The 144,179-nt window shown below is 37.5% G+C and overlaps 1 protein-coding gene across 1 annotated transcript; it reads right to left on the reverse strand.

The window, feature by feature from the left end:
- Positions 1-43,845: 43,845 nt before the first annotated feature.
- On the reverse strand, positions 43,846-111,133 carry LOC145989949 (protein yellow-like). Its single transcript, XM_083125485.1, has 2 exons — positions 110,894-111,133; positions 43,846-45,095 (listed from the first exon to the last, which is right to left on the reverse strand). Exon 2 carries the CDS (start codon positions 45,088-45,090, stop codon positions 43,882-43,884), a length of 1,209 nt encoding a protein of 402 aa, XP_082981611.1. The 5' UTR covers positions 45,091-45,095; positions 110,894-111,133; the 3' UTR covers positions 43,846-43,881.
- Positions 111,134-144,179: the final 33,046 nt, after the last annotated feature.

A 144,179-nucleotide genomic window follows, 5' to 3' on the forward strand; every position in this document is an offset into this window, starting at 1 on the left:
TATAGTTTATTTGTCTAATTTTCAATGGCCGAGTTAAGACCTTTCAAAGGCTTTCCTTTCACGCAACCATATACATAAAATTATATATGAATAATTAAAAACAAAGAATACACAGCTATTACTCATATGCCTACACACACACACACACACACACACACACACGACACTCATATTTACAAGTCGTATCGTGTTAAAAAAAGTTCATAAATTAGTTTTAAATTATATGAAAGAAAACTTGTATAAGGGCAAAACTGGTGGTAATCATTGCTTATTCGAAAGCAATTATTTCTTAATATCATAGAGCGTCTCTTAAGTTTTAACCAAGTCTGGATTAACATCATAACACATAACATATGTTCGCGATACATATCTCTAAGTAAAAATGAAACAAAAAATAAAGCGCTTCCTAGATATCATATTCTAGCATTAAAATTGTCCCTGTTAATGGCGAGGGTATAATGATTAGATAGTTAGATGCGAGACTGGTAAAAGAACAAGCACAAGGATGCACCGAATTCGAATACAGATCAACATTGTGTTGTTTTTCTCTAAATAATTGTAATAATATCATACTTCTTAGTCTGTGGTTCAGTATATAACACTATTCTCGCACCTAACCTTTCTCTGGATTCTGATTATGGAAACACAACGAGATCAAACTCAAAATTCGTGATACTGAATTGTTCGATTCAGTTTTCAAAACGATACATTTGACGTGAATATTTCCAGTCCCCTTAGATCAGTGGCTCTCAAACTGGTACGCGTACCCCCAGGGGTACATGAACGACTTGAAGGGGTTGCGATCAGCTTGGAAGAGAAGTGTCGAGAATACCCACACAACCTTTTGTATGTAGACCAGACGTCATTGTTCCAGACTTCATAGCTCTCTGACACTCAACAGGAAAATGTGGCTGATTTTGTCACTAACACTCTTATCTTTGTTTCGTTTGTTTTGAAATATAATACTTGTTCGAAATCTAACTAAATTTGGAACCGAATCTCCGCTTGAAAGTTTCAAGTGCACAACCAGACATCAAGAAACTGTGTCAGGCTATGCAGGCACATTCTTCTCACTAGAAACTCTGAAGATTTACAACGAAAACTCCAAAATCGTGCTTGACAGTTCGTTTACAAACTTCTTTTTGTAACCAATAATAAAGACTATAAACGTAGAAACACTCAATAAAATAAACGTAGGATTCTAATGTTTACTTGTTTACAATCTTTCCACATGCAGTCCGAATGTCATTTTGCTCTATTGCAGATATACGCCTCCAACATATCAAAAACGCCCCACCGATCAAGCAGACATTTAGTGATGACAAAAGGGTACAATGAGAAAAATGTTTGAAAACCACTGCCTTAGATTATAAAACAAATTATAAGTCAAAGAGTGTTATATCTACAAAAGACATATTAGAATTGCGATTATTAAGGCTGGCAAAATGACTTAGTGATTTTAGCTGCAATCCGTGAGTAAAATACTAAACATATCTGATTTTTTGTAATAAATCTAAGGAGTAAGATTGACTTGAAAAATGAGGAACTGTTGAAAGTTACAGAAGCTGTGAAATTGAAGGAGGAAAGAATAAATTTTCTCCACCAATGGTGATGGCCCACCGTTTCCTCCCTTAAGATATCGTCCCCAAAATTGCCTCTTCAACCCAAGAGAAGGTCGCGAATCTATTGGCTTGTGCATTTTGCACACACAATTACGCGAAACGCATGGGAATTTGTACACATGTTTTGTTGTGCTCATTTAACTCTCGCAAAAATACCAGCGGAGGTAATTTAAAATGCATTACAAACCTTTTACCGGAAAACGTCGACTCCATCGAACTCGCGATCCGAAACGATTGTTCTTCATTGCAAATTAGGCTTATTGAGACGAGCCATTGTCGAAACAATGTGTTTTTGACGATTGCGAAGCTTCATTGCGCAACAGAAAAGGTTGCTGTTCGTTTTTATTGCGTGCCTCACACTTCAACAATGGGAATCGCTATTGATGGTGCTGTGTTTGTGGAACTGTGAAATGGCCGTCAGATTGGACAGTTGTGCAAGGCTCAGTTGTTCAACTTCCCTAGTATGCACGTTTTCGTCTTGTAGCCGTAGCTTCTTCGCTCGACATCAACCGTGTCTTATTCTCTTCCGGAAATTTCGAAAACCCACGTGAAATGAGTAACAATTGACCTGCAGGAAATACCACATTCATATGCCAATGAATACAGTCTGATGTGATAAGCGCGACTATCGACGCAAGTGCGCATGGGCGAACTGGACGCGTTCAATGGCAAAATAGGGGTGACGATGGCAAGTGGAACGCAGACGTGGAAGCATTCCGTGAAAATCATCATTGTTCCACATAAGAGTTTGCTATGAGTAGAAACCTTGATTTTTAGGTGTTATTTTTATTTTGCTGCGTTTCTTCCCAAAATTCGCGTATTGATTTTAGCACACTTTTCTTCCACATACACATAAAATCATACGTTCATTGTGCTTTTAAAGAAGTATTTTAAATTGCAGGTCACATGGCCTACGACTGTTTCATGTGTTGGAAACGATTGAGGAAGTTATTTTCTACTATTTCTCGCACAGTAAATACCTATTCAGCGTAATGGTAGGTGAACATTCGATCTGCACGAAAATTGTGCCTCTTTCATCAGTAATGCAAACGTTCATCGAACAACAAGTGCCGATGTTACAGCTCCTGTGTGACGGCAGGTGTGCACTCGATCTCCGTCAGAACCGTACCACTTCGAGTACACAACCGACATCATGATCTGAAACCCACAGCATAATTTCTACCTACCTCCCCATCCTGGAATGGATTAGTCCACTAGATCTAGGCGCGTTTTTCTTGGTGGAACAGTATTAACTCCCAGTTCATGCTTTAAATATCAACTGACAACATGTAATGACAAAAAAAAATCTGCATGAACTTTCGAACTTGTGTACCACAATCTGCCTCTCTCTCTCTCCAGGATAAAAATTTGTCGTTCTACGATTCCTAGAGTTGAAGCGAGGTAACTAATAGATAAACTTGAAAGTTTATGACCTCTATACACTGTGACAGGGTGCGACAGGGCGGATTCCCCCCCAAGAATCTTATCCTAAAAAATCCTCCGCAACAAATACTCTGGGGGGGTGTTTTGTCATAACAACAAAGATAAAAAAAGTTTTGACTTCAAATACACTGTGTAGAAAACCCACACAAAGAACGAAGAATGTAAATATATTAAATTTAGTTGCTTTTTGATAGTACGAGAAAGCTTACACATAAAACAATTTTAACTATTTTGTAATTTGTTGACATTTGCAACCAGTTCAACTAATTCATAAAACTAACAAATGTATATATTTAATAATATACATATTTTTAATAATTAGTTATTTACGTTTCATATGAGGGTGGCTACTGACCGGGACTTCCTTGAAATCCGGGAATTATGCGTGAAAGCTACTTGAATTTTTCTCCTTAGACGTGAAAAATTACAACTTTTATTAATTCATTTCCCATTAAATTTATACATATTTATTAATGCTCTGAGGCAAGTTTTTCACAGTCTAGTTTTTTCTTATCGAGGAAGGAAAAAATAAATGAAATCTGCGTGGAAAATAAAACCTAATATTCTCAAATCGTTTGCTTTCTTAGTGTCATTTGCAGAACAAGCTGACAGACGGAAGATTATTGCAAGATTATCTTGAAGTTGATTAGGTAAATTTGAATACAATCAACATTTTTTTTTATCCAGTAACATTTGTGACTTGTGTTTGTAGATGGATTTCAAGTCTGAATATGTAAACTTCGCACTTTATATTAAAAACGTTAAATAATATGTACCGTTTAATTGAATTGAATTAGAATTTTTGGATCAATTGGAATATGTGTGGGTGGTGAGAGGAGGTAATACGTAATGCTGAAATAGAAAAAAAACACCTGCTTGTACCCTTGAATTTTTGGAAAGTTCGCCTTGAAAACCGGGAATTATAGTTGAATTTTATCAAAGTTCTGGAGTAGCCAATACCTAGCCATGTAGTCAGACAAAAACGGAACCATGCGACATAGATTGCATGAATGAATGTGCGAATTTATCACTGGTATTTAAATGATATCCTCCTTGGGCTGCAGCAGTTCTGTTCAGAATGTTCACCCCTCGAGGCTTATGAATTCCTCACGCCAACTCCTTGATTTTATGAAAGCCGCGCAAAAGTACATTTGTAATTTGCATACACAGCGTGGAAACGCCCCGCTAAATTCTTGTCTTCTCAAATTTATGTCGGATCAACATTTCTTTCACAGTTTCTTTTGTCCTGTATCCATTCAACTTGAAGTTGTCACCTTTGATTGCTTGTAACCAAACCTTTTGTGATTCGTTTTACCTGTAAGTCTCGTGTCATATTAGTAATTTTTAAGCCGGGCCGCGTGGTGGAGTTGTTAGCCCATCGCGCTACGACGCCAGGGATCCCGGGTTCGAATCCCGGCATTGGTGTTTGTGAGTGTCCATTCATCAATTTCACCATATCATCACTCATCCCCATCTTCGCACACAAGAAGCGAAGTAAAATAAAGCAAATCAATCAATCAATAGTAATTTTTAGGGTAGCAACCACAAAAGGGGCAACACGGGTATTCGCTCCAGGCACTGCACTTCAAGGTTCCCCAACATCCCCCGCACCAGATGAAAATAATGGTTTGTGGACGGTTTATTACGGGTTTATAGGACGCTGGTGTTTTTAATAAAGTAAGTAACCTGATTTTTCCTGACTTCGTGGATTGCTTTGACATACTTAAAACAGGGTTGTTAGAGGTCCAGGAATTTTAAATAAATTCAATTCCGGTCCAGGAAAGAAAATTAGGAAACTTAAATTGGTTCTGGACCCTAAATAACCTTTTTATCTGTAAAGAATTTGAATTCGGTCCAGGAACCTTTTATTCCGGATCAATTTAAATACGGTCCAGGAACCTTTTTTTTTTCCAATTAAACAAAGTACTACATGGAAATAGTGTTCGAAAATATTATTTCATATGAAGAGTTTGGGATGTTTTTATCCCCACCAAAGAAAATGGAATTGAAATAATATTATACCATTTCTTAACCATGGATGATTGATTTGCTTTATTTTACTTTGCTCTTCTGCCACTTTTGGCTAATATGCGAAGATGGGGATAAGTGATGAAATTGATGAATGGACACTCACAAACATACATTCCCAGGCCAAGATTCGAACCCGGGACCCCTGGCTTCGTAGCGCGATGTGCTAACCACTCCGCCACGGGGACCGGCTATTTAACCATTGAACATACACTACTGACATTCTTGAAAACAATTAACATTTAAAACAATTGTACCGTACTTCGCGTCTGACGTTCAATATTTAATGCAGCTCATTGTTTATTTGTTTATTGTCGTTGGGTGTAAAGGTTATTAAAAAATCTCCCAGAGTAACGCCGTTGCTCTGTCCTTTGTCAAATAAACTCTGAAAGCCTAATCTCAAAGGCAAGAACAGCTGATTTCGCAAGCTTTATTCGTTGGAGGTACCCCAACAGCGAAAGAAACAGTAGGCGAATTGTCCATCACCATTTTCATTCGGTCTGTATTACACAATGTGATGACAATGAATTGAAATAATGACGTCAATAAGCAGAGAACAATGCCGGCTTCGAACCAACATCGTTTCATTCCTTAAAACAACACAGGATGTAGAATAAAAAAGTAATTAAAACAGCGGTGGACAACTTGCCTACCATTATCTTTGCCGTTGACGGTACGTAGGTTGCATTTCTTGCCGCACGCCGTCATTGAGTTGAACGCGAAATAGATATTTGGTCAAGTTTTCTCGATGTTACAAGTTCGATAGCTCTTTTTGTATTTGCATTATTTGGTTTTCTTTGAATGTAAAAAATACTGTTTCTAAATTACGCCTCAATGTTATCATAAGATTTAATGTCCTAGGTACTTAGTACTGAAGGCAATAGTAAAGTTTACTGGCTGGTAACCTATACAAATTTCCATACCTTAACAACAAAACAAAACAACAACAAAAGAAGCACTACCCCCCGAAAATGAAATCACAAATACGACACTGAGTGAGCATCCCCCACCAAGCAAAAAGCTTATTTCGCACACTGCTTTTATCTATAAAACATGATTACACAAGTACTGCAATTTAACCAACATGCAAGTTTATTTTTTCCCGGTAAGTTTTCTGATGCACGTATATAAAATCTTCAATGTGAAAATCATGGGTAGTCTCTGAACGCAGTTCAACACATGCAATAATAACCGCATCCAATGCAGCTTCAGTTAATCCCTTAACGGCCATAACGGGTCATCCCGACCTTGAAACCAAACACCCATGATTCCGCTCGGAGTAGGAAACGACAGCTCAGACATCCGCCGTTACGTCACTTGTGTGAACCACACCCTTGGATTTCCCATTCCGAAGTTTGGCATTCGTGGCGCTTCTTTCAGAATCACGGTTGGTTTCGAGAGAAGAAAGAGCGAGACAATGCTTATTGTTGTTTCATAACGTTCGTTCTTATCAGCATGCAAGAAGAATCGATGAAGCAGTGGCGGATCCACTGTTGGGAGGGGCGAATTTCAAAGACTGGTACCTCACCGAATCTACAATTGCACTGCTTTATATGAACAATAGCTATATGGTTATTTTAGCAGGAGACAGCTATGCTCTACGGATTAGCTCTTTTAAGGGGTCCAGGGCGGAATAGATGGTTATTATTGTATCCATATTGTGGGGCCTGGGCGAGATCAGAATGCAAAGCCCCGATCCATTATTTCAAATTTACATCTCAAAGTGCATAGATACAATATCTTCAGGCATTCGTCAGCAAAGGTATTATGAAACTTAAATAGAGTATTTCGCCGAATTCCAGGCGCACCTTTTTCTCGGGTCTTTGATCTTGAAAATTTATGTGAACCTTGGATTCGATGGCGTATTCATCCGAGTCTATATGCATAAAAGGGGTAGAAAATACAGGACGCCTGAAAATTTTCACCTGCTGCCTGAATTTTCAAATTCAGTGCTAAAAAATGTTTTGTTTTTAATATTTCTAGTTCGCTTATGGAAATTTCCATTACCTTTTTTTTTTTAAAAAAAATATCGATCACAGAATGTGTTTTTTAATGTTGTGTGTTTTCTGTATCACGTGTAACATTACATCATAATAATAAACATGCCATTATATTTTTTTCACTGTTGCTAGCCGAATATGGCGATATGGTAGAGTCGGCCATATGTTAGAATTATTGCTTAGTTTTTCATGTTGTTACCAGTTGAGCCTTCTTGAGGAAGGACACTCCGGTGCAAGAATTCATTACTTTTAACCCAATCCAATTAATAAATTAAATGTATTTTTGATTATATTTAAAAAATGTGTAGCTTTATCTTAGTTGGATTCATGGCTTTCTTAGACCATATTTGAAAAAAAAAAGAACTGGCTCCTGAGGAAAAGGGGCTGGCACGTGAATTCTAACCCTGTAGTAAATATACCATGGTATTAGTGTAATACAGAATGAAGTATTTGCAAATTTGAGTAATCAAGTTTTCACCTCGATGTTTTACCGAAGTACGCACAAGTATTGGTAAAACAAAAATCACCCATAAGGAAATTTTGTTTCCTTTAAATTTGTTGTGTTAGAACAATCAACATTTCGCAACAAAGAGTCAGTCTATTTTTAGTAGTGAGCTCTATGATTTGTTCTCATGCTGGTGTTCCTCTAAATAGGTTGTCAGTGAGCAGCTCTTGCAAAGTGCACATCAAACGGACATAAAATATGGAGAGACAGAAGCATCAATCATATGATGCAGCACTTAAACATAAAGTTATTTTGTGTGCTGAGGAATTTGGAAACCATGAATCCTGTCGACCATTTACCGTAAGTGAAGTGTCCGTTCGTCGTTGGAGACGTCAACGACAGCAATCTGTCGTCATCAGCCTCTCTCTTCTACATGGGAAGAAGTGGAGGCTGTTAGTCCATTCTTCCTTCCACTCCTGGATGATCTGGGAGTTAATTCTGCAATGGTAGTGGCATATCTGCCAATGACTTCGTAAATTCTCTCTTCTTGGCTTTCCTTGCACCAGTATATGGCGGTTCTATGTTTGATTATTTGGTCTTCGTTGGTGATGATGTTATTTTTCTTACATATGTTGTATATTGTAGGTAGTCTTCTCAGATTTGGTCCGTCGAAAGAAACTAACGCGTTGCAGATTATGAATATGTATGGGTTTATAAGCGATAGGAGTCTGAATGCGTTCGAACCTATTGCTACAAAATTATTTATTACAGGCTCAGCTTTTGGAAATTCATGTCATCGTTGCATAACGCGCTACGAAAGTTCAAACGTTCGAACAATCCAAGCGACTGGCAACAATATAAAGAACTCCGGAACTTTACAACAACTGTCATAAGACAAGAAAAGAAATGTTATCTTACCTTCAAATTTGGCGGGGAAAATTTAAACCGGAGAGAAACATGGAATGAGTTGAAACAATTGGGTATTGTTAACAATAAAAAGTCTCACGATAATACATTCTCATAAGTACCACTGAAGATTTAGATGCTGTTAATGACCATTTTGGTCAAATTTGCAATGAATCTGAAATTCCTCCTCCACTTAAGGCTCAGCAAATAAAGCATTTTGAGAACAAAACCTGTTCCACCGCTGAACACTATTTTAACTTTACTGAGGTAACTGAAAAAGATGTACATAGAACTATTTATAGCATACGCTCAAATAGTTTTGGAGTAGATGGTATCAGCACTAAAATACTCAAACTTTCTTTGCCTTATGTTTTATCTCCGCTAACGCACGTCATTAACTCCTCTCTTTCCAGTGGTGTCTTTCCTGAAATGTGGAAAGAAGCACGAATCCTGCCACTTCAGAAAAAGCAGATCGCCACTTCTTACAATGACTTTAGGCCTATCAGTCTTTTGCCTGTGCTATCTAAAGTACTCGAGAAAATAGTGCATTCGCAGACGTTAAACTACGTTAACACGAATAATTTACTGCCCCCGCTGCAATCCGGATTTTGTGAGAAACACAGCACAGCCACTGCTCTTGCTAAAGTTGTGGATGATATTCTCTATGCCATTGATAAACAGCAAGTCACTATTTTAGTACTTCTGGATCTCAGTAAGGCTTTTGACACTGTGCAGCATGATTTATTATTAGCCAAACTTAAATATTACAAGTTTGCTCCTTCAACATTAAACTGGTTTCAAACATATCTATTTAACAGACGTCAAAGGGTCGTATTACATAATTCACCATCTCACGTGTCTCAACCTATAACGCTGAAAGCATGCGTGCCGCAAGGATCGATATTAGGCCCCCTCCTCTTCACCCTTTACACTGCAGATTTGCAGCAAGTTATAACATTCTTCACTCCACATTTTTACGCAGACGATACCCAGTTATATTTCTCAGATCATTACGCTTCGTTGGAACATAAGCTTCAGTCACTAAATTCTGACTTGAGCATCGTCAGTAACTGGTGTGTATCTAACGGTCTTAAAATAAATCCAGAAAAATCCACTTTCATAATCATTGGTTCTAATTATTCAAGGTCGTTAATTAAAAATATTAAGATCGAGCTCAAAATAAACAATTTGCCCATTGTCAGGAATAACACTGCTAAAAATCTTGGTCTGATTTTTGACGAAATTTTTGATTGGACAGAACATGTAAAGACGCAATTTAGGAAAGCTTATGGAACACTTAGGAATCTGAATCGTTTCCGTGACTTCCTCCCTGCGGAATGCAAGCTAAGACTCATCCAAGCATTAATCTACCCATTGTTCGACTATTGTGATAATGTTTACGGCCCTCAACTCTCGCAAAAGCTCAGTAAAAAAATACAAATGGTGCAAAATGCCTGCTTCCGATACATTTTTCAAGCAAAAAGATCCGATCATATTCTTCCATTCTTAAATAATAATCAGGTTCTTACCATGGCAAACAGAAGGAAGTTGCACGATCTCTGTTTTATACGCCGAATACTGACAGAAGGTAAACCGCAGTACCTGTTTGAGAAGATGCATTCCCGTAGGGAAATCCATCAGTATGTTACCCGTAAGCGGAACAACTTCGATTTACCTCATCACTCTACCACGGCCTACAAATCCTCTTTCTCCTTTTCGGCTCCCAAAGCGTGGAATGCATTGCCTGCAAATATCGCTAGTGTAAACAACCCATTATATTTTAAAGGTAAAATAAAAGATCTGCTGTTAATGGAACAATGGCAGAGTCGGGGCACATACTGAAGGTATCAAGTCACTCACTATAAGGAATTGTATTATTGTTTTATTATTACTATTGTCTTTTGTATTTCTAGTTACACTTTTTTTGTATGCAACTAATACCTATGTATTTTTTTTCTTTCTTCATTTTTTTTTATTTTTATTATTATTATTATTTTACGTTTAGCTTACTGCTCCATAAGTTTATAATCATCTCATATGTATTATCATATTGACAAGGGTTAGGTGGCAGAGCAGCCCTTGGCTGAACCTCGCCCGCTGAATAAAGAAAATTTATTATTATTATTATTATTTCACACCTAGATATTTAGCTTCCTTCACTCTTCTAAGATTTTTCTCTTAGTTTTATCTGTGGGTGTTTATTAGCATTCAGCTTACCCTTTAGGATTATAAAGTGGGTCTTCTGGGTGGGAATCGCCAATTTCGCCGTATCACGCAAGTCCTCGAGAGAGTTTATCGCAATACTGGTCTAACTTTCCAACAAATTTTGAATTACCATCCATTACAGTTATTACGTGATCTGAAAAGTCTGTTGTGCCTTTGATTTCCGAAATATTTCCTATTTTTTTTTTTTTTTTTTTTGAGAGATGGCTCCAAGTTTAGATTCCACAATTCGGGACCTAGCATGAATCCTTGCGTTGTTGATTTTGAGGCCGTGAAGTTAGACGTCTGATGTGCTTTCCATCTGATATGGATCGTGTGCAATCTATGTATCTCAAGGTTCTGAAAAGATGGGGCCAACTAGCGTCGGTACAGGTAGATGTCGGTTCAAAGCCTCACAACGCCGTCAACGTCTCTACCATCTGTGAGGGCCTCTTCTTTCAGTTGGAAGAGGGACGCAAGGCCATTTGTACCTTACAACCTTGCGCCGGAGAACCAACTGCAATCGACTTGATATATCGCTTGCAAATACACTCGACATAAATGTCGATTGCATCTGTGTACAACAAGATCTCGCTTTCATGTCCACAGCAATCTCTTATAATACACAATTATAATGTTCTAAATGGCGGCAGCTAGCTAGACGGGAAAATTACGCTGTCCCAGCACTTTCTATAAAGAAGGAGAAGGAAAAAATTGCAGTCGTTTGTAGCATCTTACTGGCGTGAAACAATAGCTGTAGGAACAGTATCGTGTACGAAAATAAGATTATCTTTACGCAGTGTGCTCCTTCTATTGAACTTTCGTGTGCGTGTGAATTGGCAGTGTTGTGCATTCAATATGGCTCCTCCTAAGAAGCAGGCATCGGCAGGCAGCCCGTCCCTTGCCGTCAAGGAGTGTTTTCCCCCGAACTTACTGAAACAAGTGACGGAGGAGGTGAAGTCAGTGGTGCAATCCCCTGACATTCTATCGATGATCAAGGATTGCCTCATAGACTCAATCACCAAAGCAGTGGTGGCTCGTCTACAAGATCTCCTCGACTTTAACACAGAGAAAGTTCACCAGTTCGAGGAAGAGCTTAGGAGGAAGAATGAAGAAAACCAAGAGGTCAAGAAACAGCTGGTGAAATTAGAAGAAAAGGTGGTGGATCTGGAGCAGTATCAGAGGCGGAACAGTATCCGGATATTCGGGATTCCGGAGACCCCGAATGAAAACACAGATAATGTTGCTCTCTCTCTCTTTGAGGAACAGCTAACAGTGAAATTGGAGCCATCTGAAATATGTAGGAGTCACAGGATAGGGGCCGAATCTGAAGGTAAGATCAGACCAATTATTGTTAAATTTACAAACTATCATTCCCGGGCCAGAGTTTTTAACTCCAAGAAAAAGCTTAAAGGTAGTAGAATCTCTATCAAAGAAGACTTGTGCTTCTCCAGATTGCAGCTCTACAGGGGAGCAATCGAGAAATTCGGTATGAAGTGTGTGTGGACATTCGATGGCCGCATTGTGATTAAAAGAAACAATGCCAGGCACTACGTCACAACTTTTGATGAACTTGGTCGCCTCTAACACAAAACACAGTGATCGTTTGCTGGGAACATTGCTATTCAACCGCCTTTTAGTTTGTGTCATTCTCAAGTGTTTTTATTTTAATTGTATTTTCGTTCTTTTTTCTCTTTTTCTTTTTCATTTTTTAATTTAAATTTTCATTGTAAGAATTGAAAGTACCTTTTCAATCTCATTCAAATAATTTTAAGTAGCTATTTATTCTTTCATATCATCTACCTCATTTATGCAAATGTCTAAATTTCACTCTCAGGATCTCACATTTTTAACACCCCCTACTTTTACAAACTCACCCGACAAGTCCGTACTTATCTTCCCCGATCCCCCCAGATGCACTGAACAAACAACGTGAAAACAGTTTACGAATTGCGCCATAGCTGATACTGAGTTTGCAACACTTGCAGTCACACCGAGGTCATTCGCGTCCGCAAGAAATGGCTGATCTTCCACCCCAAGTAGCTAGCCTCGAAGACACCCCCTCCCCGACCGCTGACCCACATTTCAAGGGGCCGTCAGGTTTAAAGCAAGTGCTTTTGAGGTTGTATCCTACCCTGCCGGACGTCCAGCTCGCGGAGGGGGAAGGCCACATTCACGTCTGCCACCTGAACGTTCAGTCCCTCGACAACAAATTCACGGAACTCTCCGCATCCGAAATAACAAAATTCGATGTAATCGCATTGAGCGAAACGTGGCTGCAATCATCTATTCCTGACCCTCTATATAGCATTCCAAATTTCCATCTCTTTAGAAACGACCGAGACACCCGGGGAGGCGGTACCGCTATTTTCGTTAAGAACAACCTTCTTGCCTCTAACGTAATTTCGGTCAATGAAAGTGACCTTGAAGGACTATGGGTGCGAGTCTCGTGCCCAAAAACAAATAAAAATGTTATCATAGGTTGCGGATATAGACCTCCTAGCGGATCGGTTGTAAAAGCGTGCGCAATCTTGCAAAGGATGATCAGTAGCTTACCACCGAGCCATCTATCAATATTCCTTGGAGATATGAATGCAAATTTGCTGAAAGATGACAAAGAATCAGATACATTAATGGAAACGTTATCAGTCCTAGGACACAAACAACTCGTTACTCTGCCTACAAGAATTACGTGGACATCCGAATCGTTAATCGACCACATTTATTCCTCGAACCCTCACTTGCACACAGTCACACGAACTGTCTATGAGGACATGAGTGACCATTTTCTCGTTTACACCACACTCAAAATTAATATAACGCGCACGCCAAGGAAGCTAATTACTACCCGTAAAATTCATAAAATATACGAACCTAATTTTTTCACCTTCGCGTCCTCTCTTCCGTTCTACGCAAGTACATCTCCCGACTTAACCGTGGACGACAAGGTCAGTCATCTGCAGTCTCTCATTTCGACTGCACTCGGCGAATTTGCTCCCTTGAAAACTCTCAGGGTGAGAGAAAGCAGGAAGCCCTGGATCACCCCTCAAATTATTAAATTAATTTCACAGAAGAACCGCTTGTTCAAGAAAGCGGTGGATCCTTCCTGTGACTATACGTGGGAGCAATACAAATCTTTTAGAAATCATTGCACAACAATTACTAGGCAGGCAAAAGTAAATTACTACAGAGATATGGTGAACCAGACCACTAGCAATAACAACTGCAAATGGAAGGTTATCAATGAGATCACGGGTAGAAAATCAAAAACTACAATTAATCATTTACTAGTCGATAATGTCCTCCTAACGAGCCCGTCCGACATAGCTCATTACTTAAATATTCATTTTTCTAATATATGCAAAGCATCGGCGCACGTTAATCCTCGCAATTCGAACATAAATATTCTAAGAAAAGACCCCAATTCAGCTGTTGTCCAACAAATTGAAGAGTTCACATTAAAATCTGTTACGGTCGATGAAGTTTTGGCAATTCTAAATAAATTAAACGTAAAAAAGGCAGGAGGTTCGGACGGCATTCCCAACAGCGTTCTGGTGGTTTTGGCCCCACTTATAGCGGAGCCCCTCGCCGACATAATAAACACGTCCTTCAAACGTGGCCAATTTCCAACGAGCTGGAAGCACTCCATAATAACCCCAATTCACAAATCTGGATCTCCTACCCTAGCGTGTAACTACAGACCCATTTCCTTAACCTCAACATTAAGCCGAGTTATGGAAAAAGTAATAGAGAAGCAACTGACAACTTTCCTGGAAGCCAACAATCTGATGTCTGATCGACAGTATGGATTCAGGAAGGATGTATCCTCGGAATTATTATTACTTAGTTTAATTAATGAATGGCGCGAGACACTGGACAAAAAAAGCAATTCCCTGGTTGGATTAATTTCCCTGGACGTTTGCAAAGCCTTCGATACCGTTGATCACAATTTGCTAATAGAAAAATTAAAGAACAGATTTGGTTTCAATAGCAAAACAATTCTCTGGATGGAAAGTTTTCTCGCAAATAGAAAAATCTCAACGAAAGTAGGATGTTCACTTTCCACCGAGCAGTCAGTGTCTGCAGGCATTCCACAAGGCTCTATACTTGGCCCAAAATTATTCAACTTATTTATTGACGATATCACACTAATAAATTCAGATTTATCGATTACTTTGTACGCAGATGACTGCCTTCTCGTCCATGTTGGAGATACGTACCAGGATGTAAAGGAGAAAATGGAAAACTCATTCCCCAAAGTATTAACGTGGTACAACATGAACAACCTGAAACTTAACGTTGCAAAGACGAAGGCCATGGTGCTTCACACCGGTAAGGGAATCCCGGCTAACACGATAGATCTTACCCTTAATGACGCCAGAGTACCTTTGAGCAATCATTTAAAATATCTCGGAATCATTATCGACCCTCAGCTAAATTTTAATCTTCAAATAAATAACTATATTCGTAGAATCTATCACCATATTTACATATTTCGAAAAATTCGTAAATATCTTAATAGAAATCTGAGTAGACATTTCTACCTTTCATTTATTCGTCCCGTATTCGAGTATGGTGCTAGTCTTATTTTTGGCGGTAACATAACTCATCTGAAGAAACTTGAAACTATCCAAAACAATTGCTTAAGAATCATACACATGCACCCCCAAGAATATAATTCCCAACAATTGCGCAAGATTTACAATATACCTACAGTCACTTCGAGAATACATTACATCTACTTGAATAAGGTATTCCATAGCATACATAACAAATCATCTTCATTGCATCATAGGATTAAGCTCCGCTCAGAGTTCAGCACCCGAAACACCAGATCGTCCTTACATAGAGACCTTGTAATCCCCAAACCCAACAAAAGCAGATTTGGTCAGAAGTCTTTCTCGTACTTAGCAGCGGTAACCTGGAATTCACTCCCGACGAAGATCAAACTCAGTACCAGCAAAGCGCAGTTCTGTCGTCTTCTACGTTCACATGTCTATAAATTCTAACTCCAGTAATATTATTTTCAGTGCTTACCCCCCCCCCCTCACCATCCCCACCCACACACATATATTTTAAAATTTTCATCCCTGTACTTCGAACAGCAATTCCATACACACTCGTATCCAAACTCTCACACCTTTACACTTTATTTTCTTCTAAATGTGTATAACTCTCAAACTTTCTTTATTTCATTGCTACTATAGAACACTATATATACTAATGTAAATTCACCACATTTTCCTTAGATGTAGCTTTTGCATATTTTTTTTACTATATAGGGCATCAAGTCATTATTTGTATTAATTTTGTTCAAAATGAAATGTTGTATGGCTTAATTGTAACCCTATGGAAATAATAATAAATAAATAAATAAATAAATAAAAATTTTTCCTTTTGAGTCTGCAAATACTGACATGTTTAAATCTAAGGTAATAAAAATTGCACAAAATACCTATCACTCAACCTAATCTACAAGCTTAAGGAAATACTTCGCAGACCCAAAAGAAAGAACCGTGAGTGGTCTTATATTATATACGAGTACCTACTATCTGCATACCTACATATATACTGGCTATCAAAACTTACTTGATTATAAACCTACATTTGCCTGAAGTGACATGGAAAAATCTAAGGGATTACTGTTATTCCTGTAATTTTACTGTAGTAGCTGGCCAAGTTCACCCCAGCGTAACAACAGAGGATGCTGAGCAAGAGTAGGATCTTCCCGACCCAGCAATATTCCAGAGCGGACGAACTCGTACAGCTCGGAAAACCTCATGTACTATCACACAATAGTATTGGGCCGCCAACGCAGAGGCAGGCCCATTGTCCTAGGTGGAACTTCCACGAGGTCTTCTACCAAACGGTAGGGAAAAACCTTATCAGGAGAGATCCTACAGTTTTTCTTGCCATCCGAATAACAAGAATCCATGAGATATGGGGTGGAAACGTAATGTGTAAAGTGCTTTCAATTTTTTGGAAAGAAACAACAACAAAAACTGCCTTGGTTAGCAACTATAGTGTGTTTAATCGTGTTACAGCAAGAATCCAAGTTACTTCAGGAAAATCCTGCGTGTTATATTTTGTTAGCACATTTTGTATACAGCAGCGGCGATGGGATTCTATGCGTTCACTAGGCACCATCTAACTGAAATCTGGTTGGCAGGCTTTGGCACTCTAAGACCTGTTCGCCACAGGGTTTATCTATTTTACAGACAAACACCTTTGAACATATATAGCATTAACAAGGATCCCTGGTTCAAATGCAGGTGTAACGGGGAATTTGGACTCCGTAGAAAAGTGACTGTACAGTTAATTTTCTACGGAGAAATATGACTGCCCTTTCCAGTTCCAGACAATTAAGCAGGGGGTACAATATCCCCGCAAAAAAATGACTGCCTCTTCATTCTCACTTAGAGGGTTTACAAATTCCCCGTAGAAAAGTGACTGCCTCCTTGAATCCTTCTAATATTAGGAGGGGGTAAAATTTCCACATAGATATATGACTGCCCCCTTAAATCCTTCTTATATTAAGAGGGTTTTTAGCAGCGTCATTCCTGACAATGGGAAAATTGTATATTTTGATCTCGATCTTAATATTTTTTATTAACGACATTGAATAATTAGAACCAAAGATCATGAAAATGGATTTTTTTGGATATATTTTAAGGCGTTACCCCCACACCCTCTATACGCCTTCATGGCGTGGTGCAAAGCACAGGGGAACTTTTGACGTTTAGATACACACAAGTTACTGACATTGTCAGAATTATGTGATGAAGCTTATGTTCCAACGAAACGTAATGATCTGAGAAATATAACTGGGTATCGTCTGTGTAATAATCTGGAGTAATTTTTCTAGGTTGACATTCTACTCCCTCTTAACATAAAAAGGATTTAAGGGGGCAGTCACTTTTCTACTGGGAAATTGTACCCCCTTCTAATATAAGATGGAATTAAGTGGGCAGTCACTTTTCTACGGAGAATTTGTACCCCTTCCTAATATTAGAAGGATTTAAGGGGAAAGTCACTTTTCTACGGGGAAATTGTACCCCCTCCTAATATTAGAAGGATTTAAGGGGAAAGTCACTTTTCTACGGGGAATTTGTAACCCCTCCTAATATAAGCAGGATTAAGAGGGGCAGTCACTTTTCTACGGGGAAATTGTACCCTCTACAAATATAAGAGGGATTTTAGGGGGCAGTTACTTTTCTACGGGGAAGTTTTACCCCCTCCTAATATATGAAAGATTTAAGGGGCAGTTACTTTTCTACGGGGAAATTGAACCCTTTCCTCTTACAAGAAAGATTAAAGGGGGCAGTCACTTTTCTACTAGGAATTTGTACCCCCTCCTAATATAAGAAGGATTTAAGGGGCAGTCAGTTTTTACGGGGAAATTATACCCCCTCTTTTAAGTGAGAATGGAGAGGCAGTCATTTTTCTACGGGGATATTGTACCCCCTGCTTAATTGTCTGGAACTGGAAAGGGCAGTCATATTTCTCCGTAGAAAAGTGACTGTATAGTCACTTTTCTACGGAGTCCAAATTCCCGTTACACCTGTCTCTCATCATCTTCATCTTCGCGAGTAGCCAAAAGTGGCAGAAAAGCGAAGTAAAATAAGTCAAATCAATGTAGCATTAATAACATAAACACCAAACACGCCGGTTCGGGGACCGAGTGTGTTAATTGGCCGACTTTCGATCTTGCCACAGGAGTTCCAGTGTTCGAATCTCGATTTGGGCATGGGTGTCCTTGTAAGGTCCTTTCTTTAATGTGATCACATCATCACTAAATTCGCATCGTCGCTATAAGCCAGAAATTACAGAAAAGCCATTGAAAATAATAAAAATCAGAAACTGATTTTCTATCCTGCAGCTGCCAGCATCTCCACTTTTGAATAGAAATCCGATGTCGAAGCTCTAGTACAAAATAATTCTCATGCGCGTCTGGTCGTCAGTTTTTGGATGTAGTGTCATAGCTATGGTAACGATCTTCGACAGTCAACAATAACTATTGCATGTCAAACATTGTTGTGCTGTTTTGTGTTGGGTCACGTCCACTTACAAAATAATCTAGAATGTAAAAGAAGTTTCGAGCCTAAATAAGTGGACGTGAAGTTTGTAAATCTCTGGGCTTAGTTAATTTTACTCATCTTTTTTTAATATAGCCATTTTGACATCGTTGCTCTTTACCTGTATCAGTTCATTTTGAATTTCAGAACGTGGATAATTATTGTGAAACACATTGTGTACGTCTGAAATGTTCTTGCGGTAATTGGTCATATTTTGAGAGAAATTGCACCAAATTCGTGAAGTTTCCTTAATTTTCTGTTGTTTCTGCTGTGTATAATATTTCTCTCAATGTTCTCGAATCGCTAAGTTATGAGAAGTCAAAAATTGTGTTTACGCTTATCAACTTTTGTAACAGAAAGTTTCATTGTTGTTGTTTGGCTTCCTGAATTTTCTAAAATCAGACGGCTACCACCGAGTTTATTTAAAATACTAAATAGTTGACGTATTCATTCAAATTGTAATGTTTCACTAGAATTTATAACCTTATAAAAACATATCGCCTACGAAATTAGCCCTTTCCGTCTATTTTTCTCCTCTATTTATTACATTTTTTTAAAAGAAATAATAAGCCCATGGAACGCGAGCCCCCTTCGCCCACCCTATGCTACGCCTCTGTTGTCGTCATCATTCCTCCCATTGTCTCAGTAAACTGAAGGTCAGATATGAGGAGTGAAAAGAATAAACAAAGAAATAAAAACGCATTCTCTGCAGTGGTCGCAGGTCCTATTCCCTTTTAAGGCACCTTGTAGACTCGTTCTGATCCAAATTTAAACTGTATGTCCACTTGAAAGCTGCGATGAAGCGACTGACTGAAACACGAGGAAGAATTTTGGAACGTTGAGAAGTGATTTATCGACACGCAAATCCCTAATTTATGGCCATTTGGGCTCTAAATTTATCCTTACAGTAAACTCTGGATAAATCGCTGATGGTAAGCTCCACAGTATGTCTAAAACCAGGGGTTTACCAGGGGTAGGGGTATATTTAGAGCCAAAATGACCATAAATTGGAAATTTGTGAAAATACGAGGTAATGGGTGTGTGTGTAAATAATTGCCGTCCGAAAACGTCCACTGAACGTCGCCAGAAATTTTTGAAAGTAGTGGTCAGGCCGTTAATATAAAATTGAATGGTAGAAATAATAATAATTAAATAGCAATTATTGGTAAAATGCCTCCTTGATGGCGCAGTGGTAGCATATTCAAGAGGTCCCGGGTTCGATACCCGGTGAAGTCACATAGTGGTTCGGATTCCACTTTAAACTGTAGGTCCAGTCCCGATTAGTCTTACTGTGCATAAAGTGGACTTAAAACAACAATTCAACTATTATTGGTAAATTATTATTATTATTATTATTAATGTATTTTCTACTTGATACAGGCGATATAAATTTGAATGGTAGAAATTATGATAATAATAATAAAATAAGAATTATAAACTTTATTCGAAATTATCATTATCGTTATTATTATTGAACCGTATTTTAGATGACGTCACCATTTATAATGATGCTGATGTAGCCCATTATAAAAGAAAATTTGATATGAACATTTTCTTGTTAGCGATGAGTGAATATTAAGCACAAATGATTTTCTATTTAGTTTCAAAGATAAGAGGGAAATTTTTCTCATGTAGCCTCTCACATAAGCATCTCAATTTTGAAATTTGAAAGAAGAAATGCAACCATAGGATGAGGTGGTGGAATATGAGAACATGAAATTCTCACTAGTTCCTGTATTTTACTCTCAATGTTTTAATCCAACTCAACACTAGTAAGAACCGAAGTCCACTAGTACTTCTAAGCAGCTCCCACAAGGGACTGAGGTTAGAGTGCAAGTGGTTTATCTCATACTCAGATGGTGCTTGTGATTGGTTGAGGTAAATTGTCGTAAGATTTCATTGGCTCTTGGAGTTTGCATTCTTGTGGCTGCTTCAAAATTTTTGTAGATGAACCAAAAACACTCTCAATATATTAATGTTGGTTGTATGTAGGCATTAGACGATAGCAGATATGAAACAATTGCATCCTAAATGGACCACAGCCAAAATATCTCCATTTGTTTACAATTTTGAGATGGAACATTTACATTCTCAATTAACGATATAATTATATATGTGCATACATGTACAGAGCATTTCCTGACATTCGCTACGAGACTCGGCGGCAAGCGGCCCGGCATCAGCGCTTGTCTTTCCCGGTGAACGGAAAAATGAATATAAATACCGTCCCCAGGAATTTATCCAGAATTATCCATGTGGTGGTGCAAGGGGATGTAATGCACTGCTCGAAGTGGGCATTCCTAGCCTTGGGGATGTTTGGTCTAGTTTTGGGATAGGAGTATGTGGGATGATGCTTATAAAAGTTATACTAGCTAAAAGGTATGCTTTGTGAAAATTTTCTTAACTGGGACCTCACTTCGACCACTGTATAACGCCAAGATGGCGATAAATTAGACTTTTGTGAAAAATTTAGGGGAATATTCGGAAAATTTGGGGGGCGGGGGTTGTTGGGAATATCTGGCCATCATCTTCTGAAACCTACTTACTTCATTTTCGGGGACTGTTACTTGTAGCATGTGCTATAATTAATTATTATTTTTACTTTACTCTCTTCGTAAACCACTTCGGATTTATCAAAACGATCCTAAGCAATTACAAAGGACTTTAAATACTCATCTGTTGACTTATGGGCACAATTAAGCAAGAAATATTTGTTTAAACCGACTATTTATTTCACCAGTTTGCTCTTATTACCGCTGTTCAATTCTCCATTGCTTGTGAAGAAAGTTCTGCTCATTACCAACAGGTGTCAGGACTGGCAGACGAAACGGCTCTCTTCGACCTAGCAGCCAGAAAACGTCTGACATCTAGCGATGTTTACCGTTATTAAGAGCATGGAAGACAAACCTGGATTTTTTTGCTGATGATCTATTTTCTGTCCTTTGTAAGAACGAAGTCAATGCAAACGAATACACACGGCTTCTGAGAGATCTTATTGGTTGTTTCAATTGCAGCTGTGCAGGAATCTTGAGTGCTGGGATATAGTACATGCGATAAAGCCATACAACTTAACGTAGCCGCTAAATTTTAATTGTTTGGCCTTAAATTGTGAGCGGCACAGCTGCGATTAATACATTCTTTGGCAAAATAACACCAGAACTACAGCGCCTTGAATAACGTAGTGTGGAAAACGACCCAAGAAACTGGTTCCCGAGACGATGACAACATAGATGGCAGTGCGATCAGCACAGCTGCTAATTTTCGTATAAAAGTAATGCGGCTTAGTTAGTTTTTGGAATATATTGTGTAGATTTGTTTGTCTTGAGAGGCGGTAAGTGAATTGATGGAAACAGTTATATTTGTGGAGTGATTTGCAGTCACGAAATGGTATTAATTTGGAAAGAAATGTAAAATAAAATTAATAAATAAATAGCATGCGTAACACAAGACGAAACATCGCAATGTGATTCCGGACGTCAGGTGTTGGATTGTGTACTACAGTTTATTATTCTATGTTATTAGAATATAAATAGTATCCTGATAGATATTTCATACCTAGGCGACAAACCACAAGTGTCGCTTGGAAGCGAGCAGTTTTTAATCAATGCAGCCTTACAACCGTAGGGACACAAGCTCTGACTGCACCGTTTCCTCGATACGGGGATTTCACACCAAAGCGACACGGATTCTTCTGTCCAAGGTAATTTTCATACCGAAGCGACACGCGACACATGTCACTTGGAAACGAACCAATCAAGAGCAACATTTCACATCGTAGCGGCATGACGGGCAGCACAGGCTAGCGTTCGGTTGGTGAAATCCTCAAGCGATAAGTGTTTCGTGCCGCTTGTCGCTTTGGAGCGCAATCTCCCTAAAGCAAGACACTCATTGCATCACGCATGCGCGAACAACAAACCACGGCAACACGTTGAAAGCTATTGAGGAAAAGTGCCCAGTAAGAGCGACACGCAAGCCACAAAGCGACACGTGTGGCTTATCGTGTCGCCTAGATCTGTTGTTGTAACATGCGGTTTATCGCGTCGCCTAGATCTGCTGTTCGCACAATTAGCAGCAAACGCTTGCTAATAGACTGAAGGTGCCATGTCGCTTGTCACTTAGTTGGGAACTCCCCCTGTGGCGCGTCGCTTCGGTCTGAGCACCCTTCCTTTAACGAGCTTTCAGACCGAACCGAAGTAACAAGTAGCACGCGAATACGGCATATGAACTTGTCGTTTGCTGTTTGGACCCTCATGCGCAATAAATGCTACTTTACAGTCTGGAGCAGTGGCGGCGGTAAGGGAAGGCGAGGGGGGCAACTGCCCCCCCACTCTTCGCCACTTTTGCCCCCGCACTATGCTAAACCTTATATACAAATGCAAATATACTCTCCCTCCCCCCCGTTTTGGCACCTTGTTCCCCCCTCCGGTTTGGAACCCAATCGCCGCCACTGTCTGGAAGTGTCTGTGTCACTAGTCACATCAGTGTGAACATCCTTTGTAGCTTGTCCCATTGGTCTGAAAGTTTCCTTACACACATGTCGATGGCACTAAGGAAGTTTTGTGGGTTTCCCCTTGTCGTTTTATGCAATCATCATTATCATCATCGCCGCGATTAGTTTAAAGCGGAAGAAATAAGACCAAAAATACAAATGCTTCAGTGTGTATATCTTTAAAACAAATGATGATGATGTTAATAATGAACCTAAATCATACACAATAATTTAGTTACTAAGAGCATTCCACGCGTATTTTTTTCTCCCGCATTATTAATGAAAGTATAACGATAACAGGACGTGGTCGACTGTCTAGAATGTTCGTTAATATCTTCGCGACCACTGTACTAAATATCATAGCAATTATCACATTCATAGAAATGCTTCATGTAAAAGAATCAGACGTTGCAGTGAAAACTCCATTTACTTCCATTATAAGCAGACGAATGCCATGCAGTTGTGCCGACACCAGCGCCTCTAGCGGTATCATATTCGAGTGGAACCAGCCAGAGAGCCCAGTACCGTGCCGTTTTCCACACTACGTTATTCAAGGCGCTGTACCAGAACTAACACATTGGAAGGAACTATTTCTCGAGAGGGATTTTTTTTGTTTACATTAGCTTGGTTTTTACAGTGGATGGAGAAGAGCAATATCCCCTCGGGGGAAATCGGGAGATATTTTTAGCTATAACCCAGTAATTTGTCCTCTCATACCTAACACCCTTGTAACACCTCCAAATTTCCTCAAAACCTTTCCTAAAATGTTGCTCCAATATTACATTTACACCCCCAGATGGAACATTTGGCCACAACCCTGCTGCTTCCCGTCGTTTTTATTGATGACTATTGAATGTTAATGTTAGCAAGGGGACGATTGAGTAATTTTAAATGTGCCCCTATATTTAGTTTGATTTTAATGTTTACTTGTCTTATTTACTTCTTTGCAAACATACCAGAGAATGATGAGTTGATGAACAATAATAAGTCAAATAGCATAGAATAAAATAGTATTTTTATTTTCTACTGAGCGAGGTTCAGCCTAGCGCTGCTCTACCATCTAACTCAGGACTAGGTATTACAAAGTAGGATTACACGTGAGAAGTATTAAACAAAATGGTTTAGAATAAACGAAATAGATGAAAAAACAAAAAAATAGACGCACACATACATTTATATAATTCAAAACCGTGTCTAAAAAAGCAAAGAAACGTGTACACAATACGCATTGATCGTGATGTCAGGTGGGTGTATGGATATTTTGGGGGTTTAGCCATATGAGGAGTGACTAAATCTTTGTTCTTTCAGTAAGCATGGTATGACCTTTTCTTTGAAATGTTTGATTGAGGTAACAGACGAAATATCACCCGGTGAGGCATTCCAAACAGTAGCGGACCAGAGGGAGAAAGAGCCATCGAAGCTGACGCCAGAGTGGTGGGGGATGTCGAGTTTGTGTCGACCTCTGGTGTAATGTGAATGCACTGAATCTCTAAATACAATTTTTTTGTAGAGATAACCTGGTGTTTTTGACTTAAGGATATTGAACATTAGGCAGTATTGATGCAGTAGGCGTCTTCGAGACATATTGAGGATTTCATGAGCATTAAGTCAGGGCAAGATATGCTCACTTCTTCTGATCGAAAAGCATCGAATGAAATAATTTTGAATTTTTTAGATTCTATTTGATAGTTTTCTTTGCAAATTTGTACCTTACACAACATCACATTAGTCAAATAGAGGAAATATTAATGCGCCAGTAAGGTATAATTTGGTTTCTCTGGTAAAAAACAGCCGAACCCTGTACCACTAGCATCAATGAACGTTGCTAAGCATCAAGGGCACCCACAGAGGGGAGCCGATGGACACTTGCCCCCTCCTCCCCCAGAGATATCGGGAAATACTTCATATAATTCAAATTTTGAAACTGTAGCGTGAAAACATGGACAAGGGTGCAGTGAAGATTCAGTGCCAAGTGCCTATGCAAATTATCCTAGTGCTGGGGGATGTATTATGAGAATTCTCGTAACTGGAGGAAAGCATCAATACACGTTTCCCGCACTTTAAGCACTGCTGCTGCACCTGAAAATAAATCCTGTATACGCACTATTTAAACTTTAATTAGTTGTCAACACATTTTGGAATGAGAACTATCATTTCCAAAGAAATGTACGATACTTATAGATATAGAAAACCTGAAAATTTAATTTAAACATTCTAATCTGAACGGTCTGGATTATGGGTGTAATTTTCTGCTAAAAAAAAACATATTTCAATCGTACACATATTTTACAATATGCATCCCCGTTATGTTTCCCAGACTAAAAATCAACTCGCAAGCCAAGCACCACAATGTATTTTCTATAGCCTGCGTTTATTGTTTGAATTGTGTGAATAGGAACAAAGTATGGGCGAGAAAAAACGTTTTGCAACAAGACGTAACATATTAATCTGTAACGACATATTCTTATCGTTTATAGCCATGAATTTTTAATAAAAGATTCCGAATTAATTCTATAAAATACAATAACTAGCGTCTGGACGTTTGCCCTTGCACTTGCTTCATACATAGGCGGAGTTCTGGAGGGGCCAGGGGGGGGCCTGCCCCCCAACTTAAAAAAGATTTAAAAAAATTACACATGATTAACTTCAGTTACTACATTTTTGTTATGAAGCCATACCGCAAATCTTGACGTTTGGCATGATGGCATGTGCGATAATTGCGCCGCAATAGCTGGTCTCAGACGATTCGATTGATGTGATGTGTACAGTTTGAAGAAAGAAAAAACATAAAATGACTTTGTGTTGAGTCAACAGTTACTGCTGAGGCATCAAAAGAACTTTTCAATTTAATTTTTCTAAAATTTCTGAAGCTTACTATTGTAGCGTAACGTTTTTAAAGTAATACGAGCATTGTTTCAATAAAAATTAATGAAATGCAAATTGCAATAATCGTACTGGTTTGCTTCTTTTAAAACTGAAAACCAATATACAAATTAATATTTGTTTACATAAGCGAGGAAATTTAACATTTTCAAATCTAAAAGGCCTAGAACTCAGTGTTTCTAAGTTGTTGTTTTTTTATTTCCTGGGGAAGGCCCCGGACTCCTTATAAACTAGGGGATATTCAATAACCCTTAGGTACATCATATGCTTCTTCTAGATTCTGCCCCCCCCCCCCCAAAGCAAGAGCTCAAACTTCGCCCATGGCTTCATACACTACAAAGTTAGGAATTTTCAACCTTAAACGAAGTTAACATATGTCGCTACTGTCAGAGAATCTCACTTCAGTTGTTTGGAATCGAAAGATTAAAACGAATCATAGGCTTACGAACGGTGGCGCCATTGCATTACCAATTATGCAGTTTTGTTTTCAAAGAGAGAAATGACTGTGTGATATTTGAAGTCCAAAAAGAGTGAAAAGGTTGGAAAGTTGGAAAGGATTAAACGTTGTGGAATATAGGTAACACTTAAATGTTTTGGTGTCTCATTGCAATTTTGTAAAGAAGTAGATTGAAAAATGTCTTACTAGGCTTGCAGTGCAACGTTTTTTACTTAGTTTCTCATGTTCAGCTATAATTCTCTACTAAATATTTGCAATAAATCAAACTTTCCAATTCCTTTCAGATATTCCATTCCGTTACATTGCTAAGTGCCGTTCGGTATTCTCGCAAGAAATTCTGTGGACGGATTTACTTCAATCTGCCAACACTGCGTGGAATTTGCCAGTCCGTTTTGTGATATGCAAGGTAACTTAATGTAGCTATAAAAGACGAAGTGTAAAAAGAATTCTTTGGATTCAATTTGTAATTGTGCAGTTTACATACTGGTAGGCATATTTTAATTATTATGCACGATTTTATTACTATGCACATATTATACTTTAATATAATTATGTTTTCTGGCAGTTATATGAAATATCTGTTTTAACACATTTCGCTTTTGTAATTGTCAACGAAATACAAATCTGCTCAAAATTTTAAAGAAATAACTTGATATCGACTTTTTAACCATTAACATGCTTTTTATGGCAAATGAATGCGAAGATGAGAATAAGGAGAAAATTTGGTACTACTTTACTATACCTGAGACACCTGGAAATGATTCCTTTCGCACTTTTTTACATTGCTAACGTACTATTCTGCATTCCGGAACACTTATTTAGGTGAAATAATGGAATTCGTAACGAAAATAATGTATATTTCTTACATTTACGAGTACTTACTGTTCTTGTTTATTTCCACACACAACATGGCGGTAGCTTACCGTTGATCGCAATAGCGCGTCGGAAATATTTTTTTTAACATTAAAAACACTTTAGGAATTTTAAATTGACTTCTTTACTTACGAGGTATGCCTACTAGGTTAGGTTAGGCCTGTTAGGTTAGGTTCCATTAGCACTCCTTTCGTTCAATTTAGCATATACGGACAACATCGGCTTGTAGCAGCAGCAATATCGCGCTCTCGTAAAAAGCAAATGGCGGGAGCAGAAATAGCACGTTGGAGAGAGATTTTCGTATAAAACCACATGGATTCACATTAAAATGGACCAAAACTACATTCCGGAACATCAACAACACTCCAGAAAATGAATTCCGTAAGTACTTTCTCCTGTAATTTTGAAGGAATCCGTCTCAGGTATAGTAAAGTGTTACCCTTTTGCAACCTCAAAGAATTTAATTGTGAAAAGTACCACTTTTAAACATAAAGATATCCATAAATATACCTGGTCTTCTCCAGATGGTAAAACTCATAATCAGATAGATCATATTCTCATTGATAAGAGAAGGCATACTAGTATAATTGACGTTCGTACACATAGAGGTGCTGACTGTGCCAGTGACCATTATTTAGTAATTGCTAAATTAAGAGAAAGACTCTCAGTGATAAATCATAAGCAACAAAATCTAAAAGTTATAAAATTTGATACAGGAAAGTTTACTGATGAAAGAATTAAGAAAGATTACCAAATTAAACTGTCAAATAGATTTGATGTTTTGCAGGATTTAAGTGATGATGAAAATATAAATGAAACAGACGTAAATAAGAATTGGGAGCACATACGTAATGCAATAGAATCAGCAGCTAAAGAAAGTATAGGATACCATAAACCGAGAAAAAGTAAGCCATGGTTTGATAATGAATGTCATAATCTAATAGAAATAAGAAATCAGGCTAGACTTAGGTGGTTAAATAACTCTGATGATACAAATCTAAACAATTATAATAGAATAAAGCGAGAAGTTAACCGCACATTTAGAAGTAAAAAAAGAGATTACTTGAAAACCAAAATTAACGAAATTGAAACAAACAGCAAAAATAAAAATATCAGAGATTTATATAAAGGTGTAAATGAGTTTAGAAAGGGGTGGCAACCTAAAGTAAACTTGATAAAAGATAAAGACGGTGATTTTCTAGCTGACCCAAGTGATATTCTAAATAGATGGAAGAACTACTTTAATGACCTTTTAAATGTCCATGTAGGAGATAAATCAGAAGTAAATGAAGTACACACAGCAGAACCTTTAGTTCCAGAACCTAACTTGACTGAAGTTAAAGATGCTATTAAAAGGCTAAAGAATAACAAAGCACCTGGCATTGATTTAATACCAGCTGAGTTAATTAAATATGGTGGAAATTCATTAATATGTCAAATTCATAAATTAATTTGTTTAATATGGAATAAAGAAGAAATCCCTCAACAGTGGAAAGAATCCATAATTGTTCCTGTGTTTAAAAAAGGTGATAAAATGAACTGAAATAATTACCGTGGAATTTCTCTACTCTCAACAACATACAAAATATTGTCTAACATTCTTTTAACAAGACTAACACCATATGCTAATGAAATTATAGGTGATTATCAATGTGGATTTAAACGTAACAGATCAACTATAGATCAAATTTTTCACATCAGACAGACACTTGAAAAAAAGTGGGAATATAATCAAAATGTCCATCAGCTATTCATTGATTTCAAAAAAGCATATGATTCGGTCAAAGGAGATAAACTATATAATATATTAGTCGAGTTTGGAATACCTAAGAAGCTTGTTAGTATGATAAAAGTATGCACCAGTGAAACAGAAAGTAAAATTCGTGTGGGTATTAATATGTCTGACAAATTTACAATTCATGATGGGTTAAAACAAGGAGATGCATTATCTCCATTGCTCTTTAATTTTGCCTTAGAATATGCTGTTAGGAAGGTAAAAGAAACTAAAGAAGGACTAAAATTAAATGGTGTGACTCAGTTGTTAGCATATGCAGATGATGTAGACTTACTGGGAGATGATGTGAATACAATTAAGAATAATGCTAAAATATTTTTCAAAACTGCTAAAAAGATAGGTTTGGAAGTTAACAAAGAGAAAACTAAATATATGCTTACAGGCCGAAACCAAGTGTTAGGTAATAATCAAAATCTAATTATTGATAACAACTCGTTTGAACCAGTTTCCAAATTCAAATACTTAGGAGTAATATTAACAAATGAAAATTATATTTAAGAGGAAATAAAAAGTAGGCTTAATTCAGGAAATGCATGTTACTTCTCTCTTCATAAACTTTTGTCTTCTCGTTTAATATCTAAGAAACTAAAAGTTAAAATATACAAAACAGTAATTTTGCCTGTAGTATTATATGGATGTGAAACTGGGTCCCTTACATTGAAAGAGGAACATAAATTGAGAGTATTTGAAAATAAGATCCTTAGGAAAATCTTTGGACCTAAAAGGGATGAGGAGACAGGTGAATGGAGAAGGTTGCATAATTTAGAACTGCATAATTTGTATTCATGTCCAGATATTATTAGAATGATTAAATCAAGAAGACTTAGGTGGGCAGGCCATGTGGCACGAATGGGAGAGGAAAGAGGAGTTTACAGGATTCTTGTTGGGAAACCTGATGGTAAGAGACCTGTAGGAAGGCCAAGACGAAGATGGGGGGACAACGTTGAGATGGACCTAAGGGAAATCGGTAGGGATGGAAAAGAGTATATAGATCTTGCTCAAGATAGGGAAACATGGAAGGCCTATGTTGCTGCAGCCATGAACCTTCGGGTTTAAGAAGGATAGAGAGTTAGTTAGTTAGTTAGTTAGTGCCATATGTATACAATAACTTTGTAAACACCATTGACGGATATTTCGTTTGATATCAAACGTACAGAAATTCAAGTTGTCCTTTCAGGTCTATTATGGCATTCCATGCAGAAACAAATTGATTTGTTATTTTCTTAATTATTTAACTCTTATAAATAGTAGATGGATATCAATATTTCATATTATACGTTGTGGATGCATTCGGATTTATGTTCGATATTTATTACTGTTTGATACAGCCAGCCATCTTATGTTCGTTTAGTCTAAAGTTCAAATCACCAAACCTGAGACCTTCTGTAAACAAAACCACGTGCATGCAGAAAGCATTGCAAACTCATAGAAGTAAAATAATCCACACGAAAATCCAGCGTTGTTACAGGATTCATTATGTAAGGTAAAGCAACGGCCAATTTGTAGTATGGGATACGCTGCCGCAAATGACGTCTCACTTTAAACCCAATGCTCTTTCTTTCGTAATTATTGTTTCACCTTTATGGTTAACTCTTTGCACCAATAATCATTTTCCATAAATTTGGCTTCTTTCTTGCATGCGAATTGAATATATTTTACTTGCATTTTTTAGACAAAATGATATACCATGGTAATGTATCTTTCTAAGGTTTGATATAGATAGGAGTGTATTTGAAATTTGTTTGTACATTTTATGTAAATTGTATCTTACGTAAATAAAATATATAATGGGCATAAACAGCCATATGCAATGCTGTAAGTCCAATAAATATATTGATGATGATGATCAAAACAAGACAAAGAAAGTTCGTAAATTTATTGCGGTTGGAAACTTTGACAAGCATCCTAATAACGATTTTTGTTCCGCCAAATATAGTGCACTTCGTAAAATAACTTGGCGCCATGGCAACGCAAAATAAGTGTGAACATTTTGTTGGAATATGCATCGTAACTTTCAATGAGCTTAGAGATTCGTGTACATAATGATATTTTATAACATTGGTTATTTTCTAAAAATAATCATGTGAACAGCAAGGAAGTAGTGCCACTTTGTAATATTGTCTGACTTGTCCTTAGAAAAATAACATTGCGAGTTCTATGCTTGCGGGAAGGTCTCCGTGTTGTCCGAGCTTGTTTTCAAAGCACCAGCAAGGACAGCCTTTGAAAAGGGGCGAGAAACAGATTCTACTCAATATTTATGTAACGTTCTGTCAGTGGTATCCTGAGAAACCAGTGAAAGAAGTGGTTAAGTTGGTTACCCAGTGCAGTAGTTTGTCAGTGTCTGCAGTTTTAAGGGTTATGAAAGAGAGAATGACCGGGAAAGTAACAATGTATCCGGCTGCATATTCGTCTGATGTTTTGAGAGCAGGTTCTCACATACAGAGGCTCTTATATAAAATGAATAGGTGCGGCGAACTAAGAGTGTAACAGCAGATGATTGCGGTAGTCGGCGGTCATGAATCAGCTGACACGGAGTGATACATCGAATCGGTGAGACGGTTTGTTTACAGAAGGTCTCAGGGTTGGTGATTTACGACACTTTAGTCATCGATATACATATTTAATTCCCGTTTGTTACGATAACTGTTAACAAGGTTATTAAAAGTATACTGTGATCACAAATAAATACATACCAGCTGTTTTTCTCTCGCATAAACCGTAGAAAAGGAAATGTTTTAATTACATACTTATGATAGATAATTCATGATAACACAGCATAGTAGAGTTTGTTTTTCAATTGGTCAGACGAACACTTCAGTTCTCTGAAGAAGCACAATAATAAAAAAAGATAACATACTTCAGGAATGGCATTTTCTTTATATATATGTATATATATATAAAGGGTAAAGGTAAAGTGCTCCCCTGTGCTTAGCACCACGCCATGAAGGCATATAGGGGGTGTGGGGTAACACACACACACACACACACACACACACACACACACACACACACACACACACACACACACATATATATATATATATATATATATATATAAAAATAATAACAATTTGTATATGGTTTTGTTTAGTGCTTTTTCCTGGGGAAAAGTATCTGGTCTGTACCCTTGATAAATCAGTTTTGTTATGGTGACAAACGATTCTGATGGTTGCTGAAAGATTGGACCTACAGTTTTTAAGTGGGATCCTAACCAATTTGGCCCTAACGGGATCGGACCCAGGACACCTTGATTACGAGAAAACAGCGTTACCAATACGCTACCAAAGAGCTACTGAAAAGCACTGCTATAGCTATATTGACACGTGATAGTACATATTTACTCGTTTTGTTAATGCAAACGATTATCAGTTTTTATTTTCACTATCAAAAGCAAGTATGATTTTTTTTTTTTGGTGTGTGTGTGTGTGTGTGTGTGTGTGTGTGTGTGTGTGTGTGTGTGTGTAAATGTACGTGTTTTCTTCTCTGTGCGTAGGTAGGAGTTGTTTGTTCGGGAGAAAACCTTTCCTTTAGCTGGAAAAGTAAATAAAAGAAGAAGAACAGCAAATTTTATGCTTTTATGACAAGTAACATAATTAGTTCTGTCGTTTATGAGTTATGTAAATATATGTTAATTTGTTTCCGTAGAAATTTACGTAATTTACCTATTTGCAAGGTTACAATTTTGAGTCATGGAGAATTTCGAAAGCCTTCTTCAAGTAATCGGGCAATTCGTGCGTAGATCGAGTGACTTGTAAACAACAGACACACCATTAACCCAGCATGTTTTCAAAACGAACTCGCATGTTTGCCGTGCCGGAAGCATGGCGTAGGAGGGTAATTTCGCACAATGAATTCTAGGAAGGGAAATTTCCTCTCCGAATACGTTCCATAACGGAGGAAAGTGCTTGGAATGCAAAAGAAAGTGAAACAGTTGGTAGACGCCGCGATTAAGAAATTGGCGTGTATAGAATCATCCAATCTTTCCCAGCCTTGCCGGAAAGTGTGAATATTTTTTTTCCGCCTCAAACTTCTCCTGAAGCAAGAACGGGGGAAAGTTGGTGATATCAAGATCTCATTGTGCAGCACGGCGAGAGAGAAAAGGGCAGTTGGAGTAAACAAATTGGAGCTCTGCTTGCGGTACCAAGTGCGCAATGGCACTGGTATCGAATCGAGGCAAGATTTGATACAGATTCGTTCTCGGTCTCGTCTCGATATATAACTGCAGTCTCGATCTCGTCTCGGGTTTTGAAAATATTTATTTAAATTAACTAGTTAAAGATTACCTTTACCATCTCGGTACCACATCTTTCTTACCAGCGGACCCACGTTCGAATACAGCTAAAGTCAGGAGGTTTCTCCCAGCGTTGTTAAAGGTCCAGGAATTCCAAATAAATTCGATTCCGGTCCAGGAGAGAAAATCGGCAAGCGTGAATGGGTTCTGGACCGTAAAGAACCTTTTTATCTGTAAAGTATTTCAATTCGGTCCAGGAACCTTTTTTCCGAATGAATTTAAATTTAGTCAAGGAACCTTTTATCCGGATTATTTTAAATATGACCCAGGAAACTTTTTCCCCGGATGAATTTAAATACGGTCCAGGAACTTTTCTCCTAATGAATTTAAATTAGGTCCAGGAACCTTTTCCCGGATGATTTTAAATACGGTCCAGGAAATTTTTTTCCGAATGAATTTAAATGCGATCCAAGAACCTTTTCCGGGATGAATTTAAATACGGTCCAGGAACTTTCTTTCAATGGAACAATACGCAACTTGGACTGAATTTAAAATGTACGAGAAAAAAGTTTCCTGTACTGTTGCTGAACTCAATAAAACCCATTAGAATTTATGTGTTCGTAGACCTTTAACAACCCTGGTTTCTTCATCGTATGTACATACTTCATTAGAGATTGTATCGAGACGATACCAAACCCGTCGAGACGAGACAGAGAAATGGTGTCAGAGATTCTAGGTCTTATTCTACACTCACAAATGACAAGTATTTATTTGTCTTCCATTGAACATTAATGTCTATACTCGTACATTAACAGGGGATCTCCGAGTTCAAGAACGATGTATAAATGTCAATGTTTTAAAGTTGTTGATTTCGATTCGTTACTGTTTAGTATGCAGATTGATTTCAAGCAATGTCTTTGTGTTAGAAAATGCCAGTGGCGTAGCGTTATAATACGCCCGTACGCCCGGCGTTCCCAGATTTAAATTTTCAAAAATGCGTAAATGCTGTGAATATAAAGTAAAACTTGACTAATTCCATATATGTTTGACCTTCATGGCATTATAATAGCTATTTTTCGCGATCCGCTTGCACCGCTCCACTCTCAACACTCGTTCTAGCATCTCTTTTCAATGTCTTTCCTGGCCGGACGCCGAGCAGGTTCGGCGTAAAGAACTCTATATTCCTTGCTGCCTTTCTGGAGGAAAAACTTCGATGTCTACAGCACGCGCGTAAATGCTCTCTCATACGCCAGCGTACGGAGCAGCAGAGGTCTACCGTAATTGGTTCATGTGACCCTTCCTGCCTTCTGAAGCAGACGACAGCGGTAGAATTCCTACCTGGTTCTTCGTGCTCATGCAACTCGTGCTATGTGATGCTACAATACGCAATATTGACTGACGTAACTTTACCAATCTCAAATATACCGTTGTATTGTATAATTTATCGCACGAACAGCGATGTGCATTAGAAACTAAAAGATCAACACAGTTTTTGTCAAATAAGTTGGTGAAGTCCTCGTGGTAGAAATTCAGCCTGTGGCTCCTCTACCACTTAACCCGCAAAACTATTATTTTTTTATTGTTATTATTTTTTTCGTTATTATCTAACTGCTTAATATTGTGTCAATGGAAATGTTTACCATTCATTTGAAAACTCTTAACATTGAATTGTATCTGGACAAAATTATTTTAAAATGTTTATCAGCATTTTCAAGATGTAATAAACAGTGGTCTGAATTACTAATCGGCACTGTTACGTCAGTAGAGCGTACGATATTAGGATCATCCACCCACCTCCGTGTCAGAGTGCTTTGCACAGTGCGCCAAGACGACAGAGGTCCCTGGTTCATGAGCACGGGTGTTCTTTGTCAGTGTCCCTTCATCAATATCATCACTCATATTCATATTCGCAATTAACCAAAAGTGGTAGAAAAGCGAAGTAAAATAAACCAAATCAATCAGTAGTTGGATCATCCACAACAATGACGTCTACTGTTGTGCAGAGCCGCTTGTGATTCAGGTAGTTTTATAATGACTTGCGTCATGCAGAAAGATATAAAAAAGGTATAAAACACCAGAGTTCAAAACATTTGTGGCATAGTGACGCATCTAATATTCTATCTAAAACATGCATGGATGATGTTTTATTGAAAACCCAGCTGACATCAGGCAAATAAACAATACCTGTGGCGACTAATACCATAAGTAAATTATTAAGCAAGAAAGGGCCGACCCTTCCTTCGGACTTGGTGTTCCCACCCGAAATGTCCATGCTACGCCACTGGAAAATGCTAACTGAATTTGCAACGGGTTATTTCAACTGAATAATAGCTTAAAAAGTATAAATTATGTTTTTAATCCTTGCAACAGAACTTGTATAATGTTTTGAAATTTTATAAAAGTCTGTTCATGATTCATGTGTGAACTAGAAATTCAGTGTAAAGTACAGTTGCACGTAGTGGCGTGCCCAGGATTTTCGAAGGGGATCTCGTATACTTCTTTTGGCCTCCCCGATGGCACAGTGGTAGCGTTGTCGCCCTGTAATCAAGGGGTTCCGGGTTCGATATCCGGTGGTGGCACATAGTGGTTCGGATCCCACTTTAAAACGGTAGGTCCAGTCCTGATTAGCCTTACTGTGCATAAAGTGGACTTAAAACACCAAATCAACCAACCAACCAATCGTATACTTCTTTCAGTAGTCAGCCCTCATTTGGCCATCGTTTTTTGCCTTTGACGTTCCTTCTTTATCGGAATACTGGGCCCCACCAACCGCCCCGGGCACGCCACTGGTTGCACATATGATACTTTGCTTTGCAATTTCTTGAAACATAGCAATAAGATTTATTCTGAATTTTTGTATATATATCATAAATTTTGTTTATAGCAAGTATAAAGTCAACCCATTGGGAGGCTGTGCTACGTGGTTGCATATGTATTCAGGATATACTTCAGTTTTTTGAGCGTCCGTAGCGTCGAGACAAGGCTTCAAACACAAACAAAAACTTTATTGAGAAAGTTTGTTCTAATGACCTTCACAAGCTGTTAACGTTTGTGCGGTTAGACGCGGTATGTTGTTTATACTTTATATTTTAAGAAGAGAACGAGACGTACATTCGTAATTCTAGACGAGAACTTTCAACTCGAGACGATACCGAGACACTCCAAGCTCGTTTCGATAGGATTCATATATTTCATAGTTTAATAATAATATGAATATATCCCTCCTCGAGAAGAGAGGAGATGTGCTTGTAAATACGTGTCATTTTTGTTTGTATACCAGAATACAACAATTTATATGACCCCCACCCCAGGAAAATGCACCTTGACAGATGTTAGGAAATTTGAGAAGAGGCTCTCGGTCATATAGGCCTACATATAAATCTCTTTTTTATATTCATCTCTTTCTATCTCTCTTTACCTTGCTTTCATTCATTCTCCGTCTTTCTTTCCGTTTCTGAATTTTTTTGCTTTCTCTATCCTCATTTCTTCCTGTTTCCCAATGTTTCTTGTTTCTTCCTCTACTTTCATTTCTTCACGTTTTTCCTGCTCTATCTCTTTCTTTCTTTATTTCTTTCACCCTCTTATTTCGCAATATTCCATTCTTCTGTTTGCTTATCTTTTTGCCACTTACCTCTCTTTCCTTCACCATTTTCCAATCTTACTTTATTTTTCCTATCTTCCGTTCTTCCGGATTGTCTACTTGTTTCATTCATTCTTCCTTTCTATCCACACCTCTCACTCCTCTCTTCCTCTATTTACAATATTTTTGTCCTTTCTTCGAACTTCTTTATCTCCTTCATTCTTCCTTTATCTTTCTTTGATCCTGTTTGTCTATCACTATTATTCTCTCTCTCTGCCTCTGTTTTCAATCTTTCTTTCTTCCTGTTTATCTATCTCTTCCATTCTTTCCATGTTTTCTTTTTCTTTCTTGCTTTCTTCGTGTTTGTCTTTCTCTATGATATTTTTTCTCTGTTTCGCTATCACTTTCTTTCTTTATTTATGTCTCAGAATATATCTATTTCGTTTCTTCTTTCTCTTTATCCCGCTCCACATTAGTGATTCTAGCACCACTCTGAGGGTTTCTACTATTACGTGGTCTGAAAACTCATTTTTCATTTGTTATCGAGACCTCATTTGCAGACTTATTGCCAGGAAGCTCCTTTACTAAATGCAAAAATACTTTGCCCCACAAAAAGGAATAAGAAAGTTCTCATTAAGATCGCATCTTGCACGGCCTTACGCCTGCTCCCCTCATGTGCTTGTGCGTAGACATGTACGCACAATACGTGCACGCACTTTATTACAACCGTAACATTCGAAAGCAAAAATATTTTAATGTAATTATTACTGTACATTAATCATGTTAACAACATCAAACAACTTCCGTTAACGAAACGCAACAGGAGTCTTATCAGATATAAATTTCTATACACGTCCCTAAAGTTATGTTTCTATTTCCGTAGTATTCTTGCGTAAGGGTTTCGCACCGCCTTCGTGCAAGATGCGATCTTAATGAGAACTTTCTTATTCCTTTTTGAGGGTTCAAGTATTTTTGCATTCAGCAAAGGAACTTCCTGGCAATAAGTCTGCAAATGAGGTCTGGATAACAAAAGCGAGTGAGTTTTCAGACCACGTAATAGTGGAAACTGCGCTTTCTCACCGCAGAAGGGAAGGAAAAAAGTGGACGTGGATATAACCAAGATGTGGAAGCCCGAAAAAGTGCAATGTAAAGAAATAATCCCATATTTTTTGCTCAAAGTACGCAGCAAAATCTACGAAACTTTGGCGGTTTTAGGCGAGAAACGTTTATTATTACCAAGACTAGGATTTTTCATGACAAAAACTGACCAGAAAATGAAAATATAATCAGTAGTAGATTCGCGTAATTGCTTATCAGCATAATATAATGTGACATGACTAGACCTCAGATTTTTATGTAATATCAAAGTACATGTACATAAATATGTAACAATAATTGATAAAATATGTATCTAGATATGTATTATTAAAAGGATATGTAGATAAATATGTAGTATCAAAGAATATGTAATATTAAATTTAAAATCGAGTATTCAAGCAATTTCAAGAATTCTGCTAGATATTTATTTTATTTGAACATATTCAAGATAATTTTATGGACATAAGTTGTTCAAATTTATAAACTCAAAAAAGCACAGCAACGTTTAGATACTTAAGAAACCAATTTTGTAAACTATTAATTACTTTTCACATCGAAAATTATGGTAAAATATGTAAATATGTAAGAGAGTTCTTCGTAACTTTCGAAACAAATTGTTAAGAAAGAAGCTTCTATAGAAAGAACAATCGAATAAAAATACATATCTACTTTTGTACTATTTGTAAAATTGAACATATTGTGTAACTCGCTACGTACAGAAAAGTAGCTTTCTTGTTCAACGATGCTAAGTTTCTAGGTGCTTTGCCTAAACCTAAAAGCGAAACGAATATATGTAATCAGAAGAGGGGGGGGGATTCCAGCATCTTTCGATAACTAATAGTTGCATTAATTAATTTTTTCTTCATCCTGTCTTTCGGCTTGCCAGTAAATTTTAGGTGACCGTAAGCACTATGCATCTCATTGACTAGAAAATGTGACATTACATGAGCTACAAATTTTCTTCTTCATGTTTCAGAGATCGAAAACATAGGAAAGAGGATGAAGATAGGAAAAAGTTGCCGAAATATGTTTTATGTAAAGTAAATTAGCAAATATGTAAAATATGTAATATCCTGGCAAATATGTAAAAATATGTAACTTAAAACTTATGCATAATCATGTCAGTTATATAATTCGTTGACATTTTCCTGTCCAAGGTATGTATCTAGAAAGGAATAGAATATGTAATTACATACAAATGCGAGCTCTACTTATGACCTGGCTGCCATTATAGGCGAAACGGGATATCCCCTTTCGCCAAAACTGCTTGAAAGGGAAATATTCCAAATGAGGGAAATATTCCAAATTATGGAAATATAACGGTGTCTCAACAGGGATATATGTGCTCTGTTTTTTATGCAATTCATCCTTAGCTCTTCTTCATGTCACACACCTGGCCCAGTCAATAGAAGAAGGACAGGTTAGGTTGGGTGTATGTTTATACTTTGTGTATATTTTCTTTTATCTCGTAGAAAATATGACAAACGCCCCAGGCTGATGGATTGTGTGACAATGCTCATGTTTAGGACCAACACGAGTCTCTTTGGCTCATGTGACTGTTCGTAATTAGCATCGGTACATGCTCCAGTTTGTTTGGTGTATGCGCTGATCACCGTAAATAATTTCCCTCAGTTGCAACATTTCCCTTCCAACTGGATACACACACGAAACGGGATATCCCATTTTGCCTAAAATGGCGGACAGGTGTCAAATCTGATTGACAGGTTCTGATAAGCCATTAGGCGAAACGGAATTAGGTGAAGATGAAATTCCTAATAAATTGCTTTTCTTCATTGAGTGAACTGTCTTCTATATATGGCCAGGCTCGTTCATGTCGTCACTTCTCTGTTATATGGCTACGATAAGAAGTAAAGATGTCGTTCGTGACTGTTCGGAATATTAACCCCACACACACACTCATACATGTTATACAACTTAAGTCTGCCACTGAGTGATGGGTAGTCAACGCATCAAGCCTCCTTGCTGCTGTATTCTGGCTTTCGAGATCGGGGCGGCCATATCTTCTTTTCAAGTAGATCCCCAGTTGTTCTTACTACATTGGGTCAACATCGATACTTTTGGACCCCACCGGAAATCGAATCAGAGATAATCGAGAGCGTTAGCACTACAAAGGAGCCTTGTTCCAATTGATTTGTTATTGTTATAATCACAGCTCGTTCTATTTTATCCTATAACAAATCTTTTTTAAGAAGGTTACAATCAAAAGTTAGTATGATGAAATAATATATCCAGAATCTTAAATGCATTAACGTAAATTAATTGAGAAAGTTGAATGATTTATTTATCTCACTCAAAAATATAATAAATGTATACTACTTGGATACTTGATTTACAACTAATTTTGTAAACGTGTTTGCGTGTGTGTGCGCGTGTGTTGAAATAATTGTATTTGAATTTCAATCACTTTACAGAAAGAATTTTGAACACAGCAAGAAAATATAATATAAATTTTCTTCAGCTTGCCCACATGAACAGGTTGGAGAATTAATTATTTTGTATCTATGTAAGTATTGAGAACTTAAAGAACCGGTTCTCATACACATTGGTAAAGCTACACTTGTTCATTGTCCACTTACCGTATTTAGGAATTTATAAACTCGCATATGTTGACGTAATGTCTGGTAATCCAATGGCCATTCACCAACCTTGCTGGATCCACCTGTGATTTTCTCAGTCTGTTGCATTCCCTTACCGGCAACGGCAAGTAAGTCTCTGGCAAGGTGACCGTGTCAAAAGAAAGTTAAACTAACTGCTTTCCGCTATCGGTTAAAGGCTAGCGAGGCATGCAGTTCAATGAGGAAGTGTGCTTGCTTTCAATACCTATATTAACTTTATGCGCAGGAGTCAAGATATCCAATAGAGACCTAACAAGATCTTGAAAGTGTAAATCGAACACAAGAATTTGTAGAGTGTCATAAGCTTTGTCAACGATTTTAAAACCCAACTGAACACCAAAAAAATTACACTTGACGAAAAAAGACCAAAAAGAATTGTCCTGCTCTGCCTACTTTGCAGAAAATTCCGTACTCTTGCACAACCGATTTCTTTGGTGACAGTGAGATGGCGCCTTTTGTGTGTTTTTGCCGTCAGTTTTAAATGGACTCTTGTAACCTGTCGTGCCAACTCTGTTTCTTTCTGCATTGGGAAGCCAGTGCCGGAGATTAATACTAATCCCAAGTCCAAAACTTCATACTTTTTCCATATCGAATAGGTTACATTCAAAATAGACATACGCAGGGCAATTCTTACAAAAGTCGTAGAAGATTGGATACCAAGCACCCTGCACAACCAATAAATAAATAGAACAAATCAAGACACTATTTCAGTCACCATAAATGTCACTAACACTTATTTGTAATTGTTCAAGATATAACAAATTTAATAAGATACTTATGCCGTGTCCGATAAGTGCAAGACCGTACTTGAAGCGAGCATACTCCGAGTATGGTCTTGCAGTGCTGTCTTCAACTCGTGGGCTGGAAGTGAAAGTCTTTCGAATTGCACTTCGACTGCAGCGCCAAATACGATCAGTAGAAATAATTGAGAATCGTTGTTTTCCCCGCGTTTTAAACACTTGTTTTTCACCATGTAATTCACATAGCATTTTCAAATGTTCTTACACATACATTTCCACACATTAGAAGAACTTCAACTAACAACTTTGTGACGGTCCTGTGAATCCGCACAATGTAATTGTATGTTTATTGAAATTATTAATTTCATATTATACAAATCACTTTATGTTAACGGTTCAAAAAATGTATAATAATTACTTTGTACAACGTTAATTATGTTTTATGTTATTTATTGCGCTATACGCTGTATAAACGAGATATTTGGAATTCTAACGTTGCTATAGCAACGAGAATCAATACTCATTATGTGGTAATGTGTGTGACAAAAATGGAAATATAGGTAATAGTGAAATGCATATTGCTCAGTTATTTCACTAATATATAGACCCATAGAAGTTGTATCTTCACCTTCGCGTTTTAGTTTCAAATATTTATGAACGAAATGTAATCGTGCAAATCATTGACTAGTGAACGTCACAACTTGCTGGCCTAAACTTGTGTTGCTGGCTTTCTACCTCCTTGATTTCAAACAAATTAACAACGAGTGCGGAAATCACGTGACCGAGTCTGCAACCATCCGTACTCCGAGCTATGGTCTCGATTGCTTGTGTGCTTGGCGCTTTCGAACCGAACTAGATGACGTCACTTCCGTGAAGACCATACTTCAAGTCGGTACTTCGTACCTTTCGGACACAGCCTTAAATCTGATTTAAAGGATCCTATGAACTTCATTTTCTTTTTTAGGTATATTACATTTCCCTTATATATTCTTTTTTTATTTGCTTCACTTTATTTCCTACTAATGTATGCATTGTGCTTGGAAACCTATTCATAAAACTTAAGAACTCTTGCTGACGTGATGAATATAATCTTCTAACACAATCAATCATTGTTTGAATTAAATCCTTGTACGAAATTGCGCAAGTATTCTTTTCATTCGATATTACAATATATTCACTTCGAAATCAATAGTACCTTTATTTAGATAAAGTTATTTATGTAGATACTAATTTTATTTTCGGTACATTAACAATTGACGTGGATATGCTTCACAGAAATAAAAAGTGTGCATATAAAATATTTCACAGTAGGATGCCAAGTATTGCAAATTGTCCATGACTATTTATCACTAATTTTTCTAGCGTGTTTTAAGGTGTCAGCAGAGTTTTTGTTTCTGTTCTTCGTCTCATTGGATAAAGCAAAAATTACAGGGCGTCCCATAAGTAATGACGGATTTGGTTATAATTCTGTCCTGGACAAAGTTTTATAGTTCACGAAGTCGCACATACATAAATTTGGTATGGCTGTAATGTATACTTATTTCATAATGTAATAACTGTTGTATGTAAGTTGTAACTATTTCACATTTAGTATAGCATATAGCGTTTGAGCTCTTAGATTAACAGTTTTGTGTCAATATATACTTCCTCCGTGGCAGGCGCTTAAAAAATTCGAACAAAAGGAAGTGACAGGTGTTGTTCTTCTCAAAGCCCAAATACCTTTAGCAGAAAGGGGACTTCAGCAAAAACTAAGGGTTGTGTATTTATCTTTTTTGTCATTTTACGGGTTAGCTATCTTTATGCCTAATTTTATTTGCAATTTTTCATGTTTTATACTCAAATTGTTAAGCTATCCATCCAACTTATGGAACACCTCAATAAAACTCTCAATAATGATATTCCACAATTTAAGATAAAAAATCTTTATTTATTACGTAGCTTAGTGTCTTTTTTTTAAATCATGAAATTGAATATGGTAACATTAGTTGAGAATTCATTGTAGAAACATTGAGCTAGAATTAATACCTTTTATCACTAAAAAGGACTAATCAAGAAACTATGACAGAGAATAGTAACTATTTGCTCTGAAAACCGGTGGCAAGTTACTTCACGGGTTAAAAGTATTTTACAAAGTTTAGTGACATTGTTTAACAGTATGCACTCTCTTTTTCCACCACATTGTTTCGTTCACTTTGCGAGTGTTTAAGTACTTGCACACAATATGGCGACCAATAAATATTTGTTTGGAAGTCTGCACTATACAACACAAAAAATGGCACTTTTACTGAGCAGTGTGTGCCATGGATTTGCATCCATGTTTACCCGACATTTTTTTTCATCTCTTTTCATTGTGACTTCCACAAATGTCCCAGCAAAGTCTATGGAAACAGAAAAGTGTTGTTGAATACGCTTGGTATACCGAAATGCGAAAGTTGTTGGTGGTGGTGTTGATGGTAAGGAGCATTAGTTTTTGTGATGCGTATTATACGTAGATTGTAATCAGTTGGGTCCAAGGTTTGTCTGAAGAACTTCTGGTACCTGGTTGTAATCATCCAAAGGCCATTGTCGGTGTCCATTTCCATGTCCAAAGTGAACTGGAACAGTGTTCTGTCTTTCGCTATAGTCCTTTGTACAGCTGTGCGTGGGTTCCATTGAACGACCTCCGTACCGGACACAGGACTCAGGTAGATGTATCCGTTTCTGTCGGTTGCCAGTGGAGCGCCTTGTGAAGATTTCCTACCAAGGATGGTCACTTGAATGTTATCAGGGTCAAGCGCAAGGGTTCTGTCCCTCAGAACCCTGGCTGACAGAGAAAACAGCCTATCGCTAGCGAAGGGTTGGAAGTAGAGAGTTTCGTGATCAGGTGACAGAGCTAGACCAATGACACCGTCCATCAAAGTGAAAGACTCCCCCTCAACCTCGTAGGTGCCGAAGTCAGGATCGGGCCACATGTACCGGTGCTGCACCCTCCAGGCGAGATCGAAATACAGATCGTAGACGATGATTCCTGGCATCGTAGTGTCGGTCATGTACACATATGTACTCTCGCATCGACCCTGGATGTCGATAACGAGATTGGTCAGCAGGGACGCGGCTCGTAGAACCCCTTGAGGCATTTCAACCCTACGGATCAGTCTATCGGAAGCCAGATCGAAGACATACAGTCGCGGAGGACAGACCGTTCTGAAGTTGCTGATGGAATCCAAGATGCCGCTATCCAGCACCCACAGTCTACCGCAGGCGTCGGCGCGCACTCTGAACACGGACGTGAAGCCCGTGCAGTTGTCGCCCGGTGACTGCCACTCCAGACTTGGATACGGGCGCAGTGGGGGTGATTCCTCGTACGGTCCCTTGCGAGGTATATAGTTGAGGGTGGAAGGTACGCCGGGTCTGAACCTGGGTATTGCAAGGAAGATGCGATCCCACCACACGGCCATTCCTGTGAAGACGTTCTCTTCTGGTACGTAAGTCTGGTCTCCCGTGCCGTGGCCTGTCTGGTAGAAGTCCAAAGTCCTCCATTTGTGGACGATCTCGACCTTCCCAAACGACAGATGCACCACTAATACCATAAGCCACAGCCGCAACATTTTGCCTGAAAGACAAGAAACAGAATCATTAGAATGAATCATCACAATTGCTATTACTTAAAACTAGCCATTTTGCATAGCATGAATAACTTTACTCCCAAGAGCGTGTGGAGCAAACGAACGAAAGCGAGTCCTCGGCGCAAGTGATGACGTGAGAGGGCTCGACCAATGACGTGGTACAGTCACGGACACTTCTGGGTTGTAACTATCCCATTTGGAGCCAATGGAATCTTTACAACCCATAAGTGTCCGTGACTGTACAAGGTTTCAATGCAAGAGCAAGATTGGTAAATTATATTTCAATTATATTAAATTTTGGCTGAAATGTAGATAATTGTATCTATATTTTGGTAATTTTTAATATAAGCATAGACATGGTTACCTTTATCTCGGATGCATCATAAGCAATGATATGAAATGCAGCCAAGAAATAAAAGTAAGAATAACAATGGCGAAGAATAGATAAGAACAATATTCTCTGTGGATCTATGAACAAAGAACTGAGGAAAAGACTAGTGAAATGCTTTGTTTGGAGTGTAGCTCTATATGGTGCGGAAACATGGGCACTGTGAACAAGTGAGAAAAAGTTACTGGAAACTCTGGAAATGTGGTTGTGAAGACGAATGGAACGGGTGAAATGGACAGAAAGAGTGAGAAATGAAACAGTCCTAGAAAGAGTTGGGGAAAAGAGATCAATGCTGGAGATAATCATGAAGGTTGGGCCACTGGATGAGAAGAAACTGGATCCTAAGGGATGCTATTGAAGGAACGGTCGAGGGAAAGAAAATCCTGGGAAGAAGAAGATACCAAATGCTTGACGACATCAAAATAATTGGGTCCTACGCTGCTACAAAGCGAAGGGTTCAAGATCGAACAGCATGGAGGTTGCAAGGAATACCTGCCCGTGGGCAGAAAACAATGAATGACTGAATGGATACCTTTGAACTATTAAGGGGAGTATAACAAGGGCATGTCAGGTGAATGCAGTGACATTAATAATAATAAAACATAAAAAATTGACAGTATTTAAATCGCAAGCTCTCTTGATAGACATACAGAATTACTATCTGAACTAAACCTGCAGTTTAAAGTGGGATCTAAACCATTATGTGCGTCCCCCAGGTATCGAACTCGGGATCCCTTGATTCCAAAGCGACGACATAACCAATATAAATAAGGATTTCAGTATATTTTTTCTAAATATATGTATATGTTTGTCTTCTCACATAAAATAGTTTTCCAGAGAGAACCTTTAGCTTTCAGATAGATTTAAGTGAAAATAAAAATCAAAGCGCATCACTAGCACAGCAGGATTTTTTTTTTGTTGGAAGTGGGATGCACACTAACATATTTCGTGATTTCCATTTTTACCCTTCGTTTTGGAAGTTGTTCAAAGACAGAAATGATATAATCGGGATGCATTTGCATTTACTACTGTGATTTGAAAATTTGAATTTTCTCAAAATTTCGGAGGGGGAAGTAGCCCCATCAGCTCCCCTATTGGTACCCCAGTGCAGCACATACTTGAAAAGTGAGCAGTCGAAGGATAGCTAAATATGTAGGTATACAGGGTGTATCATAAGTAATAGCGCAAACTGACACAGGTGAAAGTACACGATAATAGAAGCAAAAAAAAGTCTCAGTAAACATGGGTCTGCAAACGAGCAGTTTTCGAGATAATCGCGAATGTGTGATTACAAGCCGCCACTGACATCATTGTTTGTAAACGTCATTCTAGTTGGTAAAATGCTAATAATGTGTGCGAATGTGTGGTTAGAAGCCGTCACTGATTGCATTTTGTAAACACCCAGTGCTTTACTGCTTGCGCGTTCCAAGGTTTTCTCTTTGTTTACAAAACCGAACATTTCCGAGAGGTGGCGTTGTAATCAAACAGGATGGATACAATCAGTACACAGTTAGAGTAGAATGTTCAATAAAAGCAATGAGATCTCCAATGACTTTTCTTACTGTATTATTAGCATTTTACCAACTAGGACGACGTCTACAAACAATGAAGTCAGTGGCGGCTTGTAATCACACATTCGCGATTATCTAGAAAACGGCTCGTTTGCAGACCCATGTTTACTGAGACTTTTTTGTTTCTATTATCGTGTACTTTCATCTGTGTCAGTTTGCGTTATTACTTTTGAAACACCCTGTATAGTGGTAATTACACATAGGTAATCTATACATACCAAAAGTGATGTAGGATCTTTTAAACTAATGTAGCCAATAGTTTCTGATTGTCCAGTCTATATACGTATCCTGTCAATAGCATAAAGTTGCAAGTGAGCCCGCAGGATTTTTTCTCAGGGGGTGGGGGCAGAGTCATAGAAACATTTATTATTGTTATTGCTATTATTATTATTAGTTACTACTACTACTACTTTACAAATCATAACATTCCAATTGAATTGAAAATACTTTGGCGTTGTATACAAGTTCAGACTCGAGTCTAATATTTAGACAGATAGTGGATTCGCCTTGCTTCGTTTCAATAAACATCTATCAGTTTGTTGATGAACAGTTCTTTGTCTTTTTGTATTTTTTCACAAAGCACAGATATCAATCAGAGTCAGAGACCACTTCACCTACTGATACAAGGTTACGAGGTTAGTAATAAGGTGTGTTTTATTCTGCAAATATGCTGTATAAAGAAACAAGCTGTCGGAGTATTAAGTGAGGTGAGTGTACCTCTGATCCATGTTTTTACGTGCCGAAGGGTACTGTAAAATAATTATAATAATAGTTTATTTTAAAGTACTGAGAACAGTTATAAAAAAACACTGTGCAGCACTATGTCACAGAGAGTAATATCAAAGGATTAACTCATAATGGTTTTTACAGTAAACCTCATCTTATACCTAAAGATAATATTTTAAGGGAAGTCATAGTTAAAATCATCGATTAATATTTTTATAAATTAACTGATAATAATGTTTTTTCTTGTTTTGTATTTTGGAACGTTATATACTACTGTATTTATAAAATATTCACTATCAATTCTATTTGACAAAATGTTTTCTATCAATAAATTAATTTTATATTTCCTCAAGTTTTTTAAATTCATTATCTCCAACCACTCTATATAATTTAGTGATATGTAACTTTTCATTTTCATACAAAGCAACCTAATGATGATGATGATAATAATAATAATAGTGTAAGTCCTGCACTATGTACTGTTAGCTCTTCTGTTGTAGTTTCTTAAAGCAAAAATGTATATCAAACTTTTGTACGCAAGCAATTTTCAATTGGTAAGTTTATTTCATTGCCAGAACAAGACGTTCCGATAAGATTTCAAAGTGGTCAGTCAAGCTTCATTGCACTGTGGCTCGATCTTGCCTTGTACGATACGGTTGGTTTCCAAATGCAGCGAAAAGTCGCTTTGGCCAGAAGATTCGACGCGTGATGTTAAACTAACAGTTGGACGTCTGTGACTAATCGGTGAACATGACAGCTTCATACTTGACAGAATGGGCAGTTGGTTGCCCTTTTTACACTTTTTACGTTTGGATAACAATTCAGGTTTAAATGCCTTGATATGAAGGGTTTTATTGTTGTGCTAATATATACAGGGTGTTGCCGTGTAACACCTACAAACGTTTATAGCTCGACGCAAGCTATCAAGGCCTACAACTTCTCGTAGTAAGGTTTTGCTCGTTGCAAATTGTAATAAAATAAAATATAACTAAATCGTGGAGTTCCAAATTAGGTGCCGGTATTCACTACATGTTCTTAAAGATTTGATTTGATTTTGGTTGTAAACAATACTGGGAAGGATAGAGCTTCTTGCACGGGGAGAGAATTGTGATAAAAGCTCTGTCTTTCAAGATATTCTCACATACTTGACTGCAGATCCAAGATTGCGATTTGCATGCTTTGATAGGTAGAGTGGAATGCATAAGTATAAACCAACAAATTATCCATCATCATGTTACTTTAAAGAAGAAAAGCAAAAAACGAAGCAGGCTTAATTCTGGAAATGCATGTTTATTTATTTATTTAAAAGTGTTTTTAAACTGCCGAGAACAGCTTTTCAGCCTTAATACAGCACTATTGCATGTTACAAGGTTACATGTTACAAGGTATCCAAAACCACAGTATTGGACAAGAGAGCATTCCAGAATATTTAGCAAAAAATTCAATTGTTACATTTCACATAGAACTATAAAAGAGTTCTTAAAAAAATATCCTTATATATGAAGTTGAAATTGTTTTAACAACATTATCAATATCTATCTCACGGTATTCGAATTATAACTGTTTATGAGATACAGAACATACTTGTTATTTTTGTAGTTCTTATCAAGACATAATAATTTGCTATTTCCTCTCAAATTGTATGATTTCACCTTAAGCCATATCATACTAAGGAGTTTTCGTACCATATATTTTCCCTCCAAGATTCCTTCCATATAAGATACAATTCGCTTTTCAGCTCTGACATCAAGTCTGTCTATTTATAAGTGATTCAGCAGGTTATCATACTCATAATTGTATTTGAATAGCTTGAATTTGTAATATATAAATGTGATAAATCTGTTTTGTATTTTTTCTATTGATTGTTTCATCTTAGCACTACATGCGAAATACCAAATCGGAATATTGTATTCCACAATAGGTCTGACAAAAGTTGCAAACATTAAAATTAGAAATTGTAAGTTATTTGAACAACTCCATTTTTTATAATAAAGGTACATTGCTTTCTTACTTTATTTATGATGTGAATAATATAGTCTTCAAATTTTAAGCGTCTGTCCAAAATAATGCCCAGATCTTTTATGGATTTCACATGTTCGATGATATTATTACTGATAAAATAATTAAAAATTTTGAAGTTTTCTTTCCTAGAGAATGTTGGCACAAATTATTTTAATAAATTTATGGTCAATTGGTTTGCATTAACCCAATCATAAACTGAGTTAATATCATCCTGAAGTTTCTCATGAGAAGTATTATTATCAATTTGTAAATATACTTAATTTAATGTCGTCGCCGTATGCAGGATATTTTGCATGTTACTTTTATCTTCATAAACTTTTGTCTTCTCGTTTAATATCTAAGAAACTAAAGTTATAATATACAAAACAGAAATTTTGCCTGTATTAATATATGGATGCGAAACTTGTTCCCTTACATTGAAAGAGGAACATAAATTGAGAGTATTTGAAAATAAGATGCTTAGGAAAATCTTTGGACCTAAAAGGGATGAGGAGACAGGTGATTGGAGAAGGTTACATAATTTAGAAGTACATAATTTGTATTCATGTCCCGATATTATTAGAATGATTAAATCAAGACGACTTAGGTGGGCAGGTCATGTTGCACGAATGGGAGAGGAAAGAAGAGTTTACAGGATTCTTGTTGGGAAACCTGATGGTAAGAGACCTGTAGGAAGACGAAGATGGAGGGATAACGTTAAGATGGACATAAAACAAATTGGTAGGGATGGAAAAGAGTATATAGATCGCTCAGGATAGAGACAAATGGAAGGCCTGTGTTGCTGCAGCCATGAACCTTCGGGTTTAAGAAGGCTAGAGAGTTAGTTAGTTTTGTTACTCTCATTTGTTCCACATAATGACATCTTTAGCTTGTACATTACTATTCGTTGCAACTTTGTTATAATTTATTTGTTTCTTTAATGATTGAAACAAAACACCAAACGAACTGCCGACAGCCTCTGCACCGGCGTACTTAAAAAAGTTATTAATTAAAATATGTAGGATGCAAGACAAAATTTTAAAAATATAGGCATGGACAATTTATTTGAGCAAAATTTGTGCAACCCACTGTACGTACAAGACCGTTCATGTAGTAACTAGTTGAATCATTAGAATAATGGAAAGTATTTGGGGAGATGATTTCTATTACTTTGGTCAAAATCTGCAACTCGATCACTTCTAAAGTGAGGAATGCTGTTTGGGAAAAAGAACTCAAGTCAAAGAATGCAATTTTACAGCAGAAGGTTATTTGTGTTCATTCTTTTATTAGCAAACATACTATATAAATGTTGGATCACACCGCATAGAATCTTTGGAAAAGTAGCATCTCATAAAACCTGTTTTCAAAACCAATTTTTAAAGAAACGAGGTTGTTATGGGAACCGCTCAATTAATTATACATCTTTAATTGATTCAGTGTGACTTAAATGAAAGCAACAGGAAAGTCACAGTTTGTGAATTATGTGCCTTTTCCCGAACACCTTGTTCGATGCTTTCCACGCTGAATCAGCGAGAGCCAATAAGGAAACAAAGGTCACAGGCTATAGACTAGCTCTTACTTGCTGATTAAGCATGGAGAAGTACAAGAACGACTGAATAAGGAAGAAGGTGACAACACCTTAACATAGACTATGCGAACGAACATTGTATCATTTGCAGAAACAAACTAACATGCACGTAACATGCTCATTGTATCAGCGAATATCCAAGGACGTGACTGGAATTAGTTTTAAACGGCGGCCTTGTAAAACAAACTTGTATTTGAGGTTCTCAGGTAGTATTCCCAGACTTGGTTTTAATTGCAGCAGGCATTTCTTTCATTCTCTGCTCTGTCAATTAAGTTCACGGTGGAAGGACGCATGTAGTTGTCGTTTAACAGAAAATATTTGCTTTACATTTTGGCGGAATTGTGCTGCTTAAATCGAAAGATCGTGTTTGACGTATTCGTTTCCGCTGGAGTGCCATGGATTTATAGAATGGATCGAAAACTTCCTATCTAATTTGTGCTCTGTTGTAACTAGAGCCATCTTGCGGAGAGTTCTAAACTACTATGTTCGAACTAGTGCTGTTGAGAAGCCGAAAGTTGGTATTTAGAAGAGTAGCATCTCATAGAACCTGGTTTCAAAACCAATTTTTAAAGAAACGAGGTTGTTATGGGAACCGATCAACCAATCATCTTTATGCATATCTTTAACATGTTGTTCAGACTTTTATTTCGATATAGAAAATAGTTTTAGCAATTACATTCATTATCGCTGGATATTAGAATAAAATAGTTATTATGATTAATTTGATCTGGGGGCGAGTTCTAAATAAGAGTATTTTTTAACGTTTTTTTTGTGTGCCTAGAATTTTGAATACGTAATCTTTGGGCTTCAAGAACAATACTTCCGTTCATACCAAGTCTCAAACTCGTGCTATTCTGGTCATAGCTCCTACACATTACTCTCGAAAAAACAAGAGCGACTTCACGCGAATCCAGACTTATTGAAGAAAGCGAGACAGAGCTTGTAATGTAACGTAAAACGTCGACAATTTCTTTCCGATTCAGAGTTTGGTAAATTATTTTAATTAAACATGCGACAACAGACTATTTCCTATCCGTTGTAAGAACAAAGTCAGTGTCAAAAAATAGACGTGGCTTCTGAGAAATCTTATTGGTTGTTCGAATGACAGCTGTGCAGAAATCTTGCGCGTAGTAAAATAGTGCATGTAATAAAGCCATACCACTCAACGTAGGTGCTATATTTAAGTTGTGGGACCTTACATTATTAGATGTAGAGCTACGACCAGTATATTCATAGGTATAACAACAGCAGAACTAACACATAGGAAAGGAAGTGTTACTCACAAGTCACGTGGTTTTGTTTACATTAACTTTGTTCTTGGAGTAAATGGAGCATAGATAACTTTAGATTGGAATTTCGATTTTCACCACAAAACTTGTGATTTAAAGAAAAAAACGAGTTTCTTGTGGGAACCAGTCAACCAATAACTTTTAACCCTATCTTTAACATGTTATTTAAGATTGGAAACAAAGCAACTAACCATATTACATTTCTAATTCGATCCGCCTATCCTTGCTCTGCTTTCGTAACTAACAACTTTTACAATCTTCACATTTTCTTGTATTTTTTTGGTATAGTAAACACGAAAGTATCAAACAAAAACATTTTCCGTTTTCTAAAGAGTGGACATATCGGAGTTCTTTATTCTTTGAGGTCATTGTATCTCCATAAAAATTAACTTGGAGTGCTCATATTTTTGGCAATGTATTATCACACACAGAAAAATGGACCCATCTTAATCCTCGGCGACAGCACAGTATCTGTTTTTTTTGTAGAATTAAATCTTTCCTTTTAAAAAATGCTCCTGTACTTAAGGATCCACCTAGGAAATATGAAAAAGTTGAACAAAATTGAATATTTTGAAAAGTGTGTTCAAATTATTTTGGAAATTTTAATTTTTTACAATTTTGATAAGGACACACTATTCACGGATCTAGGAGCTACAAAATTATAGTTCTCTGAAGTCTGTTTATCATTTAGAAGCAGAGCAAATCCTAACTCGTTATAAAGAAATGTCATTTTGAAAATGATAAGTTGAGAACGGAAGCTCTTTTCTCGCAAGAAAAACTAGCTAAATACTCACGGGGACCTGAGAAAGCAAGTACTGCAAATGTCGTCGAAATTGGAGACGGTGTTTGAAATTTTTCCCTTTTTTTCTGGTGTTACAATGTTGAACGATCAGCAAAAAAATAATTTTATGTACCCTGAAGAGCGAGATCTGGGGTAAGCTCCCTTGTTACTAGACCCTACAATGTTACCGCCTACTCTGTACCGTTGACATCGTATTGCAACTATGTAAATTCAACCCTAGCTTACCTGAGGGGTGGGGGTAGGGGCAACGAAACCCCCCAGCTCTTGTTTTTCGATATTTCAAAAGTGGTAAAAATATGAAAATGAATTACATTATTCCCTATGATATTCCCAAAGTTCCTGTATTACTTTTTGTTTATAAAAATACATTGAGGCAAAATTCATTTTATGGGTCTATGTGGCGGCGATTGGATTCCAAAAGTCGCCCTAATCGGCGCCACTGGGACGAACAGGAACTCTGTTTGAATGTGTGTTCTTCATGACACTCATGCCAGTGAAAGTGTACAATTGATTGACAATCATGGTAATTTTTGCAATTGCTTATATAATTGGTGCTACATAAACAAAAAGCATTGATACAATACCGATATGTTTTTTTTGTTTTTTTGAGGTTTAGTGAATGACAAAATATGTGTGTATGACAGTCATGCAATAATTGTTTTTTATTATGGTAATTTTTGTAATTATTATAATTAAATCATAATTGCACCTGTATAATCAACAAAGAAACTTATGATTCATTAACAAAAATGGTTTCTTGAATTTTAGTGATAGAAAAAAGTGTGGGTCTGTGAGACCCCCTCATGTAAGTAAGTTTCTCGTACGGCACGGGTAAGCTAGGGTAATAACAACCAACTTTAATTATCAAAATTGAATTCTATTTGTCCACAATAAACTTTATAATTCAATGCCTTTGATATCACGAATTGCCACCAACATGTAGATTATTATTATCCATTGAAGAAGCGAACGCACGCATTTAATTACGTCATATTATAACTACAGTGATATCTGCGTGAGGAAGAAGTGTGTGCGTGTTTCCTACTTCCTCTGAAATTCCGGTGTCGTGGCGCATTCTGTCGTTCCTTTTTCATTCTATTATTTATGACTGGGTAGGCATGACAGCGCTTACATCTCTTTTTCCCTTGAAGAATTTCTCCAAACGTGGATTTCTAGGCAAAAACATATCGTACTAGATCATGTGTTGAGAAATTGGAAAATTATATTCTTCCTTTGTATCATAATCTTGTATGTGGGTGTATGTGGGAGGGCGTGAGAATGTGTAAGATAGAGGGCAGAAAAAGGGTGAGGAATTTTAGTTAATACATTGACAAATATAGTTTCAGAAACCAGATCAAGTTGGATACATTACACTATGACTATGTTCTAATTTCTGCTGAAAGTATTCAAAGATTCCTAAATATTGCTCTAAAAGTTTAACAAAGTTTTAAAATTACACCATTGTAGAGTGTATGATACCAAAATCACAAAGATCTATGATGAATTCCGACCTTATTAGTAGTAATAAATTGTAGTGAGAAGAAAATAAACTTTTATTATACTAAAGTTCAAATCACAAACCCTGACACCTTCTGTAAACAAAACCACGTGCATACAGAAAGCATTGCAAACTCATAGAAGTAAAATAATCCACACGAAAATCCAGCGTTGTTACAGGATTCATTACATAAGGTAAAACAATGGCCAATTTGTAGTATGGGATACGCTGCCGCAAATGACGTCTCACTTTAAACCCAATGCTCTTTCTTTTTTTACTTATTGCTTCACCTTTATGGTTAACTCTTTGCACCAGTAATCATTTCCCATGAATTGGCTTGTTTCTTGCATGTGAATTGAATATATTTTACTTGCATTTTTTTAGACAAAATGATATAACATGGTAATGTATATTTCTAAGGATGATATAGATAGGAGTGTATTTGAAATTTGTTTGTAGATTTTATGTAAATTGTATATTATGTAAATAAAATATATAATGGGCATAAACAGCCATATGCATTGCTGTAAGTCCAATAAATATATTGATGATGATGATCAAAACAATACAAAGAAATTTCGTAAATTTATTGCGGCTGGAAACTTTGACAAGCATCCTAATAACGATTTTTGTTCCGCCAAATATAGTGCACTTCGTAAAATAACTTGGTGCCATGGCAAGGCAAGATAAGTGTGAACATTTTGTAGTAATATGCATTGTAACTTTCAATGAGCTTCGAGATTTGTGTACATAATGATATTTTATAACATTGGTTATTTTCTAAAAATAATCATGTGAACAGCAAGAAAGTAGTGCAACTTAGTAATTTTGCCTGACTTATCCTTAGAAAAATAACATGCCGTGTTCTATGCGTGCGGGAAAGTCTCCGTGTTCTCCGAGCTTGTTTTCAAAATACCAGCAAGGACAGCCTTTGAAAAGGGGTGAGAAACAGATTGTACTCAATATTTATGTAACGTTCTGTCAGTTGTATCCTGAGAAACCAGTAAATGAAGTGGTTAAGTTCGTATCCCAGTGCAGTGGTGTGTCAGTGTCTGCAGTTTTAAGGGTTATGAAAGAGAGAATGACCGGGAGAGTAACAATGTATGCGGCTGCATATTCGTCTGATATTTTGAGAGCGGGTTCTCACATTCAGAGGCCCTTATATAAAATGAATAGGTGCGGCGAACTATGAGTGTAACAGCAGATGATTTCGGTCATGAATCAGCTGACGCGGAGTGATACATCGAATCGGTGAGACGGTTTGTTTACAGAAGGTCTCAGGGTTGGTGATTTACACTATAGCAAGTGTATTGAAGTGTGATAATATTGGTCTGGTGCTTGAATTTAAGTCCAAAGCATTCACAACCATTCAGATGGAACATTCTTAAAGTTATAAAGCATTTTGCTATCGATCGCAACGCCATCTACTTAATGGCTGGAAGTTTGAAGGCTACGTTAACAATGGTGCACGAATTTACTTGTTACAAGGTAGTAATCAAGTTCATTTATTTCTTTCACAACAAAGATGTTCACAACGTTAACGTAACCATGGTTCCTTTCCATTGTGTTATTACTTGAAGGCCGTGCAGAATTTTCGGAATGGAACGCCGCCATTGAAGCGATCAGAATGAGCGTCGAGTGAAAGTATTTCAAAGGGGGAATATGGTAGCTGGGATATTGTTGTAGTGTCCAATACAATAAGTGTGAAAGTGTGACAAGATCTTTACAAGCCAGAACAAATATCTCAACAAATAAATCATTCATGTTGTTTTCACTATTGATGTGTTTGAAGCGCTGGCCTACGCAGAGGTGAGCTGAAGGGATGTTAAGAAAATAAACATTTTCAAATGAAAGCAGTGAAGAACACGGGAAAAAACCAGAGTGGTAAATGCAAACGCGCCTTAAAATGAGCCCCAATTGCCATTTTTGAGAATGGAAAGTTTTTAGTATGTCACGCCCCAAGAAAGCAGCTTTACAACTCCAGCCTCTCACGAAATAAAAATCCTGCGTACGTCAAATGGTTTGAAGTCACAAAATATCCAAATCACGAACATTTATCCGGAATTATCCATTTCCGGGGCACGTTAGTGTTTAGAAGGGTGAAGGAGTATATTTAGAGCCAAAATTACCATAGATGGAGCTTTTGGTAAAAATGTTAAGGGGTGTCAGGGCGGGTGTTCATATAATATGTAGCGGTATATTAAACCTCATATGTATAACCTCCTGTAAATATTGTCACTCTTCCACCTTTTCACTGGCGGAAGGGAGGAAATGAGAAAAAAAATTGCGTTTCGGATCTTGACTTCATAGTAATATTGACGAGAATGTTCAAAATTACAATTTAAATAAATAAAACAAGAAACTCCAAAAATGTCATTGCAAAATGAACACTTCACTTTGAAAATTAGATCAATTTGAAGAAGGACTCAGGCGAACTACATGTCGAAGTAGTTATCATAGCGCGCTACAAGGCAAGGGGTTTCGGGGTTGAATCTCGACCTGGGCATGTGAGTGTCCCTTCATCAATTTCATCATATCATCACTCAAAAGAATCGAGAAGGGACAATCACAGAGGAGTGCCCCTTATACCGTGCCTAAGCTTGTAATCTAACCGGGAACCTTCGGTAGCGAACAATCAAAAGATTGGAAATGCTGACCCTATGTTCTGTTACTGAACCACAATAAGGTTTTAATGATTGATTGATTGAGTTGGTGGGTGGGTAACTGTTGATCTCCGGTCAACGGATTTCTTCATTTTTACAGAAGAAACTACTTACGAAAATGAGCTTCTGTAGCATTGTCAAAGTTCGTGGACGTATTTTCTTTCATCGTTGAATCTATTGGACCGGGAATTCATGTATTTTTGCCGTTGCTTTTACTTGCTTCCTCTACGTGTTGCTACGTTCGATGACGTAACCCCCTGTCAGTGTTTCTAACCACGCCGCTGTTTTGCAAGAATATGAAAAAACAAGTTACTACGACCCCAAATTTTAACTATGTTTGCCTAACCTAAGTTAACCTAACCTAACCTTACCGTGGATGGTTTGTGGGGCTTTGCGTCAATGGTATTTGGGGCTATGCGGAATGGTTCGTGGGACATTTTTCGGGTAAGAAGGTTGGAAACACTGCATACCCACTCATGATCCACAGCTGTGCCCGCCATATTGTGTGTTACGGAAGCGAAAAAAGCAAGAACAATAATTACTGTTAATGTTAAATTGAAATTATTTTCGTGAAAAAAGCAAGATCGCACCTTAAACAATCTTTCGCAATGCAGAATAGGGAAGTACGAATGTTATAAATGAAGAAATAAACGAATGAGAGGTGTTGACCGGAGATCGAACAGGTAATAGTTGGTGTTTTAAGTTCACTTTATGCACAGTAAGGCTAATCGGGACTGGACCTACAGTTAAAAGGGTAAGTCCCTAGTGATTCTTTGTGCGTGTTCTTTCATTAGTTTCGAATTGTCATCCTCATCGCCGCAATGAGCCTAAAGTAGCAGAAATGCGACGTACAATTACAAAAAATACAAATTATATATATATATATGAAAAAGCTAACGTTTTATTATTAAACATTTTAACTCCGCGTTTGATTACTAAATATAGCCTAATATCGACGGGAATATTTAATTAGATATTTTTCTACTTAATAATAATTGTTCATGTTTATGAAGGTTGAAAGTGATCCATTATAATATTACTTTTGTGATATTTGGTTAACTACAGAGCATTCCCTGACATTCGCTACGAGACTCGGCGGCAAGCGGACCGGCATCAGCGCTTGTCTTTCCCGGTGAACGGTGAACAGTCGCACGCTACAGTCTGTTTCTTTCGCTCTCCCTGTCTTCGCTCTCTTTCCCTTTCTGTTGACGTTGCAGACTGACGCCAGTATAATCCTCCCTCGGAAGTTGTGTTGTGTCGTGTCCGTGTGTTGAAGATTGTGGCTTAATATGGCACCACAAAAGTTTACATTACAACAAAGGATTTATCTTGTCGCGTGTTACTTCGGAAAGAGGAATTGTGGAGAAGTGCGACGACGTTTCGCAACAAAATTTCCTGGTGTTCCCGTTCCACATAGGACCACTATATTAAACCTCGTAAAAAAGTTTAGAGTAACAGGGTCAGTTCTGAATAAAAGTGGAAAGAAAAACCCATGTGTACTTACTGAGGAAAAACTCGATGATATAGGACAAAGGTTAGAACAGTCTCCTCGGAAATCTATCCGCCGCCTCTAATAAGAAACGGGTGTTTCAAAAACCACAGCATTTAGAGCAGCTAAAATTCTTAATCGGGAGAATTACAGTAGACGAACTTACACGTGTAAATGCCAATTTCCTTCGGAGATGCCAGAAATGTGTTGCAGCAGAGGAACATCATTTCCAACACCTTCTGTAGTCAAGGTTAGAACACAGTATGAAAACTGTAATTTTAATAGCCGACTCTAGTGACTGTCGCGGACCCCGTTCACCGGGAAATACAAGCGCTGATGCGGGCAGCTTACCGCTGAGTCTCGTAGCGAATGTCAGGGAATGCTCTGTACAATGTCTCAGTATTTCAATTATACGTGTACATCAAAAGTTGATCTTTCTTCTTAACTATGTCTAATGCAAATTGTAAAGCAGAGGGCTTCTTAAGGTTTCAACATCAGTGGCGTGCCCAAAGGGCGTGGCGGTGGGGGAGGAGGTCAGTCTGGGATATATTCAATACCGATTTATTGATTTGGTTTATTTTACTTCGCTTTTCTGCCACTTTTGAATAATCGCGAAGATGAGGATGAGTGATGATGTGATGAAATCAACGAAAGGACACTCACAAGGGACACCAATGCCCAGATCGGAATTCGAACCCGGGACCCTGGCGTCGTAGCGCGCTGTGCTAACCATTCTCTCACGGAGGTCGGAATTTTCAATACAGATACCTCAATCTGGTCTGACGTATACAATGAAAAAGCAAAAGCTCGTAACAAATATAATAATAAAAAAAGATTTACGCACAAAACATAATTGATACCACGGGTGAGATATAATCTCAAAAATTGTTCCGAACGATACCGACTGGTATGCTCGCTCCTTTCTACCCGTCACGCCTTGCGGCCAACACACCGCAATCCCTACTTAAAAGGCACCGGTCGACCTCGTTTCGATATTCTTTTGTTCGCGAGAAAAAAACACAAATCATTGCACGCAGCGGGGAAACTTTTCCCCCCGCCCCCGCACCTAAAAGGACGCACTTGACGGTTCGATCCGCCACCTTCCCTCACCCCTCCCTTCGTCGTGTGACATTTATAGGAGAATGCCTGTTATTTTCTTCCGTATTTCATGAACCCCGCCCTTTAAGTTCTGAGTTCAATTTTCTCGTAATCAACTTGCAAAATGTTATGCTTCCGACTTCCTTGTTGTTCAGCTTGTCCAGATTTCGAATACAGCAATTGCAGGCCGCCCCGGGAAATTATAACTCTATCCTGGGAATCTCTGCTGCAAAGGCTCGTAACCGCATTCGCTTTTCCCCCTCCATGCATTCCTGTTCCCTCGCACTTCCTCATTAGCTTGTACAGTCACGGATGCTTCTGTATTGTAACGATTCCATTGAAAGTCAGCGAGATTGTTACAACCCAGAACTGTCCGTGACTGTATCTTCTCGAGTTCGCTCCCTCCAGTTATTCCCTGGACAGAGTATAGTGGCTAAGGTTCTTGCCTTGTAATCAATAGGTTCCGGGTTCGATCTCACATGGAGACGAGTCGGTGTTGCACCTTGTGACGAACGTGACGCGTGAGTTCAGAGAGAGTTAAAAAGTGCAGTGAAATGAGGACTATAAGTGGTAAACGTTGTAAGTGCCAAAAGCGAAAGTGTTGGGAAATCGCATCGTTCCGCACTTCAGCCCGTAAGAACGTTCACACTAGTGCCTCTTTACACGCCCTTTGAACTGCTTAGAGGGCTACCAGCCACTTTACACGTTTGCCACATTATAAAGCATGGCACATTTCACAGTTTAACGTGGAAAACGGCATTGTGGCACTTACAGCGTTTACCAATTTTAGTCTTCAACTATACCCTGTCCCGGGTATCTATGGCGAACCAAAACAAGTCTCTGCGCAAGTAGTGACGTGAGACGGCTCCACCAATGAACACGTGAGGGGTGACGACTGTAGCTAAAGTTCTCGTCCTCATTGCAACCTCACTTTACTTTAAAGAAAGTTCCGAAAATCAGTTTTCCCTCTAACAACCACAGGTCAAGTCCACGTGGAGTCCAGTAAATCGTCCCCTCAAGCCTTTCCAACCAATAGCGTCCGTCCAAGAAATGACAGCTCTTGTCAAGTCCACGTGGAGTAAAAGAGATGTTGCCAATTCAGTTTCTTTAGACATTTCTCAACGTAAGGTTGCGGTTTCGTTTGCTTTGCTAGGTTTTGTAATTGTGTTGGGCATAGGCGTGCGCAGACTCTCTGATTAGGAGGGGGTTGGGAGGCAAAAAAGCCTTGATGAAAGTTCAGTCGGGAAAGAAAAATCTCATTTTATCTCACTCTTTTAGTTTTATGGCATTGATTGCTATATGTATGTGTGTGTAGCAAAAATGATATAAATTGTCTTTGAAATGTGCGCGCTGCTTTTCCTCCAAACAAAACTGTTATAGCAGCAACTGTCTGAAGTACTTAGTTGTTCTTACTTGTCCATCTGGTAATTCACAATGCTAATGCAGAAAAGAAACAAACTGCGAGCAAGAAAATTTTTCGATCCAAATTTATATAAATTGAAAACAGTATTGATCTAATAGCACGCAAAAAAATTTCATGGGATGCCATGGCATTCTCGTTAACAATTTTTATCATTCAGATCGTTCGTCATAGAGGGACAACTTACGCAGGCACTGCTCTGAACTTGAGAAGATTGTAAGGAAAGGAGACATTGCGAGCGAAGCGAGCAACAAATTTTACGAAATGAATTTTTATTTGTATAAAATTTGAAGTCGAGTGGGCAATTGCCCCTCTGTGCCCCGCTTCTGGCCGTCTGGAATAAATAATGCAAGAAAGACGTGAAAACTAATTCCATCTTCAGTATCCTTTGTCCTGCTACTCTTAGATTCTGCTAGTCTTGCATTCTTTTACTTCAATGTTTGCCCCCTAGAATTGATTTCCGCCCAAGGTTGGGAGAAGGCAATGCCCCCCTGCCCCCCTGCTCCCTTGTGGTTGTGCCACTGAACCTTCTTTCCCCGTAGTTGCTTCGAACTTTCATTGGCTTGAAAATACTTAATTTTCTTTAAGAGTATAATATCGTTTAATAACAACATTCCTCTACACTGAATTTCTAAGTGAAAGTATAATAATATAGGGGCATGGAACGTATGGAAGGGGGGGGGGGGAGGGGCAAGGATGACCACCCCGCCACCTTCGAAAACGAATGTCAACCTAAAGGTATGTATTTTACACGTATAATTTGATTTCAGTCATAGTAATTTACATTAATTATTATGCGATAATTTCAAATTCAAGTGGTGTTTTGTGAGAGGGCAACACTATTATCGGGGTAATATGATACATGCCCGGTCGGCTTTCTCTGGAGTTGTGTCAAAGATACCGAACTGGAGTTATCAGAACCCTGGCTGCAGAGAAAACAGCCTGTTGCTAGCGAAGGGTTGGAAGTACAGAGTTTCGTGATCAGGTGAGAGAGCTAGACCAATGACACTGTCCATCAGAGTGAAAGACTCCCCTTCAACCTCGTAGGTGCCGAAGTCAGATTTTCTGGTGGAGCAGTAAATAAATAATAATAATAAAACAAATATTGTTTGGGCTAGGGTTCCAAGGGCCTATATAAGTTGGCACCACTGTTTTATTATTATATTCGTTATACTTACATACATTTCAAGAATAAGTAAGGATGCATTGTTGTTGTGCGTGTATATTAGCCCCGTCTATACCCTGTCCCGACTATCCCTGGAGCAAGGCCGCGTATAAGGGCAGAGAAGGGAAATCAAGGGGGCAGAGCGAAGCAGGACGGTATAAGTTGGCACCACTGTAAGTATAACGATTACAAATTAACTGTAATTTTCTTTGCAATTTCTCTCTGGGAAGATGAAATAGCAGGCATGCAACATAGAGAGCCCGAGGTAGCCTGTTGAACTGAAGTTCTGACGCGACACTTTTTTTTCCTGCGCTAAATGACAAGGAAACACCTCTCTCACTGCATCGAAGATATATGCCTGAGGAAAGCCCATCACAATTAGGCAGCCACATTCTCTCGCCCTCGCGCACTATAAGAGAAAGTCTCCATTCAACTTTCACTGTCGTCGGCAGCTGCTACCAGCATGCTTTTTCTTTCAGTTTATCTGACATCTCCCCCGGTCCTAGACCAACAAAAAAAACCAATCCTGATTATCGCTGCCAGCATGTTTGCGTTTCGGTAACGAGCGACGAGAAGAAATGGTGTGACGCATTCCCAAGGCCAATTTCTACAGTTGCTCTTACAGAGACTATATCGGGAAACTCCGGAGCAAGGTAGGATAGGAAAGAGGTGAACGGAGCGAAGCAGTACACGCTCATATAAACAGCTGGGAGCTGAAATCGCTTTTCCTCCTCCACGCAATCCTGTTCCCTCCAACGCGTACATTGGTTGAGCCCTCTCGAGTCACTACTTGCGCAGAGACTTGCTTTCATTCGTTTGTTTTTAAGTCCACTCTTCTCATTGGAACTGGGCCTACAGTTTAAAGTTGGATCCGAGCCTCTATGCGCTTCCACCGCTTGACTGATTATTTTTTTTATACAGCGTGTCCACAAACACATTCCGTGAATATAAACGACGACAAAATTTTAATTATGTATATTACCAAACTTATATTGATACCATTCGAAAGAACAGCTCAAGGAATTTTAGCGTTAACTACAACAATAGATACCATAACAATTAAAGAATGAAAAAAGGAAATAGCCAAAAGTAGCACAAAAACACATTTTAGGGTGTAAGAGAAAATTAATGAAATGGACAATTTGCACGGTAATACTCATGGATCCCACTGTACACACCTAAACATCCAGTAAACATATACAGTAACACAATTTGCTTCTAACAACAATGCCATTTACAATAACACATTAACAAGATTTTTTTCATTATTTTATTGTTAGGCCATCTATTGTTGTAGTTAACGCCAACAATTACACATCCGCTAAAATTCTTTGAGCTGTTCTTTCGAATGGTATAGGTATAAATTTCGTAATATACACAATTAAAATTTTGTCGTCGTTTATAATCACGGAATGTTTGTGTGGACACGCTGTATTATGCACATATCAGCACATAGGCTATTTTTTCCTGTTACGCATTACGGCGATACGCCTTTTATCAAAAACGAAATTGAGGATAGGTCCCTAATTAGAGACTAAAGTATATGTTAAAAACTTCCTTACTCGACATTTGGAACTAATTCATTCATTTATTACAACAGAAGATCTAAATCTATGTATCCGAGGACTAAGAATTCGTTACCTAGTTTAAAAGCTGAGGCCGTAAAGGGGGAATTAGCACATATATGGACAAAACACAGGACAACACAAATTCCTGGAGAGTATTTACTGGCCCAGGTCCAGCCTCGTTGCCCTGCAAGGAACATTAACCGGGGTGTACCATGTGGAAATGAGGTTGACTTTCGGGCGCCTTTCCAGAATGTCACGCCTCACACCCCATTCTTCCACCGGGTATCGAACACGGGACACCTTGACTACAATGCGACGACGTTACCGCCACGCCATCGGGAAGGTCGTATATTAATATGAAGCCTACGCTTGAACTGAAAGGCGGGGGTGGGGGGAGAAATCCCCCATATTTTACAATAGTTAGTTCGTTTTCAAGTAGAGAAAGAAAGTTCTCAACTTATTGTTGTTAATTTCTGCTCTCCATGAAGGATTAACAGAATGATGTTCATTATTTATCGTGCCGTAGTGTTATCTCTTTGGGGATGGGAGGGGGATGCTATGCTATGATAATTTGATAGAAGTTACTGGAATTATGAGATGAATGACGGACAATTACAAACACACAGGGACGACACTACACTTGTCCCACAGAGGATTTTACTGGCAATGAGTCCAGACGCCAATTCCTCGCTAGTCTGCAAAATGCATTCCAGCGTGTACTACGTGGAAAGGAGGTTGGCATTTGGGTATTTTCGGAAAGGGTCACCACTTACACCCCAATTGCTTATTACTGGAATCACCCCCAAACTCAAGAAAGGGTCTCCCTTGTAACGAACCTGAGCGTTTAAGGTTTTATATCTGTAAGAAGTTAAGATTTTTAAAATCTTTGTTACTTCAAATAATATGCAAGTTGTCACAGACAACTATAGTTAGATTGATACAATTGTGGTTGGAACTTTTATATATGTTTATAAATACGTCATAATCTGTTCGTGTTGACGTCACTTTCTCATCTCAGCAGAGGAAGTGAACCCACCTGAATGTTTTTCACCTGACGACCGACTCAGTTAGAAAACAGGTGAAGGTGAGAAATCAACAGAAACGTGGTAACGGTTAATGGAATGCCCGAATAGTGTAATTGGTAATTATTTTCGTTTCATTCTGGCTATACTCGGAAATAATAATTAAGTACAGAAACTTTCGTGTATTTACGTTTGTCTTGTCCAATGTTAATTCTATATGCAAGTGTGTTTAGTGATTGTGATATGATTTAATATGCGAATTGTTCCTCTTCAGTCAGAAACGTAAGCAAATCTGTACCTTGCTTGTAAGTCCACATACGATAGGAAATATAAGTGATTATCAAACTGCGTTTAACTTTGAATACTGTGTTGTTTCTTTTCTACCCAGCAAGCCCTGATGATTTGCAAAGATTCTCATGTTCCCGACTAAAGGAGTAGCGGACTAACTTTCTGACGACTGGTGAACAAGCGGGGGACGTTGCACCCTAGTAGTGTAGTGTTTACTCCATTGCCTTGTAATTAAGGGGTCCTGGGTTCGATGCCCGGTGGAGACACGTTGCACAGAGTTTCGGACCCCACTTCAAACTGTAGGCCCAGTCCCGATTAGCTTATATGTGCATGAAGTAGACTTAAGACAAAAACTCAAGGACTCAAACTAGGTGGCTCTCAAATACAACACTGGTTTAAATAGCGAAACATTCTCATTTTAGCCATAGTTCGAACCCGTGACCCTTCTATGCGCAGCGAGCTACACTAAGAAACCCCGAGGGTAGCTACTGCAACGAGACCTTGACATAAGGCTAAGGGCACTGGGCACTAAATAAGCTTAACCATTATGCGATCTAAAAATCGGCTTGTCTTCCAATCCAGCAACTTTCCCTTCATGATGTCATACCGTCTCATAATGTTCGGTTCTCACAATGTTAATTAAGCGTTTTGAAGCGTTGAAAACATGCAGTAGGAATGGCATAAGAGAACCACCAGGCTAAAAAGGCGAATGTTTGCATAGCAAAAGTGGAAGTTGTGTTTAGTCATTCCCAGAACCGACCTTTACAAAGGGAAAAGACTGAGCCTTCAGTTCTGGTTGGAAAACCGTGAGAAACCGTAGGAGGTGAATGCCACGATGCTTTTGTGTTGGTTCTTTACGTAATTACAGTTCGTGATGGCACGAGGGAGGAGCGCCATGTTTCTCACGTCACTGAACGTATTCCCACAGAGATGCCCACGACCTAACTCACGTTCGAGAGAAATTGTAACAGTGACCCATTTATCCCTTGCGAGTTGTGGTTTCCGTATTCTAAGATATCGACGAAGGTCCTCGTAAACAACCTTGCGTTTAACTTATATGTGACGAATGCAACATTATTCAATCTCACTTACATTAAGTTCCTCATGTCGTGTTGTCTTAAGTGTTCAGCATATTTTACGCGCAATACACACAGACAAAAGTTTAACCTTCCCAACTGTTGGTGCATGATGATGGTGTTATAGCTCACGGTTTTAGCTTTTTTAGACATTGAGTCGTATGTAAGGGGAGGGTTTAAGGGATCCCAACCTGTTCCATTTTGAACTAATTGTGTAATCAAATACATAGGCGTAACTTGGCGGGGCAAGGGGGGCACTGCCCCCCCAATTTTCAGGTTTATTAAAATATACAAGTTACTGGAACTTCTGTTAACCTTCTGAGACCTGAAGAGAAAAATATTAAAGAGTAATTCTTGTGAATTCGCAAATGTAACTGTTATTTTACAAATTTATCCTGAACGATTTTTTATGGAATGAAAGACTTTTCGATGCTGCTCCCCCACCCAAGTTAAGCTCCAAGTGCGATTCTGCCCTCCCCCAAAGTTAGGAACCAATTTTGATTCTACCCCCCTAAGTTAAACTCAAAAGTTCGATTCTCCTCTCCCCAAAGTTGGGCCCCAATTTCGATCCTACACCCCAAAAATTAAGACCAAAGTTCGATTCTGCGTCCTCCCCCTGCAAAGTTAGGTCCAGGTACGCCCATGATCAAATAAACAACATCTCAAAGTTGGCCATAAAACTTCATTGGTTTGCATTAATATCACACACACACACACAAAGTAAAAAAAAAAAAAGTAAAGTGCTCCCCTGTGCATAGCACCACGCCATGGAGGCATATAGGGGGTGTGGGGGTAACGCACACAAAGTAGATTTTAAAATAAAAACTTAACCATAATAAAGTTAAATATAACAATAATATTCTTATGGTTATTATAATTAATGTAAGCAGACATCAAGCCAATGTTTATATTAAAATTATTCAGAGAGAAAATGTCACTGGTTATAATTTTAAATGGTGTATTAATCGATTAAATTTTAACTATTAAAGTTGTACCATTCTTGGGCTGCGATAAGTTAAACCCCACCCATTATTTCTGTTAATATATGGCCATCATATCAGCAATTTGAAGTGGAGCTCGAATGTAACCTTACACCAAAAACGCCAGGTGTCTGTGTACCGGACACACCAAAGGGCGAGGCAGGACATTCAGCAACTTCCACTTCAACGGAGGTAAACAAGCCGTTACTAAAGCTACTCGACAAGAGCTTTGAATATCACGTTTCTTTTCTCTGGTCCAAGGTAGCCTTACGCAGGGAGAAAGGAAATGATATCGTAATAGGTCGCCGAGATCTGTTCCTTTTGGTGGTTACAGCTGGCGGGTGAAAGCTGTAACGTTAGAAGTTGCGGCTGCATTCAGTTCGCCCTAATGAAAAATTAAGAGAAATCTGAACCTGTTGCTGGTGATAATGAAATTCCCATTACTGTCTGGCGCTTATTTCTCTTATGTATGATTAATTGTGACGGCAATGCTTCAACAACGATATTTGATGTTGTCCAGTTCAACAATGGATAGATGTATTTGCAAATTGTGAAATTCCTCACCGATGGCGTAGTGGTAACGTCGTCGCCTTGTAATCAAGGGCTCTCGAGATCGATACCCGGTGGAGGCACATAGTGATTCGGATCCCACTTTAAACTGTAGGTACAGTAAAGTGGACTTAAAATTGGAACTCAAATAAGCAAATTGTGAAAATATAGTTTGAAGCAGTTAATTGTGTACATACATTTGAAAAGCCTTCTATGCTTGGCAGGGTGGGTGGAAGGTGCCATGGTCGAAGATCATAGTGGTTGAAGCACACCTGACTGCGTGGCCTTGACTGCACCTAACTTCCGGTTCGCAGAATCGGTCTTATGACTAAGATAGTAGAGTGGAGGGTTGTAGGAGTTGTCAGTCGTAGGAGTGCTATTAGTATTATTATTATAATTATAGTATAGAAACAAGAAATTGACTGATTAATGGATTTGGTGACTTAAGTTCACTTCATGCACAGTGAGGCTAGGCTAGGCTAGGCTAGGTTAGGTTAGGTTAGGTTAGGTTGACCAATGAATACGAAGGGTTCTGAATATGTACTTGGAAGGAGATTTGCTGAAATGCTTACGTACACTGGCGTATATTACGAAGCTAGAATAAGGGTTATCTCTGTAAATGATGCCATTTTGTAATTACTTATGCCACATTGTGCGACACGACACGAAAAACGCCATATTGTATATACATTTTTAAATATGGTCCCATAATTTTAAGTCTATAGCATGCCAATTGACAAGGCCACCAGGCCGCTTGTACAAGTTGGTTGTACTATTCTACAGAAAAGTAAAAGTTATCTCTGAAGATGAGGATGTCATTTTGTAAATATTTGTATATTTTCTGACTGTATTTGTGGATCAGGCTTAGTCATTCTAGTAATATACAAGTTGCTTGTACAGAAGAGTAACCCACGACGTGACCACCGAACTTCCCTTGTGCGTCTCATCCACGGAATCGGGTGGAACACCCGAATGTCATCATAACTTCCACGTAGTTCACCCCGGCAAGCTGCATTTCTGTTGGCCAACGAGGCTCTGGCGTCTTCATCTTCTTTTCCATCCCCTTCTGCCATTAAACGTCGGGTTCCATCATCCACTTCCGGTACACTTTTCGGTCCAAGGCTAGTTTTCGTACTTCCGCCATTGTTTTCCCTTTCTTCTTTCCTATCTTTTCCACATACTCTTCCCATTGAACTCTTGGTCGTCCTCTTCCCCTCTTGCCTTCTGGTCTGGCCTCCAGCACCTATCTAGGCTTGCAATCCTTCCCCATTCTTGTAACGTGTCCAAACCATTGCAGTGTCTTTCTCTCTATTGTTTCCAATAGCGGTTTTTGCTGTAACTGGTCTCTAATGGTGGAATTTCTAATCCTATCTCTTCTCCTGTAGTCTTTCCTACTACTTTTCGTAGGTATCTCATCTCCCCGGCTTGAAATCTGCTATTCTGTTTTGGTAATAATGTCAAGCTCTCTGTTCCATACAGCAACGTGGGTATGTAGATTGTCTTGTAAATCATCATCTTCGTTTGTTCACTTATTTCCTTTTTACCAATTAATGTATTGTTAAGTTGATGTTACACTTGGTTTGCCTTTTGTATCCTATTATTCACTTCTTCATCCATTCTTCCATCTGGTGTTATGACTGTTGCTAGGTATGTGTATCTCTTTACTTGTTCCAGCTGCTTCTCTCTGGCGTCTGGACCGAGAATAATTCTTTTTAGAGTTGTGTGTTGTCCCCGTGTTTTGTCTTTGTATGTGCTGAGTGTCCCTTTAGAGCCTCAGAGAGAAGTGTGAATTTTCGTTATGAAGGAGCTTGGCCTCGTAAAATGTGAATGGTACAAATAGCCTAAATGCTCACGAATTTACTATTTTCATTAATTTTTCCTCTTGCATTCTACTTTATATATATATATATATATATATATATATATATATATATATATATATATATATATATATATATATATTTAGAAATGGATATTTAAGTATGCTGGTGCAGATGTCACCATCTAGTTTGGCATTCTGTTTCAATTCTTCAAGCTCTCATTATCCTAAACATGGTGATGGACAATTTGCTTGGTAATACTTATACATCTCACTGTATCCATTTTCATATAAACACAGTTTGTTTTTCCTCTGTGTGGGCCATCTTCACTAGCTTTCCCTTGAACACAATTGAAATCGTATTCATTCAATTTGAATATTTCAGACAAATGCTCTTGAAGTACACTCAAAAAAAAAAAATAAAAAAAAAAATGGAATATTGTTATATTAGACATTAGGTGATAGGGACAGCTTTGGAATGCAACAGATGGTATCTCTCTATCTGCTGGACGTTCTTGTGTTTTCGCTGACATATGTCACCGTGACTATCATCTATTGCCAAATATAACAATATTCCGATCTTGTTGTGAGGAGTGTATATCTTTCAAGCCAAGAAGGCTCTTTGTCCATAGTATTCCGAAAATGCCTGGCAAATATGAGAGAAAATCTTTTTTCGTACGTAATTGAAGGTGGCGCTTTCTTTCAAGGACATGTGGTTTTGTTAAAGTGAGATTCTCCTGACTCAAGGTGATACTCTCGCGTTTTTCAGTCTAGTGAACGGTTTAATTCGGCTCACTGGTCTGACCTTAAGCTTCATTCAACACTGCCTTACAGCAAGTGAAAAGGATCGCCAATGCAATCTCGAGTTGCAGAACTCGTGCACGGTTCCGGAAAAGAAACTTCTTGTAATTAACTATAATAAAACCTGATCATTGCTAATCGTGTCTATTTTACATCAAGAGAAATCCATTCTGTCATTTATTTCTAATTACTTGACTGCTCGCCATCCATATTGCAAAATTTGCCGGTGCAACTTTTGATCGGGAAAAATGATTGGCGAAACCTTATGACGTCACAATATTACAGATCTAATCCGTACTGCGATCACTTTACGGTTAATCAAAATCTGATTTCATCGGAAGTGAAACTACCCAGTGACTCCTCCTACCTGGTTCCTTAGTGTGGTATTGTCCATAGTACCAAATTAGCTCAGTGTGTATGAAAATCAGAGGTCCCGGGCCTGGACATGGCTGTTCTTTGTGAGTGTCCCTTCATTATATCATCACTCATTCTCATCTTCGCTATTAGCCAAAAGTGGTAGAAAAGCGAGGAAAAATAAACCAAATTATTCAAAAACCTTATGTGCAGTGCACGATTTTGCATTTATTATCAAAAGTGTAGGTCGCATGTTTTCACACCTAAGCGAAGTGGTAACCTAGAAACTGTTTTTTAGCAGAATCAAATCATTGTCTTCAGGCTAGACATTGAATACTCTTATCAAATTCGGAGTTTAAAATATAAGCGTTATGATACTAACGTATTATTATAACAAGACTATAATATACCGTCTCCATCCAGTGCACTACTATCGCTAATATTACATAAGTTTTAAAAATCAATGCGGCTACTTTAATCATGATTACCTTACAATGTCCTATCTCACAACTCACTGTTGATTTTTTTTTTTTTTAATTACTGGGTGCGTCGGCACGTAAGGCCATTTCGCACCCTTCTATGTATACGGGGAAATGTCCCCTTATCTAAAATTCTGACTTAAAATTTAAAAAAGGGGTGTAGATTGCCCATTAAGAAAAACTAAAAGTGCAAGGTTGTAAAGAGACCTGCACGAGACAAACACGACACATAAAAAAGTCAGAACAAACAAACTAAAAAACCTCCTTACAGACGGCGGAAGAGTCCAGCTCTTCGCAAAAAACTAAAAACATTTGTTAAAATACTACTGTCATCACCCAAGAGCGATGACAAACAGCCAGAAAGGTTAAAAGTCTGCCGGAGGTAAGCAAGATCGACACATTCAACGAGAATGTGTCGGATGCTTAATAAAACATTGCAAACACGACACAACGGAGGGTCCAGCCCTTGGAGCAGGTGACCATGCGTAAGACGGCTGTGTCCTAGACGCATGCGGGTAAGAATAACTTCTTCTCGCCGAGAGGGGCGGGACGAGGAACGCCAAGCACCTATGGTGGGCTTAACAGCGTAAAGCTTGTTCCCCGTTTCCGCATCCCACTCGGCCTGCCAAGTGTCAAGAAGGCAACAACGTTGATTTTGCTGGTTTGGTTACGATAATCATTTAAAAGCATATTTTTTAAATATCCTTTTTAAAGGCGTTCAGGAAAATGGTCTATGGTGCCAAATTATCACAATGAAACCCTTGGAAAATGTGCAAAATGTTTGCAAGATTTTAATTTGAGAAGAGGTCCATATTTCCACACTTAAAAGAAGTGGTGTACACGAAGTTTGGAATAACCAAAACATAGTTTCTCGTACTCACATATTTGTTTCAGGAGGCGACAAATTGAAAGAATTTGGTTAATCCCAACGACATTCTTTTAGTTATCGTGCACATTTGCTTAGAATTACTAAAAAAACTGTCAAAATTAGTAAATTTGGTGTAAAGACTAAAAACATATTTTGTTTACGGTGATCAAAAACCATAACCAAGAGTGTTTTGCTAATTCAAACCATTCGATTTTTTCTCGAAATTTTCGTCATACCCAAAAGCTTACTTTAGCACTTTTACGAGTAAATACAAATTTATCAAGTGATAAGACACGTGCACACATGTATATTTGCACAGTTCCAGGTTGCTTAACTTCAAATATTTCCTAGTGGTAACGTCGTCGCCTTCTAATCAAGGGGTCCCGGGTTCGATACCCGATGAAGGCACATTGTACTTGGTTAAAGATGAAAGCGACGAACATTAGACATTAATTGAAGGGTTCGGGTGTAAAACATGGTGACATTTTGGTCATTTCTGAGTTAATTAAGGAAAAAGGTTACTAGAAGCTGTACTGTAGATGAATTGTTTTCGTGTTATGTTTGCCAATTTCAGAAGGCTTCACTGAGTCCAATGCAAATTGTATTACATGCCAATTTCACTCTAATATTGAAGGATGGCACATTTTACTTTGTAACTCAAAAATTACCAAAATGTCACTTACCATGTTTTACACCCGAACCCTTCAATTTATACATATAATCCTTTTTTTCTTCCTTATTTTTATTCAATTTGTATTTTTGTAATCAATGTTCATCCATCATACATGTAATCAGGTTGTGTTTATATATTCCATTTGTACATTACTTTGTATTAATCACGCAGAGAAGGGTTTGTTGTAAGAGCGGCCTTCAAGACCGAAACACTCCCGCTCTAATAAAAACGATTTTATTATTATTATTATTTGGCTAAGACAAGGATAAAATGAATGAAGGAATGACAAACATGCCTGGACGACACAACTAACGCTCCGCAAGGCTACGGGTCCAATCGCCAGATCCTCGTTAGGATCTCAATTTAAACTGTAGGTCCAGCCCCAATTAGCCAAAATTCCAAAAACTAATCTAGGTGATCGAGGCAGTCGGAATCTGATCGAACAAACAAAGAAACAAAGATATTGGTGAACTGTGAGAATTAATCCTAATTCAACTTTCACATGTGACTCACGACACTTTCACTAAACCCCGATTCCGATCAAGGTAATCGTAAATATAGTAGTTATGAATGCGATAAAGTCACAAGTTCAGAGATGGAGGTCTTGAGAACCTTCTCACATACTGGATTTCCTGTTAGATATGGTTGGAAATTGAGACGGGATACAGCGGGTTGGAAGAAAAACGGAAGTCAAAGATTCGGAAGTTACGATACAACCGGACGGAAACGCTAGGGTCCCCTGCATACAATAGCCACGATTATAAACAGGAAACACGGTTTTTCCTTCACAAGAAAAGTCTTCATTCACATGACTAATGTCTTCGTAATTGTTTATTTTTGTTTTCATTTGGAAAGCATCAAAATTGCTCTTCTTACTTTAGGGTTCTTCAAACTGAAAGTAGGGATGGTATCGCCTCGGTATGGAAATGCCTGTCCAGTTTTCCTCTCGGTCTCGATGGGCAAGTTTCGGGTCTAGAAATATATAGTGTAGAACGATATACACAATGCTACCTCACAGCGCATACAGTTCAGTAAGGGTTTTTCTTAATGACTTTCTTTTGTTTGACAACACGTTTCGACGCTACGAGCACTCAAATAATGAGATTTATACCACTCACACATACACACACGCACATACGCAACTACGCCAATAAGGGATTGAATTTGCAATCACTAAAAAAACTGTTTCGCTTATCTATTAATAACTATTTAGACATCCATTTGGGGGCGCAGTAGTAGCGTCGTCGCCTTGTAATCAAAGGGTCCCGGGTTCGATACCCGGTGGAGGCACATAGTGGTTCGGATCCCACTTTAAACTGTAGGTCCAGTCCAGATAAAGTGGACTTAAAACGACAAATCAATCAATCAAATACATTCACTTGGAATGTCTGAATGCCACCCACTAAAGTATTTTTTGTTTAAAATGTATGTAAAACATTATAATTTACACGTCTCGGTATTATACGATACCTATGTGGGAAAATTTCTCTCGATGATGTAGACAGGAATTGGGTTTATCAAGAGAAAGAAACAACCCCGTCCCCCTTAAACTTACGCGAGGGGTCAGACAGATATAATGTATCAAATCGCTTTATTTCTAGTAAGAAATAACTGAGCGAATAACAATGCATGCAAAAAACGCATAAGTAACTATGCTCTTCAATCTCATATTCCTCTGTGCTATCGCATTGTTGCTTACATCCAAACTATTAACAATCTCTTGTACTTCCCCTCGGGCAATAATTCAAAACTTGAGACTCTTGTGAAATTACAAATAATATTTTCTAGTCTTTGAATGTTAATATGTATTTTTTCATATTCGTGCAACCCAAGAAGAAAGAAAAATTCTTGAATAATTCACGAATCATTGGCAATTTTAGTGGAAAATACCATCCATCACTGCATTGATTTTATTCTTATTTCATCTTTTTTCGCTAAAAATAAATGCTTTAATTCCTCTTCATTTTCATGGGGATTTTCCATAGGAACGGTGTCTTTTATAAAATGACCCAACTTGTATTACTTCATAGTAAGAGACGAGCGACGCCATCAGATAGATAGGTGGATATCCCCAATCAGACAATCCGCCCCTTTACCTGTAGTAATCAAATGAGATTCAACGACCTTATATGCATTTTTTAATGGTATTTATGGGTATAATAAATATGAAAGCCATCGACAAAAATATCACCGGCCTTTTCCAGCTTATCTTTTAACCAACCGCGTGGCTGACAAACACATGGGTCTTGTTCTGTGGATACATATGCATATTGCTGACCATTTCCAGAGGAAACTGCAACGTTGGATGAAACCAATATGCTTCTTCCTCTTGCAGCCCAGTGTAAATGATAGACGGTTTTGCAATCAGTCGTATTTACCACGGATGCTGTTTAAGCAAATTCCATGTAAATGTATGAATGAGCTGTTAAAAGATCTCTACTTGCTAGTCACTCCCTTTTGCAGAGAATAAGTTATATACAGGAAGAAATTTCTCAATAACTTGTTGGAGCATTGCTTAGCAGCTTGTATATGAATTGAAAATTAGAACTCACCAGGAACTGAGAAATTCAGTTCATTTCGTAGACTTAGCTTTCCAACTAGAACACTTTATTAGTTGAATAACAATAATAGTTACAATATGCTACAAGTAATTTCACACGAACATGACACTGATGTCTACGTCATGATATTGCCTGCTTGTATGTCCTGTCGAACAAGATTGTTAGAACTATGGAGGTTGGGGCAATTGCTTTTTTGTTGAGGATGGTGTAAAGTGAATGTATCCACACAACTTTATACTTAAAATCTGTACGGCAGTGTTGCTCTAGCCAGTATTGTTTTTAAAGAAATGTCACTACTGGACATTCGGAATCGAATACACAAATGCACACTTGATTCAGTTTCGAGTTTGTCGTTTCATGTAAATTGATATTACTGATTTCCAAATGCAAGGCACAGTAGAGGGGAACTATGATTTCAGATCTGCCATCCCCTATTTGGAAAATATAGTAGTACAATGCTGAGAGGGAATCTCAGTAGACAATGCCACATTAATTCACTTCTTTACGAGTGGCCAATTTTATTTTTATTTATTTCAATACCTCATATCTCCATAATATATATTTCATCACTTTTCCACAACACAGACTCTCTTCTGAGTCGCTTCTTCTTCTTCGTTCTTGCAGTACTTCTTCCCATATGTTATCGGAAGTCAGTCATGCTTTCCTGTATCGATGTTAGATAAATAAGTCGAAGTGGAACTTTCAGAATATTGTCTTACAATTATGTTCGAATAATTAAAATTTGGAATTTTGATATGTGTGTAATGAATGTAATTTGGGTCCCCTATAATACTTTATTTGTACTGTTGTTAGCCAGTAATGCTTATATTTTTCTTAGTGTAACTCAGTTCTACAGACAAACTTTAACTTCATAACCATGCACGAATTAAACTGGAAACAGTTCAACGTGATAATTCTTTAGTAATCCTACTAGGCCAGTGCAATAAGCGCAAAAAAGGGGGTTGTGATCGTAAATATTCTGGTAGTTTCAATTTTTTAATGTTTTATAAACTGGTCCCCTGTTGCAAAATCCAAGTTTTCGACCTTGGCGCACCTGTGCGCGCGCCACCATCTTGAAAAAAAAACAGCCGAAATCACGGCAAAATATAGTTTCCATATATCTCCTTTCCAATGCAAATTTCGGTGAAAGTGGCCTTAACAAATTTTGTAGAGCATAAAATTTCCTACAACTTTCGTATTTACAATTTCTTCTATCTCTAATAGGTATCGAGATATGAAGTCGTAAAAATGCGTATAAGTTTGCAAAAACAAGTAAAATGCACGACTAGGTTTGGTTTTTCGTGAGTATCTCGTTTCCAGTGCAGTTTCGAGAAAAATTTACTAACACCAATGTTTGTAGAGCATAAAATTTCATAATGGAGGTGTATGTTTTATGTTTTTTTATAGTTTATACGTAGTACACAATGTTATGAAAAGCTTCTTCTTTTTAATGTTCTTAAGAATCTGAATTATCTGCGGCATTCACGGGCGGGACACACGGACTACAATTTGTATATTAAAGTAACTCTTCTACTGATAGTTAAGCAACATTTTCCTTACAGTTTCTGCGCAATGAAATCAACTTATCACTGTTTATTAAACATCACTACCCTTAAAATACTTTCCCAGATTTGCAGCTACAAGTGAACAATTTTGTGTCACGGGTGGAAAAGACGAAACACTGCCTATTCACTTAATAAGTTTAATTTAATTCCTGTGAATTGTCAAATGATGGGAAATAAATTATTTAAGACAAAGAGAGAAAAGGTAATTGACTTTTGAATATTCTAGTGGAGTTGAGGGGAAAATGTAACAGTTAAAGTAGAAATTAATTGTTTTTCGGTGGCAGGGGTAAATGAAAATGTAAAATAAACGAAATATATGTAAAATTATTTCTACCTTCTAACTTAATTATGTATAATACTTGAATTTTTATCCGCCAGACAATTTTAGATTGTTCACTCACAAGATAGGATAAAGTTACTGCATTGCATTTAATTATAAAAATTGAGGTTCAGGGGCATGATCGTTTCAAATACAGGACATATTACCATTTAATGCCAAATAGAATATTTTGACATTGTATATGGTTCCGTTAAGTACATTCAATATTCCCAACAATGTAAATCTTTTAAAAAATATAGTTTTTGGAACTCAAAGAATACAAACTTCCCATCTAAACCCTTACCACCAATATGGTACTTTACTGTATGCAGACGACATTCAGTTTTCGTAACAGGATATTAGTAACAGTAAAGATTTACGTGACGTTATGCACAACTGTTACTTCATATTTTGAAAAAAAAAGTGCATCAAGATTATATAACAACCTACTTTATTTAATATGTGTTATGCATCATTAAAAAATGGTTTCTAATGACAGAGATGTTCTTTGTTGATTATGTAATTCACATTTCTAACTCGATAGTAAGAGGATTCATCCAATCACCAACTAAAGTGCACTTCACTTTCTCGGTAGCAATTGCTACTTCCCGCCACGGCGGACGAAAAGTGATATTTGCTAATGATGGCGCAACGTGAAGTACAGGAATGTAAAAAATGTTGAGAGGCTGAAGTCATTACTCATTACATATTCAGGAACTTGTTTCTTATCTTCCTATTGTTTTGTCAGAGTCATAACGAGATATTTCAGCGCCCTGGACAAGAATAGAATTCATCGCTCCCTGCTAGATAAATATTGTTATTCTCCGTAATTTCCTTCGTGAGGTCTTTATCGACCTCTGTAGCGGAGTGGTTAGAACAGATAAGATGCCAGGGTTCTTGGTGAATGTCCCTTATCACTTTCATCATTTCGTCACTCCTTCCTATCTTCGCGATTAGTCAAAAGTGGCAGAAAAGTGAAGTGAAGTTTGATTTTTTTTGTTTCAAGTCCACTTTGTGCACAGATAGGCTAATCGGGGCTGAACAAAGTTGGATCCAAATGTGCAACGTGCCTCCACTGAGCACCGAACCCGGGATCCCTTGAGAAGTGAAGTTAATCAAATCAAATCAATCCGAGCACGCAGCGACTCCCCAGTACCGTAAGGAATTCCTACCAATAATTAAATGTATCTCAAATATGCTCAGTAATAAATCTCTTTGTCACTTGACTGTAACAAAGTTAATTTAACACTCACCTGCGACACACTGTTCCAAGTGGCAGTTTAATCGTATTTATCTCTCTGTTTCAAATGTACAGTAAAACCTCGTAAATCCGGACCACGATAAGCCGGACTTAGCTTAATCCAGACAGGCAAAAGGCAAAGAAAAAAAAAGAAAAGCAGAATGCAAGGTTTTAAATGTGGCTAGCAATGTGCTCCGTAACGGCATTACAGTTTACTGTACTGTATAGTGTATTTAGTCCTATGCCCTTTAAATACACCATAATAAACATGTTTTGTTGCTATAAACGGAGTTTTACTGCACTTTCTACTGTTCTTTAAGGTTATTTCAGTTAATCCGAACTTTCGTTAAACCTGTATCCCCCCATTAGTCCGGATTAACGAGGTTTTACTGTATTACTATGCAGTATATTGAGCACAATTAATAAGAACTTTATATCTAATAGAGCAACATTGTAAAAATGATGCACACATGTGCATTAAATATAACCCCATGACCAGTGATGTGCCGTAGACTATAAGTTTACGTCTACATGCGTTGTCTACACGTAATCTACGCGTAGATTATATTAGGTTGTAATTTACATAGACTACGTAGACAATCTAAAGTGCAGTAAAATTAATTTTCAAGGCTTTCATGAAAGGAAAGTGACATTTTCAACTATATTGGTTCCTAACGAAATGAAAAGAATCCTATTTACAACAAAATTTCTCTTCTCTTCTATTATCAACTATGGAAGAAGATAAATAGTATGCAAAAAACAACAACAGATGGCAGTCGTGAGGCAAGAGTGGTCTTTTTCCCATAAAACACTATAATATTTCCTATATTAGGTTTCTTCTTAGGTGAGAAATTGTTTGATTTGGAAGAAAGAGTATGAAAAATTCTCCTCACACATCAGCAACTGATACGCAGTATAATTTTATCTTAATTTCACGACGCCCTTTGCTAAGTTATCACCTTTCGCAATGTTGTTTACATAGATTACGTAATCTACGTGTATAAAATAGTCTACGTGTAGAATGTAGATTAACGTTGTTTACGCGTAGACGCACCCAGTGATGTGCGTCTACGCGTAAACAACGATAGTCTACATTCTACACGTAGACTATTTTATACACGTAGATTACGTAATCTATGTAAACAACGTGGCGAAAGGTGATAACTTAGCAAATGGCGCCTTGGAATTAAAAGAAAATTATACTGGGTATCAGTTGCTGATGTGTGAAGAGAACCTTTCATACTCTTTCTTCCAAATTCCAACAATTTCTCACCTAGAAAGAAACCTTATATAGGAAATATTCTAGTGTTTTATGGGGAAAAGACCAGTCTTGCCTCACGACTGACATCTGTTGTCTTTTTTGTATACTATTTATCTTCTTCCATAGTTGGTAATAGAAGAGAAGATACATTTTGTTGTAAATAGGGTTCTTTTCATTTCGTTAGGAACCAATATAGTTGAAAATGTCACTTTCCTTTCATGAAAGCCTTGAAAATTAATTTTACTGCACTTTAGATTGTCTACGTAGTCTATGTAAACTACAACCCAATGTAATCTACGCGTAGATTACGTGTAGACAACGCATGTAGACGTAAACTTATAGTCTACGGCACATCACTGCCCATGACTAAGTATTATTTTTAATTGACATTATTATTTGATAGTGAGAATATATGTGTTTTAATTTAAAACTTTAATTTGATATGTTACTTTAGAAACTTTCCAAAATATTTTTCTAGTAAATACTTCAAAAGCCATAAATATCAAACCACTTGAACAACTTTGCCAGTTTTTTTTCTATGGGATCTATGGTGTTTGTAGATATGATATTCTTCGCCTGAGTGAAATAATTTGCTTACAACAAGAGTTATATATATACACACATTCGATATTTTGTATCATCAGACAGTAACACGAAAAAGTTGGTTAGCGAGAAACTTTTCGGTTTGTCGCGATACACATGCACACCAAGCAAGAAAAGTGTTGACAATTGTTTGAAGTTATTTTTAGAATGCATTGTTACTCCACAGCACAGTTATTTTTTTGTAAAATCGTAGATTGTTTACGCGGGCTGTCTCGCGTATGAAATTCATTGCGCGCCACCGACGTTACAATTCAGTTGGAGGCAGGTGTCCCGGTTCGTAGGAAGTGCAGTATGCTGAGTCTGGTAATTGTGGATTGCATGTAAATTACATATTTCGTTTAATAATGGATAGAGAAGCTGGAAAAAGACGCAGTATTGGTAAACTTCGAGGTAAAGAACGCATAATAGTTATGTGCGTGTTAAATCACTTTTTAAAGTCAATGAATATCAGCAAGGCGGTTAAGACAGCGGCTGATGTTACCTAGGGTTCAGAACGTCTTTTATACAGAATACGAAAGGAAGAAACTGAAGGTTCTCTCAAAACGTCGGCAAAAAAGCAGTCTAAAAGAATTGGAAAACAGAGTAATGCCAGAACGAGATAATATGATGGCATAGTGCAAAGTGGAGTGCGTCGCATAGTTCATTCCTTGCTTTTCGAGAACATTCCACTCACTCTAAATTTAATATTGAGGAGGGTAAATGATGACAGTTCGTTACCGAATATATCTTAATTTTTTTTTTGCATTTATTTAATTCTGTTTATGTAAAGGATACAACATTCAACGAAAGAAGTAACATTAGTTTCGTGTATTACACATAATATAATGCAAATGTAAAATAGTAAATAGTTGCGTCAAAATATAAACTTTTACATGCAAATCTTGAGGTAACTATGTTTTTTTCCAAAATGCATCAAATACATAGATTTTGAAAATTTCTTATACGGTATTAAGGAAGTAAATTTGCCGCAATCATTAGCGAAACAGCGACTGGATGTGCCTCCGCTTGTTGATCTGGCAATGCTGCGCTCCATTTAAGGTTGAGACGCTCTATAGCACACTATTTCTCGTGACTGTATTATTCGGTTTAACGTCTTTACGCAGCGTCACAAACATTTATGTAGAAATTTGAGCAGTGGTTAACATTCTACCGTGGAAAATGTATAATATTGCATAATGTTCGTGCTGTAGTGAAAATATAACATTTTTCCAAATTGTGGGAACATGAGTGTAATAATGTGACGAGAAATAGGGTTTGGTAGCGTGTGTACATGGACATAAGGACTGTACACACTTTCCCTTCCCAAGTGTGTACACGCATATGAGATTTAAGGAGGCAAAGTGAAACATAGAAGTGTAAGGCAAGAAGGTTGATGATTCTGAAACCGCCTAGCACACCTCTCTAGTGGGACATTATATTGTTTTTAGTTCTTAATATCCTCTCATGATATGTAGAAGAGTTGGTTGGCCTCTTGCGACATTATAAGTACAACGGCCTACATTTGGTTCTATCCTAATGTTTCAATTGCGTGTTGGGAAACAGCTTTCACCCTCACTTAGTGTAGAAACGAGACAGATGATTTGGACAGATAGGGCAAGAGGACTTTCTTGTGGGTATCTCCCGTTTGTTCCGTTAAGGTTGTCGTCCTGCAATCAGTAAATTTAGGATTTGACTCTCAGTAGTCCCATTTACAAAACTGTAGGCCCAGTCTCGATTAACTTGTCTGTGTACAAAAATAACTTAGAAACCATTCGCCACCCTTCTTAGCAATGAAAATGTACTCTTGTCTGCTTGAGGGGTGTTTTCTGTCGTGTTCCAGATGTGTAGAGTTGGATGCATAAGTATTACTGAACAAATTGTACATCACCATGTTTATGTTCTTCGTTTTACGCAACGAGAAGTTCAAAGATTGAAACAAAACAACAAACAAGCCTCTGACAAGAATAAAAACATGTAGGATGCAAAAGAAAAATTGATGAAAATAGTCATGGACAATTTGTGGAGCAATACTGGTGCTGTATTAAAAACACTGTATTAAAAATCTTCCTCAAAAGTTTAATGAATGTGAAATGTTAACAAATTGTCAATATTTGAATATCCTTTTGTTCATATCATTACCAATTTAAGATATTCTTTGCCTTATCAAAAGATGTTGGATTCAACTTTGAATTATAACTCCAAATCCACACCTAGATGTCTTATGTACACCCAACTTCAAAAGAAATAGAAGACATCATGTCCATCAACATTCTTTCAGTCTATTTTCCACAATGATGTGATTATGAATTGAAATAAAAACATTAATAAGAAGAGGACAACATATGCTTTCCATCAACAGAATTCCATCCCTTAAAACAACACAGGAAGTATAATTGAGAAGAATGAAAATAATTATGGACAATTTGCCTAATATTATCTTTGCCGTTGACTGTACAGTGACTTGCATGTATATGGATTTTTAGTCGCTTTGTGTTACGCAGGTGCGAGATTCACAAATTTAAAAAAAAAACAGCAAGGAGATAGTTGATAACCGTTGTACGTACTACCATCAGTACGATTCTCTTCCTTAAATGGAATGTAAGAATGGTGATGTATAAAAATAGTGATGGACAATTTACCTGGTAATATTTATGCATGCTACCACATCTCGCTTTTTTACTGTACCAAAAGACTTTGGTTACAACTCCTGATGAGATATTCACCAACCCACAGGTACGTAGCTGTCTCACTTATAAACATAATACTGCGATATCTTGCAAATGATCCTGCCTAGATCTTACATGAATCAAAGTAATGGACATTTCGCAATTTCCTCGACAGAAATGTACATTTGCTGTCGCAACTTGTCAACCTCTGTAATTCTGCAGCCATGAGGGAGTCGGTTTCCTTACATGTTACACATCCACCCACTTACAGAGTCCGAAAGAAAAGTGAAAGTTACAGCAAAAAGTGGCCGTTTTGGAGGTGTTCATTAAGAAAGTCTTGGGCGTTCAAAAGTCTACCTGGAACATGCGTTCGACTTGAGATATAGAACACGTCACAGATGTAGATCACTTTTGATCATAGTGCTCATACTAACGTGAGCAAATTCCTTTCGAAATTGAAGGCGAATATTGAAAATTGTAGTGAGAGAAATATTACGACACGAAACTGTAAAGCACGCTTTACCGGCTGTAGCTACCAACTCGTGTAATTGCGTTTTAGGAACAAATTGAAAAATTCAAGGGTGCGCCATAAATAATGTGACGTCACTTTGCCATGGCAAGATCAGCCAATGCTGTTGTGCCATTCGTTAAGAACCAATAAGATCGTCAATTTCCTATATCATAGTATAAGTATGGCATGTTTTATGGCATACAGTCAAAACTCAAAATTTACAAAAAGTAACGCAAACGTAGTGCAATTTTCAATATGAGAGATGGGTTTGAGGTCAATTGTTGGGGGTTTAAAGCACTGGCGTACGAGGGGGAAGCTGATGGGGCTACAACCCCTCCAGGCAGGCCCGTACCCAGGATTTTTTTAGGGGGGGGGGTGCAATCCCGAAAGCTTGGTTATATATGTATATAAAATTGTCATGAAATATATGTCAATTATTAAATAATTAATTAATATCATTAATTAATTAATTTATATATATATATATTTATAAACATATATAAACAAATTAATTTGCTACATTTATAAACCAGCAAATTAATTCATTTAACGACTGGTTCAAAATGTCAAGAAATTAGATGACAGGTGACTAATAAGTGTTAGATATTATTTAATTATTGCTTTTTATTAAAAATGATAATTAAATTTTCATACTTTTCTTGTGTTATGTTTTTATAATGGTGTAAATCTATTAATGGTCTCTCGAAAGGAAATATTTCCTTATCAGAGCTGTAGCTAGAGATTTCAGCGCCCAGGACGATAATGATTTTTGCACCCCCTGCACCGAATTTGCACCCCCTACCTAGATGTATCTGGCATACTTAGACATTGTAGAAATTTTATGTACAGTCACGGACACTGCCGGCTTGTAACGATTCCATTGAAAGTCAATGTATTCATTACAAGCCGGCAGTGTCCGTGACTGTACTTACGCTTTTCCGCTGAATCCGATAAAAAGAAAACTTAGCATTCAAGAAATGTGGCTAATAAAAGGACAGTCGATTGTGCATCCCACACCATCTTCATTGAAGCAGTGTGTGTTATTGTTCAAATTCGATTGCAAATTAAAGATAACTAGGTGGAAGGACAAAAAATAAGAAACTTTAAGAAGACATTAGTTTCCTATTTAATTAACATGTAAGTGCTGTGTTTTATTCCCGACGAAAGGAGGCGAAAAATGGAGGAGAAATGACAGGTCGGTCTAATTTCTATGTTCCAGGGGCCTAGGGTGACAATGAAATGACAACCACAATGGAGCAACCTACGACTCCATTTCTTACTAGTCCAATTTCATATAATTTTAAAATCTTATCTATGACTGTAGAAGTACGTTTTTACCCCATGCTGTTACCAGCCCTAGAGGAGAGAGAGAGAGAGAGAGAGAGAGAGAGAGAGAGAGAGAGAGAGAGAGCAAAAGATCTATGCAACATTCATACACAAGCTGATAACATTCTTTGTTATTCTGCCTTTGTATGTGTTTATGATGTTATTCTTAGTAAAGTATGTTTGAAGTCCAAACTAATTGCTTATCTTTGTTGTTATAACAAACTCTTACCCTCGGAAAATTCTAATGGGGGAAAAATTTTAATAGAACAAGATCGTTGTTGGGAAGGTTCCTTCCACCATGGGAATTAGTACTCTGAACGTGACCACCAACGCTATAGAATTATCCTTATAATGAAGAACATGTCTGAATGTGAATTAACCACAAAAGAGGTCATTTTCTTATGATGACTGCAGTTCGAAAAAAGTCAAAAGAGGGAGTAAATATGGTGAACTGTCTCGAGCAAATTTTAACATTTAGTAGCTTCGTATAAATGGTTATAAAACTATAATTACTAAATATAGTAGACTGCAGACTTCTGTAGTCTGTCTCTCTCCAGAGACAACACATTCATTTATACAAGAAGAAAATCTAAATTCTTGCAAAATCTTAAAAATTATCCATGTTATTTTTGTAAGTTTGCATCAAAATATTTCATGGCTCGAGGGGGGGCCATGGCCCCCTTGCCCCTCCCCCCCTGGGTACGGGCCTGCCTCCAGAAATGTTGGGAGAATAAATTTTCCAATGAAAAACCAAAGGGGTAATTGGAAACTCTCCTTAACAAACTCCCCGATTATCATTTTTGTCTTGGAACATTTTTTAAAACGAAGGCTAACAATGGTAGTTACCAAGTATATTATAGTTTAAACCCCTCCCCGCCTTATATCGCAGCTATGCAATATCCACCATTACAGTTTAGGGGTGATAAGAGGCACGTAGTGGTTCGGATACAATTATCCGGTCTCGATTCACCTACCTGTGCATATAGTAGACAAACACATTCATTATGGAGGTTCAACTTTGTAGCCCAAATCAAAAACGTTCCTGTGCGATTGCTGAAGGGGGTTGCAGCCCTTATCAAATTTAAGTTGATTTTTTTTTTGGAATAACATCTACAATGCCTATATAAATTGTAAGGAAAAATCGCTGCAAGATTTTCAAAATAAACATTGTTCCACGTACATGTATACTACAAGGTTTGTTACAATATAATATATTATAAATTAAATTTACATTATAAACATAATAACATAGAATCATAGTTACCATAATATTTAATATAGACCTAAGCGAATAATCGACCATCTATGTAAGATAAACTTTAAAATGGCGATCTTATATGTGAATATACAATATAACTTCTCCGAAATGAAGCGTCATTAAGAGCCTCATAAATCTCTGTGGTTGTGAAGGGCAAGATTGTTATTCAAATGTTAATGTTATTAAATGATCCTTGTCAATTCCAATTTTGTACGGATTTGCAGCGAATCATTAAAATAAGTTGCTTGCCTGTGAATGTGCATTATGTTACCATAAATTGCTGGCAGTAGTAATGACCATGAAGGATGGTAAAGTTTTTTTTTTTAAACGCTCACACCGGAAGAGAAAGCAGAAACCAATGAACAGAACTACAAGTTTCGTTGGAATGACTCTACGATTACTAATGCATTCCAATGAGTCGGTAAAGCGAAGTACCGGTAACACATGGAACTTTGAATCGTTACACTTAGCAAAAATATTTGAATTATTTGTATACAGAATGATTGATCTCTCGAGAAGACAATAATTTTGATGTTTTTAATTGTGGAAAAGTTTTTGACCATGTCTGCCATAATGCTACCCACTTCAATTTGTATTCAGTATTTTCACTTACGGATTTATCAAATCAAAGATTTGTGAAACGAATGTGAACATTTTCAAGGTATTGCAAAACCAGTTTCGACCATAGTACAATTAACGTGGTGATGGAAGATTTGCTTGGTAATACTTACGCATCCGACTCTACAGCAATATAATAGATATGCTGTGAAATGTTTTGCGGTCACTGCAAAACATTGGTGGTAATGTTTCGAAATTGGGAGTAAGCCACGTTGATCATAGTCAGCTACAATGTAGGTTTCATGACTATTCTACAATAACAATTTTCACCATGAACATTGAGTATTAAACAAGAGAGTTCACCTATTCGAAAATATGAAGAACTAGTACAATAAATACTATTGTTTAGTAGCTATAGTTAATCTTTCGAGTAACTTTAACTGTAAGAAGTTACTTTTACAGACACGTTTTTATTGAAAAAAAATATAAGTAAAATGTTTATCTTCACGTAATATTTGTTTGCTGCGATCAAATTTTATTGAAATATAAGGTTACTTTGAATTATCTGTCCTCTATATTTTCATATTTATTTAAACATACGAAGACAATTGTCATTTACTTAATATTAATTTTGCATATCATCGGTGAAAATAACAGAACAGCCAACTTGCAACTCAAGCATGAAACATTAAGCAAATTACATCTAATTTAGAAAAAGTAACTGTAAAAAGAATCTAGAACAATTGCGATGATTTTGACGGTGAAGGTCATTTTACACATAAATGGTAGGACAATTACGACGTTCAGGACCTAATCTAACCTAACCAAAGGCGCCACAGAACTAATAATGCTGTAGAAGGTTGGAACAACCAACTAAATAGGTGGCTTGGATGACGTCATCCAAGAATTCATGATGTTCTGGCCTGCCTCAAGAGCCAAGCAGAAGACACCAACATTAAGTACATGCGGATGGAACTTAATCTAGAAGGTCAGAAAAGGAAGAAGCGTGACATTAAAATCTACGAGAGTTGGAAAGTGTATTCGTACATATGAGGAAACGGGTCACTTCAAAAGGTGTCTGTTGGCTCTAGCCAATGTTCAAAAACTTCATTAAACCAAATTCCCAGTCAGAAATGAAAGAACAGAGAGAACAAAAATACGGGAATGAGGAAATAGTTATGACTGACAATGTGTGGGATAACATTGATTTTAAACACGCCAAAGTGGTTGCAATGCAAGTACGTTTACAAGCTTCCTTGCCAGTCTCAAGCTTGTAAAAGGAATCAGTGTTCTATCCGAAAATATCAAATTTGATAGAAGATTTAAAATGTCTTCGCAATTGTTCACCTGCCCTTTCACTTCTAACTGTGTTCATCGCAATTGTCCGGCTATCCCGTAAAAAATGATCTTACTTTTAGAACTAAGTAACTGTAACTAAGTTTACTTTAAAAAGCAACATTATGATTTACGAACACGTAAGGTATAGTTGTTACTAAAATTGTGTGAAATTTCGGAAGGGCTCGGCCTGACTTCCTAACACCATCCTACCTACGCACTGCGCGAGATATGAGGAGGAAAACATTGCAGATCAAAAGAGTAAGGCTGGAACAACAATTTGTGCGAGCATTATCTTGTTCCTGTCGCCAACGTAGCTCTTACACGCGAATTTCCAGTGAGAAGCATTACAACGTAACCTATACTGGTTTTTCCACTTACTAGGCTGAGTAAGCGGTTTCACATGACTCATTCCACAAGAAAGGTAAATAATTATCCTCCGTCCACTGCAGTAACGTAAATGTAAACAAAAACACGTGGCTTCTAAGGTAAAGTCCCTTTCGTATGTGTAATTTGGTGTAATTTGGCTCATGAATACATTGTTCGTAGCTGTACAGGTCATAATGTCAGGTTCCACAACTTCAATATAGAAGTACGTTGAGTGGTATGGCTTTATCACACGCACTATATTCCTACGCGTAAGATTACTGCATAACTGCCATTTGGACAACCAATATACTTCTACAAAAGTCATGTGTACTTGTTTACAATTTCTTCGTTCGTACAGCCCATAATAAATATGTGGTCTGGCATTTTTTTTTTATTCGCTTGTGCCGGCCCCTGTGACGGAGTGGTTAGCACATCGCGCTACGACGCCATGGGTCCTGGTTTCGAATCCTGGCCTGGGCATGGATGTTTGTGAGTGTCCATTCATCAACTTCATCATAGCCAAAAAGTGGTTAGTACACAAATGCGAAAATAAAAGCAAATCAATCAATCAATCAAAGGTGCAGTTACAAAAGCATCGTTAGTGTCAACAAACACAATTTCCAGGATATACTTACTATATGCACGAGAAGGAGATACGTTTTTGTACAAAAAAGGTCACCCAGTGGTCAGTACGCAAATACGATTTATCCTATTCTACTGAAAGGGTCCCCTAGTTTCTTGTAATAAACACTTCAGTTGTTCGGCAAAAGAGAAGTTTATGCACAGCCAGGCTAACCTGGAGTGGACTTTTTGTAATTTAAAGTGTGATCCGAAACATTGTACAATTTGCTTCGGCCGGGAATCGAACCCGCGACTTCTTGATTACAAGACAATAACAATACACTTCAAGTGGGAGGCTCTCAAAGAACGACGTAGTGAAAGAACTACGTAAATTTACATTAGTAGACAAAAAACATGGCCAAGGTTTTTCTAAATTTTTTTACAGATTCTCTTCAGAAATTCACTTTATTTTTATCTTTTCAAAATAATCTTAGTATCGAGGGACAGTCATATGAAATCCTTATTTTTTTTATCTAGTAGATTTCTGCATGTAAAGTTTCACAAGTTTGCTGCATTCTAGCATAAACCCATTGCTGATCCACATATATTTTCAAGTCTGAATTAGTGCCTGTATACCTCAAGAAGAAGAATATTTGGAATCTACGTGCAGTCACTCATGAGGCACCACGAAGGCATTTCCACCCATCTGCATGCGAACTGAAGCCATTGTCGAACTACAGTAGAGCGTCGATTATCCGAACGTCGGTCAACCGAACGACCGCTTAACCGAACTGTGTACTCGCTCACTTTCAGATATCTGTAATGAAAAAAGTACGTGACTTAGCTGCTCGTAAGCGTGTAGGCTTGCTTAGACAGACCAAAATAATGGATTTTTTTAAACGTTAATTTTGTGTACTGTGTGTATTGTTCATGCAAAATGCGTATGTAATACGTATGTACATATTTTTGTTTAATAAACTGTACCACATACTATATATTCCTACTAAAGTTGCCTTTGTACGTTACTTTGTAATACATACTTAAAGAGATGCCTGTTTTTATGAATAAATTTACTGTACAGTACTTCTTTTTGGCAAATAAACATGTACAGTTCGATTATCCGAACAAACCAGTTTTCCGAACACCCATGTCCCCCAATTACTTCGGATAATCGACGCTCTACTGTATTTGTAAACTTGCTGGCATGATAAGCATGCATTAACACATTGAATTTTCATTTGCTGTAACCTTTAGGCTTCCAGAGGGCAAGAAACCACTGCTCTTCGCTGGTGCATGTGTAAGCAGGAGGCGCAATCTTACAAATGACAAAAATGGTGTTGTGAAACTCACTTGATCGTTTTGCAGCCTTGAGGTCGTTTTGTAAATAACAGTCGATACGTCATTTAAATTTGAGCTGTTTAAAGTCTGTCTTTAATTTTTGTCTGACTTTTAAGGTTTGACTCTCCCTCGTACAGTGAGATCCATGAGTATTACCGTGCAAATTGTTCCATGACTATTTTCATTAATTTTTCTCTTACTTCCTATGTGTTTTAGGTGATGGATTTTTATGTATGCTGCTGAAGAAGTTGTCAACATCTTGTTTTGAGTTTTCTTTTAATTCTTGAAGCTCTTATTGGGTCAAATAAAGTGCACGAACATGATAATGGACAATTTGCATGGTAATACTCATGGATCCCACTGTACAAGCACTGTAGAACTGCATCTACTTCATAAAAAAAGCTTAATTAGTCTACCGATTTGTGATCAAGGTTCAACAGGTGAAAGTACATTAAATAATGTTTTGGATTCGGTCATGTAATTGTATTAGCTATCATTTCTTAAATAATGTGCTAAGTGCGGTGTGTTTATTGCCCATGGTTGATTCATTGTCTACTGCGTATGCCTGTTAATCATATAGAGCATTGAAATTTGTGTATCCTATATGAAATTCAATTCACTATATTTTGCAATACTTAATTACTCTCCAATATTCTTATACTGTCAACCCAACCTCTTCATCCTATTTGCTTGTTGTGCAAGATCCATTGCTTATTCAGAAGATGGTGACAGGAAGCAGTTTTACTGCGCATACATTTAAAATTATTTTAACAACAAAGAAATAAAGTCGAGAATTACTGAGGAGAAACTATAAGAAATTTTGAAAACCATGGCGTAGAATATTTATGTTCTTTGTCTATCAATGCAAATTTATGTAGTTCTTTCACTACGTCGTTCTACGAGAACCTCCACGTTGACGTTGTATTGTTATTGCCTTGAAATCAAGAAGACGCGGATTCGATTTTCGGCCAAACCAAATGGATCATGCAATCGGAGTAAAAGTTACGCCACTTGCAATTGAAGGCTTCTGGAAACAGCACGTGCGTTCATCACTTCCCTAGTCAACGCCAGTTGAAAGTGACGAGTGTTAGAAGTTGCGTCTGCAGGCACCTCGGGTACTGTGACGATTGAAGAACAAAGATCGTGCATTAAAATTGAAAGTATGCATGGCAAAAATCCGACACAAATTCACAGTACTCATAGACTTTGAACCATAGTTGAAGTTGCAGTCGAATGAGTGGAGAAGTCCTATCATTACCACGACCAAAAAAAATCAACAAACTTAAGCAAAGGCGAAACAAATGATTACTTTTGCCTGTGATCACAAAGAAATCATCATGACTGATAGAGTCGTATATGAAACTAGTGTCACAGCAACATTTCATCGAGCCTAGATCCAAAAATTACGCAGAAAAAATGCACAAAAACCGATCTGGCTTGTTTCGGGATGGACCACTCATTTTGCACGGCGCATCTAAGGAATGATATGACTGATTTGCTGAGCAATTGGGAGTAGGAAGTACTGAATCACCGGCCATACAGTTCAGACATGAGTCACCAGACTTCGACTTATTCCCCAAGTAGAAAGAGCCCATGTATGGACAACTTTTTTCCTCCCTGGAAGACAGTGGCGGTCCCTCCATGGAACAGAGGGAACAGGCTGTTCCCTCCTACTTACTGCGCTTTTGGGCTATTTAAATTATTTATATTAACATAATAAGAACAATTTTCTCTCGAAATTAACGTTTCCAAAAGTAACACTGAAGAAAATCTTTCACCGTGGCTGGACGTTTGTTGACGTCATCTACCCCCAACGCATCATGGTTCTCACCCCATGCTCTACCATGGTCTCTTAGTATCATGCCATCTACTGTCTGAAGCCGAGTATTTCCGACCACGCGCGAAGGTAAACGATCCCCACGGCACCACGGAAGCTGAACACTCTAGCTGTTCGCTCAGAGAGATATTGCGGATTAGCTTTTCTTCCAGTTTTTGCTATGTGCTGAAGTTTAATCGCGTCACAAGTGATACATTTGAGTGTAGAAAGTCTATAACTTCCTAATCTCGTTGAGAACTTGCGTCTGACATTCATAACGAACTGGAAAAATCTTCTACAGTCTAAGCGTCTGCTAAATGCCTTGGCTAAAAGCTGGGAAATAGCTTCCGAGGGAACAGCTCACATCCACCTGTTCCACCAACCCCAAGACCAAAGTTTCAAGGCATGCAGTGGCAGGACAAGAAGCGAATGTTGCGAGTGTTGTATGATCGACCGGGACGAAAGCCTTTAGTTCATTCAACTTTGCAGAAAATACAACAAACCAACACATATTCTAACTGAATTAAAAACTAAAACGAAATCATACATAGAGCATTTTCAAACGAGTTACTACAACTCTGTAAATTATTAACTGGATATTCTACCAGTGGCAAATTATATTTTTGTCCTTGTTAAATCCTGAGAAGGGAGTCTGGAACAGGTCGGGCTTTGTCACATTAACAACTTCTACTAACAGGGTGGCTACTCACCGGGAATTTCTTGAATTCCGGGAATTATGCGTGAATTATTGGCTCCGGGAATTGTGTGTGAATTCTGCTTGAAATTTTCTCTGTAGACATGAAAAATTGCAACTTTTTAAAATCCCAATTCCATTGAATTTATACATATTTATTAATTACCTGAAACAAGTTTTTCACAGTTTAGGTTTTATTTTTATTGAGGAAGGTAAATAAAGCTGCGTGGAAAATAAAACGGAATTCTCTCAATCCATTTGCTTTGTTAGTGTTCTTTGAAGAACAATCCATCTGATAGACTGAAGATTATTGCAAGATAAAATATCTTGAAGTTGATTAGGTAAATTTAATATTCTTATAGAATTAACAATTTTTCGTAGATTACTATTTCCCGTAACATATGTGACTTGTGTTTGTAGATGTATTTATAGTCCCGAGTAGCAGTGGCGTGCCCAGGATTTTTGTAAGGGAGGGGTTACCTATACTTTTTCTCGGTAGTCCGCCCTCATTTTGTCATATTTTCCTACCATTGACGTTCCTTTTTTAGGAATATTGGGCCAAAGGGGGGTATAACCCCTACCAACCCCCCCCTTTGGCACGCCACTGCCGAGTAGCTATGTGAAATGACAAATGTAAAATCCGCGCCTTAAATGATATATATGTACCGTCCAAGTGAATTAGAATTATTGGATTCATTGGAATCGCACAAACCATATATTGTTAATATAAGTATTTGTTTGTGTGTATGTGTGTGGGTGGTGAGAGACTGTAAAACCTTAGTTTGAAATAGAGAAAACATCTGCTTGATTTTTTGTAAAGTTCGCTTTGAAACCCGGGAATTATACTTGAATTTTATTATGGTCCTACAGTAGCCACCCTGACTAATCTAGCGAACGTCATGAAAAACTCAACCATCTGTGTGCCATTATTGGATTGAGAAAGTTTGAATTACAAGAATACTCAACTCTATGAAAAAACTTCAACTTAATCTACGAATAAAGAGATGAAACAGGTCACGACAAAATATTATTTTCTTTCTCTGATGACACAAATTTATATCAAATTTTTCTTTGTTGCGCATCAACAATTTTATTTTTAATGTTTTCTTTATATTTTATCACATTTGCTTTAAAATTATTATTGTCATATAATTTTAAAGTGCCTCATGTTTGTCACTTCTGACATTTCAATAAGGGTTGAATTTTACTTGATCTATTGTATTATATTAAGACACCCATGCGATGGGGAGCAAGTGCAGGTGACCTGTTCCCCTGCCTGATTTATCACCGCACGCCACTGCTGGAAGAGTTTTCTGCAGCTGTACCCGAGTCATCCACGGACTGAACAACAGTGGTACCATAACTGGCACAGTAAATCTCCCGAGACCTTGGGACACGGTTATTGAGAAGCAGGGGGACTACACTGAAGGGCTGTAAGGAGATACTGCCTAACATGTTAGGAGAAAAATAGTGTGCATTATTTATAAAATGACCCTCGTATATACAGTATTGGCCAAATTATTGGACTCAATAGTTGAAAAAATGAAACAGACAAACTCACTTTATGTAGAGAAATTTGACAGATTTAACGTTTTGTGATGTACATTGCATTGTTATACACTGCAAGTACTCTCAGTACTTCATATGACCACCTTTGGTCTTCACCTTTGGATCTTTTTGAGCCCATTTTAATCACTGTTTGTGTACAATTACATTTCACTCTTAATTCTAAACTTCAACCTACGTGCTTTATGAAATTATATATTGCTCCGGAGGTACAAATAAAGAACACCCTTACAACAACCAGAATTAATATGATTTCCTTTGTGATAACCAAAAAATAGCATAAATAACATGGTAAACAATGTACAGTGGGATCCATGAGTATTACCTTGCAAATTGTTCATCACCATGTTTGTGCACTTTATTTGACCCAATAACAGCTGAAAGAATTAAAAGAAAACTCAAAACAAGCTGTTGACAAGTTCTGCACCAGCATACATAAAAATCCATCGCTTAAAAACACATAGGATGTAAGAGAAAAATTAATGAAAATAGTCATGGACAATTTGCACGGTAATACTCATGGATCCCACTGTACGTATTGTTCCAGGCATTTTTGCGAATATGTGAAGAATTGTGCTGCCACCTATTTTTTGGACACAGTAAAAAAAATATTCTTGGAAACAAGATAATATCGAAACAGACAGCAGCTTAATCCTATAAAGTTATTACAATCGTAAAATATATTTAGTTCACTTTCAAAACATGGAAATGTGCTTCTTTTTTACAATGAGTCCAATAATTTGGCCAATACTGTAGTTTTTCACCGTGTCATATGCTTACAGCATATTCTGTTCCTCAACCCCCCCCCCCCCCGGCCCCCCGCCGGTCCAAATCTCGATCCATCTATGATCTCAAAATTCTAAATTTGTTAAATATCAAATTTTTGCAGGCGGCCATAAATGCCTACAAGCTCATTGTTGAACAAAAATATTGCTCACCAGATTTCATAGTGTTTGTTTTCTGCATATAGTGTGTCATTGTTTACGTCTAAATGTGCATCATTAGACACTGAAGAGAAATCATATTTCAGATTGGTCATTCATCTCCATCAGGAGAGTCATTGACATCAGCGCCTCTAGCGGTTGGTTGTTTTCATCAGACTCTGGGGAAACCCAATGAACCTGATGGAGCGCTGGTCGTGTACGAATAAGCGTATGGCACAAGAATGTACGTAGCATACGGAAAGAAGGGAAACCATGTTCTCTAAACCTACCACATATGGTGTGCAATTAATGTGAAAGTTTTACCAAGAATTGCGTCTAGTTCGATTTGCAATTCGTGTCAAACAAAACTGCATGTCGAAAACCTGTAGGAATTAAATGTATAGAAACTTTGATGTGTCAAGGCTGATCGTAGATTTATTTTAAAACTAGAAATGTTGAAGTTTTTTTCTTTAACTTGTATGAGTGGTTTAGTTGGCATAGATTCATAGAACTTTAGAGGAAATTTCAAGAAAGGAACATACGAAATTGATCCGAACAATCTTTGTTTCTTCACAGAAACTCTGTAATGTTATCCCAAAACTAAATTTTTACGATCATAGATAGAATTATGAAGAAATTGTAACAACAGGTTATTAAAATTTATGTTGTTGTTGTTGTTGTTGATGATGGATCATCAGGATTACCACCCAATTTGTCAAAACAATTTCCCTGGCACTTTCAGGATTTCATGTATTTATTTTCAAAAGCATTTCCAGATAATTATTTTAACTAGCTTTAAGCTTGTTTAATATTGTTATTTTTCAGTGAAAATATTAAAGAAAAGGCTTCAGTTGCAAGAAACATCACGTTTCCAGTACTTACTTTTAACTTATGAACACTTGTTGTATCAAATTAAGACGTGATGGACCCAAATGGGGCATTCCAGCGTTACATGCGTGACATTTTACACGCAAAATTTAACATTCTAGACACGAGTTTGGATTAAAATATTCAGAATAGACCGATTTCATGGAATTATGATGTAGCTACTTTATGGTATCTGCTAACAAATTATAAAAGAACTTGGTGTAGGCTGAATGCATGAAAAGCATTAACAAAAGTTCGTTACGTATGTGACGCTTTAATAATATAGCAAACTTTGACTTCATTGTCTACGAAGCATATAGGCTGCAGATGTTACTAACTTTTATTGGTGAAATGTGCAAATTATAAGCATTCACAAACATCTAAACCTTACATGGGCGTCCGCAGGATTTTTTCCATGGAGGGGCAAGGAAGGTATTTTTTTCCAGAGGGAAAACAAGTCACATTTTCCCCCAAAAGAGTGTTGTTCCCTAAAAAAAAAAATGCTTAAATTTGAATTTATGGTGTTCATGCAATAATTAACACATATTATTGTGGCTAAAATGAAATTATATGTGTGAAATACATAATTTTTGGTTGACTTTTATTTTCCAGGGGGGCACGCCCACCCCCTTCCGGACGCCCATGAACCTTAATACAATTAAAACAATAATAATTTTCCATTTTAATTCATTTTGTTAATTACATGGAGTAGAACAACTTTTCCTGGAATGCCCCAAATCCATTCAAGCATAATAACAATGTTTAATGTTAAGGACTTTTGAACGTTTTTTGATACCCAATTCCCAGACTTTCCCATGACAGGGTGGCGACAGACCTGGAAAACCTGGAAAACCGGGAAAAGTCAGGGAATTTGAGGTGTCAAAAAAAATCAGGGAAATGTCAGGGAATTTTGTCTTCATTGACTTTTTTAATTTTTTTTATTTAAAGATATCGTTATGGAACTCTGCACGGGAACAGAAAATTCTTATAACTCGGCCACTATGGGAGCAATCTACTTCGGATAAGTTTTGTTATGCAGCTAAGACATAAGCGCATGCAAACGTGTACAATTCAGAACGCCGGAACGAGGAAGGGGGTTTGGGGGGCTCGACCCCCGAATTTCAATAGAAAAAACAAAAATCTGAAGTTTGCCCCACTCTTCTCCCACTATTTTGGGGAGAAGGCGCAAACTTTAGTATTCTTTTCAAAGAATGGACATTTCTCAAGAGAATGAAATATGTTTCATGTTCTTGGGTGCCATACAAGTAGAATAATAAGCCAAAATGTGATTTTTTTTAAATGAAATATGTAATTTGCATTTTTGGAGGAAAATTGTTATAACTCTGGTACTATGGGAGCAATCTACTTCGGATAAGTTTTGTTTTGCAGCTAAAACATCATAGCATGCAACCGTGTACAATTCAGAACGCCGAACCGAGGAAGGGGGTTTGGGGGGCGCGACCCCCGAAATTCAATAGAAAAAACAAAAATCTTCCACTATTTTGGGAAGAAGGCGCAAACTTTATTATTGTTTTCAAAGAATGGACATTTCTCAAGAGAATGAAACATGTTTCATGTTCTTGGGTGCCATACAAGTAGAATAATAAGCCAAAATGTGATTTTTTTTTTTTAATGAAATATGTAATTTGCATTTTTGGAGAAAAATTGTTATAACTCTGGTACTATGGGAGCAATCTACTTCGGATAAGTTTTGTTTTGCAGCTAAGACATAAGCGCATGCAAACGTGTACAATTCAGAACGACGGAACGAGGAAGGGGGTTTGGGGGGCTCGACCCCCGAATTTCAATAGAAAAAACAAAAATCTGAAGTTTGCCCCACTCTTCTCCCACCATTTTGGGGAGAAGGCGCAAACTTTAGTATTCTTTTCAAAGAATGGACATTTCTCAAGAGAATGAAATATGTTTCATGTTCTTGGGTGCCATACAAGTAGAATAATAAGCCAAAATGTGATTTTTTTTTAATGAAATATGTAATTTGCATTTTTGGAGGAAAATTGTTATAACTCTGGTACTATGGGAGCAATCTACTTCGGATAAGTTTTGTTTTTCAGATAAAACATCAGTGCATGTAACCGTGTACAATTCAGAACGCCGGACCGAGGAAGAGGGGCCTGGGGCACGACCCCCGAATTTCAATGGAAAGAAAAATTGGATTTTGCCCCTACTTCCCCTGCTATTTTGGGTAGAGGGCACGAATTTTATTATTGTTTTCAAAGAATGGACATTTCTCAAGAGAAAGTAACGTGTTTCATGTTCTTAGGTGCCATACAAGTTGAATAATAAGCCAAAATGTGATTATTTTTTTTTTACGAAAAAGATGTAATTTGCATTTTTGGAGGTAAATTGTTATAACTCGGGCACTATAGGAGCAATCTACTTCAGATAAGTTTTGTTTTTCAGATAGAACATCACAGCATACAACCATGTACAATTCAGAACGCCTGACCAAGGAAGGGAATTTGGGGGAGACCGACCCCGAATTTCATTGAAAAAAACATAAAAATCTGAAGTTTGCCCCCTCTTCTCCCGCTATTTTGGGTATAAGGTGCAAACCTTAGTATTCTCTTCAAAGAATGGACGTTTCCAAAGAGAATGAAACATGTTTCATGTTCTTGGGTGCCATAAGCCAAAATGTGAAACACTGTTTTTTTTACTAAAAATAGGTAATTTGCATATTGCTCAGAAAATTGTTATAACTCTGGCACTATGGGAGCAATCTACTTCAGATAAGTTTTGTTTTGCGGCTAAAACATAATAGCATGCAACCGTGTACAATTCAGAACGCCGAACTGAGGAAGGGGGGGTTTGGGGGCGCGACCCACGAATTTTAGTTAAAAACTATAAAAATCTGTAGTTTGCCCCCTCTTTTCCCGCTATTTGGGACGAAGGCGTGAAGTTTAGTATTCTTTTCAAAGAATGGGCATTTCTCAAGTGAATGAAGCATGTTTCATGTTCTTGACTGCTATACAAGTTGAATAATAAGCCAAAATGTTATTACTATTTTTTTTCGAAAAATAGGTAATTTGCATTTTTGGAGGAAAATTGTTATAACTCTGGCACTATGGGAGCAATCTACTTCGGATTAGTTTTGTTTTACAGATAAAACATCAGAGCATGCAACCGTGTACAATTCAGATCGCCGAACGGAGGAAGGGGGGTTTGAGGGAGCGACCACCGAATTTCAATGAAAAAAACATAAAAATCTGAGGTTTGCCCCCTCTTCTCCCGCTATTTTAGTGAAAAGGCGCAAACCTTAGTGTTCTCTTCAAAGAATGGTCGTTTCCAAAGAGATTGAAACATATTTCATGTTCCTGGGTGCCATACAGATTGAATAATGATCCAAAATGTGAAACTCTGTTCGGAAATGTGGCATGGATATGTTGCGGAGAGGGGGAGGTTGGTCATCAATATGAATTTCCCAGGCTTGCTCCAGACCTGTGTCAGAGTTTCCACCCAAACATAAGAGTATGAATGTCCAAAAAGCACATTCATTTCGTAATCAGCACCATTATACCATATGGTATCATCAGGCCAGTACGACCTTACTCTGATGATAACGTATGGTATCATTGGGGGAGTAAAGGTTAAGCCTCTAAATATTACGTGCAAAATGCATTGAATTATCATTTTTTCTTGTCCATATGGGAGTAGTAAGGGGACTTGTCACGTAGTAAAGCATTTTGTTGGGCAAACTGAAGGAACATGGAAACAAATAGGTTCCATTGATACATACGATTTTTGTTGAATATCGCCACCTGACAAAGTATCTCACTACAACATGCGACAGAAATTGCATGGACTGCAAATATGCTGCTGGAATTTTATTACTCTTCTGGCTCACTTCACCTTATTTATAATGTAGCAGTGCTTATGTAGGTCTTCTTTCATCATCCTGACGTATTACTGGTTTCGCACAAGTTAACATACGTTTACAATGACATTGCACTATTCTTAGATATCAAGAAGAATTCAACCAAACGGGATATACACTGGTGTGCAAAACCTAAGGACGAGATAGATAAAGTAACATAAAATATTTCGTAGTCGGTGCAAATGAATGAAAGCCCGGCAGCATGTTGCCAGAGGTTGACTACACATGCACAGGGACCAAGAAGTTGCATGGCATGACGCCAGCGTGACCATTGCGCCGAATGGGTCAGCTCCAACAACACGAAGCAGTTGAATGAATGGGACGAGACAGTGTGTGTGAGTCAGAGGGTTGTTAAGGTGCATTGTGGTGGTGTTACTCACAACAACATGGCCCGGAGACAACATTTGGATGCGTTCACACGGGGAAGAATCATCAGGAAACTGGAAGAAGGACGAAGTGTGACGAGTGTGGGCCAGGAGTTTGGGATTGCCCACAGCATTGTTTCACGTGCATGGAGAGTGTTCCGAACCACAGGCACTGCTGTGCAAAGAAGAGGTGGTGGTCAACCACGGTCAACTACAGCAGCGGACATCCGCTACATTGTGCAACAGGCACGCAGGGACCAATGTCAAACAGCGGGTGGAATTGCAAACACATTTAACAGGACCGCGATTCGTCCAATCTCACGATCCACAGTGACACGTCGACTGCATGGGTGTGGTCTCTTTGCCCGACGGCCATTACGTTGTGTTCCGTTGACACCCGCGCATCGGCGGCACCGTTTGCGGTGGTGCCAAGAACATCAGGACTGGACCGAGGAGGAGTGGGGTCGCGTTCTCTTCTCAGACGAGAGCAGATTCAGTTCGAGTAGTGATTCTGGACGTACACTCGTCTGGCGAGAGTTGGGAACACGCAATGAACCTAGGAACATTGTCGAGCATGATCGTTTTGGTGGTGCAGGTGTTCTTGTGTGGGGAGGCATAATGTTGCATGCGCGTACCGAGCTCCAAATTTTTGAACGCGGTACAGTCACCGGTCAACGTTATTGTGACACTGTTCTCCTTCCCCACGTGCGTCTTTTTAGAGGTGCAGTCGGCCCCGAATTCATCTTTATGGATGATAATGCGCGACCGCATAGAACAGCGCAAGTGGCGGAGCTCTTTGAACGAGAGGATATTCGGCGTATGGACTGGCCTGCCCGTTCCCCTGACTTGAATCCCATCGAGCACGTGTGGGATGCAATGGGAAGACGTCTTGCAGCACGTCCATATGCACCAACAACCATCCAACAGTTGACAACAGCGCTGGTGGAGGCATGGTCTACTATACCACAAGAACTCATTACCAACCTTGTGAGCAGCATTGGAGCACGTTGCAGAGCATGCATCGTTGTCCGTGGTGATCACACACCCTTCTAAGGACAATTTCATTACTTCTGTAATGTCACGGGGCCATCATGAAACGCAGTGCCTTCTGTGTAATTTCCGGTCTATGCGTAAAAATGTCATTTTCTGTTCTGATCATCACGTGTTTTTCTCTGTTCTTTCCTGTATCATACTGTAACATTACTTTGTATGTATGGTTCAAGTTTCACCGATCTATGCCGTTTGTAACTGACACAGCATGCGAAACTTACTTTCGTCCTTAGGTTTTGCACACCAGTGTATATTGAATACTATCACGAAAAAGTGAAACATAAACTGCATTGGTGAAAGTTATAAAAATTGGCAAGAGCATGCTCCCAACTTCAAATTTACTGTAACACTAGTATTGCATTGAAATTAACGCCACTCTCTGTCCTGTCTGTTTAAACTCGTGAGAGATGGTCATTAATCTCTCACAGGGTAAGGTTAATATCCAATATTATGAAACAAAATACTAATAATAAATACGTAAATATTTTAATATCATATTTACTCGATTCATTCAGTCATAAAAGCAAATCACTTTCTTCAAGGATTGACTTTTCTCTACCAGCCCTGCTAAATTTTCAATTTTCATCTACTGATTTATATGAGGGGTGGCCAGAAAGTAATTTCCAATTAGTAGGGACATTGATTTTTCGCAAACGCCAAAACCGTGAAAAATGGTAATTGCTGCGAAGTTATGTTTAGGAATGTGCAGTGATGTCTGGACACATTTTTCGCCCGTTCGAAATATCGAAATAATGCGAATTTGGCATAAAATGCAAATTGTTGGCCTTTTTAACGATTTTTTTAAAAAGAAATGTCCTAAAAAAATGAAATTCCATGAAATCCAACATTCTTGTCTTTTCTAGGCCATGTTTATGTACATAGAACATGCAAGTTTCCCAACATTTTACTCAAGAGTAAGTTGTAGAGTTATACGTACATGGAATAATTCTGATAGACACATTAAATCATGTATTTCCCACAATTTTTTCAACTTCTATCAAAACCATTTGCATCACAGAGCAAAGCGGTAGGGTTCTAACAGGAGATCGCGTGCATATCTACCGTCACAAGGGAGCCACATCTTCGTATTTGTCACAGAAGATATGTTTTGAATTACCAAGCTAAGTGTGCACCATCGGCATTTGTCAAGCGAGTAATAATGGAGCTCAGTCATTAGGGCAACTGACTAATATGCGAGAGACCCGGGGTCGATCCCCTGCGGGGAGAACCGGGATGTTTTCCACATATTCAAACTGCTCCGGCTCCAGCATAATATGAAACTGGTATCTTGAGGAAACTTTGAGGGATAAAGGTAGCCAGGAGTGTGGTGCTGATCACATCACTAGCCACCTTGAGCCGTGATCAAGAAAGTGTGGTACCCTAACTCCACACCCCTTTTACTTTTACTTCCTCAAAAACCAGTTCCAACATATCAAACTGTCACGAAAATACGTAGACCATTATTTAAAATAATAGTTTAAAAGCACAATGAAGTATTAAGTTTCGGTATATTTGGCAGATAAATGTTCTAAAACAAAAACGCGAATTTTGGGAAACATAACAAGTCAAAAAAAGATAATGCCAATTTTTGGTGCTATAATATATCGGTATCTGTCACGTGAGATTGATTGATTAAAATTTTTTTGGTGCGTCGCCACTTATGGTCATTATGCACCTTTCAGTATATATGGGGGAAATTCCATTATCTAAAATCCTTACCTTAAAATTAAAAAAAAGATGTATGGAAAATAACTTTCTCAAAACAACTTTCAACATATCAAACTCTCATGAAGATATGTGGGCCATGTGAAACATTGTTATTGTTATTGATTTGGTGTTTCAAGTCCACTTTATGCACAGTATGGCTAATCGGGACTGGACCTACAGTTTAAAGTGGGATCCGAACCACTTGTGCCTCCACCAGGTATCGAACCCGCGACCCCTTGATTACAAGGCTATGACGCTACCACTGCGCCATGTAGGAGGCTCTGCCATGTGAAACAGTAGTTTAAAAACACCGTCAAGGTATAATTTCAGATATTTGCCAGAAAATGCGCTAAAATGAAAATGTGAATTTGGGAAAAATAACACCGTATAGTAAAAACTAAAAAATAAGAAAATACACCAATTTAGAAAAAAACTACAAAATATTAAGGTCCCTACCGATTAGGCATAAATATAACAAGAATATCAGTAGTAATTTATTGCATTAGTAACAGTGAGTCCTAACTTAATTTTCGGCATAATCACCACCGTTCTTCTGGCATTTGTCGTAGCATGTCACTAAATTTTGTATGCCCATGGTATATGTGACTGACAAACAAAAACTGGAACTGTCTCTACCGCAGTGTAGCTGTCAAATTCTTGCCCTGCCAGAAACCTCTTAAGTTAAACCAGGAGATGAAAGTCAGTACATTAAAGGGCAGGGCTGTGCAGGGAGTGGTCCAAGATCTCTCACCTGAAGTGATGCAAAGGGCCTGTGTTGTGCTGTATGGGGTTGTGCACATTCGATTGGCCTTCCGTGAATTGTCTGCAACATCGTCTGACCATACTATCGTTCACGACGTCCGGTTTGCACACCTCACACAATTGCTGGTGGCTCTGTGCCAAATTCCGAGCGTGCAATGTAGGTTACATCGCAGTCTGTGGGAGACTGTATGAGAGCTGCAGTCTTTAACCTAGAACTCTCCTAAAACGGCTGCATTACGACTATTACCATTTACAGCTAAATGCCACTTCTTCCTGCCTGCATGTGCGTGTGTCCCTCTCCGACCACTAGTGCTGCGTATAGGCACCATTGGAGCTTTTTTCAGGATTCCCCTCGTATATGAACTTTCAGAAGCTTTTATTATTAGTGTTTTAATGTGTGGTTAGCTAAATCAGGTACCTATACAATGCAATTCTATAAATTCCTTGCGTTAAATTTCTAATATCTACATACCCTTTTCGTCAGCATTAATGGTATAACTGCATGTTGTCAATTTCACAGTACTTCACTTGGATATACTGTACTGAAGCAGAAATCCCATTGATAATGTATGGAAATATGACACTTTATTTTGTTCGATTCAATTGTTTCACTTATATGAAAGAGTTAAGTTGTTTGCTTTACAGAGAAGAGGGAAGTAGCTTTATCCATTGAAAATTGAGTCCACACTCATGGTTCTTGCAAGCAGAGGCTTCCAAACTTCAGTGGAAATATCAACATATAATACCGAGAATGGATAAGGAGACTGATAAATTACAAATTGTATTTCTTAATTATTCACTTTTCACTCTTATCTCATTTAGTCGCAACTTTAAAAATAATCAAGTATTTTATTTTAAACTTACTGTGTACAACAAAATTCCGTAATCCTTCCCTAGCTTGTGAATTGTAATAATTTTCCAAATTCACTATTTTGCAGTTTGAATTCAAATCATAGAGAATAGAGGAATGAAGTCAATTTCATTGAAGATAATATTGGTGCTTAACAAATCCGTGCCTGGATCTGTATAAGTTTATTATATCAATTTACAAAAACATGGCTTTATTTTAGTTTGTAATTGTCAGGGAAAAATGTAAATTTTGTCCTGGAAAACCTGGAAAAGTCAGGGAATTTCATTTTTGCTTGTTTGTAGCCACCCTGCATGAATATTTTGTAGTAATTAGCCAAAAGTGGAAGAAAAGCGAAGGAAAATAACCTAATTTAATCAATGAATGAATCAAGTTTTACGAGCTGTATGATTTTTATAAAACTTTCTGGATATTTACTAATCTCGTGGATCGAATAGACAAGTCTTCTTAAGTATATAAAAATAATAAATATGGAATAAAATTGGTTTATTTTTATTATTTTTATAGAAGTTATTTTTATTATAATAATCATAACCATTTTAATTGACGTTATTTGTACTGTCAAAGTTTTGTCAATCGCCTTTTCCCCCTACAAAAAATTCTGCCGACGCCCATGGGTGTATGCATATCTTGAAAATCCACAAGGTCTACTTGTATAGGTCAAGTGACTGTACTGCTGCGCAAGCACGCAAAGGGAATTCCAAACAGGAAATGCCTCAACAACAAGAAAGGAGACACAAACTAAAGTTTTAAATTTGGCTCTTCCGCCCGTGTCATTGCTTAGAGTGTACAACAAAAGAGGGAATTTCCAATGAGACTTTACCATTACAGTATTATGTTCTATTGATAGTTCACAAGGAAAGGGCATGCACAAACACATTGCCAAACCCAAGGGTGACTGTCACTCATGCTTAGTTGAAAGTTTAAAATTATGTGTGACTTCTTCCGACACGACAAAAGAAGATTCTGACATATCGGTTGCAATTATTCACACCTGTTTCCGGTTTTGATTCTATATTCATATTTTACTATTTAGTGCCACTTTTCTGTATTTTTATCTAATAACAACGATATGGATACATGCTTACTATGTGAGTTTTAGGTCAACTTTATGCACAGATAGACTAATCGGGACTGGACCTACAGTTTAAAGGGCATCCGAACCACTATGTCCCTCCACCGGGTGTCGAACCCGGGGCCCCTTGATTACAAAGCGACGATTGGACCACTACGCCACCAGCGAGGCCCATGAAATTGTTGATATGACACTCACAAAGCAGGCGCGTATCCATCAGAGGTACAAGGGCGGATTCTACTTCTTCTTTGAAATGGCCGCAGCCCACCCAAATATCCTATTTTCATTCCGTTGTAAGAATGAAGTGACGATAAACAAATGCACGTGGCTTGTGAGAAATTCTATTGGTTGGTCGAATGGCATCTGTGAAGGAATCTTTCGCGGAGGAATACAGCTACGACCAGAAACGCAAAGTAAAGGAGCTACTTCTTTGAAATCACGTGTTTTTATTTACAGTAACTTCGTTCTTTCAGTGGATGAAGAATACATGACATTTTTTTGATTTATTTATAATAAAGCAAGAAACACACGCAGATAGGGATGTAGCTATAACGATACAGAGGGAGATAAATTGAAAGAACAAGATAGAGATAATTTTATAGTAGAATATAGGAAAACGGCGAAAGAAGGAAATAGGGAAATATGGACAAAATGAATGTAATATAGAGAAATATTTTAAGCAAGAGAAAAGTCAAGATTCGTAAGTAAATAACGAAACAGAAAGTAAGAGATAGGGAAACGTAGACAAAAAGAAAGAAGCGTATAGAGAGAGATTTGAAGCAAAATAAAATGGAACATTGATAAGTAGATAGAGAAATAATGAAACAAAAAAGAAACTTGGGGAAAGAATAAAGAAAACGTAGAGAGAGATTTGAAGCAAAGAGAAGTTTGATAGGTAGATTATTAAGAAGCAGAGATAGAAAGAAAGTAGGGGCTAAAAGAAAGAAAGATAAATAGAGAAACAAGAAGGATGAGTGTAGGAAACGAAAGATATAAAACAAGAAGAGAGAGAAAGAAGATAAAAGTGAGTGTGAAAGAAACGTGAGGAAAGAAAGAGAACTAGGACAAGAAAAAGAACAAATCTAAGCGAATCCAGCTGATAATATTTCGCCCACTCAAACGAGACTCTGTCGTCGCCACTGCCACGAGAGAACAGTCGAACCCGGAACCTTCCCCCGGAAGATCATTAGTTGACCTTCCACTGACATCGGTGAGTTTACTCACGTCATTGTAAAATAGCACATGCATGAGAGGGGAAGGGGGAGTCAATGACCTTGAACATTCCTCAATCTTGCTCTCGTATATAAAATAGAATGCATGTATTATGTATTCTAATACATATTCCATACTATCTTTTGCTACATTTAAATTATAAGGCCTCCCCGATGGCGTAGTGGTAACTAATGATGGACGATATATCACGATATTAAAAATATATCGTCCAGGCGATATCAACTAGACGATATATCTTCACGTCATTTGACGATATATATCGTGGTGACGATATATCGCGATATCAAATTTCCGATATCGTCCATCCCTAGTGGTAATGTTGTCTCCTTGCAATCAATGGATCCATGGTTCGATACCCGGTGGAGACACATATTGGATCGGATCCCACTATAAACTGTAGGTCCAGTCCAGATTAGCCTATATGTGCATAAAGTAGACAACAAAATATCAAGGAACGTCAATTTAAGTTACTACTCATATTTCTAGTTCTTCGAGTAGTTGGTTATCGTACCGCATTTGTAATAAAATATCACAGTTGCCGCTTAGGTTCGATACCCATTATGGCCAAAAAAGTAAATTCCTTCACCTGAAGACGAGAGAATAGACGCTCTCTCGAAATGTAGAGATAAGGAAACTTAGACAAAACGAAAGAAACATAGAGAAAGGTTTCAAGTCAAAGAAAAGGAATGATTGATAGGTAGATAGAGAAACAGGCATCGGAGAAAGGAAAATAATATGGCGAGAGAGAGAGAAACAAAGCAGGAAAGGGAATAAGATAGTGGGTAAGTAAGAAAGATAGTCAGTGGATAATGTTCACCTAAGTTTCCGGACTGTTATTACTACGGCTCGGAAGTTGAGGAAAAAATCCTTTTTTTCTCCTAGTGTCCCAAGACGAGGCCCAACATAATATATGTTCATTTTGGGTCATTTTAGGCCAGAAAAAGGTGGGTTTTATTTGTCCTTTTTTGCCTTTTCGGCGTTTTTTGTCTTATTGGTCCTTTTTTAGCCTTTTTAAAGGTCTTAACGGCTTTTTTTGCAACTTCACCTTCTTTCGACTACGTTTTTACTGCTCATTCTCAATTCGAATCATCATCAGTTCATCACCTCTTAAACATCCTTTCTGTAGTAAAGAAATAAAAAAAAATAATAAACATATTTGAACCATCCCTGAAACGAGAGAAAAACATTTTTGGACGACTGAAATAGGATCCGAAGTCCTATTTCTGTAACCCTAGTGTGGTTGGGCCAAATATGATTCTTCAAATATGATTTTTCAAATTATGTTAATCTAAAAAATATATAATGTCTGAAAGAAGATGCATTTCATTCATATAGTTTTTTCCGAACTGTGTGTTCCATACCATCAGAATTTTTAATTTTTTTATTCATTAAATATGTAATTAAAACTGAAGTCATTATTTAATTTGGATCACATTTATACGTCCTTTTTCCGTTTTTAGTTCCTTTTCTTGATATTTTTAGATCTTTTTATAGTTCTTTTTTTGGCAATTTATAGGTCTTCAACTTCCGTGTCCTAGTTATAAATAAACAAAAAAAGCAGATGTTTGATTCATTGACTAAATAACACATGTCCTACATAGAAAGAATAAACTGCATAATAATTACCAATAAACAATTTGTACATTGTGTATTTTTAGAGAACACATCTTAATATACAGACTGTTCTAGTTTCCAAATCTCTTAAGGGGCCTCCCCGATGGCGCAGTGGTAGCATCGTCGCCTTGTAATCAAGGGATCCCGGGTTCGATACCCAGTGGAGGCACATAGTGGCTCGGATCCCACTTTAAACTGTAGGTGATTAGCCTTACTGTGCATAATGTGGACTTAAAACACCAAATTAATCGATCAATCAATCCAAATCTCTTGAGTGATAAAACATAGACATTTTTTAAAATTCTGTTTCTATAAATATCTGGTGTATCAGTAGCTAGTGTCTGCTTTTCATATTTAATTACAAGAGCGGTTGAAATATAAACCTTTTTTCTTTAAAAGAAAAGAACAGTGTGTCAAGGTTTAATATCATTCAACTGTCATTTCTGTTATAACTGATGTATTTACGTGGCAGTCTATTAAGTAAGATTCTGCAGTGAATTTGCCATTTCTGCATATAAACTTGCATTTACACACCATTCTTTTTTTATTTCATACATCAATTAACCTTACATATCAACTAGTTTTAGATTAATATTGAAGTATGTCAATCACATTCGTAAGGTAAAGTATGATTTCAGCAATCTTCGATATTCTAGGTGTGTCAAAACAGTTCTTTTTGGATATTAAAATAATGTACATTCCGAGTCAAAAGTATTTATTGTATTGAAGAAGGGTGTTAATAAAAGGTAACGGAAAGTTAGAACTCAAACCTTGTTCAGTTTTTTTTTAAAACGCCCTGTTTTCTCATATGCAAATGATCTTCGCGGGGCTAAAATGCGAAGCCTTGGACTGGCGATATTTGTGGCCTAACTTTCAGGGGCAGAATCGAACTTGGGCTTCATTATGGAGGGTTCAGAATATGAACATTGTCCATCCCATAAAAATAGTGTCCAGCACTATCCACTGTCACATTTGAGAAGCCATAAAATTGCTATTTGTTCTTTGTTCCTCAGGCCCTAAGATTTTTATTTTATTTTGATTTGTTGTTTTAAGTCCAATTTTATACACAAATAGGCCAATCGGGTTTGGATCTGCAGTTTTAAAGTGGGTCTAAACCACTGTGCAATGTGCTTCCACCTGGTATCGAACCTCTCAGGCCCTAGGAGTTAAGAAGAATATCCTTAACTTGTATTTTTAAATAAGCCTGAAAATTTTCGATGGGGCAAGTGACAACCTTGTCCTTACCAAGTTACACGCCTATGGCTGCGTCATGGCGAATTGGCAGTAATCAAGGGGTCCAAACAGTGGCGTGCCCGAGGGGGGAGGGTTAGTGGGGCTCATAATTCCCCTTTTGGGCCAGTATTTCTACAAAAAGAACACCAAATACAGGAAAAATGGCAAAATCAGGACTGACTACTAAAGACAGGATATGTAACCCCCCTTAAAAAATTTCTGGGTACGCCACGTGGAGGTACACTGCACGGTGTTTCTGATGGCGTAGTGGTAACGTCGTCGATTTGTGATCGAGGACTCCCGCGTTCGATACCCGGTGGAGGCACATGGTGGTTCGGATCCCACTTTAAACTGTAGGTCCAGTCCCGATTAGCCTTTCTGTGCATAAAGTGGACTTAAAACAAACACTTATACTGTGAGTCCAGTTCCTATTCGTGTATATGTGTGAACTGTTAACGCATGCACTTTATATGATATATGCAGAATAAAACTTACCTTATTTAAATTTCCTTTGAAGTTTTCCACGTAAAAACAAAAACACAGCAACACAATTGACGACACTGACACTTAATCCAATAAAGAGGAGCACCTTCCTCGCATTGCAAAGCAAGTTCTCGCCCGACGCCTCTCCGAACAAGCACTTTCTTCTTTCCGTTCGCTCAACCGTTGAGAGAGGGAGAACGCTTTCGCCCACTCGGCTGTTCGTCACTCTTTAACACACTGACACGCACCGCGAGCTGCTGAAACGATTTTAAGCAAATTCTGAAAGTTTTTTTTTTCCTTCCCCCTGACCTTCTTACGTCACGGTAGTAGCGCAGGCTCTCCCGGTGCACGAGTGAGATCTGATACGATTTCGAACCGGCCAATGGCAGCGCTGGTAACGATCGCGCCTTCTTATCAAATCAAAATTAAAAAAAAAAAGAAAACACATTTGCATTCGTGCTGGAAATGGAACTGATTATCGCAAAGAGGATGCTGCAGTTTCTATTTTTCATTTATTAGAAACGATGAGATTTTTAATTGGTAAAATTTTGTTCGTAGAAGGACGCGTTGCGTAATTGAATATTAAATTTGTAGTGCAAATGAGAAAGTGTTAATTTGTTATCGCATCCTTACTTTGCAAACGGTAATTGCTGCAACCATTTTCGATTGGAGAACTGGTACACCAAGGGATATGTTGGCAATGGTTCCTGGTTCAGTTCAGGGTCATTGTTAGAGAACTTGCAATGCATACGTATAAACAAACATACACAGAGGTTTAACATTGGCCTCAGGCCAATTTTATGTAATTTTACATTATTAAAAAATCAATTTTTATATTTAATAGTTATAATATTTTATACATTATAAAAAATCAATTTGTATTATTTAATACTCATGTAACTAATCTTTGAGGACCAATGACTGTCAAGCGGCTCTTCATTGGTTGATGTGCGGTTAGCGCGTCGGGTCCCATCGTCGCTGTTTATAGGCGATTGTTGATTATACGCTCCAACTAGGTCTCCAATTATCTTCACTATGCTGAGTCAACCCATACATTTGAGAACTTCCTCCGTGGATCGATCCTGGGACCACTACCGCCAAGGGCGAGAGCGATAACCACTTGGCCACACGAGACTTCATCGATTTCCTAATTTTTATTTGATATCTGGTATTACATTTATTGGAAGTGAGTGAGGGTTTCAAGAACGCAAACGTATTTATGGTATTTCGCACTTGCAGGTGTTCCACTCCCCGTCCAAAACACGACACGAAGGAAGTTTTGATTTTACTGAAATAATTTTTCATTGGTCTCAGGGGTCCCGGGTTCGAATCCCGGACTGGACATGGATGTTTGTGAGTATCCATTCATGAATTTCATCATATCATCACTCATTCCCATCTTCGCGAATTAGCCACAAGTGGCACAAAAGCGAAGTAAAATAAACTAAATCAAATCAAATCAAACCAAAATATATTTAGGGATCTGCAGAAAATTTTTATAATGGAGGGTCACTTTAAAAAAAAATAAAGTTATATAGCTACGTATATATGCGTACACTTAAGAATTGTTTGACGTCATATTTATAGGTCATTGTATAATAAAAATATTTTGAGGGAAAGAAATAAGAGAGAGTGCGTGTGAATGAGAGAGAATGAGCGAGAGTGGTAGAGTTGATAAAGAAGCTAGAAAAGAATGTTAGGATCGGAAGCGATAGGAGAGAATTTATAGAATTGAACGCGATTTTGAGATGGAGAGAGAGAAGATATAAAAGAAGCGATGGAGAAACAAGAGAGAGAGAGAGAGAAGATATAAAAGAAGCAATGGATAAATAAGAGAGAGAGAGAGAAGATATAAAAGAAGCGATGGAGAAATAAGAGAGAGAGAGAGAGAGAGAGAGAGAGAAGATATAAAAGAAGCGATGGAGAAATAAGAGAGAGAGAGAGAAGATATAAAAAAGCGATGGAGAAACAAGATAGAGAGAGAGAAGATATAAAAGAAGCGATGGAGAAACGAGAGAGAGAGAGAGAGAGAGAGAAGATTTAAAAGAAGCGATGGAGAAACAAGAGAGAGAGAGAGTAAAAACAACGTGGCGACAGACCTGGAAAACCGGGAAAAGTCAGGGAATCTGAGAGGTCAAAAAAAGTCAGGGAATTTTGTCTTGATTGACCTTTTTTTTATTCGATGGAATGAATGTGCCAGGTGTTTGCTTTGAAAGACGACGTTATGATGCACTACATGGGAACAGAAAATCTTGTTGCTATGAGCATCAACTTTTAGGCCCCTTTTATGCACAACACAATTACAGTGCCAGAAACTAGTGATGAGAGGTGGGGGGGGGATAGATTTCCGGAGGGGCAGAAAAATTTGATAAGCCTATAAATATTACGTGGAAAATGCATGGAACTATCATTTCTTCTTGTCTGTATGGGAGCAGTAAGGGGACAGAACTGTCAACAAATAGAGGGGTGGGGGTGGGGACAGACCACTGTGGCATCGTCCGATAGTTGTCGGACGTCTTAGTACGGCATTTTGTCTGACATTCTGAAGGAACATGGAAATCAATAAGGGCACTATGCAACCCTGTAATTTTCGAATGTCGTGGTACAGCATTTGTCCGATGAACATTTTAGGCTCAATTGATGCATATGATTTTTGTCGGATATCGCCGTCTGACTAACGTTGAACTTCGACAAAATGTCTCACTACAACATGCGACAAAAATCACATTCATGGCACTTTTATGAAATTGATTGTTTTTGGATGTCTTCAGACTGCAACATCTGATGAAAATGGCATACATAATCAGAGCCTTGTACAGAGCATTCCCTGACATTCGCTACGAGACTCGGCGGCAAGCGGCCCGGCATCAGAGCTTGTCTTTCCCGGTGAACGGGTCCGTGCCAGTCGCCGCTTATATTAAACATCGTAAAAAAGTTTAGAGTAACAGGGTCAGTTCTGAATAAAAGTTGAAACAAAAATGGGGAAATAAAGTATACAAAGACAATCCGCACACCATCCGTGAGTTAAAAGAGAGTATTGTACGAAAAATCTGGATATTACAGTAGACGAACTTGCACGTGCAAATGCCAATTTCCTTCGGAGATGCCAGGAATGTGTTGCAGCAGAGGGACATCATTTTCAACACCTTCTGTAGTCAAGGTTAGTACACAATATGAAAACTAATTTTAATAGCCGACTCTAGCCACTGTCGCTGACCCGTTCACCGGGAAAGACAAGCGCTGATGCCGGGCAGCTTGCCGCCGAGTCTCGTAGCGAATGTCAGGGACTGCTCTGTATATCCGAGTTTGTCTGCTGTGGTACCACATTTCATTGAACAAACCTGGAGCTTTAGTCTGCTGCACCACTGCAAATATGCTGCTGGAATTTTATTACTCTTCTTGGCTCACTTAACCTTATTTAATGTAGCAATCCGTACAAAGGGTTTATTTCTTCCCCTTGACGTAATACTGGTTTTGCACAAGTTGCCATGCGTTTACAATGACATTGAACTTTTCTTCGATATCAAGATGAATCCAACAAATCACGATATATGTTGAATAGTATCACAAAAAAGTGAAACAGAAATCTGCGTTGGTAAACGTATAAAAATTTGACAAGCGCATGCTCGTGAGAGATGAATATTAATCTGTCACTGCGAAGTTAATGTGCAATGTTATGAAATAAAATACTAATAATAAATATGTAGATATTTTAATATTATAATTACACAAATCATTCAGTCCTAAAAGTATATAACTTTCTTCAGCTATTGACGTTTCTCTGCCAAACCTAAATTTTCACATTTCATCTACTGATTTATACGAGGGGCATCCAGAAAGTAGGTTCCAATTAGCAGGGACCTTGATTTTTCGAAAACGCGATAACAGTGTACAATGTTAATTGCTGCAAAGTAGTGTTTATGAATATGCAGAGATGTCTGGACACATTTTTCACCCGTTCAAAATAGCAAAATAACGCGAATATGGCATAAACTATGAATTTTTGGCATTTTTCGCCAATTTGAAAAAATACTTAACAACGAAAAATATCATGAAATCTAACATTCTTGTATTTTTTTAGGCTTATAGAAACAAAATGTGCCATATTTGTGTGTATTGAACGTGAAAGTTTTCCAACATCTTATCCAAGAGAAAACTATAATGCATTATATACATGGAAAAATTCCGAAATCCATATTAAATCATATACATATTTCCCACGATTTTTTAACTTCTATCAGAACAATTGCACCACAGAGCAAAGTGGCGGGGTTCTGACAGGAGATCGAGTGTGTATCTATTGTCACACCGGAGCTGCATCATCAGTATTGTCCTTGCGAGAAGTATTTTGAATTACCGAGCTAAGTGGTGTAATTCTTACGGGGATTGAATGCTCACCTATCGCCACAGGGGAGTCGTAAAATCAGCATTTGTAGAGCGAGAAATAATGGAAAATAACTTCTTCAAAATTCTGTTCCAACATATCAAACTGTCACGAAAATGCGTAGACAATGTGACCTACAATTTAAAATAATAGTTTAAAAGCATAATGGAAGTGTACGTTTTGGTATATTTGCCAGGAAAATGTTCCAAAATAAAAACACGAATTTTGGGAAATATAACACTAAAATGTCAAAGAAAGATAATGCCAATTTTTGGTGCCATAATATATCGGTATCTGTCACATGAGATCGATTTTACAATTTGTGGCTACATCGCCACATATGGCCATTTTGCACCCTTCAGTATATATGGGGGGAAATCCGCTTATCTAAAACTCTTACCTTAAAATTAAAAAAGGGGTAGGGAAAAAAATTCCCAAGATAACTTCCAAGGTATCAAACTCTCACAAAGAGGCATAAGCAATGTGACCTACAATGTAAAACTGTAGTTTAAAAACACCATGAAAGTATAATTTTAGGTATAATCCCCAGAAAATGCGCTAAAATAAAAATGTGAATGGGGGGGAGAATGGCACCAATTTAGAAAATTAATGATGAAAAATCAAAATCCCTACCGATTAGGCATAAAAAAACAAGAATATCAGTAGTAATTTAGTTTATTTAGTTTATAATTGTCAGGGAAAAATGCAAATTTTGTCCTGGAAAACCTGGAAAAGTCAGGGAATTTCATTTCTGCTTGTTTGTAGCCACCCTGAAAAATAAAGAAACTTAGAACACACAGAGAGTTGGAGAAATAAAATAAAATAAGACAGTGAGTAATCGAAGGTAAAGGAGAAAAGGTGGCAGAAAACGAAAAAGAAATGGTAAAAAGGAACGATAAGAGAGTGAGTAAGCAACAGACTCAGATTTAAATAGTAGAGGACCCCTTCCATATTCAATTTCAATCGTAAGTTTTAAGCGAAGTTATGCCCTATGCTTTTTACATTGTTACTGCTTTTCAAATGTCTAATTTTCTTACATTTCGTGACTGTTTTCAAAGCAAATTTTCTCCAGCGGAGGTCCCTTTGCTGATGGAGCTGCTGTAGGCCCCTTATAGAAAGACCTCTCCCATGTTCACAGTTTCCTGTGTTCGTGTTTCTGACCTTTCTGACTCCAAATTTATCTCTCCACTTCCTCTATAAATATCCTTGCCCCACCCTCGATTGAAGTTCCTGATAATTCACTCGTGTAAATTTTGGACGTCTCCGTCACGAACACTTGTAGGCTGGATACTTTCCTTTAAACTTTCACAACCCAGCCCCTTAACAGATGAAATTGTCATATTTTTAACTTAGACTGTGAAGGTTGCAGCGTTGCAATCCAGTCGACCTTGCATTTTGTCGTGCATAAATCGCCTGCAGTACAAATTCTGAGAGCTTATTTATTTAGTCAATGGTACGAGACAGGACATAAGCAGGAAAGCAGTAGCTCAGAAACGGTTACAGGGGGTACATTGCACCCTAAGATTTTTGGAAGTGGTGCAGTAATTCCTTAAATCATTCGATCTGAATTGTACCCCTTGAACTGCCAAAATAATTTGGCAAACACAACAAAGAATCTTGTTCTTAGTAACGAAATATCTAAGAGTATTAACTTCAAACTGTAGGTTCAGTCCCGATTAGTCTTTTTATGTATAAAGTGTGCTTAAAAAACTCGAAAAAAACAAACAAAACCAATAATATTCAAACTACCATAAACGTGTTGTATTAATAGTTAGCTCATCTGATCTGTGCCCTTGGAAAGTTTTTTAAACCGATTAAATCTGTTTAATGTTAGTGCAAGACCATGGCAGAAGAGAATGTTTAGTTTCAGAAATTATGTTGGAAGTTAGTGTCACTTTTTGTAAAGGGAATACACATTTCTACAGACATAACCCATTGGAAGTTAATATGTAAATCTACTTCGGAAGAGTAAACGATTGATTTTTACTTTCGAATCTCAACATTTCATGAACAAAACACTTAAACTGTAAAACATTATTTACATTTTATTGAAACTGTAGCTACGGTAAAGTTGAAAATTTGCTGATTTGTACAAGACGTTACAATAAATAAATTTAATTTCGAAACCAGTTAGTTAAGAGGTTCGAAAATTTTAGTGTTCATTGGTCAGATTTGAAGAAATAATAATAATGGTCAATTGTCAATATGATCATAGTCGTCCAACCATAGTGCAGTTTTTTGAAGTAACTTCCCGATGTTTAGAACTTGATTAGCATTGCACGTTCTCGACATCTACAATATCAGACATAATCAAATAACACGGTTCACACATTAAACAAATTACAGTACGCATAGTTCTAAAATCAGGATAGTGTTTTCACACTTCCAGCAACTTCACTAATTGCCAACTGTATTGCAATTAATATTCATTCCGTGCTACTTAAGTTGTTACGGTTTGTGGCGCTGAATTTGCTAACTATCCTTTTAAAATCAACACATCCTTAACATGAAGAACCCTCATTGCGAAAAAGTTAACATTGATTAAATATGCATCGTGCATAAACACACAAGCATACAAGCGGAAATGCTGTGTATATTTTTTAAAGTTTTCTAAAATCATGGCTGCACTGACAAGTTCATTTGCCTAATTAGCTTTAGCGGAAGCCTAGTGTCTCTCAGTGAAAATATGTTGTTGTTTTTTTATTTATTGCTTTGGGAAGCACCTTTGTTCTTGAGAAATTTGTAATAATAATAATCGACCTCTGGTAGTGTATGAGTTGTTATCGAAAAGTTAATGTTCACTTTGAATTCCAAATCATTTTTTCCCTGTGATGTAAGTTACTATAATAGCTAATTTATGGATAATATATTTGTTTTAAAAGTTACACAAACTCTTTGTGTATTTACTTCTATTTTACCTTATATAGCCAATAGGAAAACAGAGTCCAAACTCTACCCCCATCATATATTTAACCATAAACTGGTCTCCATTTCTATATTTATTTATTTATTTATTTATTTATTGAGAAAATTCCAGATACAGCACAGGTGGCCATTTTACACTGAAATTGTCAACAATGAAAATGCAATGATAATAATAATAATAATAAGTAAAAGATATTAAAAACATAATGTAAGTAACAAAATAACACAAAAGTGAATAGCAAATTAACAAAGAATAAGTAAAAGATGGCGCTATTTGATATTATTTACAAGCATTTCTTATAATAGAAGACCGAAAGGCAAACTCGGCGGAAAACATATCAACACTTGATGGGAGATCATTGTACAGGGTTTGTCCGGAAAGTAATAGGACTGAGTCGATTTAAAAAAAATTATTGAGCCAATCGTTACAATTCTTTAAAAACTTTCAAAGTAGTCTCCTTCTGCGTCGATACAGCGCTGCCAGCGCGATTTCCAATCATTGAAGGCGTCACGGAAGGCATTCTCCGGAATAGCCTTTAGAGCCGCGGTGCAAGATGCTTGGATCCCCTCTGTCGTCTCAAAATGCTTGCCTTTCATCGGCCTTTTCAGGCGAGGAAACAAAAAGAAGTCCGGGGGGGGCCACATCTGGGCTGTAGGCCGGCTGCGGAAGCGTTGGGATGCCTGCCTTGGTCAGGTAGCTGGTCACAAGAAAGGCGGTGTGAGCCGAGGCGTTGTCGTGGTGCAACTTCCAGTCGGCTGCGATGTCTTGTCGGACCCGATTGACCCTTCGTTTGAGTCTCTTGAGCACTTCCACATAAAACTTGGCGTTGACGGTTTGTCCAGGAGGAACAAATTCATGGTGGACGATGCCTTTGATGTCAAAAAAGACAATGAGCATCGTTTTCACTTTGGATTTGCTCATTCTTGCCTTTTTTGGGCGAGGAGACGCCGTCGTGTGCCACTCGGAAGATAGCCTCTTTGTATCATCTGGGTAAGCCTGCTTGATCATATCAAACGTCTCTGTCGCAGATTTACCGAGTTTCACACAGAATTTAATCGCGTACCTCTGCTCTAACGAACGCTGCATTTTCGGCTTGCACCACTCACAGAAACACGTCGCGCGAAAAAGCCTGTCCTGACTCTCCGGGTGCTCGGAGACAACTGACTAGCCGCTTGTAGGTTAGGTAGGAATCCCCTCTACCGAATACAGTCAGTGCGCGCCCGCTCCGAAGTACAGTCGCGGCGAAAAAAAATCAGTCCTATTACTTTCCGGACAAACCCTGTATTGTGTGGCAAGTCTGTAAAATATAGATCTTTTTTTAATTTTTAGTCTAGGTTTTTTTGTATAAAATAATCATGTGTTGCGAGTTGTGCGGATAGGTACTGGAAAATGGAATTCCTGAAGAAGTGTGTTGCAGCGGATTTTCCCATTCACAATTTTGTATAAATAACTGAAATCATTCTGCAAACTTTGCTGATATGCAGTCTGTAAGTTTAGAGAAGACAAGAGATGCGAAGATGAAAAATTGCGTAATGAGGGAACCCTGTAACGAACTATAGATAGGAAGAAGTAAAAGACTGAATCGATTCTAGAGAGCTGAGTGGGACACGCCATGGACCAGACGGGAGAGCAGTATTCTATTATTGGGGAAATGAATGATTTGAAGTACAAGGTGAGGGCTGAGATGTCACTAATTTCAATGTAACGGTACAGTAAACCTAAGAGACGCATGGCCTTTTTAGTGGTGCCTAAAATTTGTTCCTCAAATGTGATCTCTTGGTCGAAAACAATGCCTAGGTCTTTGTGAGAGGATACTGCTTGGATATTATTGCCAGAGACGGAATTAGATGACTGTAACAGGTTCTTCTTGAGAGAGATGGCGAAAGTAGTACACTTTTTAGGATGTAATGTAAGGTCGCATGTCAGACACCAGGAAGTAAATGTTGTTATGTCATTTTGAAGAAGATGTGTCTGATGATAAGAGCAATATATGCGCTCGAAACGTTGGAAGCCAACGACTTAACCTAACCCGAGAACACTTGTTCGAAAGTGAGAATTGATTTAAATCACTTTAATGATATAATTTATAGATAAATGTACATAAGGATTTTGTTGATATCAGACATCACTTTGGGTGAAAGTACATTAATCTCGTATTCATTTAATGATGTTTATTTGGCTCTAAGAAAGGAAATCAAATATATGTACTGACAGATTGGGGATTGAACAATCTTCCTAGTGTACAGGTCTTTAGGGGCTAGGGTGTAATTTAGCCGACATCTAAGAAGATTTGTTAAAGAGTTTCTTGAGAGGTTAATGTCTTGATACCAAGGTTCTTTAGGTATAATTGGTTGAATTGAATAATATTGAAGGAAAAGCTGATCATATTATATTTGAATGTCAACTTAATGCAACTACGCGTGATTATTTCTTTAGAGACCTAAAAGAAGCAGGATATAATGTCCCATACGCCTTGTCAACACTTTTGAGGAACCCAACGAAGAAAATAATATATGTACTTACCAACTATATTGTGAGAGAAAATATTATATTATAAACTTAGGAAATTGTAAAATTATGAAATTGTAAAATTATGAAAAGTAAAACAAATCTAACTGGTCCATAGCAGCAAAGCTACAACCAAATATACATTTATATAAAAAAAATATATGTACTGTTGGGGTGGAGCTCATATGAAAGGAAATGTAATATGTAAACTATAAACACACTTAAATTTATCTTGATTTAAAATACAGTAATTCTCATAGACAAAAATAGCAAACATTTTGTGCATAATAATGTACAAAATACTAATCATGTTAAACCGCAAATAGTGTCATTATCATTAAACTGTAAATTAACATGGCAGCTGATATATTGCAAACTATCATTAAAAAGATTGCCAAAGTTCAGCTACAAAGACTACAAAATTATTTTCAGTTACAATTATATAGCACACCCAGTATGTTTTATTTTCACTGGAAGAAAAGTATTTTTTTTACCAGAGAATTCCAAATATTGTTACTGAAATTATTATAGTTTCATTAACATACTCAACAAACATTTCCAAAATAGGTTCATACAGTATCAGAAACAGAAAAATGTATATTTACATATACATTTTTATTTACTTTAATCAAACTGTTCAGATATTGTACAGGGTTGTTTAACATAAGAAGCCTTTCTACAACAAAACATGTATCTTTATGCATGGTGCAAGAAACCATACAAGGGCAATTCCATTGAGACTGGTGTAACATTCAGTCAAATTTACAATAATTTCAAATTTTTTTCTTAGCACCTTCAAATATGTAACTCTTATCAATTCATGTATATTCATTTTCCTTTATGAAAGTTATTTAATTTCAGAATATTTCTCCCCCATCTCAATGTTCAGCTTCAGAAAATACATTTTTTTTGTAATTGTGACTGGTGTGACACTTCTGAAACATTGCTTTATGACTTCCTCAGTCTTTCAGAAAACTCTGTAAAATATATGGGTTTACTGAAACTATTTTATTTTATTTTCACAAAGCCAACTTTACTCGACATTTAGATGCTTTTAATTTCTAAAAATATTACTATATACTCTTTTTATAGACATTTTTTGCCTGGGACTGGTGTGACATCATGCATATGTAGGATTATGGAACAATGCAAAGACTATGAAAATTATCGTAAATAGATTAATAGATTCTTCAAACTGAGGTTTGTTTCAGAAATGAAGTAGGATACTTCAGAGCTTAAGATATAGAAACAATCAATGAGATAATTAGAAGGAAATTAGAATTAATTTAGTTTTCTTATACTGTAACTAATGTTTGTATTAGTCATTCTAATTTCTTCAAAGTTTTCCATAAGTAATACTTTCAATAAAAATAAATTAACCATGTTTGTCCACTTTCAAATTGAATGGCTCACAAGCAATTTTAAGCATGTTTATTTTTTAAATATAAAATAGATTTAAATTTAAAAAATCCGATTTAAATAAGAAATCATAAAAAATGATTCTTTAAAATAAAGATCATGATTTTTATCCAATCTAGTCACCAACTTGATCACCATTTCTTTCTCATCGCATCGATTATCTCCTCGCTAACAGTCACTTATGGTCTCATGTTTGTCGACAGCGTTAATTGCATAGCAGCAAACACAAGTTGCATTTGTAATTTGTGGTTAAGTCATAAAATGGGCTGTGACGGTCGCCTGTGCCAGACAGGATCGGTTCCTTTCCGCCTCGGAGGAAAGTTTCTAGACCTAAGTGAAAAATCACAAGGTTAAACTTTCATGGAAATGTGTTATTGGAAAATGTTTACGTCATATAAGAACTCTTTTAGGGTGTGGTCTGATCTGCGATAATTAGAATTTTATTTGTGCCTTTGACTAAGTTGAATGGTTATTATCGTATTGCCGCTATTGCGGGCTGTTTTTAGTTTTTTAGTCCACTTTATGCACATGTAGGTTAATCGGGACTGGACCTACAGTTTATAGTGAGATCCGAGCTCGCAATGTGCCTCCACCGGGTATCGAATCCGGGATCCCTTGATTACAATGAGACGACGTTACCACTACGCCATCGGGGAGGCCTGTATTTCCGTTATTGATGTATACTTTCATTGATATGATGAAACCAAGATAATTCTTTCAAGAGCTTTCAGTATTATAACAAAATGGAAAAGGAGAATTTTATAGTTGTAAATTTCAAAGTAAGGAAATGAAGAGTTAAGCTTTTTACGAATTCTAACCTGACATGAATGCACATAAGCATAAGGGAATGTGGAGGTAGGGCCTCTTCACAGTTAGGATCTAGGCCTTTTGGTCCCGGGTTCGAATCCCTGCCTGGGCATGGGTGTTCTTTGCGAGTGTACTCCATACTTTTTATCATATCATCACCCATCCTCATCGTTGTGATTATCCAAAAGTGACAGAAAGGTGACGTAAGATCACTTAATTCTATGAATCATATATTCTATACACACACACAACATATATACATTATATATATACATACATACACACACACACGCACCCCCCCACACACACACATATATATACACACACACACACACACACACACACGTATATATATATATTATGTGTGTGTGTATGATACATGATTTATATGAGAGAGAATCGTGTACTTCGCCTTGAGATGGGTTCACGTTCCCAGAAAACATAGTGGTAACATTTCGTCTGCAATCATGAAATGCCGGTTTTCGATCCCCGGTAGAGGCACATTGCACAATGGATTGGGTCACATTTTCAACTGTAGCTTTAGTTTCAATTAGCCTGACCGATAACAAATTTGAGATGGATGTATACATCGCATAGTACTGGGTTCATACTATTCCACCATAAGAAACACTTTCATATCCTGCCGTAAACGTGGTCCATCACTGAAGTCTTGGCAATGTTACTTGCATTTTCCTGTGTGAGCAGGATTTCTTACCGAAAAGGCGTCCCGAGTAATGACCACCTTATCGAACGCGGAACAATACATTTTCCTCCGCAGAGTGCGTGGACGGTGAAGGGCAAAGGCGTTGCGTAACGGCAAGAGGGAAACCTCACAAAGAAAAAGACCTAGGGAAAAGTAGATCACGATTCCGCCCGAGTTTTGAAGTGGCTTATTCCCTGCACATTAAAATTTTTGAACCTTCACTTTCCTCCCTCGCTCAGTTTCAGCGTATTTTTCCAGGGCGTCGGCTAAATGACATTTGCAACACTACGGACCAGACTTAGGCATAAATGAGTCTCCTCTTTTTACCCTTGTGAAACATATATTTATTTATTTATTGACCTCAACAGGTACATACCTAATTACAGAGTCCATACATACTGAATGCAGTGGTATAGGTGTAGTATGTCTCCACATTTGGAAGAATGTAGGTGTGATATGTATGTATGTTTCAAGTTCTTTATTTGTGTATATTTTCTCCACTTTACTTTTTTGTTAACCACGTTAGGTTAGGTTGGGTTAGGTAAGGGAAACATAAAAAAACAAGATGTGTATATTTTATTTACCTAATCTAACCTATCGTGGTTCACCATGACGTATCGAGAAGAAATGTGGAGACTTACTACACTTATACTGAATACAGTTACATGCATTTTTCTGTAATATATTTGTGCTTGCTACTTTTATTATATCATTTCATAGAGTAAGGTCAGTGTATTAATAGTGGCTTTACTGAGTTCTCTTAGGTTCATAGAAAAGATGTCAATGATCTTATTCTTGATTAGCAATTGATTGTAACTGGTGTACATTCTCCATAATGGAGATTTCTTTACAATTTCAGATCTAGCCTTCTTGAGAAGAAAAACTTCATTTTTGAGTAGTTTTCGTCGACGGGATTAATCTGGGAGAGTAGACGCTTAGTATCTCTTTCATGATTTAACAACTTCCATGAGAATACTATTTCCTCTAACGGTCTTCTATGACCCAGCTTTGCAAACCGTCATTCATATATTAGGTTGTCATGGTGTTCAAATGTTTCTGAACTTTGTATTTTAAAAATCTAAGAAATCTCCACTGTACTTTGCTGTATCTTGCTTTGCTATATCTGTATTCAGATGAATTTGAATGCTTTTGAACAACAGCGATACGTGGAGCTTTAGGATTCAAACCCACTCAGAAAAGAAACTCTTCGGCTTAATGTTTGAACACTTTAAACTGGTGCTTACTTTCTACATTCAAATAAATAAAATGTAAACAGTGTAAATATGAATTGTGAACGAATCTCTACAGTCATAACATCAAACGAAAATCATTACCTGTTCGATCTCCGGTCAACACCTCTCACTCTTTTATTTCTTCATTTATAACATTCGTACTTACCTATTCTGCATTGCGAAAGATTGTTTAAGGTGGAATTTTGCTTTTTAAGGAAAATAACATTAACAGTAATTATTGTTCTTGCTTTTTTCGCTTCCGTAACACACAATATTATGAGTGGGCATGCATGCAGTGTTTCCAACCTTCTTAACCGAAAAATGTCCCACGAACCATTCCCGAATAGCCCCAAATACCATTCACGCATAGCCCCACAAACCATTCACGGTAAGGTTAGGTTAGGTTAGGCAAACATAGTTAAAAATTGGGGTCGTAGAAATATGAGGAATGTATACTTCGTTTATTCATATTCTTGCAAAACAACGGCGTGGTTAGAAACACTGACAGGGATTTACGTCATCGAACGTACGCAACACGTAGAGGAAGCAACGGTATTGTGCGTCGGAGATATATTTCTCTTCAAAAATACATGAATTCCCTGTTCAAGAGATTCAACAATGAAAGAAAATACGTCCAGGAACTTTGACAATGCTACAGAAACTCATTTTCGTAAGTAGTTTCTTCTGTAAAAATGAAGAAATCCGTTGACCGGAGATCGAACAGTTACTGGAAAATCAGTCTTTAAATAAAATTATAATAATGGTTTGTTTTCTTTTTAAGTTCTGAGCACAGTATGAAAAGTACAACCCTACGTCAAAGAAAAAAGTACAAAATTACAAAAAAATATGTAAGATAGAACATTATTGTAGAGCAACGTATTTCATTACATTTAAAACTGTACTCTTCTGAAAGACATGCTACCAGAGCTCTAACACTTTAGAGGGCAATGCATAAGTATTACCAAGTAATATTTATTCTCTTTGTGTTACCCAACGAGATGTTCTAGAACTGAAACAAAAAGTCATACAAGCTACAAACAACCTCTGTACCAGCATTCTTAAAGAAACATGCCTTAAAAACGCACAGGATACAGTTGTAATATTAATGAAAATAGTAATTGACAATGTGCAGAGCGTTACTTGTGCATCCAACTTGCCTATCAGTTAAGAAATAGTCAAGAAATTATGCTCGTAGTGAAGAATTTTTGTTATTTTTCACAGTGTAGTGACTTTACATTGTATTTAATGTATATCTGTACTGGGATTTAATAAAATTGAATATTTGGAAATCTAAAATTGTATTGAGTTGTGGTTGAGTTCACTTTCTTTCTTAAGAATTGCATTCTTCTATGCGTGAAGTTTTGTAAAAATATTAAACAAAGTAATGTGGCCATTCCCCATCCAGGATTAAGTCTGAAGCATTAATTTTTGCATGCATTAATAATTAAAGAAAGTCATTAATCTCTTAAACTACAGCTTCAGTTTTCATCTTAACCAGGCTTGTGGTAGGGTTTTTTCATTGAAGAAAAATATATATTTTCTTAATTTTGAAACTATACCTAAGTAGGGGGCGATTAAATAAATATTAAGAAAAAAGGGGGGAAGTTAAAGAAAAAGTCACAAAATAGTCTAGAATTTTGGATTTATTATTTTGATAGAAGACACCCTGTAAAACGTTAAAACCGATTTTTCTCGTGTTCTATGTTAGTATTTTATAAGTTATAGTACTGCGTAAACACTATAGTGAATTCATAGGTGTTTTTTTTTTTTCATTTCGTACAGTCGGCGGCAAATGTAATAGTGATTGTACAGCGTCGTGTCCATTCACTCTAGTTTCAGTAAAGTGAGGGTCATGAATTGAAACAAAAATGCACAACTCCAATGCTTAAAACAACATATGACATAAAGTTAAAATAAACTAAAGTTAGCGATGGATAATTTGCCTTTGACTGTACATAACAACCTAAGATATAATAACAAATATACTAATATTCATCTCCGTGGGTCCACTTGAAAATAATTTCACTTTTTCTAAAAATTAGTGAAGGTTGAAAACATTCTTTATCTTTTGAAGAACACTTGAAAGCATTAAGAAACCTTCAGCTGTCAACAAAATGAATTACAGCACTGAATACAATAACAAAATGATCATTACGAAACAAATTGGCACAAGAGCTACTTTAATTGTGTACACTGGCTGGTGAATGCTTAATCTTATTAGTCAAAATTCTTAATTCATATTTTGACTTCGTAACATTTCCTAAAGATCATTATCATTGTGGGCTAGTTTCTCACAGGAGAACTGAAGAGTGTATTTTATTCTGGAATAGAAGGGGAGAAACTTCAATCATTGAGATACACCAAAATATTGAGAAAACCACAATAGAAGTTATGTGGCCTGTTAGGAATAATAAAGGCGAAGAAGACACTGTAACACAATTCTTAGAATTTGTGTAATGAAGGAAAGAAACATTATTTACACTTTACGATGGGTAGAAATTTCTACATAAACATAGGCTGTATCAAAGTTTGATTTGGTTTATTTTACTTCGCTTTTCGGCAACTTTTTGCTAATCTAGTAACTAGATATTTTCGTTCCATAGGCATGATTGGGGATTGACGTCTCCTTGACTACCAATCATCGACATTTTATGTGCGTCCTTCGATATTTTTTCTTATGCCATGGTTTGTGATATTTATATCCTATATTTTGAAATGAGGATACAAAGAGAAAACTAGTAGTATATTTGGTGGTAGGGAGAGGACCACTTACAAGTGTAGGAAAGGCGAGGCTATTTGATTGAACAATCAGATTTGCTTATACTTGAAACAAAGCCAAGAGGGGGCCTATACCCCAATTTTTCAGGTGTGATATGTTCTGATTTTTAAGAAATTTAGAATTTCTAGTGTAGGAAAGGCGAGAGCCCACAATCTGATTTGCTTGCACTTGAAACAAAGCCAAGAGGGGCCTATACCCTAATTCTTCAGGTATGGAGGTTCGGGTTTAAGTCCTCATAAAATGTGAAGCCTCCCCCGAAGGCAAAATGATAATATTGTTGCCTTGTAAACAAGGGGTTCTGGGTTCGAGTCCTGATAGATTGAAATACATGTGGCAAAAATAAAATCTCCATAAGTGAGATTTTGAGAATAATTACTGCTACTTGATAGCCCCCAGATCTGAAACCCTTTTTTCTCCTCTCCTCAGACAGATTCGGCCATGTGTGTAAAAGCTATATCTGTGTGATTGTTGTTTATAAACTTGTCAAAAATATGGCTTTTTTGTATGAAAACATGCAATCCTGAATACAATTCTGCTTTTGTCTTGTTCTGTTAATATAAACACAAGTGAGACTTACAGAATATTTATTGCACAATTCAAAATCCAATTTTGAATTGTATTTAGTTGATATAGAGATGAGGTTTTAAACCTGGTGAAGTATGTTTTACATCAGCAAAACTATCACCAAAACCTAGTTACTGCTGTTGTTTAGGTATAAAAGCACCAGCTCAGCCACTAACTGCGGAACCCAACTGATATTTTTATTAAGTATAAAATTTTGAATTGAGGCCCGGAAAATCTTATATAATAAACAACAAGAAAAAATGCCAAAACAAAAATATTGCAATCAGTGTAATAAAAATATATCTAGTTCTCATTGGGCTAGGCATTGCCGTATTTGTAAGCCTAGGAAATGCAGAAAGGCCATGAAAATATGTCCAAGATGCCATAAAATATTAAGCAAGGCATATTACAAATGGCACAAGTGTAATTCTTATGTACAGTCATCAACATTGCCCTCACAACCATCCACATCTGGTCTGAAAAGAAAGCACGAAGCACCTCTTAATGCTGGACCGGCAAAGCAGCTATGCTTTGCACCTATCCATAACAGTTTTAATGGCCAATTAAGAGATTACCGGTTTGTATCAGAGCCAAGATGTGGTATTGAGAATTTCTTGAACAGTATAAAACCTGATGTGCAGCCAATTCTAAATGCACAAAATGGCTCTTATAAGCTCTCCCTCAAATTGTATACTCAATATAAGAAAGCAAATGGCACAAAATTTACACAGCCCCACATAACAGAAACTGTACCTGTATATTCAAATGCAAATTCGGACAGAATAATAAGCAGGTTGATAGATCAATTGAACATTAAGCACTCTGAATTTGCAGCAAGAGAGTCTGGATGGAGCCTATGCGGCTCTCCACACAAGTTATATATTAATATTTCTGAATTCAGCCCATTACAAGGTTCCACATATTTGCTATTACCTATCAATATTAAAAACAGAAGAGCCGTGGTTAATATTAAAAATACCGACCAGAAATGCTTTTTGTGGTGTATTTTAGCTGCTTTGTATCCAGTTTCAAGGCATCCTGAGAGAATAACTTATTACAAACAACATGAACATGATTTTGACGATGCAATGGAGGGTTTAGAATATCCAATGTCTGTTCAGAATATTGATAAATTTGAAAAAAAGGCCCGGGATATCAATGGCAAACAATTATCTATTAATGTATATATTTGTTCAACTGGCCGTGATAATTGCTTGATAGCACCTCTCAGAATCAGTACATTTGTTGATGATTCTGATATTCCGATTGATTTGCTTTTAATTGAAGGGGATGACACACACCATTACACTCTGATACATAATTTTCTAGCTTTAGTGAGAACACAACTAGACAAATCTAATAGAATATTCGAGGTGTGCAGAAGATGCTCAACTGCAATTGATGGCAGGAAAATGGTGAATGGGGTTCGTAAAGAGAGTGCAGAAATTGCCAAAAACAAGTTAATTGAGCATCTGAAATACTGTGGCAATCATAAACCTGTTCATATGGTGATGCCAATGCCAAGTGAAAATTGCAAATTCAAAAAGTTTGAAGCCTTGTTGGAACACCCAGCATATATTGTCTGGGATTCTGAATCAAATCTCAAATCTCTTGCATTCTGCAATCCAGATCCTGAAGAATCTTCTATTACACCATACCAGCTACATGAACCTTCCAGCTTTTATTATGTGGTTGTACAGGATGGTGTTGTTACCAAAGAATATTCATACATGGGGCCAGATGCCATCAAAATATTTGCACATAAAATAGAAATTGAGTGCCGTGACATAGCATCTAACATTTTATTAAAATCAAAACCCATGTTGCCTTTAACAGAGAAACAGATTGAAGATTTCAACAATGCAGAAAAATGCCCGGTATGTGATTCTGAATTTTCAGATATAAATATCAAGGTACATCACCATTCTCATACAGATGGTAAATTCTTAATGGCCTTGTGTAATAGCTGTAATATTAAGATCAAGAGACCAAAATTTGTCCCCATATTTTGCCATGGAGCATCCAATTATGATTTCCATCATCTGATTAGGTACGAGGGGTTTGAGAAGCAGAATTTGAATATTTTAGCTGAAAATGATGAGAAATATATATCTATTAGCAAAACAATTAAAGTTAATGGTGTTCCTATTCACATGAGATTTCTTGATTCTTACAGAATTCTGTCTGCTAGCCTGGCTACACTGGCCACTCAATTATCTGATGATCAATTCAAAATCACATGTGCCATGTTTCCAAATCAGGACCTGAAATTAATTAGGCGAAAGGGTGTATATCCATATGACTATGTTACAGATTTTTCTAAATTTGATGAGTGTTCCCTGCCTCCACAACATGAGTTTTACAGCAAAATCAGAGGATCTGGAATCACTGATGATGATTATCACCATGCTCAATTGATGTGGAACAATTTAAAATGCAAGACATTTGGCGATTATCACATGGCATATTTGAAACTTGATGTGACCCTCTTAGCAGATATAATGCAAGCATTCAGAAAATCTTCTATGCAAAATTATGGACTGGACCCAGTATATTTTTACAGTGCCCCGGGCCTATCATGGTCTGCAATGTTTTTAAATATCAAAAAGCCATTGGATCTAATCCCAGATCAAAATATGTATCTGTTTATAGAGGAAAATATAAGAGGGGGGATGGTGCAATGTTCTCAGAGATATGCCAGAGCAAATAACAAATATATGCCTGATTATGATCCAGCACGGCCATCAAATTATATACTGTATGTGGATGCAAACAGTCTCTATGGTCACGCAATGATGCAAAAACTGCCATATGCAGAGCTTGAATGGGTTGAAGATTTCAATATTGAAGATCTTCAGAACTATGATGACAGTAATTATGGCCTGTTCTTGGAGGTTGATCTGATAATTCCAGATTATTTACATAACAAATTTTCTGATCTGCCCCCAATTCCTGAGGTTCAGTGCTCACCTGGCTCTAAACAGAGGAAGCTCATGATGACTCTGGAGCCAAAACAAGGCTATGTCATACATTACAAGTACCTTCAGTTCCTGATGAGACATGGTGTTCAAGTGACCAAAGTTGGAAAAGTTTTGAGGTTCAGGCACTCAGAATGGTTGAAACCATATATTAATACAAACACGGCGCTTCGAACATCTGCAAAGAGCGAATTTGATAAGACCTTGTTTAAATTGATGGTTAATTCTGTATATGGCAAAACAATTGAAAATGTCAGAAAACATACCGATGTTAAAATAATTACTGACCCCAGCCTGAGCAAAAAATTGGTTGCAAAGCCTAATTTTAATTATAGAAGAATTTATGATGAGCACATGGCACTTTTCAACATGAAAAAAACAAAAATCAAGTTTGATAAACCTATTTATGTAGGGGCTGCAATATTGGATTTGTCCAAATTACATATGTTAACATTGTATTATGTGTTGAAATCTTTTTATGGTGATAAAATCAAACTGATATACATGGACACGGATAGTTTTGTTCTTGATATTCAAACAGAAGATGTTTATCAAGATATGGCCCAGCCTGAATTGTTTCAATACTTTGACACCAGTGAATTGCCAGGCTATTTGAATATTCAGCCCCACAACAAAAAAGTGCCTGGCAAGTTAAAAGATGAGACACTTGGTGATGTTATTGTAGAATTTGCTGGGTTAAGTGCCAAGGTGTATAGTTTTAAAACATGTAGTGGTGTTGCTGCCAAAAAGGCCAAGGGTATTGGCAAAGTAGCTGTGGAAAAAGAGCTTGAATTTGAAGATTATAAAAATTGCATCAAATCCCAGAGTTCAATCAGAACTTCAGAATCCAGAATCCAGAGTGTTGATCACTTATTGACTAGCAATATTGTAAGAAAAGTGGCTCTGGACCCACATGATGATAAGAGATGTGTTTTATCATGTGGCATACATACTTTACCATGGGGTCATTGTGATTTGAAAAATGGGAATCAATGCCCAATTACAGAGCATGATTTGGAATAAATAAACATGCCTATGAACTTATTTGGGTTTAAAAAACAGGCTATTATGGACCTGCCAACACCACAAGCCTCTCCTGATATGCTGTCTAAGCTGAGTGCTTTGTTAATTATTCATCTGAACAGCATACTTACAGATGTTGATGATAAAACAGGCAAAATATTGTACATATTTAACAATAATTTAAATCATTACCAATTACCTGTAGGTGGTCAATTGCAATTTATTACAACCCCCGAGGGTGATGTTAAAATTTCAGTAGGGAGAAATATTTACAGAATTAAGCACTCAAACATGGTTTCTGGCACTGTATATACTGTTTCTGCTGGTGACTGCTTATATATTGAGGTCCCTGGATCATATGACAAGCTTATACCCTTTTTTATAGAATTAAGAATCAGATACTCTATAATAAATAACCAATAAATCAAAATGCCTAATGATATTTTTGGCCATACAAGACATGAAGATCACAGTGATGAGATTCTGATGCTTGATGTCAGAGTCAAGAAATTGAGAAGTGATTTACAAGCTTTACAAACCACACTCAATGCTAGTCTTCAACTAGAAATTACAAATTTACAATCACAATGCATGGACCCTCTTCTTAAAATTGATTCTGAACTCAAGTTGCTGCTTCAGAAATATACTGACCTGGCTACATTGGATAATTTTCAAAGTTTAGAAGAGGCTGTTGCAGCTCTTCAAGCCAAATTTAAGACCCAGGCTAACAACTCTGAGCAATTGAAACAGCAATTAGAAGAACAAATAAATAATGTCCAGGCACAGCTCCAAACAATTGTCAAAAGCATAAAATCACAAGAAGATTTTGATCTAGTGATTTCCACTCTAAAAGAACAGATTCAGTCACTCCAAATACCTAATCTGGACCCTCTGAACAATGCCATAGCCGAGGTTAAAGAAAAAATTGAGACACTTGAAAATTTTATGAACAATTTGCCATCTTCTGATGCTTTGAATGCAATAACTCGGAGTGTTGCAAATATTAAGCTGCAACTTGAAACATATGAAGATTTTGGAAAAATTCAAAGTTCCATAACCCATCTTGAAGGTACAATAGCAGCAGTGCAAAGTGATTTGGCAAATGTACTAGAATCCCGATTGCCTGGGATTGTAGATACCCTTGTTAGTGTCCAGCAACAAATCACAAAGCTTGAAAACCTCAACACTGAATCTGAACTATCTTATTTTCATCACTTGATCGATGATATCCAAACAAAACTTGAAATTTTACAACAATCAACACCCTCTCAGGCAGATATAGCCCTGCTCCAAAATGCTATGCAAAATGTGGCTGATGCTTCTGAATTAAACAATGTGAAATTGGCACTTGAATTTTTGCAAAATACAGTATCAAATCTTCCTACATCACAGGAACTTAAAAATATAAAAAGGGCAGTGAATAGGATATTGAAATCAGAAGATATCAAGAATATCCAGGCAGAGATCAAACAACTCACTCAGACAGTGGCCACTCTACCAACCAATCAACATATTAATGAACTGCATGCCCTGTTTGAGGATATCAGAAGACAGGTCCATGATCTTACTGCTCAAAATTCAAAATTGGCAGTTGTTGAAAATTTGCAACAAATTGTAGCTAATATCAAGCAACAGCTAGGGACCATGGAATCCAATCAAGCAAATGCTCTGTCTGTTTTTGCCACCCAGCTCCAAGAAATTGTGCAACAATACAAGAAACTTGCTATAGACATAAAAATCAAGCCAGGCCACGATGATGTTGTTAGAACTATCAATGAGCACCTTGAATCTGTAACAAGCAGATTGCTCACAGCAGAAAAGGAAATAACAGGCATAATCGAGAATCCTAAGCACACAGTAATTCTTGAATTGTACAGCATCCCCAACAGAGAATATGATTCTCCATTTACACCAGGTGGCAAGATATATATGCTGTCCCCTGCACAATTTTATTACCAGTTTTTTGTTGGGGGCACATTGAGACCAATCAAGATCAAATATTGGCATCAGCCACAGGCACACCACTACCCTACCTTATCAATAACAAATGCTGACAACAAACCAAAAATCACCAGTGTAGAATTGGAGGATTTTACAGACCCCAATACATTAGAAACAGCCTATACTGAAGATGATGGCACTTTGGAATTTAAAATACATATTGGAGACAAATTATATTTAGAAAATCCTGCAGTCTCAGCTGCTGAACACCCCATAGTTGCAATATTCTTGTTTACATACTATGTCTAGACAAATTATTGTTGATGAATTACACAGACAGGCCAGACATAATTTTAAGAGGCTCCCAGTAGTCACAAAGGGCATAGATGATTTATGGCAGAGTGACTTGATTGAATTAGCAACTGGCCAGTTGAAAAACTTAGACAAAATCAACAAGGGCTACAAGTATCTACTTACTGTAATAGACACATTTTCAAAATTTGCCTGGGCTGTGCCACTCAAATCCAAGACTGGGAAATGTGTTACAGAAGCTTTTAGAACAATCATCAATCAGAGTGGAAGATCCCCGTGCTATTTGCAAACAGATAATGGCAAAGAATTTTATAATTCTGTGTTTCAACAATTTATTAAAAGCCAGGCAATAAAACATTATTCGAGTTACAGTGATCTCAAAGCCTCAATTGTAGAGAGATTCAACAGAACCTTAAAAAATCTTATGTATAAACAATTTACACTGCAGGGTAATTATAAATGGATTAATATTCTTCCAGAACTTCTACATAAATATAACAACTCGGTCCATTCCACAATCAACATGAAACCCTCTGAAGTAACTTCATCTGATGAGCAAAAATTGATCAGCACTGTTTATTATCCTAAATATCGGCCAACAACAAGAAAGGCCAAATACAGGGTAGGGGATCAAGTAAGAATCAGTAAATATAAGCACTTATTCAAGAGAGGCTTTACAAGAAACTGGAGCACTGAATTATTTACAGTGGTTCAGGTTAAACCCGGGACCCTTAACACATATATAATAAAAGACCACCGAGGAGAAATTCTCAAAGGCAGGTTCTATGAACAAGAGCTCAGCAAAACTAAACAGCCTGACACATATCTCATAGAAAAAATCATCCGCAGAAAAGGCAACAAGTTATTTGTCAAATGGCTGGGTCATCCGGAAAACAGCTGGATCGATGCAAACAAAATAATAATATGAGCACCTGGGATGTTATAAAAAGGCTGCCAGAACCTGAACAACAGAATAAGGGAAATGGCAAATTGCTACCTGATAATATTAGGTGTCTTATTGTTGGGCCATCTGCTTGTGGTAAAACTACACTAATGGTTGATAATTTTTTATTGGCACCCAACTGGTTAGACTGGAAAAACAGGCACTTGTATATCTTCTCTAAGAGCTTGGAACAATTAAAATATCAGCAGCTGATGAGGCTATATGATGGACTGGATATTGCCACTTTTGAATCAGATGTTAAGCCACTCCATGAATGTCTCGATAATTCTGTTGTTGTGTTTGATGACATTATACTGGATAATCAAAACAAGGTTAGAAATTTCTTTACACAGGGCCGGCACAAAAACATTGATTGCTTCTACCTGGCACAGACTTTTTCAAAAATACCCAAGCAGCTGATCCGAGACAATAGCAATTTTATATGTGTGTTTCATCAAGATCATACCAACCTCAAACATATACATGATGAATATGTAGGTGGGGACCTGAGCTACAATGATTTTTCTAAGTTTTGCAGTAGCTGCTGGAATCAGGACAGTTATGGGTTTGTCACAATTGATATGACAAGAACACCCAGTAGTGGCAAATACAGAAATAAAATCAACGATTTTCTAGACGTTGAGACGTATATAAATAACCATGAAAAGGCCATTCATTGATGATCTTAAGTTAAGAGATTATCTTGTAAAAAGATTTAAGGGATGGAAATCAGAGAACCGGGGAATTTATGAAAAACACAAACAAACAGAACAGCCTGTAATTGATGCTATTAATAATTTAGGTAAGAATATCAAAACTGTTACAGAACAAAATCAAGATTTGATCACAGAGCTTGTACCTGTAGCTGCAAGGAACATATTAGATTATCCATTCACCCCACTTTCCAGTATTCATACACCTAGTCCTATTGCTCCTAGAAGAATTGAGGCTAGTCAAGATCCTATTGAATTGGGTCTTCTTGCTCAAAAATATTTAACAACGCCTAAAGACAATAAAGATGAGGTTTTTGGCTTATATGCTGACACAGAGCTTGATGGGAGCATCATACATAGAATTGGCAATTTTAGGGTAACATTTATGGGAGATGATATAATTGTATATTCAGAATCCCGTCTCGGAGAAAAAGGTGCTTTTGTTAAGTACACCGGCACACCTGGATTGTGGGAACTGATGACTAGGAAGAGGCCTGGCAGCTATACAGATCAGGATTATGAGGATTACAAAGAAATATTAATAAAATCAGATGCTCTATACCAGAACAATGATCCCACACAAAAAAGGGTTAAGTCGAGCAGTGGGGCAAAATACAACAATTTAATCAAGCCCATATGGTCACAGATCAAGACTGGCAGTGGAATCAAACAATACAACACCCTGCCTAAAGAATTTGTGTGGGTTGATGATGTCAGGAAACTTGTAGATAGGTTATTGGTGATAGCTGGGGAGGAAAATGCTGGGAACAACAATTTTTACAATGAAAAAGTTGGAATTATGGACATGATAAGCACCAAATTGTCTAATTTTATAGTGAATGACCCTAAGGGGATTGGATATCTCATAAAAATTATTAATACTCTACCACCTAAATTTTGGAATATTTCTGAGGGTCGGGGCTTGGTTAATGACATTATAAACAAGCTGCCATTTGAACTACACATTCCAGGCTATCAGTATTGTGGTCCCGGTACCAAACTGGATCATAGATTAAACAGAGGTGATCCTGGTGTTAATCCTTTAGATGCTGCTTGTAGAGACCATGATATTGCATACAACACACATTCTGATCTTGACAAGAGACATGTTGCAGACAAGAAATTAGAAGAGGCTGCATTTGGCAGATTTGTAAGCAAAGATGCTTCTTTGAGTGAAAAAATAGCAGCATTGGGAACCACCATAGCTATGAGCACCAAACAAAAATTGGGGTGGGGGTTGTGAATATGTATATAATAAACCTACAATGAAGGCCAAGGGTGTTATGTATCAGATACCTTATGCAGGTCTCAAATCTCTTAAAACTATTGACAGTCTCTTAACCAAAAAGCAGCGCAAGAAAAAAAATTCTTGTCTTGCAAAGGGACATGGTATGAAATTGTTGCTTAGTACCCCCCAATTAAAAAAATTACAGCAATCAAGAAAAAAATCACATGTGGGGGGATTCATATTTACCATCCCTGCCATCTTAGCTGCTCTCGGGGCTGTGGGGAGCTTGGCCGGGGGATCTGCCGCCATAGCAAAAACAGTAATAGATGCCAAGAAAAATAGGGCAGAATTAGATGAGCAGAGGCGCCATAACCTGGCAATGGAGAAACAAGGCAAAGGTGTTAAGAGAGCCATGAATAAGTTTAAAAAAAACAAGAAGCACTTACGAACCAAGATATTGAAGCTTTAATCAAGCCACTGGGCATCAAACATTTTAGAGGTGTGTACATGTCTGATTCTCTACCAGAACAACCACTCAACAAAGAGTGTGGCATTGTTAATTTGGATGAGTACAAAAATAAGGGCACTCACTGGATCTGTTATCTTAAATATTTAAAAGATGAGGCATTTGTGTTTGATTCATTTGGAGGTGTTCCACCTGAAAATTTAGTAAAATATCTAAAATCAACTAATCTCTATTACAATAATGCCCGTGTTCAAAACTTCAAAGATGTTAATTGCGGACATTTGTGTTTATCTGTTCTTAGATATATGTCTCAAATAAATAAACCATCAATTGAAAATTTTCAAAAAGCCTTGTGGTATCTGAAACATCATGGGGGTATTCCATCTCACCAGCCAAAATTCAATATTGAAACTCAAATTGCATGATGACATAGTGTATCCCAAAACAATAGCTCTCAGAGCATTTTACGGCATGTACTTGATCCCCAATATTACACACCACAACAATACAATTGCAGTAGGGGATGAAAAAATTGTCATCACTCCAGGGCAGTATAATCTGTCCACTCTAAATGCTCAATTACCCAGAGGTGTAGTGTTAAGTCAAAATTCTGTCACTCACAGAGTAGAGATTGCATCTGCCACAGAAACAGTAGATTTGGGTACTATAGGAGAGCTGTTAGGCTTTGAGAACAACACAAAACTTGAACCAGGCATCAAACACACTGCTATGAATATACCCAAATTCTTAGCCATAGAGACTCTGAATATTCACTGTAATGTGGCTGAGGGTATGATCACCAAATCAAATGGCATAGGCACTCACAAACAAACCGGCATCATTGCAACATTCAAACCTAATTCTGAATTTATGGAGCCCATCATCTACAATCCATCCCCAACATTATATTTTCCTGTGTGCCATAATAGAATAGATTATATTGAATTGATGGTCACTAATGAAAAAGAAGAATTAGTTGATTTTGCTGGAGCCACAACAACTGCAATCATAGAGATTAATATTTAAATAAAAATACATACAATGGAAAATATTGAGAGTTATGAGTTACAATCATTCCCTCCAAACAGGAGGACATTTGCAAATTTAAATCAACCCAACACAGAGATAGAGGTTGATCTTGATGTAGGGGACGGATTTATACACCCCCACAGAGCAGATCTATACATCAAGTTTGATGTTGTAAAGCTCGATGGAACAGATTATCCGGCAAATTCAAATATAAGACTTGTAGATAATTTTGTGCCACATCTATTCTCAGAAATTGAGGTCAGAAAGCATGGCGTTGTTATAAACAGAATAGATTATCCCGGCATTACCTCCACAGCTTTGGCCACACTAAAATTATCCAAAACCGAGGCTTCATACTACAAAATAGGCGGATTTGAAGCTAGTGATAAGATATTATCTAAGAACCACACTGTGCTGTTCCCCATGCGCCTATTGCCAGGATTCTTCTCGGATTACAAAGATATTATGTGGAAGGGTGGGTTAAGAATCACATTTAGAAGAGCTGCAAATGATAACAATGCTTTGATGAGGTACAGTGCAATAAACTCTACAGGAGAAGCTCTGCCTAATACCCTACCTGATGAGGGCAAATGCATTATTCAGACTATGGAGTTAAGAATCCCTGTTGTTGAATACGAGGCCAGTTATGGTCTTAAATACAAAGCAGATATAATAAAAAATCCACAAATTCCTCTGCAATTTTATACATATCAATGTGTACAGAAGCCCGCATCTGGTACATATTATGAGTTTGATGCTACAAATTCATTCTCCAGTATACAATATGACATGCCTGATTTTGTGGTAGTACTGTTTCAGACTGGGAGACACAACAATCAGGAAAAAAATTCAAGCAAATTTGATAACTGTAACATCAAGAACATATATCTTAAAAATGGCAGAAATGAGGTATTTCCTAGAGAAAATTATAATTTAGACATGTCCAAGAATGATTTCCTCAAATTATATGAGGCTTTTTCGGCTTTCAAAAGGGTCACAACTGGCAATACTGACATGTACTATACACCTGATGAATTCAAGGCACAGAGACCCATGTTTGTAATTAACACCTCAAAAAGAAAACAAGTTGTGGTGAATGACAGAACAAATATTAAAATTATCTGTGAATTTCATGAGGCTTTACCTGATGACACCATATGTAGTGTTATTCTCATAGGAGAAAAATCATATGTTTATGATGTAAGAAATGAGAGAGTCACAGAGCAGTTCTAGAAGATATTTGCTCTATTATCCTGTTGTACAACACACAAACCTTAACTGTATATCAGCTAGCAGTGAATATCTTATGTGTGGGCAGTTGTATGTATTTCAATCTTATACAGGACTCGAACCCAAAGCCTCTGATTACAATGCCACAATATTAACGCGTCTCCAAATAGAATATGCCCACATTTTACCGGGTTCTGAAGACCTTGATACAGACAAAATTGGATTTTGTTTCTGTTATAATATTCTCCAAGTCTTGCCTAGGTACGTATTATCGGAATAGAATTGCTTTCAACATGAAGAGGGCCAGTTCATTGCCACTGGGTCAGAAAATGCATATCTTTGTCTCAATTTTTATTACATTTTCCTTGTTACATTTTCCCCTGTTGCACGGAAAAATTAATGACCCCTTCAGTGAATTGCACAGAATAATCCATTAATGTTCCGTTCTAGCGTGTAGATTTTATCTCTTGCGTGCCAGCAGGACATGCAGGCAAAACATTAGTCATTTGATAGATTAATATCAATTCATGCATTTTTCCGAGCTATAATTGCTTACCCCAAGCAATGGAATTGTAGAGCATAGAAATATGGCCAAAAACAATATTAAAAAGCCATATTTTTGACAAGTTTATAAACAACAATCACACAGATATAGCTTTTACACACATGGCCGAATCTGTCTGAGGAGAGGAGAAAAAAGGGTTTCAGATCTGGGGGCTATCAAGTAGCAGTAATTATTCTCAAAATCTCACTTATGGAGATTTTATTTTTGCCACATGTATTTCAATCTATCAGGACTCGAACCCAGAACCCCTTGTTTACAAGGCAACAATATTATCATTTTGCCTTCGGGGGAGGCTTCACATTTTATGAGGACTTAAACCCGAACCTCCATACCTGAAGAATTAGGGTATAGGCCCCTCTTGGCTTTGTTTCAAGTGCAAGCAAATCAGATTGTGGGCTCTCGCCTTTCCTACACTAGAAATTCTAAATTTCTTAAAAATCAGAACATATCACACCTGAAAAATTGGGGTATAGCCCCCCTCTTGGCTTTGTTTCAAGTATAAGCAAATCTGATTGTTCAATCAAATAGCCTCGCCTTTCCTACACTTGTAAGTGGTCCTCTCCCTACCACCAAATATACTACTAAAACTTATTAAAAGTAATATAGTTAGGTTATACTCGTATTTAAGGATTCGTGGTTTGCATTTCTGATTTAGAAATACGTTTAGAATATTTAAGAATATTTCAGTTTACTGTATGTCTTGATGTACGAGGAACTACTATACTGGGAAACACAAAATTCCAAGTGTAAATTAGTAAATTACTCCGTCGCATATTTTGACTTTGTTGTCTTAAAGAGAAAAAAACTTTAAAATGGCGCCCTCTGTTTCCTGGGCTTCAGGCCCTTCTTCTCCCCAGCCTAACCCTCGCTACGGGCCTGAAATTGGTGAAGGGACTCTACGTTAAGATTAGGTCAGGTTTCGACACAACAAGTTAATGTTAAAAATTAAATATTTACTGTCTTTTATGTGAGGCAGGGTGCCGCAGTCTCATCTCATTTCAGTCATATTAAAAAGAATCAAACTAATTTCTTTGTTCTGAATTTGACGAGAATATGACGCAAAAGTATAGGAGAATCATTTTCAAAACCTAGTCGTTGCAGAACTCGATATTGCAGTGGCGACGATAACGGAGGGGCCGTGGTGAGCCAGTCCTCCACTCTACCCCGCGATGCAGCTGACTCCAAGTGATCCCGAAATTTTTAGAAAAAAAAATCTATCAATACAGAATTACATAATTATTACTATATATACAATATTTGGTATTAACTTTCGAACTTGTGATAATTTTTGTGTCCACCCTTCCTTTGACCTTGTACAATTTTTGATGCGTCGGTGCTGCGACATTGCGAGTTACCAAGTGGCGCCTGATATGTTCACCAATGATGATAGTGCATTTGCAGTCAGTTTAACGTTTTACACGTGTGCCACGTTTTGTAGAATCATCCATTTTCAACGAGCCATTCGACAAACTTGCACCTGACTAAATAAGAATGACAACCAAAATCAGCCAAATCATGCATTTTTCCGAAAATGGCCTTGCTTCGCGATGGTCCATTGTAATCAGAAATAAGAACAAACATCTTAATGCATTTGTCTTTCGAGACGATAATGGCGGCAGCCATACCATGTTTGCTCATGAGGTTCATACACTTTGAACTATTCGTTCAAATTGTATATAAAGTATTCCTTTCCGAAGGCCTGGGCACTGGAGTGTAGGTTGAGTGGGTTTGCACATTGTTGCGCTAATATTTGGCTTTTCAAAGCGCTTCTTGCCTTAGTACAATAAGATACGACCTTCGCTTTGTCTCTGCGCTGGCCAGGTCTTTGGACTCGAATCTTTTATGTCCTTACACCATTGTCTTTTATCTCTGGAATTGGAGAGTGTTTTGTAAAGCAAGTAACGAATGTTACTTTACCTTCATTTAATTGATTGACTTTGTTAAATGACAGGTTTTATTTTTAAGGGTCGACAAGTATCCTTGCTTACAATGATATGCGCATTGCCAACTAACGAGGCTCTGGTGTCCGTAACCATAGCGACACTAATCATCTGTTGCATGTCGGGCTTGTCACCGTAATATAGTAAGTGAAGGTGTAAATAAATCTTAAGGCAGGGGTTTCCAAACTTTTCCATTTCACGGCGCCCTTAGTGCTTCAAGATTTTCCCGCGGATCCCAAGTCAGAACGTAGCCAATCTAACACTTGCAATGCTCAGTGAGGTTAGGTTACTTGTTTTAAGTTAAAAAATAAACACTTGTTTCAAATTCAGAATTATTTTACATGTAAAAAGTACTACATAAGCACATATTTAGAACAATCATATCTATAACCATGTGTAGAGTAACAAGTAAGTGTAATTTCAGTGAAAATATTTGAACATTTCGCGGTGCCCCTGTAAGCCGGGGGGGGGGGGGGGGAATTCGGAACCACTGTCTTAAAGTTTGACGAACCTGTGACTAGCACAGAGCGATACAACGCCAGAGATCTCTGATTCGAATCCCACCTGGGCATGAGTGCTTTTTTGTAAGTGTACCTTCATACATTTTATCATATCGTCGCTAATCCTCATCGTCGCGATTAGCCACACAGAAAAGCGGCGTAAATTAACCTGATTCAATCAATCAACCTTCAGGGCTGGGGAACGCATGATAATATTTCAAGAAGCATGCCCTGTGTTCCTTCCCTAAATCCACCAGCGGCGCTAAACATGCTGTTCTGTATTTCAGTAGCTGTCACGCTTCATGGGATATCACTTGAAATAATATGAATTACGGCACTTGTACTTTCCTCTGCCCATAAAATGATATCTTCTTTCTCCTAACAGTTCCCGAGATATCGACGGAACACAGAACCCTGTCAAATGTACTCTTTATTTTCACTTTTTTTCTGAACAGTATCCTATCTTATTGCATTCCACAAGGCAAATATTTCAAATACTTTGACTACCATAAGCAATCATTGCCATAAAGACCGCCAGTATCTTTTCCATGTTGCTATTCACGCCCATCTCGTTCAGACAACTTTCCAACACATGTGCAATTTATCAAACCACAACCACGACCAAATATCCACTGATGTAACCGTATGTTTTATGCGGGGGAAAAAATTGGGGCCAATACCGGGACTCGCACGAAGCTTTTCTTTAACCCATACGAGCGGCCAAACGTACAACACGTGCTTCGCTCTAGAATTTTCTTCTGACGTTTTCTCAACTCGATTCTACTTAGGAAATGTGGAAAAATTCTGGGAATGTCTTTTCACTTTCTATTCGCTGCCGTTGCAGTGCATCGTGGAGATGATATTCTCGAATTCCGTTTTCGACTCATCTTTGCCTTGAGTTGAATAGTTGTGGAAGTTATTTAAAAGAATGCTACTTCGCTTTTCTTTGAAGGTAACGTGTTACCGTCCTAATACATTTTCACATAGAAACTTTGGTTTATTTTACTTCCCTTTTCTGCCGATTTTGGCTAATCGCGAAGATGAATATGGGTGATGATATGATGAAATTGATGAGTGGATACTCACAAAGAACGCCCATTCCCAGTGC

This window comes from Lepisma saccharinum, chromosome 7 (assembly GCF_977018435.1).
Source record: "Lepisma saccharinum chromosome 7, izLepSacc3.1, whole genome shotgun sequence".
NCBI lineage: Eukaryota > Metazoa > Arthropoda > Insecta > Zygentoma > Lepismatidae > Lepisma > Lepisma saccharinum.

What these genes read in the sequence shown, in the direction of transcription:
- LOC145989949 (XM_083125485.1), bottom strand. Translation starts at nt 45,090, where the DNA reads ATGTTGCGGCTGTGGCTTATGGTATTAGTGGTGCATCTGTCGTTTGGG.